We start from the raw sequence: 144179 nt of genomic DNA on the forward strand, positions 1-144179 counted from the left end.
TTTCCATCCAAATATCTCTTTAGTCATAATAAAGAGATATCTAATTATCTCTTCATTCATAATGAAGAAAAATCCAATAATGGATTAGATTCATAATCTAATACATTTACGCTTCCATTACATTACTCTAATTCTTCCTCATTCTTGAGGAATCCATCCATTATTATTTCTCAAATACTTAAGGATTCACTTGACAATTGCCATGGTTCTGATCCTGGGCTTGCATTGATATAGTCTTGTACCGATCTTGGTACAACTCATATCAACGTTTTTCATACAATATGAAATACATAAATCACCTTTTTGCGTATACATAAAGGATTCTATTTACGCATTATTTCTTTGGGAGTCAAAGGGTACGTTCCCTTTTAGAAGAGCTACCTCCTAGTCTCACTAGAGTTGTTCTTCTGATTGAAGTTTATCATCATATGAGAAACTTCCTAGCATCTTTTGTCTATCATTGGGGCTTGATATAATCCAATTATATCCTGAAATCTATCATTATAGATTTCCATCCCATGTTTATAGACTATGTCTCCCATATACATTCTATCGTTATAGAATGTTTAAAGTCATAACTTTAACGAAGAAGTATTTTTTTCATTTCCAAAATTAATATATCATATATATGTTAAATTTTAGGAACATGATTAACTCCCACTAATCTTTTGTAAACTTAGTAAACAAAAGATTCATTTACATCTTTATGAAAAAATCAATTGATTTGATCTTTCTCTCATAAGACAATTATAGCTCCCACTAGCTTGCCAAGATCCATGATGGATGGATCTCTATAACTTACATGTCTTGTGATTCATAGTTTTAGACATATATTATCAAGACTATCTTAATAATAGTTTCGGAAACCCATATTATGTCCAAACATTGAATTACCATTTAGTTGTAGCTAGCAATCTTTGGATTAATTGAAACCAAGACTACGTCAAAGATGGTTTCTTCCAAGTCAACCATTCTCTTTGATTGTAGTCACCTTAAGCTAACAATTAGCTATAAAGGTTTCATTATTTCGGGTCTAATGGTATTTTACCATTTCCTTGAGTATATGTCGTATATACACTCAATGTAGTCATAAGGATTTTCATTCTTATTTCTTTCGAATTAAGAGGTGTAACTCTATGACATAGTCATAAAGTTCAAACCATTCAACTGAGACAGTTTATAAATCCTTCTCGACTACCTTGGAGCTTGTGGTGTAGGAACTAGGTCGTTATATTTGTTGATTATCATCTTGTCTCTCAAAGAACCCATTCTTTGAGTTCTATCTCTCGTTCATTTGCGCTTAGGCAAATCATATTGTAGGATTACAATGAACTACCCAACAAAACAACATTTGTTAGTTGGTTTATAGAAGTGATACTCAAAGGTTAATTTAAGGATATCCACAAGATAATTCTCAAACAAATATTGCTTATTAGCACATAACCCCAAATCTTAACATGATTAAGATTTGTCTTTCTTTCCAACTACATCCTACGGAGTCATGAAAATTTTGGAAGATCTTCTAATTGACAATCATATTGTCTTAGAAGTATATATCCTATATATATGGGTAATTGATAACATCCAACGAACTAAATCTTATTCGAGTTCGTTCTTCTCTTAATGGAGAAATCCATTATCATATAATGCTTTTTTCCTTGATATCTTTCAAGGAAACTGTTCTAAAGTGTTACCTTTCCTTGGATCAAATCTAAGGAGGTAAATACTTTAGACATCTTACTCATCAACTTACATTTCTTGAATTCTTTGAAACCTTTTGCAAAGTATTCGGACTTGTGTTTATTCAAAATAAATGATAGTCCAACCGAGAGCGATCTTCGGTGAATGTCATACAACATGAGTAGTATTATGTTGTGGACAAGTGCCACCAACATCTAAGTGAATTAACCTCAACAACTTTATGATTCTTTCTTCCTTTCCAAAAGAATAAAGATTCAAACATTTTGCCTCTATACAATTTTAACAAGAAGGCATTGGATCCGGATCTAACGATCCAAAGCATCCATCTATGACCAACTCGTAATTTATGTTTTAGAGGTATCACAACTCAGTTGGGATTAGTCACTACCTTGTAACCTTTTGGGTTTTAAGTATCGTTATATTCTAAACAGTTAACACTACCATATCATCTTTACTATAGAGATAATCAATTAGATTACAATAATCTAATCATTCATTAATAAAGAACAATGTTTTGTCAAACAAAACATTCATCCATCTCTCATAGTGACGGAATTAAGTTCCTTAAAATTGGAATGTAAAGACAATCTTTGGTTTTTCCAATTTCTTTGGTAGTTCATATGAGGAAGTAAGTACGATCTGCTTTCACAGAGATCTACATTTGATTCACGTTCCGAATGTGAAGTACTTTCTCTTCTCTCATTAATCTTCTACTTCTTATTAGCCACACTTTTACAATGATTGTACAACATAGTTACTAATACGGAATCAAGCATTCAAGTAGAAGAACCAACTGTTTTGAACTTTTCAAGAACAATTTACAACACCTTCGAAAGGTGTGTTCTTGACACTTGCAAGACATTTCTTGCAAATACCCCTTCCAATGTCCATCCTTTCATAAAGAAAGTTTGTTCCCTTGGAGTTATTTCCCCGTCTTCATTTGATTTCTCCTTTGACTACAATAGTCATGGTCCCTAAACTCCCACTATCTCTTTTGAAACTTATTTCAATTTTGTTATACACATCAAATGATTTGAAGAGCGTGTGGTTATTGTTCACTATATAGTTTACAATAAACTTAGTGAACCATTTGGATAGGGACACAAAGGTGAAGTCCTTGCCTAGTTTCTGTCTCTAGAAGTGGTTTAACACTTCAACACTCAATGATTCAAAATCATCATAAGTCCATGTTGATGGACTATTTTTGTCAACCAACCATTATGTTCTAAACATAATTACAAACTTTCAAGAGTTGTTCAAGGCAACTCTTATTTCTTCATACAACAATTTGTAAGTGAAGAATCATGGCACACAAAGTGTCCATGTCCTTGTGCTTACTTCTTAAGTTCCTTCTTCATGTAACAAAGAAACGAGCACTAATGTTTGCGTTAGCTAAGGGTTGTTCAAAGCAACTCTTATTTCTTCATACAACAATTTGTAATTGAAGATTTATGACATTAAAAGTGTTGTCCTATTTATGATAGACTTATCTAACATGTTCTTCCAATGATACATTATCAATAGGAAGATTGTGAGGATGAGATTACTTAGGTACATATACAAGCCATTATAGACAGTCTACGGGATTGTAGTACCAAGTCCGGAAACTAAAGCTTTCGGCTTTTCTTTGTCAAGTTTTTGGATAGCGTTTGCAAATATATTGGTAAACAAATACATAACGAACATAAATTGATTTTAAGCCATTTGATCCAGGTCTTTAAATCAAATAGCACCACCCACTATTTTTGGCAAATTCCATATCCCTCATCGGAATTTGAGAGTTTTGGAGGAAACTCTTAGTAGGGTATGGGAGACTCATCATTACCAAGCCCACCTCACAATGATATGATGTTGGCTAGCATCAATAATAATGAGAGAGTACGCTTACTTTTTTGCATCTCTTGCAAGTACCCATCTTATTTGGCCTCTAGAGAATGAAGCCTCACAATGATATGATGTTGGCTCCATTGCACTTAGTTAAGTCATTCCCACCATGCAAGTTCGAGTAGGGGTTCAAGATCAAGCTCACAATGATATGATGTTGGTCATTCTCGTTGCCTACCTTCACAACATCATGTATGCATATAGAACTCCTCCTGACTGTAAGCACGCACTTTGTACTCCTCCATGATAGGGTGAAGTCGGTGTACGAGTCACAAACGATTGGAGCCTACCACGGTGGAAGGCCACGAAAGAGTGTTCAAAGCACTCTCACGCTTATCAACTTAATAATGGTTTGGTTGAGGGTTTTAGGTCTCATCACATATAAGCATGCATTTTAATCTCATTAAAACAATTTGGTCCTATTACAACTATTAGTCCATGTGATTGATTTAGTTGTATATAATACTCCCACTATGCTTGTAAAACGGTTTTTAAAGCAAGAGTATATGGTACTACTAACATAAAGTTTGCATTCATTGATGGACTATATAGTTACCTTAGGGCCTTAGGATGACTATGAACCTTTGATTAGATCCAACATGAGCCTAGTGTTGAATCTCGATCTAGGGATGGTGATTGATTTTAGTTACGCGTTTAATCATATTAAGGTGTGTTTTTCCTATTGGGCGTTGGACCCAACTACTCCAATTTCATGCATATCAAATAAAACAAGAAATGAGTACTTCAAAGTAAAGAAGAGCTTATGCTCTTTTACAACATTTGATCAAAACAAATTACTTTAAAGTAAAGAAGAGCTTATGCTCTTTTACAACATTTAATCATATCAAATTACAACCAAAATCTAATCTACACATTCCCATGGTTCAAACAAATTTGAGATGGCCTTTCACATAGCTCAATTATCGTAGGCTTGGGTTCATAATCACCCTTTCTTTAATTAATTAACGCTTTAACTAATTAAACTTGAGTGCAACATTTTCATTTGGTTTTTGTTTCCATAGAATTGATTTAAATGGAGCTAAATGAAATGAAAATCCAATTCTCATTTAAAGATACAAAACTATTTTGTTCTCAACTAATTTGGGCCAAATGCAATAACCACAACTTTTTGGGCTATGTTGCAAAACACAAACTTTTGAGGTCACCTTGTAAGAACACAAAAGTCCACTACTTCATGTAATTACAACTAGAACCCAAAAATTTCATCAAATACAAAAACTTCATTAAAGGAGCAAAACAATTTGTCCTTTATTGTTTTTGAGCCTTTACGTAAAAACGTAAACTTTCAGGTCAAAGTACAAATACACAAAAATATCAAAACTTTATGTAATTGCATAAAAGCCCCAAAAGTACCCTATTTTAATAGGGTGGCCGGTTGGTGAGAGTGAAAAAGGAGGGGGGGGAAAGTTTTGGTGAAAAATTCAAAATTTGAAAGTGTTTTGTGCAAGTGGATAGGTATGTGAGGAAAAGTTGATTAGGATGGGTTGTAAGAAAAATGTTTTGTCAAACAATAAAGGCATAAATCATCCATCACCAATCATCCATCACCAATCAATAATAAACCAAAACTTTATTCAAAGCAACAAACATATTGAATCAAAACACCAAAACTTTTTGTTCTTGGTAAGAACATCAAGAACATTGAAGAACACACATGAAAACTCATAAGAGCTCCATGAATGTTTTCACTCAATAAAATTCAAAATTTCACTACTCAAAAGGGGGTTAACATCCTAGGGTACTTAGGGGTTCCAAAAGTCACCTTAAAACACTTTTAACAAGACAAACAAGAACCCAAAAAACCACCCTTTGGATTTGGCCGAATTTCCCCAAAAACATGGCACCAAATTTTAGCTCCAAAATTCATGCTCATATGAACTACATCTACAACATTTGAGATGGCAAATTTTCTAACAAAATTTACATTCAAAGAAGCAAGAATAAAGATTGTAATAATTACAACATTCAAATCAAAGACTATGAACTACAAAACCCAAAAGGATTCACCAACTACTAGACCTAGGCTCTTGATCCTACTTGAAGGAAATTTTGTGAAAAACATGTTCATTTGAGCAACATCTATGGCATGCAATTAACATTTAAAGGCGGAATCATGCTCGTATGAACTCAAAAACAAAATATTACCCATGAAATTCAAAGCCTAGTAGAAAGGTGAACCACGACTCAACTCAAGAACAAAGTGAGTTGAGATATTTTATATCTTTGTTGATTCCTCTTTGCATAAGCAAAGGCTAATCACCTAAGGAGAGGGCCTTCATTCCTTGCTTCTTAGTTCCATCGATTTCTTGGAGGAGGATGGTAGAAAGGATTCTCCAAGTTCCCAAAATTGAGAACCTCTAATTTTTCCACACCAAGGAGGGACTTGAAGAAGAGATGAGTAACCTTGGAGGATGAGAGATTGCTAGCTAATCTCCTCCAAGGGGGCCGGCCTCTTAGAGAGAAAATGAGAGCATTGTGTTCTCATCCTTTCCCCAAAAGAAAACCCTAAGGATGAAATGGCTATAAAGTTGCCTTTATACCACCTCACAATGGAGTGGCAAACTTGCAATTAAAGCAAGTTCACTACCCTCCTCTATTTGGCCGGCCTTAAGGGTTTATTGGGCTTTCAAGCCCTTTGTTTATTCAAGTTGTCATACAAGTTGAGTTAATGGGCTTGACATTCAAATCCCATTGGGCCTTGTGGCCCAAAACTAACCCTAGGTCTTTAACGAACTTTATTCGTTTGATTAATTAACATATTAATTAATCCTTGCCATAAATAATTAAAACATATAATTATCCTTACTCATCTCCGTTGTTTCTTCAATCTCTACCTTACACGGTGTACGATCCATTAGGTTCCTTTTAGCGAGGCAGTGGGCGATTAGAACTCCTTCAAATCGATTGTGAATTGAAACTTACTTTCAATTCTCCCTTTAGTGATTATACACGTTTAGGGCTTCCACAAACCATGAGTGACACCTAGCAGTATGTCATGGTTACCCAAGCTAATCATAAGAGGTGGAGAACCTATTCAGTTTAGGATTACAATGCAATACGGTCTTTCTCTAATACAATACTCTTGACCACATTGTTTGGTTTGATAGTTTAATCATGTCTACTATCCAATGTGATTCATTTACTTATATGATTACCTTGAATGTGATTTGGAACGACTTCCTAAATCTTATTCATACTCTGGCCAGAGATTCTTAATCATATCATAGAGTATTCTCCCTCAAACAGTTTGAAGGTTAGAGATCCCTTGTTGCGCATTCACTTACCTCCATGGCTAGGTGACTTAACCCCAACTATGTCGTGGACACCCTCTGACAGAGTGACTTTGACATAGTCAAAGATCAAGGACCTAACCATAAGACAACTATGATGCCTCAGGTCAAAGGACTACTTTGCATTATCCCAACCATGAGTTCTCATGTGACATGAGTATGAGAACTCCTCGTTGATCGTGTTCAGTGGACTCATTCTCTATTGAGCACCTACATGCTTGTCTTGGTGTCAATCACACCAATGACTCGAGACCAGTCACTCTCCCTGAGAGAAGACATAACACGTACTAATCTTAACAGACTGTCAATGCCTAATTGGCAATCCTATGATTAGGAACGTTTAGGATATGTATACGAAAGAGAATGGTCTCATGAATCTAACTTCATGAAATTACATTCTCCTATTTACGTATTCCTTGGACTTATCGTTTAAGCATATAACATTTATATGTGACGGCTTAAAACAATAATCTTTGCCCTTGATATTAAACTAGATTAGTTTAACATGTGAAATGTCTGTAAAGTATCATCATATGATTGGTTTTAGGGCACATTTCCAACAAGCATGAGTACTCTTTATTTGTGAGCATCCACTACTACAAATGGGGATATTACTGTCGGATTAAAAATGACAAGAAAAACCACTTACAGTCGGATTATTGGGCAAAATCCGACATTAAATCGTGCAATGTCGGATATAGGAACCGACACCAATGCTACCGTCACAAAAAGGGTATTGACGTCGCTTATAAGCGACATAGAAACGCGCCAAGATGTCGGTTCAAACCGACATTAAGTAGTAAATAAATAATTAAAATATCACACTTGGTGTCGCTTCCAACTGACATCAATTGAGTTAAATAATAAAATACGCAAGTTAACGTCACTTACAAGCGACACTACCCATATTAAAAAAAAAAAATTTGCAAATCCTCACGTCAGATTGTAAATAAATAATTAAAATATCACACTTGGTGTCGCTTCCAACCAACATCAATTGAGTTAAAATAATCAAATACGCAAGTTAACGTCGCTTACAAGCAACACTACCCATATTAAAACTAAAAAATTTTACAAATCCTCACATCAGATTGTAATTGTTATATTTTGATATATTTTTTCAAGTCTTCACGTCCGTTTTTAATTAATAACAATTACAAAAAAATATATGAAAATAATTCCAACCAATATATCATTTATAGGCCAAGTCTTAGTCAACCATTAACAAAAACTCATAACAAATACTTTATATTTCAAATAACATACAAAAACTCATTCGTCATAACAAACACCAAATTCGACATTACAACATACAAAAAACAGAAATAGAAACTATAAACGCTAGCACAAATGTCATACATAGCCGACAAGAAAGCGAACCACACTATTCAGCAGAACTAGAGCCAGAATGTGACCCCGTTCCTTATCGAGATGCTTCTCGAGTTCCTTCTCGAGATGCTTGTTGAGATCCTCCTTGTGATCCAATAAACCTCGTCATATCCACATCTAATGGACCACCTGCAAGCATTCCAGAAAAACCTCCAATTGGAACATCCGGGCAAATCCCATCATGAGAAGCCATCTCGGGTCGATATACAAGCATTTGATATGGTGGCTGCTGCATGTATGACATGGGTGGCTGCTGCTGCATGTAAGCCATAGGTATCACATCCCGGCCCGGGTCCACCATATCCCTGGCCCGTTCCACCACCGTAGCACGATATTGTCCGTTTTGGGCTTACCATTTCCTCACGGTTTTGTTTTTGGGAACTCACAAGCAACTTCCTAGTGGGTCACCCATCCTGGGAGTGCTCTGGCCTCATTCTCGCTTAACTTCGGAGTTCTTACGGAACCTGAAGCCAGTGAGCTCGCAAAATGCCTCGTGCTAAGTAAGGATGGGAATATACATTTAAGGATCACTCCCCTGGGCGATGTGGGATGTTACAATCCACCCCCTTAGGGGCTCGACGTCCTCGTCAGCACACTTCTGGCCAAGGATTAGCTCTGATACCATTTGTCACATCCCGGCCCGAGTCCACCACATCCCAGGCCCATTCCACCACTGTAGCACGATATTGTCTGCTTTGGGTTTACCATTCCCTCACGATTTTGTTTTTGGGAACTCACGAGTAACTTCCCAGTGGGTCATCCATCCTGGGAGTGCTCTGGCCTCCTTCTCGCTTAACTTCAGAATTCATACAGAACCCAAAGCCAGTGAGCTCCCAAAAAGCCTCGTGCTAGGTAGGGATGGGAATATACATTTAAGGATCACTCCCCTGGGCGATGTGGGATGTTACAATAGGTGGCTGCTACATGTAGACCATGGGTTGTGCCAGATACATCGGATATGGAGGTTGTTGATTATAACATGTATATGGATATACAGGTGCACCAGGAGGCTGATTTTGGGGTGACTGTTGGGTTCCTTGTGGGTATGAATATAGAGGAGGAGGCTGACCCTGGCCTGATTGTTGGGTTCTCGGGCTATACGATGGTATCGGTTGAATTTTTTGCAATATCAACTTAAACAGCTTATTCTGTTCCTGCTGCTGGCTGCGTGTTTTTGCAAGCATAAATTCTAAATCTGCCATCCGTTTACCATGAGCTTCTTCCTTTCTTTTCAATTCATTGTTCTCGCTCAACAACACTGCCACTGAACTCTTGGATGATCTTCTGGAAAAATTAGAAGAAGTTGAGGAAGATGCATACGACACCATATCCGGAGTCACCCCATGTCCATACCCTCGTACTCTATTATGACGCTCAGGACCCATCGTCTCCACATAAACCTGGGTCCTAAGCTCATCACCATCCTTATGCCCAGACTCAATCATTCTTTGAATATTCCCCTCCATAGTTGCCTTGCAATAAAATTTTAAAAATAAGAATTCAACTGAAGATAATAAAATTTAATAACAATGATATACTACAAAGAAAAAATCAATTACCCCAGTGCGCTCCGACGTTTCATCAATCCAAGTGTGATCCTTTCGAGTATGACAGTGACGAAAAAACGAAACAGGATCCGCCTCCTTCCCATGCTTTTTTCGCTATAATTATAAGTCAACAAAAAAAAAGAACAATTTTCACCAACCATCAAATTATAAATAAATTTCTACCAATAATATATTAAATTTAAAAATATCTATAATTCTTGAAAATGAACAACCCTTACAAGTTCTACCCTAACTTTTGCAAAAGACTTTGCACCAGTTGTGTGGTTCATCATTTTCAACCGCCGATTATACTTATTTTTTGCAGCAATCTCCTAGAAAAAAATAATTTATTAAACACATTACAAACTTTAATAAAATAAATAATAAAAAGTTTACCTTCGTTTTTTCTTTGTTCCAGTAGGAGACCAATTCAGACCACTGTTGAGGATCCATATTAGGAGGAGTTTTCCAGTACTCCTCAACTGGTTTATCAGTATAATGTTTTTTTTTTCAATTTATTTCTATACTCCTTATGCGCATGCTCCACAATATGAAGTGTCATGTGCCGAATCATTGGCATTTTTGCCATATCCTCTTCTTGAAAAAAAATAGTTTCCTGTACGCATAAAAAAAAATCAAGCAAATTAATTATTACTACAAACATTGCCTGATTATACTCTCTTCTAGTAACAAAAAAATAATTCTACCTTTATTCTTATCCAAAAGCTTCTCTGCGATCTTCCTTGATTTGACGCCAATCACTCACCAACGGCATATGTCTAGAATCTCTTATCTCTGCCGCTACATGTTTTGAAAATGCACTAGAATTTTCACTAATGCATTTTCCCGACCCATCAAAACAACAAACTTGTTCCTTCAAGTTGGGAATCGAGGGTCCCTGTCCTCGTTGAGTTGTTCCTTATAAACAAAGAAAAAACAATTAAAAACCATGGACCAAAACTAAAAAACTAAAACTAAAAACCATAATAAATTAAAAATGAACAATCTTCGACTTCTTCCTCTTCGAAATGGGGTTCGCCAGCATGTTCATCTTCAAAATGATCCATAACAAAACAATTTGCAAGAAGTAAAAAACTAAAAAGTGAAATGAGAGAAGAAGTGGAAAAACGGACGAAATTGGGAGGGAGATGGACACACTGAATTTTGGGAAGAAAAGAAAGCACGGGAAAAATTGGGGGGGGGGGAGAAGGGGATTAAATGTGGATGCTAACCACTGACGTCGCTTTAAAACCTACTGGCGTCGAAATAACTGAGTCATAGTGTCGGTTTAAACCGACAATACCATTGATACATCTGCTGATGAAATTAAACCACCTACTTTCTAACAAAATTTAATGAACCAAACGTTGCGTCGGTTTAGCTACACTTGGTGTCAGTTCAAACCAGTCTGAAATATCGATAATATCGACGAAATATCGAGGATATTTCGATTTTTTCGAATCACGGATATTTCGGAACATATCCATGTACATATCGTACAAATATCAACAAAATCGATGATAATATCGGAAAATATCGATGTCGATAATTTCGCTCACACTTCAGCAATATTTTGTCAAAATATCGGTGTAATATCACTAAAATATCGAAAATATCGAAAATATCGATGTAAAGGAAGGAAGAAAAAAAAAAGAAAAAAAAAGGGAAAAAAGGTAGGACAAAAAAAACACAAAAGGGATTTGAACCCCTCCCATTTTACTCCTCCAACACCATAACCACCATATATCACTTATGTTTTAGTGATAATATGCTAAAATATTTATATTTATATGAGTGGCATGTTAACAATTACATGCAAAACTATTTTGGGGATTTATTATTTGATGAATACTCTTCACAATAAACTTACTCTACACATAGAGATGATGAAGATAGTGAAAATTTTGAACCTCATAGGAACTTTATGTGGTACTAAATCACTCATGTATCTTACCATGCAATGTATAAAGTGTAAAATATTGTAGTAAATCATTATATATAAATGATTATGGTGTGTTTAATCTTTTTTTCATTAATTACTACATATTTTCTACACTCACAGTGTTTGCCAGCTCGCTGTATAATCAACTTAAATCAGTTAAATCCATCATGTAATGCATTTCCTTCTAATTTTTTTTATAAACTAATAGATAATTGACTAAATAAACATTCTCCAAAGTTTCAATAAAAATTTCCAAGTTTTTCTTACAATTTCCGTGGTTTTTATTCAAGTTTTATCGAGATCGATAATATCCCGATATTTCCATCGAAATTTCCATGTTTTTGGACTACAGATATTTCCGATATCATCGATATTTTATACCATGGTTCAAACCGACACCATCAGTGACACATTTACTGCTGCAATTAAATCCACGGACTTCTGACAAAATTTAATGAACCAACGACAACGTCGCTTTAGCTTAACTTGGTGTTGGTTTAAACTGACACCATTACTGACACATTTACTGCCTCCGCACGCTTCTGACAAAAGTTATTAAACCAGCGTCGCTTTAACTAAACTTCGTGTCGGTTTAAACCGACACTATCATAGACACATTTAATGCTACATCTAATCAGACAACAACTTTCTGACATAGTTATTTGAAATTTAAATGGCGTCGCTTTAGTTAATTTGCATGTCGCTTAAAACCGACACTATTGTCTAACAAAGCTTTAATGATGTGGCCATTGCGGTGGTTTAGGTATATTTAGTGTTGGTTTAAACGACACTACCACTCACACACTTTACTGTCGCATTAAATTATACAACCACTTTCTGACCCATTTTACTTACGAAGTGACTAATTGAAAGTGGTCTTCCCAAGTCCACTTCACGTCGGTTTTAGCCAACACTACCTCACCCATGCCGTCGCCTAAAAATGACAGAAAAATAGTTTTTAAAAAAAAATGTTTAACCCATAAAAAATAAATATCGAGTTTTTTTTTTTTTTTTGGTTATCTCATATAACATTTTAGAATTTTAATAAATAAAATTGAACTTAAACCATATACATATACGTAATAGAAAACAAAAATATTGTCTAATTAATACTTAAAACACATAAAACAGTTAACATATTTATTCCATGTCATCATCTGTCGTGTCGTCGTCGGCATTGGCATTACTAGCGAACTGGGTAGGCAAGGGTAATGATTCATGAAAATGAGTCTCTTCCACGCCAACCCTTGTATGAAAATTTTCATGGTCAAGTATCTAATCATCCAAATAAGAGTTCAAATAAGAGTTCAAATAACCTTATATGATGTGTTTAATAATATATCTCTCTCTTATATGATGTGTTTAATAAGAGTTCAAATAACCTGTGACACTACTTGGCTTATATGATGTTTTTAATAATATATCTCTCTCTTACTCTTCTTAATACAAGCCTATTTGTCAGCATGAAACCTATTTGGCAAGCCACACATTACGGATCATACTTGAGTACTCACTGAGGAGTACTCAATTTTCACTGACCGTTGATATGGCTCAATTAAAAGGGAACACTTGTACCTCTTTGAATGTTTAAACTACGCAGCCAACAACAACAACAACAACAAAGCCTTTTCCCACTAAGTGGGGTCGGCTATATGAATCCAAGAACGCCATTGCGCTCGGTTTTGTGTCATGTCCTCCGTTAGATCCAAGTACTCTAAGTCTTTTCTTAGGGTCTCTTCCAAAGTTTTCCTAGGTCTTCCTCTACCCCTTCGGCCCCGAACCTCTATTCCGTAGTCACATCTTCGAACCGGAGCGTCAGTAGGCCTTCTTTGCACATGTCCAAACCACCGTAACCGATTTTCTCTCATCTTTCCTTCAACTTCGGCTACTCCTACTTTACCTCGGATATCCTCATTCACAATCTTCTCCTTTCTTGTGTGCCCACACATCCCACGAAGCATCCCACGAAGCATCCTTATCTCCGCTACACCCATTTTGTGTACGTGTTGATGCTTCACCGCCCAACATTCTGTGCCATACAACATCGATGGCCTTATTGCCGTCCTATAAAATTTTCCCTTGAGCTTCAGTGACCTACGACGATCACACAACACGCCGGATGCACTCTTACACTTCATCCATCCAGCTTGTATTCTATGGTTGAGATCTCCATCTAATTCTCCGTTCTTTTGCAAGATAGATCCTAGGTAGCGAAAACGGTTGCTTTTTGTGATCGTCGCTAGATTGCTCCGGTCATTAGTGTGGATAAGTATATAAATGGATAGAGATAGGAAAGCAAACACCAGATGTACGTGGTTCACCCATATTGGCTACGTCCACGAAATAGAGGAGTTCTCATTAATTGTGAAGGGTTTACACAAGTACATAGGTTCAAGCTCTCTTTTAGTGAGTACAAGTGAATGATTTCGTACAAATGACATTAGGAAATATTGTGGGAGAATGATCTCGTAATCACGAAACTTCTAAGTTCCGGAGTGTGGTATCGTCTTGACTTGCCTTATCTGTCTCGTAGGTAGATGTGGCATCTTTTCTGGAAGTACTCTTCCTCCATCCAGGGGTGGTATCTTTAACTGGTGGAGATGCACAAGGTAATGTATCAATTTCACTTGAAGCTTACTTGTAGTTTCGGGCTTGGTCAAGCGCGATACAAACCATATAGTAGGAGTCCTCCAAGTCGCCGAGCTAGGGGATCTGCTAAAAGAGGTGACAGACAAGGTAAGCAATCAGAGCTCCAAGCAATCAGTCCCAGATCAGAACTTTGATTTCGAGTTCCGACTGATTGTTCACATTCTCCCTATCTTGCAGGCAGCATGAAGGATAAAGAGAAGAAAAATGAGAAGAGATGATATGGGATACTTTTGCTTTTGAAGAAGTAACTTTCCACAGGCTTATTCTTGAACTGGGCTGGAGGGTTTTCTGGTTTCCTCAAGAGTATAAGGCCGACTGAAGAATTTGAGGGTCAAAACAAGTCCATCAAATCTATAGTACGTTCGACCCTGCTGATATGGGATACTTTTTCTTTTGACAGAGTAGTGGATGTATCGGCACGTGTGCTGTTACGCTTGTCTCCACATGCTTCCTTGTATCCTTCTCACTTGCCCTATATGTTCCTCAGGCAGATGCGGTATCTTCCCTGGAAGCATAAGATGTTGAAGATGAGTACTCGAGAGCAATGCCAGGTAAGTAATCAAGTAAGGGGTTCCAGGCAGTCAGTTCCTGACTGGAAGCTTGATTCCAAGTGCTGACTGATTGCTCTCTTTCTCCTTGTCTTGTAGGTAAGAACAAGGCCAAAGGAAAAGACAGGGAAAAAACATGATATGGGATACTCTTGCTTTTAACCCTGATGATATGAGATATTCTTGCTCTAGTATAGCTTGTTTGCAGAGGTATTATCGGGGGGAAAGAAAGCTGAATATTTCGAAAGGCTTCTTTGGGAGTGCCCTCTCAGATATGAGGAAGGGTTGAGCATTTTTGCAGGTCTGCCTGTCTGTTGGGGATGGAGGTCAACATATATAGGAGTCTCCCTAACAACAAGTAGTAATGCTATTCCTTTACCCTGCTTGGTCATAACACGGTAGTGGGAGCTGCCAGCTTCACATGTTTTAACTTTGTCAGAGCACTTTGAAAAAGTGGTCTATGGTATCTGGGAAGCTGATGTTGCGTGTAAAGATTACAGACAAGCTTTATCCAAGGAGATCCGGCTCTTGAAGTTGGGAAAGTGGTGCCTCTTCAGTTTTCGAACAAGTAATCCTGTCGGAGATCTGGCTCTCGAGATTCGGAAAACGATGCCTTTTCGATTTTTGAGAAAGCCATCCTGCTAGGGGTCTGGCTCTCGAGATTTGGAGAGCGGTGTCTCTTCGATTTTTTAGAAAGTAATCATGTTGGGAGTCTGGCTCTCGAGATTCGGAGGGCGGTGCCTCTTCGATTTTGGAGCAAGCAATCTTGTTGGGAGTGTTTTCTCGAATGTGAGAAAAGGTTGGGCATGTTTGCTAGTCTATCTTGCCACGAAGCACAGAGGTTGACACACAGGGACTTTCCAATTATCCAGCAGTGGTACTGTTCCTTTACCCTTGTGGGTAATAATATGGTAGCTAGACCTTCAAAATTTATGTGTCTAAACTTTGTTAGTGCTGTTTCTTTGCTATTCTTTTACCCTTCTTGGTCAGAGCGGTGTAGTGGGAGCTGCAAGCTTCACGTGTCTCAACTTTGTCAGAGAACTTTGGCAAAGTTATCTGTGGTACCCATGAGCTAATGTTGCGTGTGGGAAGTGGGTGATTGAACAGTAAGATTCATGTGCTTTCTACTTCACCAGAAATCTTCGACATAATGCCCATAATTTCCACAAAGCTGACAGGTGCTGACAAGGCTGGAAAAGTAAGTGCCTCTTCGATTTCTGAGATCGGCCCTCGTGGTCTCTGAGCAGCCCAGCTTTTGAGAAAGCAAGCGCCTTTTCGATTTCTGAGATCAGCCTTCGTGGTCTTTGAGCAGCCCAACTTTTGAGAAACCAAACGTCTCGTGGTCTCTGAGGAGCCCAGCTTTTGAGAAAGCAAACGCCTCTTCGATTTCTGAAGCTCCGTGGAGTGCAGATTTTTATAGAGGCTGGCATTAAGTTCCAAAGCACACTTGAATCTCCACCAGTAGAAGCTCCATTCTTGCACTTCTAAGATCTTGATTTGTCTGACCTCTTCTCTCTTCAACACCTTTGAAAATGTCTGGCCCCTCCGACCGTCGTTTTGACTTGAACCTTGTTGAAGAGGCAGCCACGCCTTCTCCAGACAACATATGGCGCCCATCCTTCGTCTCCCCTACTGGTCCTCTTACTGTTGGGGATTCCGTGATGAAGAATGATATGACCGCTGCGGTAGTGGCCAGGAACCTTCTCACTCCCAAAGATAATAGACTACTTTCCAAACGGTCTGATGAGTTGGCTGTTAAGGATTCTCTGGCTCTCAGTGTTCAGTGTGCAGGTTCTGTGTCTAACATGGCCCAACGCCTATTTGCTCGAACCCGCCAAGTTAAATCATTGGCGGCTGAAGTGATGAGTCTCAAACAGGAGATTAGAGGGCTCAAGCATGAGAATAAACAGTTGCACCGGCTCGCACATGACTATGCTACAAACATGAAGAGGAAGCTTGACCAGATGAAGGAATCTGATGGTCAGGTTTTACTTGATCATCAGAGATTTGTGGGTTTGTTCCAAAGGCATTTATTGCCTTCGTCTTCTGGGGCTGTACCGCGTAATGAAGCTCCAAATGATCAACCTCTGCTGCCTCCTCATTCTAGGGTTCTGTCCAGTACTGAGGCTCCAAATGATCCCCCTCCAGTGCCTGCTCTTTCTGGGGCTCTACCGACTGTTGAGACTTCTCCTAAGCAACCTTTGTGAAGGCTCCCTCTTGTTTGTTTATTTTGACTCATGTATATGTACATATTTATGACTTATCAGGGATATCAATAAATAGCTTTCCTTCATTTCAACGTATTGTGTTGAATACACCAAAGCCTTCTTCGCTAAGTTCTCTGAATTTTCTTTTGTTGAAGCTTGTATGTTAAAGCTTTGTGAGTGGAGCATGTAGGTTGAGGTAGTAATCCCTTAATTTCCCGAGTGAGGAAAACTTCTCGGTTGGAGACTTGGAAAATCCAAGTCACTGAGTGGGATTGGCTATATGAATCTTTGAACCCCATTGTGCTCGGTCCTGTGTCATGTCCTCCGTTAGATCCAAGTACTCTAAGTCTTTTCTTAGCGTCTCTTCCAAAGTTTTCCTAGGTCTTCCTCTACCCCTTCGGCCCTGAACCTCTGTCTCATAGTCGCACCTTCTAATCGGAGCGTCAGTAGGCCTTCTTTGCACATGTCCAAACCACCGTAACCGATTTTCTCTCATCTTTCCTTCAATTTCGACTACTCCTACTTTACCCCTGATATCCTCATTCCTAATCTTATCCTTTCTTGTGTGCCCACACATCCAACGAAGCATCCTCATCTCCGCTACACCCATTTTGTGTACGTGTTGATGCTTCACCGCCCAACATTCTGTGCCATACAGCATCGCCGGCCTTATTGCCGTCCTATAAAATTTTCCCTTGAGCTTCAGTGGCATACGGCGGTCACACAACACGCCGGATGCACTCTTCCACTTCATCCATCCAGCTTGTATTCTATGGTTGAGATCTCCATCTAATTCTCCGTTCTTTTGCAAGATAGATCCTAGGTAACGAAAACGATCGCTCTTTGGTATTTCTTGATCTCCGATCCTCACCCCTAACTCGTTTTGGCCTCCATTTGCACTGAACTTGCACTCCATATATTCTGTCTTTGATCGGCTTAGGCGAAGACCTTTAGATTCCAACACTTCTCTTCAAAGGTTAAGCTTTGCATTTACCCCTTCCTGAGTTTCATCTATCAACACTATATCGTCTGCGAAAAGCATACACCAAGGAATATCATCTTGAATATGTCCTGTTAACTCATCCATTACCAAAGCAAAAAGGTAAGGACTTAAGGATGAGCCTTGATGTAATCCTACAGTTATGGGAAAGCTTTCGGTTTGTCCTTCATGAGTTCTTACGGCAGTCTTTGCTCCTTCATACATATCCTTTATAGCTTGGATATATGCTACTCGTACTCCTTTCTTCTCTAAAATCCTCCAAAGAATGTCTCTTGGGACCCTATCATACGCTTTTTCCAAATCTATAAAGACCATGTGTAAATCCTTTTTCCCATCTCTATATCTTTCCATCAATCTTCGTAAGAGATAGATTGCCTCCATGGTTGAGCGCCCTGGCATGAACCCGAATTGGTTGTCCGAAACCCGTGTCTCTTGCCTCAATCTATGCTCAATGACTATCTCCCAGAGCTTCATTGTATGACTCATTAGCTTAATACCCCTATAGTTCAAGCAATTTTGTACGTCGCCCTTATTCTTGTAGATAGGCACCAAAGTGCTCGTTCGCCACTCATTTGGCATCTTCTTCGTTTTCAAAATCCTATTGAAAAGGTCAGTGAGCCATGTTATACCTGTCTCTCCCAAAACTTTCCACACTTCGATTGGTATATCGTCTGGGCCTACTGCTTTTCTATGCTTCATCTTCTTCAAAGCTATAACCACTTCTTCCTTCCGGATTCGACGATAAAAAGAGTAGTTTCTACACTCTTCTGAGTTACTCAACTCCCCTAAAGAAGCACTCCTTTCATGTCCTTCATTGAAAAGATTATGAAAATAACATCTCCATCTATCTTTAACCGCGTTCTCTGTAGCAAGAACATTTCCATCCTTATCCTTGATGCACCTCACTTGGTTTAGGTCCCTTGTCTTCTTTTCCCTTGCTCTAGCTAGTTTATAGATATCCAACTCTCCTTCTTTGGTATCTAGTCACTTATACATAACGTCATAAGCCGCTAACTTAGCTTCTCTCACAGCTTTCTTCGCCTCTTGCTTCGCTTTTCTATACCTTTCACCATTTTCATCGGTCCTATCCTTGTATAAGGCTTTACAACATTCCTTCTTAGCCTTCACCTTTGTTTGTACCTCCTCATTCCACCACCAAGATTCCTTTTGGTGTGGGGCAAAGCCCTTGGACTCTCCTAACACCTCTTTTGCTACTTTTCGGATACAACTAGCCATGGAATCCCACATTTGGCTAGCTTCCCCCTCTCTATCCCACACACACTGGGTGATTACTTTCTCTTTGAAAATGACTTGTTTTTCTTCTTTTAGATTCCACCATCTAGTCCTTGGGCACTTCCAAGTCTTGTTCTTTTTTCTCACTCTTTTGATATGTACATCCATCACCAACAAGCGATGTTGATTAGCCACGCTCTCTCCTGGTATAACTTTGCAATCCTTACAAGTTATACGATCCCCTTTCCTCGTTAGAAGAAAATCTATTTGTGTTTTTGACGACCCACTTTTGTAGGTGATCACATGTTCTTCTCTCTTCTTAAAGAAGGTGTTGGCTAAGAAGAGATCATATGCCATTGCAAAATCCAAGATAGCTTCCCCATCCTCGTTTCTCTCCCCAAAACCATGGCCACCATGAAAACCTCCATAGTTGCATGTTTCCCTGCCCACGTGTCCATTTAAATCTCCTCCTATAAATAACTTCTCTGTCTGAGCAATTCCTTGCACCAAGTCTCCAAGGTCTTCCCAAAATTTCTCCTTCGAACTCATATCCAACCCTACTTGAGGTGCGTACGCACTAATCACATTGATAAGTTCTTGTCCTATTACAATCTTGATTGCCATGATTCTATCTCCTACCCTCTTGACATCTACAACATCTTGTGTCAAGGTCTTGTCCACGATGATGCCAACACCGTTTCTCGTTCTATTTGTGCCCGAGTACCAAAGTTTAAACCCTGAGTTTTCTAGATCCTTTGCCTTAAGACCAACCCACTTAGTTTCTTGTAGGCACATAATATTTATCCTTCTCCTCACCATAACTTCCACTACTTCCATAGATTTTCCCATTAAGGTTCCTATATTCCACGTTCCTAAACGCATTCTACTCTCCTGAACTCTACCCTTCTGTCCTAGCTTCTTCACCCTCCCCCGTCTAATGGAATCAAAGTACTTCTTTTGTGTGTCCCGTGTAAAGTTGATAGGTGCATATGCTCCCAAACAACTTTGAGTGGAGTCGTTCGAAAAGAAGTTTCTATGGCCCCCTTGCTCATTTAACACTGCATCCGGGTGCCTATGGAGATACAGCGACCCTTGCTCACTTATCACTGTGCTCGGGCCACACAGCGCGCCACTTACGGGTGACGCCCTAGCTTTAGCGCGATTTCGTTCTGAATTCATTTTCATAAGGATTCGACGTAACTGTGGAGTGCCGGCTGTCGACTACCTGACGCTTCCTCTTTGCTCCAGGGTTTATCCCCCAATGTCCTTGGCTCTTCCTACGCCATGGCAGATCTGTATCAGTGCATCATCATCACACTACACACGAAGAACAAGATTCCCTCCCTTTCATGAATTCTCTCAGACCAAAGCACATTGGAGCTATGAAATACCTACTTCGACGGAGGAGAGAGGATGAAGGAGGAAGGGAAAGCGGGGCCGACGGAGGAACGACGGTGTATAGTATACAATAGAGAATGGCAGAGGAAGGAAAAGTAGAGTCATACAAGGCAATTAATAAAATACAATAAAATAGTAAATAAAGGAAATGGATGAATCGTGGAGTGCAAATCACAGTTCCTTACATATATATATATATATATATATATATATATTAGTGCTGAAAGAGATGGAGTACACGCCAAGCTAATCTTATGCTCACGGCTATCAAGGCAAAACAAGAATAACATACTTTTATGACAAGCTAAACCACTTTAGTGGTAGATTAATCGCAAACAAATTGAATCGACCATCAAAGACAGCGGTTTAGTCAACTAAAACTTCATTCAGGAGTGCCGGAAGCTTTCCCAAACAACTACAAGTCTCGTCCATCAAAGCCAAATTCAATTTCATTCACATGCTCAAATATTCAATGCTATAAAAACCAAAGAAGTTTCAAAGTAAATACATCAAGTACAGCAAGCAAATTCTCATGCAAAATAAAGCTTGGAAGCTAACACAATTTGAACTATTCCTGATAACATGGACTTGAGGGCTGGACATCTAATGCCTTACAATCATTGCCAATTTAAAATTCTCATGCATAACCAAGGACTTGTCTGAACTCGGTGCAAGGAAAAAGTCGACAGCCACCTGCAAAGGAAAATCGTTAATCATGCAAACTGAAGGAAAGTACAAAAGAAGAAAATTACAAATGGAAAGGATCTGATGATGTCAAAAGTCATAGGTCTATGCTGGAAGGTCTTCATTAAAGCAGCCCAACACATATACACATGTATGTGCATAAGAAAAAGTAAAAGAAAAGAAGCAATCACAAACTCTCATGCAACGCTGTCTGTGGAAAAGACAAATACCACCGTAGGACTACTGCCTAAGTATACAGCAGCAACTTGCAGCAGATCGGAGTAAACACCAACACCCTCATTTCCTGCCGCAACCGAGGGGTGTACAAAACCTACCTGGGAACACCAACATGACACACGTCATCAACAGACATGTCATCTACTTTTCCACCAGCGGCCTCAGCCTTGGAAAGGGCCTGGATTGTCATTCCCAACAAAAGCCTCACCACCCCCCCCCCCCCGGCGGGGGAAAAGGCCTGGACTGCTAGTTCCACCAGCAGCCTAACCCTCGGAAATGGCCTGAAATTACCATTATCTCTTGCATCAAAATTAGTACTCCCATTGCTACTTTCCACTGACCACCAAGCCTACAATCCAACATTCTATTCCAAATCCACACTCACCTCATTGCCATAAAACATTTCCCTGAGCAGCTATGCCAAGGCATCATGGTTACCTTCATTGCCTTGGTGATTACATTAAAAACTATCATCTAACTAAAGCTCCTCATACTTTGCCTTTCCAACCGCTGTATATGTATCCGAGTTGCTTGCCATCACCATCATCTATCCAATTCTCATAAAGGAAATTCCATTGCACATCCCAAAATGTTTCAGGCATTGACAAGCACATAACAACTCATTTTCTAGCCGCTGAAATATTAATTTACAGTACTAGCTTCAGTATAATCCCCTGCATGGAACTAATATTTCATCGTGTATCCAACAAGAAGCCATAACCTTAACGTCAAGCCAGTGCACAAATTACAACATGCCAAGCAAAACAAAAAAAAAATATCTTCTTTTACATGTCATGCAAACCATTTGAGCTAGCCAAAGCCAAGAAAAATAAATTAGGAAATCTCAAGCGAAAACTTAAAGCATGCTAAATCAACTTTCAAGCCATGCCTATGGAACATGCTAAGCAAGTTGCTTAATGGTTCAAGCATAATATATGCATCATGCCAAGCCAAAGATAAAATTACAAAGTGTCAAGCAAGCTCCTTAATGGTTCAAGCAATCCTCATGCAACATGCTAAGCTAAGAATGAGACATGATGAATTACAACATGTCATGAAAACCGATCAACCCAAACAAATCAACCCAACCAAGTAGATCGTTTCTACACCTCATGGCATCTATTCAAGTAAATTGCCAAGAACACTCCCCATTTACCATGGCAACTCCCATAAAGAGTCAGTGAGCAACCTTTGGAAAAACTTCCCATATAGCCTAAACTTGAGGCGTCGCAAAATCCTATAGTTGTCACCATATTTCACAAGCTACGTAACCCATGCTTCCGTTTCCAAAAGATATCACTTTTAGCGGAAACCACATTCAAAATTCTAAGCTTTTCTAAACACACTTTTGTTCCCACTCAATGTATATCTTAGTCCATGTTTCATTTTCTGTGCCTATGTCTTCCTCCATTGCTCGAGTTTAGTCTCTGTAACCCGACCTTCGTCTATTGAAAAATCTAAAATGCACAAACTCTCATCTCAACTTTCTAACAATACATGCCATGCAACCCATTCAAGCCAAGCAAATAAAGGCTTCCAAACGAATCAAGCCAAGCATATCAAAGTAAAATCAAGCCAAGTAAGGAAAGCTTCTAAAGCAATCGAGCCAATCAATGCCAAGCAAGTCAAGAAAAATCCACCCATATAACAAAATCTCTTACATGCGGCATGCATGGTGAGACAAACGGGCAGTTTTAATCAAAGTAAAAACAACATGAAATTGCCAACTTGCCAAGCAAAGCCCAACAAGCAATTCCACGCCAAGAAAAAGTGGGGTAAGCCTAGGCCTGGCAAACGGGTCGTGTCAGTCGTGTTCGTGTCGTTTTCGTGTAACACCTGTTATCTTAACGGGTCGTGTCGTGTCACACCCGTTATCTTAACGGGTCCTTAACGGGTCGTGTCACTTTACCCAACGGGTAAAGTGACCCAACCCGTTATGACCCGTTATGACCCGTTAAGAAAAATATATTTTTTTTTCTTAAATTTGCACATACCACACATTGCCACATAAATATTACTTCAAAACATTAAAACACATTTGTCGTTTAAGTACTGCATCTACACTCGAAAATAAGAGCCTAATAAAAAAATAATACATACACTACTAATCTATTACAAATTTTTAATGTGCAAGGATATGCAAAATGAAACAGTTTTTGTTTTCAAGGTTGTGAAATCTTTCTCAAAAGTTTAAACCTCAATTTACAAAATCCTCGATTTACATCGATCATCATGAAATTGCATTGGAACTTTGGCTTGATCTATTTCCTTCAAGAGTTATGTTGATGATGTTTTCAGTAAGGTTTTCCACGTCATAACTATCTTCTGCATAAACTAAGCATAGAAAAACCAAACATTAAAAATCATTCAAATTATGAGAAGTTTACCAAAATAATTATGAAAAAAAATAAAACAATAGTACTATACCATACTTTTATTAAGTATAAACATAAGATTTTGTGGTATCCACTAGTGTAAATATTTTAAACTGAAGATCGAATTCAATCATTGTATTCATATAAGGTCAAGGAGTGTAGTTGTAAAAAATCATCAAAATCGGAGTTAAATTAACCGTTAAATCGTGATTTTTCGTTTATAACCGTCGAAAAGTTTTGTCCCGTTACGTGCTCTCTGAATGTTTGTTTTTTGCAATTTTTGGTGTATGCGATCTCGAAATATATACAAACATATTTGACGGTTGGATCATTAAAACTAGTTTCGTAGAATGAGTATCCCATCAAAACAATATATTCACTAATACTTAAGAGTTTATTCATACTTTTATTAAGTATAACATAAGATTTTGTGGTTTCCACTAGTGTAAATATTTTAAATTGCAGATCGAATTCAATCATTGTATTCATATAGGGTCAAGGAGTGTAGTTGTAAAACATCATCAAAATCGGAGTTAAAATGACCGTTAAATCATGATTTTTCGTTTATAACCGTCGAAAAGTTTTGTCCCGTTACTTGATCTCTGAATGTTTGTTTTTTGCAATTTTTGGCATATGCAATCTCGAAGTATATATAAACATGTTTGACGGTTGGATCATTGAAACTAGTTTCGTAGAATGAGTATCTCATCAAAACAATAGATTCACTAATACTTAATAGTTTATTCATACTTTTATTAAGTATAATATAAGATTTTGTGGTATCCACTAGTGTAAATATTTTAAATTGAAGATCGAATTCAATCATTGTATTCATATAGGGTCAAGGAGTGTGGTTGTAAAAAAACATCAAAATCGGAGTTAAAATGACCGTTAAATCGTGATTTTTCGTTTATAACCGTCGAAAAGTTTTGTCCCGTTACTTGATCTCTGAATGTTTGGTTTTTGTAATTTTTGACGTATGCGATCTTGAAGTATATACAAACATGTTTGACGGTTGGATCTTTGAAACTAGTTTCGTAGAATGAGTATCCCATCAAAACAATAGATTCACTAATACTTAATAGTTTATTCATACTTTTATTAAGTATAATATAAGATTTTGTGGTTTCCACTAGTGTAAATATTTTAAATTGAAGATCGAATTCAATCATTGTATTCATATAAGGTCAAGGAGTGTAGCTGCAAAAAATCATCAAAATCAGAGTTAAAATGACCGTTAAATCGTGGTTTTTCTTTTTATAACCGTCGAAAAGTTTTGTCCCGTTAATTGATCTCTGAATGTTTGTTTTTTGTACTTTTTGACGTATGCGATCTCAAAGTATATACAAACATGTTTGACGGTTGGATCTTTGAAACTAGTTTCGTAGAATGAGTATCCCATCAAAACAATAGATTCACTAATACTTAAGAGTTTATTCATACTTTTATTAAGTATAACATAAGATTTTGTGGTATCCACTAGTGTAAATATTTTAAATTGAAGATCGAATTGAATCATTGTATTCATATAAGGTCAAGGAGTGTAGTTGTAAAAAATCATCAAAATCGGAGTTAAAATGACCGTTAAATCATGATTTTTCGTTTATAACCGTCGAAATGTTTTGTCCCGTTACTTGATCTCTGAATGTTTGTTTTTTGCAATTTTTGGCGTATGCAATCTCGAAGTATATATAAACATGTTTGACGGTTGGATCATTGAAACTAGTTTCGTAGAATGAGTATCCCATCAAAACAATAGATTCACTAATACTTAATAGTTTATTCATACTTTTATTAAGTATAATATAAGATTTTGTGGTATCCACTAGTGTAAATATTTTGAAGATCAAATTCAATCATTGTATTCATATAAGGTCAAGGAGTGTAGCTGCAAAAAATCATCAAAATCAGAGTTAAAATGACCGTTAAATCGTGATTTTTCTTTTTATAACCGTCGAAAAGTTTTGTCCCGTTAATTAATCTCTGAATTTTTGTTTTTTGTAATTTTTTACGTATGCGATCTCGAAATATATACAAACATGTTTGACGGTTGGATCTTTGAAACTAGTTTCGTAGAATGAGTATCCCATCAAAACAATAGATTCACTAATACTTAATAGTTTATTCATACTTTTATTAAGTATAACATAAGATTTTGTGGTTTCCACTAGTGTAAATATTTTAAATTGAAGATCGAATTCAATCATTGTATTCATATAAGGTCAAGGAGTGTAGCTGCAAAAAATCATCAAAATCAGAGTTAAAATGACCGTTAAATCGTGGTTTTTCTTTTTATAACCGTCGAAAAGTTTTGTCCCGTTAATTGATCTCTGAATGTTTGTTTTTTGTAATTTTTGACGTGTGCGATCTCAAAGTATATACAAACATGTTTGACGGTTGGATCTTTGAAACTAGTTTCGTAGAATGAGTATCCCATCAAAACAATAGATTCACTAATACTTAAGAGTTTATTCATACTTTTATTAAGTATAACATAAGATTAGTGTAAATATTTTAAATTAAAGATCGAATTCAATCATTGTATTCATATAGGGTCAAGGAGTGTGGTTGTAAAAAATCATCAAAATCGGAGTTAAAATGACCGTTAAATCGTGATTTTTCGTTTATAACCGTCGAAAAGTTTTGTCCCGTTACTTGATCTCTGAATGTTTTTTTTTTGTAATTTTTGGCGTATGCGATCTCGAAGTATATACAAACATGTTTGACGGTTGGATCGTTGAAATTAGTTTCGTATAATTCGTATCCCATGAAGTTCAATAGTGTGTGTGTGTATATATATATTTATTTATTAAGTAGATTTAAATCTATTTATTTTGTATGTATAATTATTATAGTTTTTAGGGGTATAAAATTTAATATATATATATATATATATATATAATTATTATAGTTAATATTTTGGGTATAATTATTATAGTATATATAATTATTATAATTATTATAGTTAATTTAATATATATATATATATATAATTATTATAGTTTTTAGGGGTATTAAATTGTTAAATTAATATATATATAATTATTATAGTATTTTTTAGGGTTATAAATTATTAAATTAATATTTTGCTTATCGTGTATCGTGTTACCCACGTGTATACCCGAACAAACCCGTTATCTTAACAGGTGCTTATCGGGTTACCCGATAACGACCCGTTTCGTTATCGTGTCGACCCGAACACCTGTTAATTTCGTGTCGTGTCGTGTCGGGTTATCGGGTCGTGTCAGGAATTGCCAGGCCTAGGTAAGCCTGCTAATGCTAAGGGAAAAAAGGAAATAATCTATGATCGCAACAAAGCCCAAGTTGCTATTTAAACGACAAAGAGTGTGCATAACTCGCTGCCAGAAGGTTAAAAGTCATTCCTGCGGGCCGCTGTCGCTGCTAGACCTCAATCGCGTGACCTATGTCTACCCCAAGAGATGAGAAATCTTTAGACCTTATCTTCCACTGATTTCATTTTACTACCATGTGTTTACATAATAAATCACATGTCTATCTTTAATGCATAAATTGCTCGTTATCCACATAAAGCAGGCTTATAAAATAATGTGTGATCAGGTTTATATATGCCATGCCATCAATTCATATTAGTTCCAATTTAGAGTGTATTAATTTCTTTTGCCAAGAAAGCGCATAAGCCTGCATAAATTGGTTCTCTACGCATACTTATCATGTCTAAGTATCATTGAATAGTTAAGACTTAAGACTTGTATTACTCACTCTATAGATGATCACACATATTTTTATTTCATGGTTTCACTCGGTGCTTACCATGCGCACTTAGTACGTAATGTAGTGCACTCTTATGAACTGGTCAGTACATGAGTAACTTACATGCTTAACAAGGCTAAACAAGTTAAAACAAACATGTAGTGCCAGCAACAAGATCATGCTAATCATGCGAAGTAAGAATGCATACCAAGCTATTAACTATGTGACTGAAATGCTTTCGAAATACCAAAAAGAAAATGGTTTTTCCTACACCAAATGGTTCGAGCAAGAGATTGAGTACTTCAAGCCATGCAAACATGCTGATTCAAGAATTCCTAGCATAGTCGATATTTCAACATACCTAGCAAGTCTCAAGCATTGTCAGCCCCAAGCAATTCAAGAAATTCAAGCATTACAGATGACTCAAGAAACCTCAATCAAAGTCAATAGCACCCACACCCTTTACCTTTTAGGTTTGAGTTAGCTACCAAACACATGTCGATTGTTTACTATAACCATAGCTTCTCCGCCTAGATTTAGTTGTTTTTTTGCCCAACTGTTACCACTACATTTTTGCATGCTAAGCGCCCTCATGCCTTCATATCCGAAAAAATACCTTTTTTCACTAGAAACTTTATGCAAACACCTTTTCCACCAGCAAGTTTATAGGAACACCATTTCCACCAGCAACTTTATGGGAACACCATTTCCACAAGCAAATCTATGCAAACACCATTTCCATCACATTCAAAATCATAATTATGCTTTATCTAGGACAGTTTGAGCAAATTTTTACAATATCGACGCAAGCTTCCTCCATCACCAAAACCATTGTTGAGACCCAAACTTCTTCTGTGGCCAAACCTAAAGAACTATAACCCAATCTTGACATGCCAAAGATTTTATGATGACCAAGCACATGATGAATGAAATTGTTATAACGTGAAAGTTCAACTGACTTATGCTAGAGTGTCATGCCTACAAGATAATACCAAGGTTAATAGACGATACCAAGCTATGAGCTATGCAAGTCAAAATATATGCCTAAACCATTTGAATAACATTCACGTGATTAAAAAATTATTTCCAAGAGAGATAAGTTTTTATATTTTGGCGAACATCCAAGAGAGATAAGTTTTACATGTATCAGACACTCAGTTTTGGTGCAAGAAGCTTCCTTGCATCCATGCACTTATCCCATGCTTATTATTCCCCTTTCTTACCATGCCAATAAGCACTTGAATAACCATTTAGTGGGAACATGAAGCAATGCCATGTGGATGTCCATGTCAAGAACAAGCTAAAAAGTACATGAAGAACTAATCATGCCAAGTTAACTACAATCAAGTGACCATGCCGAGCTAGACATTATACCTTGACAAACCTTACTCGAAAAGCACTGTCAAACAATCAAGCTAGGCCTAGAGATCCGCAATTGTAGAGCATGCATGGGAACAACAAAAGACAACAACGACATACTAAATTATGAAGAAAGACACTTCTACTGCAAGAAGCACAAGCCTAATTTCACTAGAGAAATTTGTGCCCATACCTTCAAGCCTTGGTACTCGCCTAAACATGACAAGCATCAAGACCCTAAAATCCCTAGTAAGCATGCAAGCATATGAAAAGTCAAAAGAAAATTCTGCAAAAATTCTTCTTCAATGAAGCAATAGGCGAAAAATTCCAAAGATAAGACATAGCCATCTCTCATGGAAATCAAAGGAGAAGTAGGAAAGAATAAGGATTTGTCATTAGGAAAGAAGAACATTAAACTACTAGCCTTCAACCAACAAGAACACCTAAAGTCCTTTTCAGGAAAATGAACAACGCATGGGTAACTATGAAAAAGATCATCATGCTGTCGTGAGTTTGCACACGCGAGAAGCGAAAGAGTCCCATCAGGTAGAATGTGTTTTGAAGTTTTGGCCCAGGATTTGATTTTTTTGGCCCAATCCAATTCTTTCACAACCTAAACAATCAAGGAGGCTAATGTTGGGGGCCCAACAATCTCACCTACAAGCCCAATCTTTATAGAAGCGTCACAAGCTGATCTTAAATCCATGCATACAATGCAAAACGAAGAGATTTATGATCATGCCACACTAATAAAATAATAGTTTAATGGACACCAATCTTATGCAAATCATGCATATTTATAGTGCCAAGCTATATTGTGGTATTAATATATTAATATTATAACTCGACTCACGCCAAGCATGTAACACGCTTAAATGAGCCTAAGCCACATAACAGGGCTTGCTGAGTGGTTCATAGAATTAGAATTGTGGAAGACTTTAGGTTGCTTGGGAGCACCAAAAGTCCAAGCTCATGATTTTGGATTCATGTGGGAAGGTTTGAGAGGGAACAAATCAAGTTTCCCCCTTCTCTTGCAAACCAACTAGGAACTTAGAAAACAACCAATACCCAAAGTCGACCTAGCCAAATTAGAACCAAATCACAAGTTTACCTAAAGCCGCACACAACATTAATAGAGAAAGAAGGAACCTTTCCTTTCCCATCTTACACAGAAAACAAGGAGAGAAAGTCGAGGGGAATGTTACCAAAGATGAAGTCGTATTGAGCGACTTGGTGCAGGAAAGGAGAAACTCTGGGCAGTATGCTCAAATAAGCTTCATGGGGCTCCTAGCCTCTACAATGTTATACCAAAAGGGAAACCTGTAGCTGCATCCATGGAAAGAGGAAAGGAAGACTTAGCAAATTTGGAGAATGAGAAAAAACCAAGGGATTCTCCTAGCTAGAGCTTGGAAGGATCCATGCTTCTATAAATAAAAGGCATCAGTACACTACAAAAGGAGAGACAATCACGCAGGGGGAAGGAGAACGACAAGGGCAATAACGCACCAAGCAGAGCAAGCTTCCTCTAAGTGCAAGAAACCCCAATTCTTCAAGGATAAGCTTTCCTTTCATTCTGAACCTTCCAATAAGCTTCCTTACCTCCTAAAAAAAACTACAAAACTATAAGAAATCCTAGATTAGCCACTTCAAAATCATACAACCAAGAACAACTTCTCTCTCTCTCTCATGCTAAACAAGTGGGATTTTGGCTTCGACACCATACATCATTCGAGCAAGTCATAATTTATTATGATTATTCATTAATTCCCAGTGTTTGTTAGTTTAACAAATACTCCTCAAAGCCACCGAAATCAAAAGGGAAACATTCGACTACCGAGGGAAGAACTTCACCAGCAAAGGAAACATTCGACTAGCGTGGGAAGCATTCACACTCATCGGAAAAGCTTCCATGGCTACGGGAAGAGCTTTCACAGCTGCAGGAAGAGCTTCCACAACCATGGGAAGAACTTGAACTACCACGGGAAGAAACTCATCATCGTTGGAAGCACTCAACATAACACCAGACGAAGCACCCAAGAGCTACTGGAAGAACAACAAGGCATTCCCTAGGACTTGCTTTTTCTTCGGGATACTTTAGGCTTAAGTCCTCGCTAGCTCATACATGAGGTAGGTGAAGGTTTTGGCTTGCCTCTTAATAACACAAACGCATCATAGCCCTTCAGCACAAAAATCACTCAACATTTTTAAAGAAAGTTGAGCACTAATATGCTTTGTTACTATGAAATTTTTTATCAAACTAATTTGATCATATTAAAAATATTCTTAAAAGCACATATAATGTCTCTTAACTTTTCGAAATGGAACAACACTCAACATCCTCCCATCTTAAATTCTCCTTTCACAAGGCAATCGAAATCTTGTTCACGCAATCTTCACAAGAGGGTGTTTGACAAAATTTAACATACATGATATGTGTTTGATTTATTTTTTTCTATATGGTTTTGTAGTACCAAGATATTTTATAGAAACTATAAAGCACAATAACAAGTTTTTCAGGATAAGGACGTGGCAGATTTTATATATATGATAGTGAAAACATTTGTGAAACTATAAGTATATCTTGTTTGATACTTCTTTGACATTGTCTTTGAAATTAGAGGACAATATAGCCGTTGCATTTCCCTCCACACATTCCCCACTCACCTTATCTCTTCATTAGTTGTTTCTCTTTGCTTTCCCTCCAAACAATCCACCAGAAAAAAAAAATGAATCCAAAATCAGATACCAAAAAACATCTGGTCTTCATTTACTACTCAGCTCACTCAGTAACCAGAGAATTAGTGGCCTTGCTCAGTTCCAATGGCCATCAAATTAGGCTTCAATTTAACATCTCCAACCCCTTTTAATCCCTCTATTCAGAGACCCTTTGTGTCTGTTTCTTCTCCCTCCTCCACTAGGGTTGAGTCTTTTCAGATCAGTGGCAGACAGCTATGCCTCCGCCGCCGCCTTTTCGTACTTCCGGCCAAGGCTACTGCTGACCAACAAGGTTAGGATCATATGTCCATCTAAGCTTTGAGTTTGATTTTTTGGTGGTAGCTGCTTTAATTGTAGTTCTGATTAATAGTAAATGAAAATGATCTAGCATGTAAAGCAATATTCTAAACTACGGGAACGGAATGCAAAGGGTGATAACATTTATTAATCTCGTTTTTTATTGGTATGAGGGATCTTTTTTTTGTCAAATGATAGGTTTGTTAGATTAGATGTTAGATTAGAGAGCCGACGGAGTTCGAACATACGTCGTGGTGCAAAGGCAACACTTTTCTTCACCACTATGGTAGAGGGCCACTTGCGTATGAGGGATCCAATTGCATAATTTCATATCATGTGAGTCTTGTCTCTACGAAAATTTTAATCAGCAATGCAGTCAATTCTAGTAAAAGTAGTCAGGAATTCTTAAGGATATCGAGCTGGAACAACCTGTTCTTCTTGAATACCTTGATTCAACGCCAAAGAATTTCATGTTGCTACTAGGGGTGGGTTCGGTTTCATTTGGTTCGATTTTTTGCTAAAATCGAAACCAAACTGAAATTTCTATTCGGTTCAATTTTCTTTCAGTTTTCTTTGGTTCACTTTTTTTTTCAGTTTGATTTTATTCGGTTCGGTTCCTGTTTTTTTTTATTTATAAAACCTGTTTTTTTTAATATGAATTTTTAGGAAAAAAAAATTAAAAAAAAAAACTTGCATTGGTGGATTAATAATAAAAAAATAAAAAAAGTAGGAAGGTAACAGTACATATACAAGATCATATATTTAGAAAATAGGCTTGTATTAGTAGACTAATAATCTAATAATTAATCTCAATAAACTGACCGTGCAACTACAAGTACAAGTCTTAAACCATTCATGGCTTTTTTCCAAATGAAGTTATCAACTACAAGTCTCTGGCCTGCAACAGAAGTTTCACATAAAAAACAAAAACAATGACAAAGTCAGACAAAAAAAACAAATGAATGTTCATAATAAAAAAGAAAATTAAAAAATAAAAAAAGAAACAAATGAAGGTGTTGTGTTTTTAAGGTTCAAATAATGTCGTGAGTAATTAAGTGTAAAGGGAGTCGGTTCGGTTTCCGAACCTCCAAAACCGCAACCAAACCAATAAAGTTTGGCTCGGTTTAGTTTTTCTTCGGTTTTGGTTTGATGGTCAATTTGATTTTTTTCGGTTTTCAGTTTTTTGAACCCACCCCTAACCACTACCATATAGTATTCATTTTTACTTGGTGATAAATAAATTTTTTTTTTTTAAAATTTATACTCTTTGCATGGTTTGTTTTTGGAATATTTGCTGAGTCAATTCCAATGTCCTTTTTTCAGGCAAGGTCGAAAACGATGACGTTGTTGACAGTAAAATTCTGCCGTATTGTAGCATAGACAAGAAAGCGAAAAAGTCTTTGGGTGAACTTGAACAAGATTTTCTTCAAGCTTTACAAGTAATTTTACACTACATTTTAATGTTTTACAGTACTATAGTGTTTTGCTATTGAACACACTATGATTCTATGGATGAGGCGATACAAGAAAGTACTAGGTCTGGATCTCAACCAAGGTTCCGACTTAGTTCTTCGACCGCTTTCACAACTTATCCCGGCATGAAGTGTCATGGCAATTTGGTTACCTTCTTCAAGAAGTCAGCTAGAGTTCTATTAATTTGGATGCAACGTGTTAATGGATGTTTGCATTTGAGATACTAACTGGTTTCTTCTTCTTTTTTGCTCGTAAAGTCATTCTACTATGACGGAAAAGCTATTATGTCAAATGAGGAATTTGATAACCTCAAGGAAGAACTCATGTGGGAAGGCAGCAGCGTTGTCATGCTAAGTATGTACCGTTTCATTTGTTCAAAGAATGGGACTTGGCACCTCAATGTCTTGGGATTTCATAATGGTAATATTTCTAAGATTTATTTTCGGTTTCTGTTGTTTAATTTTACCATGCAGGTTCGGATGAACAGAAGTTTCTGGAAGCCTCAATGGCCTATGTGTCTGGCAAACCAATTTTGACAGATCAAGAGTACGATGAGCTGAAGCTGAGACTAAAGGTTAGTTTGTGCTGGTTTCATGTTTAGGCATGTAAAATATGATTAATGGTATACTTTCTTCTTGTCATCGGTCTATCGTTTCCATTTGCTTCAGTTGGTGAACATGATTTTTTTCTTTTCCAGACAGAAGGGAGTGATATTGTAGTCGAGGGTCCAAGATGCAGTCTTCGTACTAGAAAGGTGCATAATGCTGAGTTTTACTCTTTCTCTATATATCCATCATATGAATTACCGTGTGTACCTTTAATTTCGTGGTTTTATAAGTACTGCATTGGTTTAAATGGTTCCTATGCATTATGTGCCGCAAAATGCGAATGTAATTACTACATATCACAAGGATTATCTCTTAAGAGAAAACATTTCTTCTGTTTTTCGTATTCGTGTGTTTGGTTATACATGTATGGATGAAAATCCATTACTTCAATACTGGATCTAAAGATTCTAAACAGGTAATTTCACTTGCTTGTCCCCCAAACCTCTCTGCACTTCTGCAGATTGATTTACCATGTAAAAAGTTGTTTAAAGTTGTTATTTACTATTTGTTTTCAGTAAATTCTCATGTGTATTTGGATATTTTAGCCGTCCTTTTTTCAACCTCTAATATAACCTTTTGGTGAGATTCCTTGCTAAAACTGAGTTGTGCTTGTATTGATTAACTTTCTCCCAACAGGTTTACAGTGACCTGTCTGTTGACTATTTGAAGATGCTCCTGCTAAATGTCCCTGCAACTGTTGTCGCGCTTGCAGCGTAAGTCAACTGCTTATATCATCAATCATACGCTTGAAACTCACAAGCTGATGACATGCAATAGATTCTAGGTGCTGTTATTGCCTGCTTGCTCCTTACACGTAACCGAAATGTACATCATTAAATCTGATGGCTCCAAAACCAACTGCTTGTTAGAATAAGAAGAAAATGTAGTACAACAATGGAGGATATGCTGCAATAACAAGAGTGAGAGAGAGAGAATGAGAGCAGAGAATATGACTCTGCAATTCTTCACGCACTGTTTGATTGCTCACTCTCTAAGTGAGAGAGGAACATCTCTCTACACTTAACAGTTACACTTCCAAACTTTTGGCAGTATTCAAAATTACATCCAAGTAATCCTAGCCATCCATCTTACACCCTATGAGATGAAGACACATGTACACTTACTTACTTAAGAACTATGAGACTTAGATAAGAAAGCATACAACCAATTTAGCTAATCATCCTAGCAATATAAGCTAGAAATACAACTACCACATCAGATCACAATTTACATACTAACACTGCTTAACCACTTCTCTTGTCACTGAAGTTCTCGTCAAGTTTTCGTAGATGATATTGAATCTACTAATTAACTAACTTTTTTGTTTCACCATCTGCTAGGTTCTTCTTTTTGGATGATCTGACCGGTTTCGAAATCACATATCTTTTGGAGGTATATTGGTTTAACCACATGAACTTTTGGTTTCTGTACGTATCCATTTTATGCTCTTTCAAAAAAAACCTTTGGTAAATTCTTGGATTGCAGCTGCCGGAGCCATTCAGCTTCATTTTCACATGGTTTGCTGCTGTGCCTGTCATAGTTTATTTAGCTCAGGCACTCACAAAACTAATTATCAAGGATGTTTTGATCCTAAAGGTAGGTGTCTTGTCAAATGCTACCTTAATTTCTGGATACCATATTGCTTTTAACATTTCACATTTATTTTTCTAGGGCCCTTGTCCAAACTGTGGTACTGAGAACTTGTCATTCTTTGGGACCATACTTTCAATTTCAAATGGTGGTTCTACTAACAACATCAAATGCTCAAAGTGAGTATAAAACTAATCACTGATTCTAGACAAAGTGTTGCAGTCAGTCACGCACACGTGAATGATTTCTGACCGTGTTTAGATACTTGTCGACTCCACAACGGAGCTCACATGCACCAATAGTCAGAAATCATCCATGCATGTGCGAGGGCAACTGACGGTAGCAATTTTTTTTATTTTTATATCGACTTTCTTTGTTTTCCACTTGTGTGGTTTCATCTTTTGGACTTTACTTGGCTCCTTCATATAAGGAGTCATTCCTCCTTCATTGATAATGTGGCATCATTTCATTACAAAATCATAAGAATCCAAACCGTTCATTCTCTTTATCATTATACAAGGACTCATTTAATTTAGAAACTAGTTAGTTATTAGTATGAGTAAAAAAAGTTGACGATTCACCGTGAAGATGTTATTTGTTACCGTTGATTTGTTCAACACATATGAATAAGTAAATTATTTCCAAATTGATTGAATTTTTTTAGAGAGAATCTTTAGACGGTGATAAAGACAATGAAATGGTTTGATTATAATGTTTGCCCGGTGAAATGAAGTTGATTATAATGTTTGTACGGTGAAATGATGTAACGTCGTTGTTGAAAGAGGAATGGCAGGAGTGAAGCATTATACTTCTCTTGATTTGGATTCTGTGCTTCTTTGGACATGATTTACAAAAGTTTTGCTTCCATTTAATTTTAACTGTGATGAGTAACATTTTACTGCAGCTGCGGAACTCCATTGGTATATGATTCAAAGTCGCGCCTGATCACGTTGCCGGAAGGAAGCAATGCTTGACTATAATTTGTGCCAAGTGTTTTCTTGTGCTGAAGAAGAAGAAGAATATGTACTTTTTTCTTTTTTTTTTGTATCGTGAGGTCTCTCTGGAACATCTCAACAGTTGATTGTGAATATGAATACAAGGAAAGAGGAAGATGATATCATATGATCAGACGGTTCAGTTTTACTCTTGTGCCTTACATAAGCCTGTAGGTCGGAAACACAGTTGCCGGTGCGCGAAAATTAGAAAAATAACTCAAATTCTAACGGCCTTCAGAAAAATGAGAATCGAATCAAACCCTAATCGCGACAAAACATGTGACGCGCTCCTTCCCACTCGATCCATCCGAAATGCCGCCTCCGAAGAAACATCAGTGCTAATGCTACAGCCATCTTCTCTATAGGATAGCCACGTCCAAATAATCTCCTATCTACATCAAATGATAAGATGTGAGAACACCCCCTTTCTGGGTCAAACCCAATAGACTTTGACATAAAATTTCAGTTTACCTGAAAGTTAAGATCATTCAGTGACTTGCTTTCATCCACTTGTCTCCCGTTTCCATGAGAATTCGTCATCCCAACCTTAAAAACCCAGGAAATACACAACAACAACAACAAAAACCCAGGAAATACACGATTTAAAAAAAATAAAAATAAAAAGAGAGGGGCAAAAGTAGTTCTCAATTGTATGTGCATCAGTACTTCTCGATTGTATATGTACCTAAGCTTAATTGTTTTGTTTCCCACCTAGGTAAATGCTGGAAAACGCGTATATATCATACTGCATACGCACCCGTAGACTACCTCCAAATGTAATGGAAGATAAATTTCAAAATAAAAAGAAAAACAAGGGGACAACAAAACCAACTGGAAAGAATTTCTCGGGATCTGATCAGTATGAAAAATAGTAAGGAATTTTCTAAAACAGCAAGTTTTAAACTAATAATTGCATACAACAGTTGAAATACAATTTCACATGTTGGTAAAGGCACAATTTTCTTTTACCGCAAAGAGGTGAAAACACACAAAGGAATATCGCTTTTCCCGTTGAGAGGATTTATCATTTTGAGTTGAAGCACAAAAGAGGACTCATTTATCCGTAGAGTGGATCATAAAGAAATTGGTTCTTGGGTAATCTATCTCATCTTGATACGTGGATTTGAAGATCTACAATTGAAGATAGCAAGTACCTGTTTCACCACAACGCGACCGTGCTTGTCAGGGTATACAAACGCAAAAGACAGTCTAGCATTTCTTCTACTAGCCTCTGGAGCAATCTCTTTGACCTGAAAAAAACCTAGAATTATCCCACAGTAAGTAATATAATGTTATCCAACCAAATATAGGAAAGATGATAGGATGGCATGACATTATGAAATACAGATAACATACAAGATCAGTTAGCTCACGAAGTTTTGCATCTTTCCATGTATAAATTTGAACCTCATCTTTTGGTTCATTGCCTCTCACCGCAAATTCTACCTCACTGTGATGAGCCCCAATCTGCCAAAGAAAATACAACAACAACAACAACAACAACAACAACAACAAAGCCTTTTCCCACTAAGTGGGGTCGGCTATATGAATCCTAGAACGCCATTGCGCTCGGTTTTGTGTCATGTCCTCCGTTAGATCCAAGTAATCAAGTCTTTTCTTAGGGTCTCTTCCAAAGTTTTCCTAGGTCTTCCTCTACCCCTTCGGCCCTGAACTTCTGTCCCGTAGTCACATTTTCGAACCGGAGCGTCAGTAGGCCTTCTTTGCACATGTCCAAACCACCGGAACCGATTTTCTCTCATATTTCCTTCAATTTTGGCTATTCCTACTTTACCTTGGATATCCTCATTCCCAATCTTATCCTTTCTCGTGTGCCCATACATCCCACGAAGCATCCTCATCTCCGCTACACCCATTTTGTGTACATGTTGATGCTTCACCGCCCAACATTCTGTGCCATACAACATCGTTGGCCTTATTGCCGTCCTATAAAATTTTCCCTTGAGCTTCAGTGGCCTACGACGATCACACAACACGCCGGATACACTCTTACACTTCATCCATCCAGCTTGGATTCTATGGTTGAGATCTCCATCTAATTCTCCGTTCTCTTGCAAGATAGATCCTAGGTAGCGAAAACGGTCACTTTTTGTGATCTTCGCTAGATTGCTCCGGTCATTAGTGTGGATAAGTATATAAATGGATAGAGATAGGAAAGCAAACACAAGATGTACGTGATTCACCCAGATTGGCTACGTCCACGGAATAGAGGAGTTCTCATTAATTGTGAAGGGTTTACACAAGTACATAGGTTCAAGCTCTCCTTTAGGGAGTACAAGTGAATGATTTAGTACAAATGACATTAGGAAATATTGTGGGAGAATGATCTCGTAACCACGAAACTTCTAAGTCCCGGAGTGTGGTATCGGCTTGACTTTCCTTATCTGTCTCTTTCCTTATCTGTCTCATAGGTAGATGTGGAATCTTCTCTGGAAGTACTCTTCCTCCATCCAGGGGTGGTATCTGTAACTGGTGGAGATGCACAAGGTAATGTATCAATGTCACTTGAAGCTTACTTGTAGTTTCAGGCTTGGTCAAGCGCGATACAAACCATGTAGTAGGAGTCCCCCAAGTCGCCGAGCTAGGGGATCTGCTGAAAGAGGTAACAGACAAGGTAAGCAATCAGAGCTCCGGCTGATTGTTCACATTCTCCCTATCTTGCAGGCAGCATGAAGGATAAAGAGAAGAAAAATGAGAAGAGATGATATGGGATACTTTTGCTTTTGAAGAAGTAACTTTCCACAGGCTTATTCTTGAACTGGGCTGGAGGGTTTTCTGGTTTCCTCCAAAGTATAAGGCCGACTGAAGAATTTGAGGGTCAAAACAAGTCCATCAAATCTAGAGTACGTTCGACCCTGCTGATATGGGATACTTTTGCTTTTGACAGAGTAGTGGATATATCGGCACGTGTGCTGTTACGCTTGTCTCCACATGCTTCCTTGTATCCTTCTCACTTGCCCTATCCTCAGGCAGATGCGGTATCTTCCTTGGAAGCATAAGATGTTGAAGATGAGTACTCGAGAGCAATGCCAGGGTAAGGGGTTCCAGGCAGTCAGTTCCTGGCTGGAAGCTTGATTCCAAGTGCTGACTGATTGCTCTCTTTCTCCTTGTCTTGCAGGTAAGAACAAGGCCAAAGGAAAAGACAGGGAAAAAGCATGATATGGGATACTCTTGCTTTTAACCCTGGTGATATGAGATATTCTTGCTCTAGTATAGCTTGTTTACAGAGGTATTATCGGGGGGAAAGAAAGCTGAATATTTTGAAAGGCTTCGTTGGGAGTGCCCTCTCAGATAAGAGGAAGGGTTGAGCATTTTTGCAGGTCTGCCTGTCCGTTGGGGATGGAGGTCGCCATATATAGGAGTCTCCCTAACATCAAGTAATAATGCTATTCCTTTACCCTGCTTGGTCATAGCACGGTAGTGGGAGCTGCCAGCTTCACAAGTTTTAACTCTGTCAGAGCACTTTGAAAAAGTGGTCTGTGGTATCTGGAAAGCTGATGTTGCGTGTGAAGATTACAGACAAGCTTTATCCAAGGAGATCCGGCTCTTGAAGTTGGGAAAGTGGTGCCTCTTCGGTTTTCGAACAAGCAATCCTGTCGGGGATCTGGCTCTCGAGATTCGGAGAACGATGCCTCTTCGATTTTTGAGAAAGCAATCATGCTGGGGGTCTGGCTCTCGAGATTCGGAGAGCGGTGTCTTCGATTTTTGAGAAAGCAATCATGCTGGGGGTCTGGCTCTCGAGATTCGGAGAGCGGTGTCTTCGATTTTTGAGAAAGTAATCATGTTGGGAGTTGGGAGTGTTTTCTCGAATATGAGTAAAGGTTGGGCATGTTTGCTAGTCTACCTTGCCACGAAGCATAGAGGTTGACACACAGGGACTTTCCAATTATCCAGCAGTGGTACTGTTCCTTTACCCTCTCTTCGATTTTTGAGAAAGTAATCATGTTAGGAGTCTGGCTCTCGAGATTCGGAGGGCGGTGCCTCTTCGATTTTGGAGCAAGCAATCTTGTTGGGGGTGTTTTCTCGAATGTGAGTAAAGGTTGGGCATGTTTGCTAGTCTACCTTGCCACGAAGCACAGAGGATGACACACAGGGACTTTCAAATTATCCAGCAGTGGTACTGTTCCTTTACCCTCTATTCGATTTTTGAGAAAGTAATCATGTTGGAAATCTGGCTCTCGAGATTCGGAGGGCGATGCCTCTTCGATTTTGGGGCAAGCAATCTTGTTGGGAGTGTTTTCTCGAATGTGAGTAAAGGTTGGGCATGTTTGCTAGTCTATCTTGCCATGAAGCACAGAGGTTGACACACCGGGACTTTCCAATTATCCAGCAGTGGTACTGTTCCTTTACCATTGTGGGTAATAATATGGTAGCTAGGCCGTCAAAATTTATGTGTCTAAACTTTGTTAGTGTTGTTTCTTTGCTATTCTTTTACCCTTCTTGGTCAGAGCGATGTAGTGAGAGTTGCAAGCTTCACGTGTCTCGACTTTGTCAGAGAACTTTGGCAAAGTTATATGTGGTACCCATGAGCTACTGTTGCGTGTGGGAAGTGGGTGATTGAACAGTACGATTCATGTGCTTTCTACTTCGCCAGAAATCTTCGACAGAATGCCCATAATTTCCGCAAAGCTGAGTGTGCGTGTGACAGGTGCTGACAAGGCTGGAAAAGTAGTCTCAACTTTGTCAGAGAACTTTGGCAAAGTTATATGTGGTACCCATGAGCTACTGTTGCGTGTGGGAAGTGGGTGATTGAACAGTACGATTCATGTGCTTTCTACTTCGCCAGAAATCTTCGACAGAATGCCCATAATTTCCGCAAAGCTGAGTGTGCGTGTGACAGGTGCTGACAAGGCTGGAAAAGTAGGTGCCTCTTCGATTTCTGAGATCGACCCTCGTGGTCTCTGAGCAGCCCAGCTTTTGAGAAAGCAAACCTCTTCGATTTCTGAGATCGGCCCTCGTGGTCTCTGAGCAGCCCAGCTTTTGAGAAAGCAAACCTCTTCGATTTCTGAGATCGGCCCTCGTGGTCTCTGAGCAGCCCAGCTTTTGAGAAAGCAAACCTCTTCGATTTCTGAGATCGGCCTTCGTGGTCTTTGAGCAGCCCAGCTTTTGAGAAAGCAAACGCCTCTTCGATTTCTGAGATCGACCCTCGTGGTCTCTGAGCAGCCCAGCTTTTGAGAAAGCAAACGCCTCTTCGATTTCTGAAGCTTCGTCGAGTGCAGATTTTTATAGAGGCTAACATTAAGTTCCAAAGCACACTTGAATATCCACCTGTAGAAGCTCCATTCTTGCACTTCTAAGAACTTGATTTGTCCGACCTCTTCTCTCTTCTACACCTTTGAAAATGTCTGGCCCCTCCGACCGTCGTTTTGACTTGAACCTTGTTGAAGAGGCAGCCCCGCCTTCTCCAGACAACATATGGCGCCCATCCTTCGTCTCCCCTACTGGTCCTCTTACCGTTGGGGATTCCGTGATGAAGAATGATATGACCGCTGCGGTAGTGGCCAGGAACCTTCTCACTCCCAAAGATAACAGACTACTTTCCAAACGGTCTGATGAGTTGGCTGTTAAGGATTCTCTGGCTCTTAGTGTTCAGTGTGCAGGTTCTGTGTCTAATATGGCACAACGCCTATTTGCTCGAACCCGCCAAGTTGAATCATTGGCGGCTGAAGTGATGAGTCTCAAACAGGAGATTAGAGGGCTCAAGCATGAGAATAAACAGTTGCACCGGCTCGCACATGACTATGCTACAAACATGAAGAGGAAGCTTGACCAGATGAAGGAATCTGATGGTCAGGTTTTACTTGATCATCAGAGATTTGTGGGTTTGTTCCAAAGGCATTTATTGCCTTCGTCTTCTGGGGCTGTACCGCGTAATGAAGCTCCAAATGATCAACCTCTGATGCCTCCTCCTTCTAGGGTTCTGTCCAGTACTGAGGCTCCGAATGATCCCCCTCCGGTGCCTTCTCTTTCTGGGGCTCTACCGACTGCCGAGACTTCTCCTAAGCAACATTTGTGAAGGCTCCCTCTTGTTTGTTTATTTTGACTCAAGTATATGTACATATTTGTAATTTATCAAGATATCAATAAATAAGCTTTCCTTCATTTCAACGTATTGTGTTAAATCACCAAAGCCTTCTTCGCTAAGTTCTTTGAATTTTCTTTTGTTGAAGCTTGTATGTTGGAGCTTTGTGAGTGGAGCATGTAGGTTGAGGTAGTGTTCCCTTAATTTCCCGAACGAGGACAACTTCTCGGTTGGAGACTTGGAAAATCCAAGTCACTGAGTGGGATCGGCTATATGAATCTTAGAACGCCATTGTGTTCTGTCCTGTGTCATGTCCTCCGTTAGATCCAAGTACTCTAAGTCTTTTCTTAGGGTCTCTCTCAAAGTTTTCCTGGGTCTTCCTCTACCCCTTCGGCCCTGAACCTCTGTCCCATAGTCGCATCTTCTAATCGGAGCGTCAGTAGGCCTTCTTTGCACATGTCCAAACCACCGTAACCGATTTTCTCTCATCTTTCCTTCAATTTCGGCTACTCCTGCTTTACCCCGGATATCCTCATTCCTAATCTTATCCTTTCTCGTGTGCCCACACATCCAACGAAGCATCCTCATCTCCGCTACACCCATTTTGTGTACGTGTTGATGCTTCACCGCCCAACATTCTGTGCCATACAGCATCGCCGGCCTTATTGCCGTCCTATAAAATTTTCCCTTGAGCTTCAGTGGCATACGGCGGTCACACAACACGCCGGATGCACTCTTCCACTTCATCCATCCAGCTTGTATTCTATGGTTGAGATCTCCATCTAATTCTCCGTTCTTTTGCAAGATAGATCCTAGGTAACGAAAACGGTCGCTCTTTGGTATTTCTTGATCTCCGATCCTCACCCCTAACTCGTTTTGGCCTCCATTTGCACTGAACTTGCACTCCATATATTCTGTCTTTGATCGGCTTAGGCGAAGACCTTTAGATTCCAACACTTCTCTCCAAAGGTTAAGCTTTGCATTTACCCCTTCTTGAGTTTCATCTATCAACACTATATCGTCTGCGAAAAGCATACACCAAGGAATATCATCTTGAATATGTCCTGTTAACTCATCCATTACCAACGCAAAGAGGTAAGGACTTAAGGATGAGCCTTGATGTAATCCTACAGTTATGGGAAAGCTTTCGGTTTGTCCTTCATGAGTTCTTACGGCAGTCTTTGCTCCTTCATACATATCCTGTATAGCTTGGATATATGCTACTCGTACTCCTTTCTTCTCTAAAATCCTCCAAAGAATGTCTCTTGGGACCCTATCATACGCTTTTTCCAAATCTATAAAGACCATGTGTAAATCCTTTTTCCCATCTCTATATCTTTCCATCAATCTTCGTAAGAGATAGATTGCCTCCATGGTTGAGCGCCCTGGCATGAACCCGAATTGGTTGTCCGAAACCCGTGTCTCTTGCCTCAATCTATGCTCAATGACTCTCTCCCAGAGCTTCATTGTATGACTCATTAGCTTAATACCCCTATAGTTCATGCAATTTTGTACATCGCCCTTATTCTTGTAGATAGGCACCAAAGTGCTCGTTCGCCACTCATTTGGCATCTTCTTCGTTTTCAAAATCCTATTGAAAAGGTCAGTGAGCCATGTTATACCCGTCTCTCCCAAAACTTTCCACACTTCGATTGGTATATCGTCTGGGCCTATTGCTTTTCTATGCTTCATCTTCTTCAAAGCTACAACCACTTCTTCCTTCCGGATTCTACGATAAAAAGAGTAGTTTCTACACTCTTCTGAGTTACTCAACTCCCCTAAAGAAGCACTCCTTTCATGTCCTTCATTGAAAAGATTATGAAAATAACCTTTCCATCTGTCTTTAACCGCGTTCTCTGTAGCAAGAACCTTTCCATCCTCATCCTTGATGCACCTCACTTGGTTTAGGTCTCTTGTCTTCTTTTCCCTTGCTCTAGCTAGTTTATAGATATCCAACTCTCCTTCTTTGGTATCTAGTCGTTTATACATATCGTCATAAGCCGCTAACTTAGCTTCTCTCACAGCTTTCTTCGCCTCTTGCTTCGCTTTTCTATACCTTTCACCATTTTCATTGGTCCTATCCTTGTATAAGGCTTTACAACATTCCTTCTTAGCCTTCACCTTTGTTTGTACCTCCTCATTCCACCACCACGATTCCTTTTGGTGTGGGGCAAAGCCCTTGGACTCTCCTAATACCTCTTTTGCTACTTTTCGGATACAACTAGCCATGGAATCCCACATTTGGTTAGCTTCCCCCTCTCTATCCCACACACACTGGGTGGTTATTTTCTCTTTGAAAATGACTTGTTTTTCTTCTTTTAGATTCCACCATCTAGTCCTTGGGCACTTCCAAGTCTTGTTCTTTTTTCTCACTCTTTTGATATGTACATCCATCACCAACAAGCGATGTTGATTAGCCACGCTCTCTCCTGGTATAACTTTGCAATCCTTACAAGTTATACGATCCCTTTTCCTCATTAGAAGAAAATCTATTTGTGTTTTTGACGACCCACTCTTGTAGGTGATCACATGTTCTTCCCGCTTCTTAAAGAAGGTGTTGGCTAAGAAGAGATCATATGCCATTGCAAAATCCAAGATAGCTTCCCCATCCTCGTTTCTCTCCCCAAAACCATGGCCACCATGAAAACCTCCATAGTTGCCTGTCTCCCTGCCCACGTGTCCATTTAAATCTCCTCCTATAAATAACTTCTCCGTCTGAGCAATTCCTTGCACCAAGTCTCCAAGGTCTTCCCAAAATTTCTCCTTCGAACTCGTATCCAACCCTACTTGAGGTGCGTACGCACTAATCACATTGATAAGTTCTTGTCCTATTACAATCTTAATTGCCATGATTCTATCTCCTACCCTCTTGACATCTACAACATCTTGTGTCAAGGTCTTGTCCACAATGATGCCAACACCGTTTCTCGTTCTATTTGTGCCCGAATACCATAGTTTAAACCCTGAGTTTTCTAGATCCTTTGCCTTACGCCCAACCCACTTAGTTTCTTGTAGGCACATAATATTTATCCTTCTCCTCACCATAACTTCTACTACTTCCATAGATTTTCCCGTCAAGGTTCCTATATTCCACGTTCCTAAACGCATTTTGCTCTCTTGAACTCTACCCTTCTGTCCTAGCTTCTTCACCATTCCCCTAGACATCAAAGTACTTCTTTTGTGTGTCCCGTGTAAAGTTGATAGGAGCATATGCTCCCAAACAACTTTGAGTGGAGTCGTTCGAAAAGAAGTTTCTATAGCCCCCTTGCTCATTTAACACTGCATCCGGGTGCCGATGGAGATACAGCGACCCTTGCTCACTTATCACTGTGCTCGGGCCACACAGCGCGCCACTTACGGGTGACGCCCTAGCTTTAGCGCGATTTCGTTCTGGATTCATTTTCATAGGATTCGACGTGATCATGGAGTGCCGGCTGTCGACTACCTGACGCCCTCCCCCTCCTCCTTTATCCGGGCTTGGGACCGGCAATGTAAGATAAACTTACACGGCGGAGTTCTGCCAAAGAAAATAGTTAAAAGTAAATGTAAAAGGCTGAAACGGAACGTCAGCACGCAACCAATATATCCTTATATTAACATCACGATCCCAAACTTCCAATACCGCCAATTTCTCCTACCTTCTCAATAGTAACACGCGTTCCAAATTATACAAACGTTTCCCCATAATCCGAAACAAAGTCTTAACGGTTAGTAACCCAATGCACTTTGTTTCCCTACTTAACACTGTCTCAGAATCATCACCAAAATCTTCTATTCAACCGATTTCAGAGTCTAATTAGAGCAATAATCTTCAAGGCCAAGACAGGCTGAGAAACGATATAATCATAACAACCTAAATATTCCATCCCCCTTCACTCTGTCAACTGGGCAAAAATTATACCACCCCAAAAGCTTCCTAAGTCTATCCTCTGCAACAAAATCAGCAAAACCCGCTTCGAATCGAATACCTCTGAAGGAAATAAGATATGGGTTTTTAAAAAATCTGAATTTCCAACTAAAATCATTAACTCCAATTACTTAGAGGCCAAATTTCACAAGCATAAAAGATTACCAAAATTACTAAACAATTAATACCAAAACTGCAAAAAAATAAGCTGTAGAAAACAAAAAACTGGAGTTGCACATACCTTAGTGAAAACCCGAAGCAGCAGAGGGCAAGTCTGCATTGCATACAAAAACAAACAAAGCTTTTCATAAATATATCATATCATATAAACCAGCAAGAAAAAATTAATAATAAATTAAAAAATTGAAAAATATAGAAACCATAAAGAAGTAACTAGCAGAGCTGAAAGTTAAAGAGAATGCCTTTTTGCTGTCGATGGGTTCGGAGTGGGGGCGGCGGACCCCTGGAATGAGGCGGGGGAGGAGGAGGGAGTTGTCTTCAGGGTGGACCTTGGGTCTAGGGCCCCGGCCCGCCCATCTTTTCGTCTCTGTTTCTCTTCTCCATTGTTGAAGTCCTAGCTTGAGAACGATTTCGGGTTTTTAGGTCGGGTTGTGGAGTGTTGATGTTATGGAAATTTAGGATAGAGAAATTTTTCAATGTAACCTGTGTACAGGTGGTATATCATATGATTTTATACAAATTGTGATATATGTGTATTAAAAAGTTAATAATTTAAAAAATAAAATTTTTCACCACTTATATAAAAACACATAGTGTACCCTTCATATTCCAATCACAATGAAAATTTTCTTTTTAGGATGAACTCCCAATTTAATTATCATATGAATGAAAATTAGGTTTCTAAATTATTTTTTTTTTCAGAAAAATCAATCTTTGAATTATAAAAAGAAAATTTTATTTAAACAAATGTAACCTTTTACTACATCCCATTTAAATTTTAAATGTTAATTGTCTATTTTACACTATTGTGTAATTAATATTAAGTACGAAATGAAATTAATAATAAAATTCAAATATATCAATAAACTCAAGCACTATAATTAAACCCTAGCATCACCCTTTGTTTATCATATGTTCATTCCGACTAAAACCCTAATAGCTCGACTAACACTTGCCCCATTCGCCAAACTCATCAATTGCCATGTGTACATGAGATTGCAGAAATATAGAAGGGTTGGTAAGCCGATACCACTTGAGGCTCTTCATCCACATTGGAGAAATTTGGATTTTATCAATTTGCCAAATAGTAGTAAACAACCAGTTCCTCTGGAAAAATCATGAGTAAAGAGACACTTCTGCAAGTCTCATAATTGGAAAAATTCCAAGGAGAAATACCAATGTTCTTAGATTATAAACTTACTTGCTCGTTGATAACTAGAAGGGGATTAATTGTTTGATTTATTGCTTATGTGCATCAACAACAAAAAAAAAAAAAAAAGAGCAAATGTTTGGATTTGGTAGCAAAAAGAAAAAAAGAAACATGGAAATCCTAGTCATATACGACATATGCAACTATTGAGCTCACGATGGGAAGGGGTCAAAAGCCGCATCTTTGAAAAAAAAAGAGGGTAAATTACACTTTAACGCCTCTCATGTTTAAGGTCTATTACAACCTCATACAACATTTTCAAAAAATTTCACTTTCATACCTCACATACTATTTTATTTCAATATAATACATCCGTTACATTTTTCATCCTTTACTCCGTTAAGAGTTGACGTGCTGCCAAATTTGTGCCACGTGGCAAAAAAATTATTTTTTATACATTCAAAATATTATAATAATATACCCTTGTGAGGTTTCGTGAGTTTTACCTTTTTGTGTTATTCTTCCATTGATTTGAGACTCGCATGCTCATTGTGCCACTTAAGACCTGATGCACCGTTTAGTTGAGTATTTACACACTTAAAAGGGAGTGTTCCGGTCTTAATTAGTTTAGGAATATAATTGTGTAAATCCTAGTATGAGAATCTACATGTTTTTAGATAGTTTCCTGATTGTATTGTAATACCTAAAAGGTAAGGAATTTACCTTCCTTACTACTATAAATAAAGGCACAATGCAGTGAGAAATCACATCTCAGAATTCACTCAATTCCCTCTGTTTATACCATATTTAGGGCCTCATATTTAGATCTCGTACTAATACTCGGGGAACTTAAGTGATAAAGGAATGGGCAAATATGTAATAAGTGAGGAGTCCTTATTCTATAAAATGACCCCTCACTCTCACAATTAGGGGAGGTCAATTCCTAGGCCCTCTCACCCCCCTCAAGCTCTCACTCTCAGAGCCTCTCAGATTCATTACAGAGGCTCTCTCTCCCCCTTAGAAATACAATATCAGTGTGGACGTAGCCCAAATCTTAGGGTGAACCACGATACATCTTGTGTTATTTACATTACTTGCAGATTCACGGTCGGATTTATGTTGTTCCAAGACCTCCGGTTTTGTGCATCAAAAGTACGCCCAATACTTCAAAATTATTTGGCAAACCGCCTCTATTACCACCAACCAGGTGATGAAATGTACAACCCGTACTCTAATATCATTTGGCAACTAGCCATTCATGCCACCAACCAGGTGATGAAATGTACAACCCGTACTCTCCTTCATGCCACTAACCAGGTGATCAAAAGTACGTCCAATACTCCAAATTATACATGAGCATTACTCATGTCATTCATACATAAACATTCATGAGCATCACTCATGACAATCATACATAAACATTCATGACCATCATTCATGACAACATTCATGAGCATCACTCATGTTAACATTCATGAGCATCACTCATGACAACATCCATGAGCATCACTCATGTCAATCAACATAAACATTCATGAGCATCACTCATGTCAATCAACATAAACATTCATGAGCATCACTCATGTCAATCAGCTTCAAAAGCTTCATTTACAGAGCTCTAGCTTCAAAAACTTCATTTACAGAGCTCTAGCTTCAAAAGCTTCATTTATAAAAGCTCTAGCTTCAAAAACTTCATTTACAGAGCTACAACTTCAAAAGCTTTATTTACAAAAACTCTAGCTTCAAAAGCTTCATTTACAGAGCTCCAGCTTCAAAGCTTCACTTACAAAGCTCCACTTACAAAGCTTCAGTGTAGGGTATACAAATACCGCCTTCGAATAACCGCCACTTCGACCCATACATGGATTTAATTTGAAGTCTCCAGCCAACAGACTCTATTGACCGAAGACTTAGGGGACTACATTATGTACCATATATTAGGCCTTAACTGGGCCTCATAAAAAATATTTGGGGGACTCTAGCCCATCATTCATGCATTGAGGAGCGAGCCCTTATTCTATAAAAAGGACTCCCTCACCACCATTAGAGAACATCAATTCTAGCCCGTATTTATGTATTGAGGAGCGAACCCTTATTTTATAAAAGGGACTCCCTCACCATCATTAGAGAGCATCAACTCTAGCCCATCATTCATGTATTAAGGAGCGAGCCCTTATTCTATAAAAGGGACTCCTTCACCTTCAACGCCACAAGCCAAGCCAACCAAGGCAACATAAGCCACGAGCCGAGTAGCATGTGCTACTTCTAGTTAAGCATCATTTTAGATTGAGCACCGCCTCATATCGAACATCAGTTCAAAACAACATCTAGTTACTTCGGCCCACACATGGACTGAATTTCAAAGTCTCCCACCAAAAGACTCTCTTGACTGAAGACTTGGGGGGCTACTGTTTATACCATATTTAGGGCCTCGTATTTAGATCTCGTACAAATATTCGGGGGACTTAAATGTAATTATGTGATAAAGGAAGGGGCAAATATATAATAAGTGAGGAGTCCTTATTTTATAAAAGGACCCCTCACCCTCACAATTAGGGGAGGCCAATTCCCAGGCCCTCTCACCCCCCTCAAGCTCTCACTCTCAGAGCCTCTCGGATTCATTACAAAGGCTCTCTCTCTCCCCCTCAGAAATACAATATCAGTGTGGACGTAGCCCAAACCTTGGGGTGAACCACGATACATCTTGTGTTATTTACATTACTTGCAGATTCACAGTCGGATTTACGTTGTTCCAAGACCTCCGGTTTTGTGCATCAACACCCTCTTTCTCTATGCTTACCACACCTCACCAGTCCTCTATAACTCTCCAATTAAATAGGCCTACAACATTTTACATACATTGGTGTCAATTAAAACTTTTAGAAATAAAATAAGAGCAAATTTTGTTAATTAAAAATACGATTGACTTTTTGAAAAAGACATTGACAAAACTTGTTTTCTTACAAATAGCCTATCACAAAAGAGGCAGATTGTCTACCCTCCTGTTTGGGTGCCCATCCCATCCCCTCCTATTTGTGCGGTCACGGTTAAGCCACGTCAACATTTTATATTCTTATTGCTTTTTGTCTTATTATCTCTATAAAAAAAATTAAGGAAAACTAATGAAAAATGCTTGAAAACTTTGAGTTTTAACGATAAGGACAAAATAAAAGGTAAAGTGAATAGTACAAAGTTTGACTTTTTAGTGTAAAAATGTGGTTTTTCGTTAAAATGAACAGTACTGCGGGTTTTTTGTTAAAACTCCCAAAAAATTATATATAAAATGTTGACGTGGCTTAACCGTAACCGCACAAAATAGGAGGGGATGAGAAAGACACTAAACATGAGGGCAGACAATCTGCCTCCATCACAAAAAGCCAGGAAACTACTTTATTTCATTCCGTGAGAGACCTTCTCTCTGCTTGAGCGTTTTCCCCTCTTTTTGTGTGAGGGCTTCAAACCTGCTCAAAAGCGGTGGTGTCGACTACTCTAGCTTCGATTGCATCGGTTGCCAATTTCCCCTTTCTTTTTTTTGTCTCCTATTTTGTCCTATTTTGCTGTTTTTTTCCCTTGCTCTTCATCTCCATTTGTCCTCCTCCTCTCTATTGTCTGCTGTTCCTGGCAGTGATGCTCATGGTTTTGCATGGACTTCTTTTTCTTGATAGCCAACTTGTTTCTTTCACTTGCTAGTTATCTTTACTTTGTGGTTGTGCTTGGAAAGTAGATCGGGGTTGGATGATGAGATTGGTGAGGCAATGTTATGTGGTGGGCATGGATTTGTGCATGTCAAGATGCACTATTTTGGCTAAGGCGGTAGTAGTCGATTTCTTGATTTTCTGTTTTTGTGCCTCAATTGTTTGGTTGGGCTCTTGTTGGTTTGTTTGGTTTGGCCCCTTTTTTTTTGGTTGTTTATGCTTTTCTGTTTCTGGGCATTTCATTTGTAGATCTGTTTCTTTGTAGTTAATAATAGTTTCCTTGACCCAAAAAAAAAACAAAAAGCTTGGAAACTAGCAACAAAAAAACAGCCATACAATTCATAACACCTACAACCCAATTATCGTATTAATCTAAATTAAATTAAATGAAGTTAAACTCACTTAGAGAACTACGAAATTTTAACGTGGAATAATGTAGTATAGTAGACTTCTTCAATTATAAGTAGAAAGTTTAAGGTTCCACTCGCATATATACCGAATTCGATACTTAATTGTTAAGTTGGCCAAACATGTAGCTTAACCTGAATCTCTTATAAAATAGGATATTATTGTATAAAAAAAAAGGGTGTGATATCCACACACCCCATTTTACTTCTCACACACCTTTTTAATTTTTGGCCGTTGGATCGGATGAATTAAAGAAGATCAACGGACATAAATTATCAAGGGCTATGTGAGAAGTAAAATGGGGTGTGCGGATAGCACACCCCTAAAAAAAGTGTAATGCTTGAAATGTACTATTTCATGTTGTTCAAATATTACACTTCCTCTCCTTGTGCTCTTTCTAAATGCTTGGTCCTTACTTGGATTTGTTGAAGTATCTCCAAGAACACCAACTATACTTTTGTTTCTTTAGGCCATCTTTAACCGGGCCGGTCAAAGAGTTATAGGTTAAAACATGGCCCTTCTTAACATAAAATCCATAAAATACCTAAGTCATTTCTACACTATTTCTACACCATTTCTACACTATTGTACCTCATTTTTTTTCTTTTCAATTCTTCATATTCTATTCACCTCAAACCCTTTTTTAATATCTGGAGGCTTATTGATTTTGCGACAAATGACACTTAGAATATGTTTGGAAACCTTGTTTTAATATGATAGTTTAATTCAATTAACTAATAAAATTAAAGAACAAACTTAAAATAATAAATTATTGAGGGGGCTAAAAAATCGCCCCATTCAGTTGGAAATGGTATATAAATATAACTTGGCATTAAAAAATAATTTCTTGCAGGACTATAATATAGACGAAGGCTAAACATAGCCATTCACTTGGAAATAGCCTTTGCTAGCCAGTGTTTGACACTTGAGAAACTGTTTTAGGTAGTCAGTTATTTAAATATTATTTCTTGTAGTTTTATTGTTGTTTGTACCATACTTGACCAATCCCGAAACTACTGAGCACCGGTCAACGTTATACCGTCAAGGACCCATAAGAGTTTCCCTACAACCAGGAGGCCAATCACAGCGCGATACGTGTCAACATCATAAGCCAATCATAGCGCAACACGTGTCAACATCAAAAGCCAATCACAACACGACACGTGTCAATGTTAGAATGAAACTAGAAACTCTCTTCTATAAATAGAGATTATTCTCTCACAATATTTCCTAATGTCATTTGTACTAAATCATTCACTAGTACTCACTAAAAGAGAGCTTGAACCTATGTACTTGTGTAAACCCTTCACAATTAATGAGAACTCTTCTACTCCGTGGACGTTGCCAATCTGGGTGAACCACGTACATCTGGTGAAGGTCACAAACTTAACACTTTATGTTGTACCAAAGTCCTCACTGATTTTGTGCATCAACAATTGTAATAATTTTATTTACTGTTTATGACACACTCCGACCGGGATCTAGGCATGTTGGCCGTCACATGAGGGTGACGTAGCCATGTGCACAGTGCGGAAGTGATAAAGATAAGAGTTATACGAATAAATAAAAACCAAAAGCTACTTAAAGTGCACTAACAAGCCAGAAGTGCTAAAAGTGAAATACAAGTGTAAATACACCTAATCAGAGCGTAGAAAGTCTAGGTGTAGTCCAGGAGGACAAATACTAATTATACAGTACCATAAGATGTCCTACACTTATTATATATATGTCAGAACCGCCGGAATCCTCGTACGCCACCAACAGAAGTCTACCTAAAACCTAGAGGGGCACAAAACAGAAAACGTGAGTGGGCAAAAAACAAATGTTTTACAAAACCATTTCATTTCTCAACAACTCTAACCCCTCGCCGTAAAACATGTATAATTTTTCCCAGAAATAGAATATAAACATATGCATAAATGTATATATATAATTATCTTAACTCGAATCATGCTTCATATAATCATATTCATAAGTATGTCATGCCAAGATATAAACAGAATAAGTAATTCAGGTGAGATATGGAAGATAATGTATTAGCCGAAACCTCTGCATAAGTCTGTACGGCTGAATTCATAGTTCATTAGTCAATCTAGCCGGAGTCACTACCATGACCTATACGGCACTATACTGCACATAAGTCGGAACCACTAAAAAGGTATGTATGACAAGACTGGGTGTAATATAATTATGCTCAAAATTACGCTCTCATAATAGTTAGGCGATAAATCGCTAATCACCTACGAGTCGGAACCACCTATGATGGTCTATACGACAAGAATGTGCACCTAAATTGGATCCAATGTGAGCATATGGTGCAGGAGGTGACATTATAAATAGGCATGTGCCATATCTTTGGCTAAATCACAATCACCCTAGGTGCAGTTTTATGAGCTCAACGTTATTCAATCATATGCCATTAATCATTAATTCTCATAACAAAACATAACTCACCTAGCACTTACCTGAGCGTCCACAACACCACAAATATGTATCTATGCAAACAATTCAACTCAAATATAAAATATAAATTTATATGCATGGCATTCAAGGCATACTTTCATTTAAACGCATATTTCTGGGAAAATATCAAGTATATACATATATACTGAAAGTCAAAAGCCCACTCACTGATATGTTGAAGGCCCGTAACCCCCGAGTCGCCCTTGACTGCGCTCGTCCTCGGGATAAGTCTCACTTATATGCGGATTAACTGAATAAATGTTAATTTAAAGCACAAAATCAAAACTAACTAATAACTTCTCATACAATGCTCAAATGGGGTGTTTGAATATACCAATGTGATCTACACAACTCCACGAACATCCCCATATTTTTAGAATAATTTTCTGACCACCCACGCGCCTGCCAAGGCACGGCAACACGTGCGACCACGCGCAGGAACCCTAACAGAAACCCTAACTACCGTTAGGAATATTCTGTGGAATATTTCGTTAAATAATAACGAAATCCGTTAGTTTTACCTGACGGCGTTAGAATATTCCGTCAACTTTGATGAAATATTCTATCTTCTTCTTCGGCTAGCCTCGTCGTCTCCATTCGCCGGAAGCTGGAAAAATATGAAAACCTTCATATCTCACTCATTTTTCATCCAAATTTCATGAAACCCGTACCAAATTGAAGCTCTCAACTTGTAGAACATTTCCTTACCTGTTTAAAGCCCCAAAGATCACGGGATCTCGCCGGAGAAATTCGACAAAACTGGCCAAACTTGAAACTCACGATCTCGACGTCCAAAATCTTCCAACGAACCACTCCTAGCCTCGTGAGGACCTCCTTAAGCTACCTATGAGCTTGAAATCCCAAAAAACACATGATTTTACGTTTGCATGAATAGTACCTCAAATCGGAGGTTATGGTTTCTCGGGGTTTTTGAGGTTTTCAGGTCTTAAAAATGGCATATATGAACTCAGGGACTTGCAAGGAGTTCGAATCTTACCTTCTTGATGTCGATCCGTGCTTGAAATGTGAGTTTGGCGTTTGTCCGTGCGTTTGTACGGATTTTCTGAAAAATCCGTGGGGAAGAAGAGAGAGAGAAGGCACGGGAGAGAGAGAGAGAGAGTTTGTGTGTGTGTGATCCACTTGGGTCACCAACCAACCAAAGAAAATAACATCTAAGTCCCAAAGCATAACACACACACGCTACAATTTCAACGTCCAAGGATAAAATCGTCATTGTACATCGTCGATAGTAATAATTCGGGATGGGCTGTGACAGTTTAACTTTGGGTTATATTCGATCTCTCTTGATAATTTGTGAAAACTTCAATTCCTTAGTATATTTTAACAAAGATGTTTGGCTGTACAAAGTTATGAGGAATTCCTATTAAAAACGGTTGGTGATTGGTTTACGAAACTTTCGGTCAGTGATCTAGGCCGTTTATAATATCTCTGTAAAAAAATTAATAAAACCAACATTTACCTACATATTTTGTGTGTATGAACACATTTTTTTTAGAAAATGAGAGAGAGAGAGAGAGAGAGAGAGAGAGAGAGAGAGAGAGAGAGAGAACGTGGGGAGAGAGAGGTTTTTGTTATTTTATTTTATTTTTAAATTTTAAGTATTAAAGATATTTTAACATCACATGTAGGTAGGCTTCAATAAAAAACAGTAAAATTTAGACTTGTGAAATTACATTATTGCTCATCATTTTTTTTGTGTGATAGAAGACTAAATTGTCTTTTCACTCTCTTTTAGTTGACAAAAAGGTTTCATTAATTAGTAGAGATATGAGATAATTAGAGTTTCTACCTAAACCAAAACTTTGGATGGAAATCCACGTGAGAATTTTGGAGGGCAACCCATCACTACACAATAATAGTCCACGGTCCGGAAAGGGATCCTCTCCGGATCCCTTCTACCTAATGTCACTCATCAAATAATTTGGATCCTTGAAATTTGATTCAAAGGTGACAAACAAGAATTCAGTTCAAATTTCAAGAATTCAGATTATTTGAAAAGAAGGATTAGGTGGGTCCAACAATAAAGGCCAAAAAGAAGTCGATTTCTTGAAGCAACCGTGATCTCATCATGTCAGGCAAATATTGCCAGACCGACGCGTCTCCACGCTCAAATCTTCAGCTTATCAAACGCTTAGCTCACAAGTTATTCTTAAAACAAAAGCAAAAGCAGAAGTAACTTGTCCTTTTTCTTTACTTGATTATTGACTAAAAGCAGCAGAATTAGAAGCTTCATATTGTTTTCTTCAATTGGCTGCCTACTGAGAGAGAGTAAAAGAAAGATGGGAGTTTTGGCTGCTGCTTCTGTGCTTCCTTCAAATTTCAAGCCTTCGCTCTCTCTCTCTCATCACAGAGGATCTTTGTTTCACTATACAAGAACACCCAAGAAAAGAAACAGGGCCATATTTCCTGTAAGTTTCCTTTTACTTTTAATCATTTTATTCGCAGAACTTTTTTATTCAAGCTATATTGTAATCGAATCTCCCATATGTTGTGTTGGCAAGGGATTCAAACTTGGGTGCAGAGCGGGAGCGCCAACTTGACTACGCTCAAGTCTGCTTTTGGGTTTTCAGTTTTTTGTTTCTGAGAATTGAAATAGAATTCTGGGTTTGATTTTGATATGATTTGATTAGGTTAATGCAAGGCTATTTGGGCCAGCAATATTTGAAGCATCAAAGCTGAAGGTTTTGTTTTTAGGAGTGGACGAAAAGAAGCACCCAGGAAAGCTTCCAAGAACTTACACACTCACTCATAGTGATGTCACCTCAAAACTCACTCTGGCAATTTCACAAACAATCGACGACGCTCAGGTTTTAAGAATTTTGAATTCAAGTTTAGATTTTTCGATTAATTATTGTAACAAAGAATTTAATGGAAAATGGGAAATTTGATGCTGCAGTTGCAAGGGTGGTACAACAAGTTGCAAAGAGATGAAGTTGTGGCTCGGTGGAAGAAAGTCAAGAACAAGATGTCTCTCCATGTTCACTGTCACATAAGTGGATCTCATTTTCTCCTGGATTTGTTTGCAAGGCTCAGATACTTCATCTTCTGCAAAGAATTACCTGTGGTAAATCAGTAATTAATTAATAATTGTGGCTACGAGTGATAATTGACTTCTCAGATTGACTTATTTGTGTTGATGATACTCATTAAAACCAATATTCCCTTCCCTTGGTAGGTTTTGAAGGCCTTTGTTCATGGGGACTGCAACTTGTTCAACAGCTACCCAGAACTGCAGGAGGCTTTGGTATGGGTCCACTTCCACTCGAGCGTTCCAGAATTCAACAAGGTGGAGTGCTGGGGCACACTCATAGACGCCGCCGCCGCACCTTCTAGTGAATCATCAGGCGGGGCCCACCACCAGGAAATCAAGGGCAAGGGGGAGGAGGCAACTTCTCCAAGCAACTGGGACTTACCAGAGCCGTGCCAAGAGGACTGCGACTGTTGCTTCCCACCAGCGACTTCGATTGCATGGTGCAAATCAAACTAGGGTTGGGACCCACCAGAGCTTTCACGGGCTAACCCAAGATACAAACTAAACATTTTTCTCCTTTAGTTTGTTTAATTAATGTAAATAGATATATACCTATTAGTTGGTGCTTGTCAGTTTGGTCACAGACCAATCTTGTTCGACAACTGTGAATTCACGGTGCATCTTATCATCAAATATATGTCCAAAGTTTGCTAACTTATGTTTTGTATATGGTATTTAATCCCATTACAAATTTGGTAAATACATTATGTGTTGTACTATTAACATGAGTACATGTCACATATTATTGAATACACCTAACATCTATTTTCTTAATTAAAATTTATCTTAATACGCTTTATTTCTTTTTCATACTACTCTTACATCACACACTTGTTTTTTTTTTTTGTTTTAAACGATAGTAGTGTTGTATTTCAAGAAATTGCAAGTTACAAGAGAGCCAATAATGGCTGGGGAGTCTCCTCAACCAGTGAGTCATAAATGAGTACCGGTGGGGAATCAACCCAAACACCGGATAAAAGATGTGGGCCCAGTTTAAGTAATATGGGTACTATTTAGTACATAGTTGCACCAAACACTCGTCTCTGTATAACTTATCCTATCTGATTTCTTATACGGGCTGCCAAACAAGGCCTTAGAGTCATAGGAAAGCGACAAACCATAATGAGCAAGTCGGTGACCAAGACACGACGTGCCATATTAAGAAGAAGCTGACCAAGACAAATTGTTACTTGTTCCGTACTAGCTTTTAAAAAAGGAAACTTTAACGAAAAGTTCTCGGTACTATTCACTTTTACGAAAAATCATATTTTTAAATTAAAAAATCAATCCTGATACTATTCATTTAACCCTTTATTTTGTTCTTCTTATTAAAACTCAAAGTTTTCAAACCATTTTTATCAGTTTTCTTTTTAAAAAAGAATAAGCTGACCAAGCCAAGACGTGCCATATTAAGAAATATAAGCTTCTCCCGTCGTTGATTTCATGAATGATTTCGAAAAAGAATACGTATATTGCATGACGAATTGGGCACCGTTGAATTTGAAATGAAGCAGGTGAAAAAATATTGTGATTAAATTAAGGATAAATTACATTTCACAATTCTCAGGTTTTGATACAATTACAACCTCATACAATATTTTTAAAACATTTCAATTTCACATATTTATTATCATTTTATTTTAATATCATACATTCGTTAAAAAATTTGTTACGTTAACCGTTAAGTGATAACGTGGCAAGTATGAAATTCACCTTTACGTTGATGTGGCTGGTAACTTTGCATAATGTGTATAAAAAAATTATGTTTTTATTATTAAAAACTTAAAAAAAAAATAGAAAAGGAAAAAAAATGGGAAGTTCATCTCTTTCCTCTTCCCGATTTCTTCCTCACCATCGCCACCCTTCATCCATTTTCCATTCCGTCTTCCACCTTGTCGCTGAGCCCACTGTTGAAGACCAAATCCAGCAGGCCGCTTACATCAACTTCAAAAACTACCTCGAGGTGCGATGGGTTCCCAACTCCTCTCCCCACGAGACCCATCCCTGACGTTCTCCACCTCTGATGCCCTTCTTCTCCAGCAAAGCTCATGACAACTGCAGCTATGCCTTTTTTCTTGTACTTAAACAACAACCCATGCCAATTTTTATTTCTTAATTATATTCTTGTCTAGCTTAATCAAAGATTTCTTTTTTTAACTCTGCATTATTCGGTACATACATTCTTCTTTCCTGCATAAGCATACCATCAGTTTCTCAAATCTTGAAATCTTTCTTCTTCCCTTGATTCCTTGCTTGAATTATTTTTTGGGTCTCTTCATCATTCATCTGGGCCTCGAGCACACGATCAATTAAAATTGGCCTAACTTGAAAATTAGCAAGCAAGGCTTTCTCTCGATCTTCCACTCTTAACTCCACTCTAGTGGACCTCAAATCTACAAGAAGAGGAACATGACAATCATAGATGGCATTAAGTCTAGCTCGAGTCTTCCTACTAAGTGCACCTACCACTGCATTTGCACGACCACGGTGATATTCAATCGTGCAATCATAATCACTAAGTAACTCAATCCACCTTCGCTGCCGAAGATTAAGATCTCTCTGAGTAAAAAGACTTTTATGATCCATGAAGATCTTACATTTCTCACCGTAAAGATAATGTCTCCAAATCTTCAAAGTAAAGATGATAGATGCTAACTCCAAATCATGGGTAGGGTAATTCTTCTCATGAGGTTTCAACTGTCTCGAAGCATAAGCAATCACCCTACCATGTTGCATCAATACACAACCCAGACCATTCAAAGAAGCATCACTGTGGATCTCAAAATTACTGTTATCATCTGGAAGTGCTAAAACAGGTGCATGAGTGAGATAATATTTCAATTGCTGAAAACTTTGCTCACAATTATCATCCCACTCAAACTTAACATCCTTCCGGGTCAACCTCGTCAATGGCAAAACAATCACTGAAAAATCCTTAACGAACGGTCTATAATAACCTGCTAGGCCAAGAAAACTCCGCACCTCGGTGACAGTTTGAGGTTGCTCCCAATTCTCCACAGCTGCCATTTTTTGAGAATCCACTTGAATGCCTTGAGCAGAAATGACATGTCCCAAAAATGCCACTTGATCTAACCAAAATTGACATTTGCTAAACTTAGCATACAACTAGTGTTCCCTTAAACTTTTCAACACCAATTTAAGATGTCTAGCATGTTCAACCTTAGACTTAGAGTATACCAGAATATCGTCAATAAAGACAATAACAAACCTGTCCAAATATGGCTGGAAAACTCGATTCATCAAATCCATAAAAGTTGCTGGTGCATTAGTTAACCAGTATGGCATCACAAGAAACTCATAATGACCATATCGAATCCTGAATGCGGTTTTAGGGACATCTTCGTTTCTAATCTTCATCTGGTAGTAACCAGACCTTAAGTCAATCTTAGAGAATACACAGGCACATTGGAGTTGATCAAACAAATCATCTATACGGGGTAACGGATAACGGTTCTTAATGGTTACCCGATTCAATTGCCTGTAATCAATGCACAGCCTCAAGGTTCCGTCTTTCTTCATCACAAATAAAACTGGAGCTCCCCAAGGTGAAGTACTAGGCTGAATAAAACCTTTATCCACTAATTCTTGCAATTGAACTTTCAATTCCCTTAATTCAGCAGGAGCCATTCTATAAGGAGGCAAAGATATAGGATTCGTACCTGAAAGCAGATCAATAACGAACTCCACATCTCTATCTGGTGGCAATCCAGGCAAATCCTTAGGGAATACATCCGGAAAATACGTAACGTACATCCTCCACACTACTGGGAGCATCATCATTCAACACCACATGAGCCAATATCCTTGACAACCTTTCGACAACAATCTTTTGGCTTTCATGGCAGAAATAACACCATGCCTCACTCCACTAGGCTCTCTTACAAATGTAACTTCAGGTAATCCAGGACGATGAAAAGTGACTGTCTTTCCATAACAATCTATCTTGGCACGATTATAGTGCAACCAATCAATGCCCAAAATCACATCAAAATCCATAATATCCAACGACATAAGATTAGCCTGCATAACAACATCTTCCACCATCACTGGACATCCTGGATATACTCGAACCACAAAACATCTATCCCCTCTAGGCATAGAAAACTCTAAATCAAATCCTAGAGGTGTAGGATGAGGTTGCGTCATTTGAGCAAATGTATGAGAGATAACGGAATGTGTAGCACCACAATCAATCAATACTATAGCAAAATGACCAAGAATATTTAACGTACCCATGATTAAATCAGGATTGTTCTGAGCATCTTGCAGTGTCATCTTATGGATATGTCCCTGATTCTGCTATCGTCCACCACGACCTATGTTAGTATGAAACCACGTCCTTGCCTTGGTTGACCAGACTGCCTCGAAGATCTTACACTGCTAGCAGCAATCTCTACCTGTTGGGGCTGTCCCCCTTGATACCATTGAGATCTACCGGCTGAATGTGGCTGATAAGGCATAGAACCTCCCTGATACTGAGGGTAACCACCCTGATGATGAGGATCCTGAGAGTACTGATACTGTCCTGAAGTATAAGGAGCGACGTCTCCCTGATAATGATAAACACATCCTTGTCCAGTCTGGGCATAACCACTAGATCCTGAATCTTGCTGGGTTAGCGCATATGGTGGTAAGGAAGGTTGTTGGGGCCTCTGCTGATTCTGAGGGCAATGAGTAGCCCTATGCCCCATCTGTCCACAAGTATAGCATGCACTACTGCCTCTCCTACACTCCCCATAATGCCTATTATTACACCTGCGGCATAAAGGAGCACTTGATCCACCTGAACCACCAAAATCCCTTTGCCTCTGAAATCTCTGGCCTCTAGAAAATCTACCACCTCTCCTCTGCAGATTAGAGCACAAACCTCCACTAGAAGAGTTGGAACTACCACCGCTTCTCTTAAAATTCTAGGTCTTACAAGGTCCCTGAGATGATTGACCTTTAACTTTATCATCTCGCCTCTGGTTCCTATTCTCTTCTTCTTCATCTTCACTTTCACTTGGCATGTTCTCTGAGTCATCAATCCTCAGTAAAACCTCAGTAAAACCTCATAAAACTCCTCGTAAGTGACACAGAGAGTCAATGTCGCTATAGAACGCCATTTCTTCTTAGTACCCAACCTGAAGCGACGGAGCATCTTAACTTGATTAGCAGTAACCTCCGGATCATATCGAGATAAATCAATGAACTTCCTGTAATACTCATTTGCTGACATCTTTCCTTGCTTCAAATGGGTAAACTCTTGTTTCTTGCGGTCAATGTATTCAGGAAGGATGAACCTTTTCTGAAACAACTGTTTAAACACTTCCCAATCCGCTACAACCTCTGGTGTCATCTGATATGACTCATGTCTCCACCAGGATGCAGGCTTTGGACCCAAAAACCAGGTAGTCATCTCGACCCACCTATCAGGAGGAAGATCCCTGACTCTGCATCACAAGGAAAGTTTTATCCACGTGATTAAACCACTTCTCCTCTCCCTCATGTACTTCATTTCCCATGAAATGAGTCAGCTTCAGGTTATACACAGTCTCAAGAGGTGTCATTTGAGGAGGACGGAACGAAGACTAAATGGCATTAACTATAGCTTCCCCTAATTGAGCAATATCGGGAAAACTAGGCTTAGCTGAGTGACGGGGCTCTCTACGAGGTGGCATAGTTCTGACAGAAGACATCACAGAGTTTAGAATATTCATGAACCACACATGACTGCTAAACTTTGGCTCTGATACAAAACTGAAACACCCCGACCGGGATCGGGGCATGCTGGTCGTCACGTGAGGGTGACGTAGCCATGTGCACAGTGCGGAAACGATAAAGATAAGAGTTATACGAATAAATAAAAATCGAAAGCTACTTAAAGTGCACTAATAAGCCATAAATGCTAAAAGTGAAATACAAGTATAAATACACCTAATCAGAGTGTAGAAAGTCTAGGTGCAGTCCAGTAGGACAAGTACTAATTATAAGTACCATAAAATGTCCTACACTTATTATATATATGTCAGAACCGCCGGAATCCTCGTACGCCACCAACAGCAGTCTACCTAAAACCTGGAGGGCGTGAGTGGGCAAAAACAAATGTTTTACAAAACCATTTCATTTCTCAACAGTTCTAACCCCTCGCCATAAAACATGTATAATTTTTCCCAGAAATAGAATATAAACATATGCATAAATGTATATATATATATATATATATATATAATTATCTTAACTCGAATCATGCTTCACATAATCATATTCATAAGTATGCCATGCCAAGATATAAACAGAATAAGTAATTCAGGTGAGAATAAATTCATGCGAGATAACGTATTAGCCTGAACCTCTGCATAAGTCTGTACGGCTGAATTCATAGTTCATTAGTCAATCTAGCCGGAGTCACTACCATGACCTATACGGCACTATACTGCACATAAGTTGGAACCACTAAAAAGGTCTGTATGACAAGACTGGGTGTAATATAATTATGCTCAATATTACGCTCTCATAATAGTTGGGCGATAAATCGCTAATTACCTACGAGTCGGAACCACCTATGATGGTCTGTACGACAAGACTGTGCACCTAAATTGGATCCAATGTGAGCATATGGTGCGGGATGTGACATTATAAACAGGCCTGTGCCATATTTTTTGCTAAATCACAATCACCCTAAGTGCAGTTTTATGAGCTCAACGTTATTCAATCATATGCCATTAATCATTAATTCTCATAACAAAATATAACTCACCTGGCATTTACCTGAGCGTCCACAGCACCACAAATATGTATATATGCAAACAATTCAACTCGTATATAAAATATAAATTTATATGCATGGCTACTTTCATTTAAAAGCATATTTCTGGGAAAATATCAAGTATATACATATATATTGAAAGTCAAAAGCCCACTCAGTGGTATGTCAAAGGGTCGTAACCCCCGAGTCGCCCTTGACTGCACTCGTCCTCGGGATAAGTCTCACCTATATTCGAATTAACTGAATAAACGTTAATTTCAAGCACAAAATCAAAACTAGCTAATAACTTCTCATACAATGCTCAAATGGGGTGTTTGAATATACCAATGTGATCTACACAACTCCATGAACGTCCCCATATTTTTAGAATAATTTTCTGACCACCCACGTGCCGGCCAAGGCACGGCAACACGCGCGGCCACTCGCAGGGAACCCTAACAGAAACCCTAACTGCTGTTAGGAATATTTTGTGGAATATTTCGTTAAATAGTAACTGAATCCGTTAGTTTTACCTGACGGCGTCAAAATATTCCGTCAACTTTGACGGAATATTCTATCTTCTTCTTCGGCTAGCCTCGCTGTCTCCGTTCACCGTTGCCGTTCACAAAAAACTGAGAAAATATGAAAACCTTCATATCACACTCAATTTTCATCCAAAATCTTACAACGAACCAGTTCTAGCCTCGTGAGGACCTCCTTAAGCTACCTATAAGCTTGAAATCCCTAAAAACACACTATTTTACGTTTGCATGAATAATACATCAAATAAGAGGTTATGGTTTATCGAGGTTTTTGAGGTTTTCAGGTCCTAAAAATGGCATATATGAACTCAGGGACTTGCAAGGAGTTCGAATCTTACCTTCTTGACGTTGATATGTGTTTGAAATGTGAGTTTGGCGTTCGTCCGTACGTTTGTACGGATTTTCTGAAAAATCCGTGAGGAAGAAGAGAGAGAGAGAGAGAGAGAGAGAGAGAGAGAGAGAGAGAGAGAGAGAGAGAGAGAGAGAGAGAGAGAGAGAGAGAGAGAGAGAGAGAGAGAAAGTTTGTGTGTGTGTGTGTGATCCATATGGGTCACCAACCAACCAAAGAAAATAACATCTAAGTCCCAAAGCATAACACACACATGCAAGAATTTCAACGTCCAAGGATAAAACCGTCATTTTACATCGTTGATAGTAATAATTCGGGATGGGCTATGACAAATTAGAGATTTGTGTGTTAATCAAGTCAAGCTCATAGGATAAAATCAGTTACTGAATTGAAAAAAAAAGGACAAAATCAGTTGCTTTCTAATTTCATGATATGAAATGTTAGAGAAGGTGGATTCTTATTTTTTCAGATTTTTGCAAAGAAAAGCAAGGGGAAGAGAAAAGACAATATATGGCTGAGAAGAAAATCTGACAAGAAAAATGAGAGGAGGAATTGAGGAAAAAAAATGAGAGGTGTAATAATTTAGTAGAAAATTCTATAAAGAAAAAAATTAAATATAAAATTATAACAAATATTGTAGATAATGCTTATTAAGGGGCATGTTTTGAGTGGATGGTAGTGCCACTCAACATTGTCCAGTGGCAAGCCAAGCCCCACACAAGTTTTTCTCCTAGTTTAGGTGTTTACAGACTTTGCATGAGGTAATCAAGGCCCGATACGCATGGATGAGTCTAAATGAGAGGTTTTTGATCAGGAAATTCGTGTGTCTCTAGGACCGGCCTTGAGATTTCAAAGGTTCTGTGGGAAAGTAATAATGCTAAGAATGTAATTTCATTTCACTTGTACTATAAATGTAATAGGACTAAGATTTTCATACAACCAACTGATGGTGTGGTGTATTCGTGTTTTCCATTAATTTTAGGGAGTTTTAACGAAAATGGTCTGGCACTATTCATTCTTAATCAAAATGACATTTTGTGTATGAAAAGTCCATAATGGGTCAAGCTCTTTTCTTTATTTACTTTTATGCCATTCTTTCATTATTGTAGTGGGGTCCACAATGGTGTTGACATTTCTGTATGGAAATACATTATTTTACATGATACTATTCAACTTATGCTAATTTGCTGCCAGCTCTTCATGCTTCCATCATGTTGTCGATGTTATACAGCTTTTCTTCTATCAAATTGTTCCAGTACTGTTCATCACCTTCTACTAGCTCTACATCTCTTTCTCTATCTTTTTTTTACTTTGTAGAACATTTATGCTATTTCTTCTTTGAAATTTTGAGGCTTCCAATAAGGCTGATGACTAATCCTTATCTTACTGTAAATATACATTTCTTCTTCTTTTGCTACTAATATCATATCATACCTAAAATCTTCAAACTCATCTAAGGCTAACATTTGGATTCCTCGAAATTTTAGAATATTTTTGTATGAAGGAGTCCACCTATGTGAGGAGATAGAGGATATTCTAAAGGACTCTTCATTAATCATGACTATATGCCTATCTTTCTCCTTATGCATATGTACATACCAATCTGGATGACTACTAATAAAACTTATGCAAATTTATTTCCACTTTTCTAGATAATCTTATGCTACTTTTATAAGGTTTTCAGGAAATGATTATAGTTGGAAAATATGATCAATGAATATTTTATCAAGATAGCCAAACTCTAATAGTAAGATTGAGATAACTTCTATCACATTATGCTTTTTCTAATGCTCATAACTAAAATGCCATGGCCTACAATCTCTCATGTTTATCCTGGCCATAGTTGTGCTAACCTCCAGTTTACAAATACAACTCTCTGTACTATCACATAGACATGGTGGATACATCTTTGTAATAATATCCATCCTTGGTTTTGGATCCAAGATGGACTGATACAAAGCACATTGTAATTGTAATTGTAACTCTTTCATGGACTGTGATGCTCTGCTCGGGATCTCATTTTGCATATCTGGTGGCATTATTCTTAATTTTGCTTTTGAAATTTCTTCTAATAGGATATCATCTATTATTAAGTCTAAGAATATATTTCTCAGAAAACTTTCATATCTTTCTTACTTTTCTTTGTCACTTAGATGTTGATGCTGCTCATTATTTTGAAGCTGCTCCATTTCAATGTCTTCTTCTAAGAGCTCAATCTTAATCTCTTCTATGGGCTTATTAGCCCCTTGTTCTATGCGTTCAATAACCTATTTTTCTTTATTTTTATGCTGATCAGTTTCTAAACCTATTTTCAATTCTCTTTTCAAGGTGTCACTTGCTTTTTGCTGCATTCTAAGACATTTGAGTTCTTGGTTTATTTTGGTAAACTTACTAAGTAAAGACTCATGGTCTCTAGAAATGACTTGAAGGTTGTGCTCAAGAGAATAAATATGATGCTGACTTTGATGGATACTAAAATTAAAACTATCAAATTCTTGTTCTAAGGCTCTAATTAATTTTTCATGACCTAATCTTATGCTTTGCTGTTTAATTTGGATATTCCACAAATTATCTAAGAGAACATTGAAGGAAATTTTGTGAAAAACATGTTCATTTGAGCAGCATCTATGGCATGCAATTAACATTTAAAGGCGGAATCATGCTTGTATGCACTCAAAAACAAAACATTACCCATGAAATTCAAAGCCTAGTAGAAAGGTGAACCAAGACTCAACTCAAGAACAAAGTGAGTTGAGATATTTTATACCTTTGTTGATTCCTCTTTGCATAAGCAAAGGCTAATCACCCAAGAAGAGGGCCTTCATTCCTTGCTTCTTAGTTCCATCAATTTCTTGGAGGAGGATGGTAGAAAGGATTCTCCAAGTTCCCAAAATTGAGAACCTCTAATTTTCCCACACCAAGGAGGGACTTGAAGAAGAGATGAGTGACCTTGGAGGATGAGAGATTGCTAGCTAATCTCCTCTAATGGGGCCGGCCTCTTAGACAGAAAAAGAGAGCATTGTGTTCTCATCCTTTCCCCAAAAGAAAACCCTAAGGATGAAATGGCTATAAAGTTGCCTTTATACCACCTCACAATGGAGTGGCAAACTTGCAATTAAAGCAAGTTGACTACCCTCCTCTATTTAGCCGGCCTTAAGGCTTTATTGGGCTTTCAAGCCCTTTGTTTATTCAAGTTTGTCATACAAGTTGAGTTAATGGGCTTGACATTCAAATCCCATTGGGCCTTGTGGCCCAAAACTAACTCGAGGTCTTTAACGAACTTTATTCGTTTGATTAATTAACAAATTAATTAATCCTTGCCATAAATAATTAAACCATTTAATTATCCTTACTCATCTCCGTTGTTTCTTCAATCTCTACCTTACACGGTGTACGATCCATTAGGTTCCTTTTAGCGAGGCAGTGGGCGATTAGAACTCTTTCAAATCGATTGTGAATTGAAACTTACTTTCAATTCTCCCTTTAGTGATTATACACGTTTAGGGCTTCCACAAACCATGAGTGACACCTAGCAGTATGTCATGGTTACCCAAGCTAATCAGAAGAGGTGGAGAACCTATTCAGTTTAAGATTACAATGCAATACGGTCTTTCTCTAATACAATACTCTTAACCACATTGTTTGGTTTGATAGTTTAATCATGTCTACTATCCAATGTGATTCATTTACTTATATGATTACCTTGAATGTGATTTGGAAAGACTTCCTAAATCTCATTCATACTCTGGCCAGAGATTCTTAATCATATCATAGAGTATTCTCCCTCAAACAGTTTGAAGGTTAGAGATCCCTTGTTGCGCATTCACTTGCCTCCATGGCTAAGTGACTTAACCCCAACTATGCCGTGGACACCATCTGACAGAGTGACTTTGACATAGTCAAAGATCAAGGACCTAACCACAAGACAACTATGATGCCTCAGGTCAAAGGACTACTTTGCATTATCTCAACCATGAGTTCTCATGTGACATGAGTATGAGAACTCCTCGTTGATCGTGTTCAGTGGACTCATTCTCTATTGAGCACCTACATGCTTGTCTTGGTGTCAATCACACCAATGACTCGAGACCAGTCACTCTCCCTGAGAGAAGACACAGCACGTACTGATCTTAACGGATTGTCAATGCCCAATTGGCAATCCTATGATTAGGAACATTTAGGATATGTATACGAAAGAGAATGGTCTCATGAATCTAACTTCTTTAAATTGCATTCTCCTAATTACATATTCCTTGGACTTATTGTTTAAGCATATAACATTTATATGAGATGGCTTAAAACAATAATCTTTGCCCTTGATATTAAACTAGATTAGTTTAACATGTGAAATGTCCATAAAGTATCATCATATGATTGGTTTTAGGGCACATTTCCAACAAACATGTTGCCTATTAGAAAGCCCTGGTACTTTTGGCCTATATCTCAGAGTTGGATTTCTAATTCCTTCAACAATATTGCCATTAAAGTTGAAAGTGGGTACTGGTGGTGATATTGGTCTGCTTATAGTATTTTGGAATCCATTGAATGGTGGAGGTCCATGGTGTATCATTATGCTATTGAAGAGTGCTGAAACCTTGTGGTCTTGTGCTATTTGATGATGATGGTCCACGATATTCCATTCATGTTCAACAAATTAATCTTGATAATATATCTGCTAATGTATTATCATTGCCTTTTATATGTTCAAAAATTGGTTTAAAACCATTTCCTATAATTGAATCAACAAAATTAACCCATCTTTGGGCTGCCTGTTTATTAGCATGTATCTTATTATAATGAGAAACTATATTTTGACAATATGTTCTAATCATAAATAATTCATTATGTAAAAATAAAGAGAATGGTTCAAGTGAGTTAATTATTCCTAAAATTTCTAAATTTGTTAATGGTAATGTTAACTATACATCACTAAATTTCCCTGATGAATATCTACAAACTTGTTCATCAGACTTTGGTGACTCCTTATGTTTTTTTTGGTATATTATACTTACCCATCCTAATGATAAAGCATATGTTTGAACTATTTTGTAACTATCTATTAACCCTAAAAACTACTAAACCTACGTGGCGCCCAGGCCAAGTAATCAGTAAGCTAACTACGTCCTTCGGTTGTATGCGGGGAGTGCCAACTCGTCGGCCGAGCTCGGCCAAGGAGTAAAATTTGTTGATGTTGAGTTGAGCGCACAACTGACTTCTCGATTTTGCGACTGCGGCCGAGGAAGGAACACTCTCGGCATTCGGGTTCTAGAGCCTGAAGACAAGGCTGCTAGTTATGCGAAATTCACGAATCGTTGGCACCGGATTTGGTTACGATGATTATGTTTATGAGAGTATAAGTACGCCGAATCGACACCAGAGTATAGGGACACAAATACTCAAAACAATTGTACGTCTTGATTGTGAAAATGGTTCGGCCGTCAGAATGCCGAACTCTAAAATCTACTTGCGAATACCCAATCATAAACAACTCGGCATTCGATTTGCCGAGCCCTAGTAACACCTCACTTTTTTGAGAAGGCTAATGAGATGACCTCTGCCAATAAGGATCCGAAATCCTTCTCGACCGAGACTTAGATAGATAACCAGTCGACCTTGTTGTAGTGCTGTTTATCCAAACTAAAGGTGCTTCACGGTTAGCTGATTCTACGGCAACAATGTTGTTTATCCAAACTGAAGATGTTCGCCAGTTGTGTCCACAGTGCTATTTATCCAAACTGATGGTATGTTGGCGGAAAAAGAAAGTAAAAATCTCAAAGTTGTTGAGAGGTTTCGCGTAGAGCGAGAGTTTGCACAGGGCAATTTGTGTGTTGAATTGGAAAGGCCCTCTTTGTTGTTCACCGTACTGTATTTATAAAAGCAAATGTCGAGTGGCGCAACTCCCCACTAGTGTAAAATTTGACTTCAATTCAAACTTATCAACTAGAGCTTCAGTCAAAGACTTTTCAAGATAAGCAGGAGCCTATCTTTTAGATGCCATCATCATCTGACTCTACTTCACCATTATTAAAAAAAAAACCATTTCTTCCTTTCTTATCTTTAGAAACCGTGCCCTCAAATTGTCTCCTAGTCCAATCAGAACTTTATGTCCACCACATTGATCCAGGTGCAGCCATGCATGCATAATAAGATAGAATATAATCCCCAAAAAGCACATTCACGTGGCCAAAACCAACATACCATCAAAAGGCATATACCTGCATCCATATTTATCTGCTGCCGTGCCTTATACATACCCTCATATCCCATCATCATCCAAATCAATTGAGATTTAATCAAATAATAATTTAATATATTAATAAGAGATAACATCATGATTAAAACCATAATATTATCCTTAATAATAATTCAAAATTATCTCAACCACTTTATCATCCAACGATCTAGAACTTCACTCATCTAAGGGTCTTGATTGCACAGGCCGATAGTGTAAATTTGGGTCCTAACATTGCCCCCCAGTTTCCTTGAACTTTGGCTCGTAAGCCGAATGGTTAAGGAAATTAGCGCAGTCGAAGAACTCTCGTATCGCCGATAATGAAACTTTTTACTCGGTAACAACATCTCTGTATTGCCAACACTGTGGTCTTCCTCGGTTGCCACAATTCTATACAAGGCTCAGCCACTTTAATAAACCCATTGTTAGCCGAGCTCGGCATGTATGATATAGGTCGAGAAGAGTTTGGGGTAAAGGGCCGAGGGAAAAATCTTCCTTGGCAGCTCATTTCTCGGCCATGCATATATATATATATATATATATATATATATATATTTCTCGGCCATGCATGTACATACATACATACATACATACACACACACATATATATATATATATATATATCAGTCAGTCTACCTATTTAGTCATGATTGCTAACAATGGGTTTATATATATATATTGAACTAATGCCAACAACAAATGGCTTAGTGAAAACCAAGGCCATAGAAATTTAAATATTGGCCTAATTCTTTTCCACCGAATGGCCTTTCCTAATTTCTTTTTGCTGATGGGCCACTCTGACACATTGAATGGCCTCTCATAAACCTCATATCAATGGTCTGTCATTAATAATGGCCTTTCCTAATTTCATTTTGTTGATGGGCCACTCTGACACATCGAATGGCCTCTCATAAACCTCATTGTGGGGTTCCAGCCTGGTTCTTATCAACAGCCTATCATTAATAATGCAGTCATTTATATATATATATATATATATATATATATATATATATATATATATATATATATATATATATATATATAAAGTAGCCTGATGTAGTGGCTGAATTATGAACTATTTTAGCCTTACCTCTCTTTACTTGTGAATGTTTTCTCACTATAAATGCTGTTGATCTATGTTTAGACTTAGATGGTCTAATTACTTTTAAATTTAACAACTCTTTTATTTGATGCTCAAACACCTCTTTATCTATTAAATTACAAGGCATATTAGATGTCTTTATGGTTAAATCTGAATTAATTATATCTAATTTTTCTAGTATTTTATTTTTACTCCAATGTAACTGTGGATCTTCTCCTATAATTGACACACCCTGACCCGGAATGTCCACTTGAACTGCGAATCGAGTTGTGATGGCCGACAGCTAGAAGGTGACGAAGCCATAAAGTGTAATGATGTGGAAAAAGTAAATAAATTAAACCTAAAGGTGCCTAATCAAAAGAGTGCGCAGGTGAGCGGGATTGAACCATTTTCACACGTGATGTCAGAGCATAAGACAGTATAGTAAATAGGATGAAGGTTAAACCACTGAAGGTAACCATCTCAAGAGATTTGCCAAAATCCTCATATACTCGTAAACACCGTTACTAAACCTGAAGGGGTGAAAAACAAGTTGAGTGGGTCAGCAAAACAATGCTTATACGAAAACCTTTATTTTTGAATATACTAATCCCTCGCCGTAAAACAAGTATAGTTTCCTCAAAACATACTACGTAAGTATGTAATCAAATATAACAGCAATATAACCAGAAATATGCCAAGTCATGATATATCAAATGCCAAAGTAATATAATCATGTGATAATCAATTGTAAGTAGTTTGCTCATCATCTAAGCTAGCACACGAGTCGGAACTGCCTAAGGCAATTCTATCCGATAGGACTGGGTGTAATCAATGCGCTCTAGTACTACGATCACGCGAAGACTGTTGCAGAAGCACGATCACATACAAGTTGGATTGCCTAATGCAATCTACCCGACAGGACTGGCACCTAACTTGGATCCAAGGTGAGCGAACGGTGCGATGTGAACATACACATGAAGTACTGGCCCTGGGGCGAGTACTAACACCGGGGTGCAACAAGATGAGCATGTATACAAGTATGTATGAATGTCATGACAGTAATATCTCAACCATATAGCATCATTTATCACAATTCATGTCACAATAATGATACTAGGCAATATAGGCATAAAATGAAGTAAATACGCATTTATGGAAACTATAATATGTATAGGTATAAAAATAAACTGCCCACTTACAGATACTTCGCCGCTGACGAGCCACACAACCTAACGAAGATGGAAACGCCACTAATACTTGCCCTAAGCATATAAAGGTACAATTAATAAAACTATAATATAGCAATTGAATTTAGAAAAACGGACATCAAAAATGGATTCAGGACGTCGAATTATCCTACTGAGGGTCTTTCTTAAATTTCAGAAAGTCAACAAAAGTCGACATGATGAATATTCATTAAAGGACGAAATATTCTCTGACGGATGGAATATTCCCTAACGGAATATTTCGCCTGGGTTAAGGGTTGTTAGGTTGGGTTAGTTTAATAGGTTGGACTTAAGGGTTCTAGGCCTTTAGGCCTAAACTAAAGGGTTTAGGGCTTTAGGGATTGGGTTTGGGGTTTAGGCCTTCACAATCGAGGCCCCAAGGCCCTTAATTTAACAAGTAAAATAAAAATAAAAGAATTAAAAGGGTTATGGGTTTGGGTTTGGAGTCACGGGCCAAATGCCTTCTTCGACTTGGCCCTAAGGGCCTGGGTTTGAAAGGTCAAACATATGGGTCACCAGACCCAAAGGAAGAGGAAGGCCAGAATTTGGCCAGAAAACTTCACAACATTTAAACGTTCACAACTTCCTCGTTACTCAACGAATTCGAGTGAAACAAAAACTAAAGTTGTAGTTCTCGAAGAGACAAAGAGAATGGTACCTCACATGACATCTAACTCGCCATGATTTGGCCGGAAAAATGCCTTGAAAGTCAAAAGACTCGCTGGAAACTGGGTAAGATTCAAATGAGTATAACTTCTTCAATACTCAACGAAATTGGGTGAAAAAAAGAGAAAGTTATAGTAATCAGCGAGACGAAGAGATTGATACCTTGCATGCCAGCCAACTCACCATGGTTTGGTCGAAAATTGGCTCGAAAGGCACGGGTCAAACTTAAACTTCTCGAAACCAAGTTGTTTCACGTCAAAGCTTCCTCAAACCTTGACTAGGGACCCTAGGGAGTTGCGTAGAGGCTTTCCCGAGTCCTAAAACATCTTGACTCGGTTGAAAACACGTCGAACTCAACTCGTCCTAGTTCGGACCTTCCGAGTTGGCGAGTTAAAACTCGTCCATTCTTAGTTTGGTTGGTATGGTTGTGTTCGTGGAGGTAAGATGAACACAATGGTAAGGTTTTTAAGCTCGAACAATGAAGATTTGGGGTTGGTCTTCCTTGTTGCAGAGAAAATAGAGTTTCGAGAGGGAGAGAGAAATAAGGAAGAGAGAGAGAACCTTCTGATTTCTGATTGGGTGCAAGGTTGAGAGAAAACAATTTGGTTGGTGGAGAGGAAAAGAAGGAAAAAACAGAAGTTTGATGGTTGATGGGTGTGAAAGAAGGGACCGGATCCCTTTTAGGGATTGGATGGATTTGTACAATTTTTAATGTACAAATATGTCTTTTCGACAATGTTTCGACATCGTAAACTAGTACGCTTGGGTACAAAATTACTTGTGACTAATGTACTTTAACATAGTGTAACTTTTTTGTTACAGATCTGATTCGAGTCTAACATGCGCTCACGCGTTCGTAGCAACGAGCACTACGAGGGTACGCTAAAAGAATAGGGGTGTGCTATCCACACACCCTATTTTACTTCTCACACACCCCTTGATAATTTATGTCCGTTGATCTTCTTCAATTCATCCGATCTGACGGTCGAAAATTAAAAAGGTGTGTGAGAAGTAAAATTGGGTGTGTGGATATCACACCCGAAAGAATAAGTCATACATTTCTCTAGGCGATGGTCAACGGAAGTCAAAGTCCTTGCCTCTAGGGCATTTTCGTTAATTCACGCTTTTAAAATTAATAAAAACGTAAAATTAGGGACGGGTCGTCACAATAATCCTAGTTTGTTTTGCTAATTGTAACAATTCTTCTAAACTCTTTGGTCTATCTAAATGTAATATTTCTATACGGGTTCCTTCTTCTAAAATTGGATATTCGTGTTCAAATATTTCTTCATCAAACTCTTCTATATTATTATGCTCATCATTTTCTTTTGAGTTTTCCAAATAATAACTATCTTGACTACTAGATTCTTCTATACTTATACTTTTGTATGCTTCTACAATATTACTTTGGTAAGTTATTGTAATGCATTTTTTGAAAAATGTTATGTTAGGGTTTATAAATAAAAAACCTTGCAAACTTTTCAAAAAGTTTAATCCTAAAATGAATGGGTATGATCCTACTGGTGAAACAAATGTTAATGGTAAATTAAATTGTTGTTTTTCTACTTTAATAGACTCATTATTAATACAGTGTATTAAATAAACTGGTCTCTAATCAAACTGTGTTATTCTCACTGGTTTTGCTAATTTTTGTCTATATTTTTTTGTACTAATTCTTCTTTTATGACACTCTTTGTACTCCCTGTATTTATCATGGATGTTGTTTGTATCTTATATTCTTTTGCTAATTCTATTTCACAATTTATGGTAATTAAAGAACTTTTTTTTGGGTTTTCTATACTATGAATAGTATTTCCTAATATTTTAGTACTTTCTTGTGATTATGCTGATTCTGCTTAATTAACTTCTAATAACATATTACTATAACACTTTTTACATAATATTGAATATGTATTATAATATTTATTTGCAACTAACTTGCTACACTTATGACATTTTTCTGGCCAACCTAAATTAATGTATTTATATTCTTCTTTATGTTTTTCTTCTATGAATGCACACTTATACTCTTCTAAATCACTATTTGAACTATTTGAATCGTCCGAGTCTAAATCTATCATATTTATTGACACACCCAAACCTAGAATGTCCACTAAGACTCCGAATCGAGCTGTACTAGCCGACACCTGGAAGGTGACGAAGCCATAAAGTATAATGATGGGGAAAATGTGAATAAATTTAAATATGAAAATGTCTAAAGACCAGAGTGCAATGTGAGCGGGAATGAACTCATTCACATGCGACCTCAGAGTATAAGTAAAGTATAGTAGTGTGGGTAAGGATCATACCCTTAGAGGTAACCACTTATACTGAGATTCACCAAGAATCCTCGTCGATACAAACTTTCAGCATCTAAAACCTGGAGGGGCGCAATTCTAGGTCCTATTGCAATATCATTTTTCTTTGAATGATTTCGCCACTCATTCCAAATCTTTTCTCCTGTTGGTTCTTTTATTTTTGTCATATAAGTATCTAATAAATTAATATCATTAATTCTACATGTTCTTCCTAAATATTTAAAGAAATCTGTAGTATATTTAGCTATATAGTATACATCACAAATTTGTAATTGTTCTAAATTTCTAATTGCTCTTATTTGTTCTTGTTCGTTTCTGCCATCTAATCTATTATGATCTAAAAATTCTTATTTAATCAAAGTAACAAAACCATCAATATTAAAATGCGTTTTAGCTACCTGATGCTCTTCTGGATTTTGAACTTTCCATGACTGAAAATAATGAAAAACTAAACCATCTAAGGTATGTTCAAAATAGTCTAACATATTTTGTGAATTACTAAAATCTAACATTATTGCTGCATGTACGCAACCTTTCTCCCATCTTTCAATTGTTCTTTTCCAATCTTGTGGATCTACATTATCTAAATTTAATATATTTCCTTCTATATTTATTTGTTCTAATTCTTTCAAATATGGAATCCTATTTTTTCTAGGTGGTTTCATCATACTTTCATCTATGTAATCTACTCTAACTTGTTTCTTATATTGTTCATTTGTTGGTCTAAAAAATTGTTGATCAGTTCTACTTGTATATCCTGGATTTTCTACTCCTGCTGTACTACTTTCTTCTGCTGGATTACATTCTGCTTTCAATTCTAATAAATTAATATATTCTTTTGATCCTAAAATATGTTCTACTTCTATTTCTAAAATTCATTTTTTCATCTCTTCATCTGAAATTCTATGTAGTCCTAAATCATACGTCTTGTTATTTTCTAAGTATTGTTCTTCATCTAAATGATAAATATATTTTATAAACTTATCCACAATATGCTCAAAATGCCTCGTGCTAGGTAGAGATGAGAATATACATATAAGGCTTACAAGATCCACTCCCATGGGCTATGTGGGATGTTACAATCCACCCCCCTTAAGGGTTCGACGTCCTCGTCGGCACACCTCCGGCCAGGGATTGACTCTGATACCAAATCCTCACATCCTGACCCCGGCCCCCACCACAACTCGGGCTCGACTCTACCGTAGCACGATATTGTCCGCTTTGGGCCCCGATCACACCCTCACGGTTTTGTTTCTAGGAACTCACACGAGAACTTCCCAGTGGGTCACCCATCTTGGGATTGCTCTCGCGCGAACTCGCTTAACTTCAGAGTTCCTATGGAACCCGAAGCTAGTGAGCTCCCAAAATATCTCGTGCTAGGTAGAGATGAGAATGTACATATAAGGCTTACAGGATCCACTCCCCTAGGCTATGTGGGATGTTACGTGTACTCTATCTGGTTGTCTATTTCTTGTTCCTTGTAAATTAGGTAATGTCCACCGAGTTCCTTCTAAAAAGCTTTATCTACAGGTTTTGCTTCTATCATATTTACATGTTTACTACCAAATGTTTGAACTAAATTTTGAAATTCTAAATTAAACTTATGATTATATTTATCAGACACTTTACCTATATACATTAAGCAAATACACAAAAATTTCTATACTCTCCTTTCATATTATAATTTTTTGTTCTTATGCTTACTTTAATATATTTACTAAATTTGTTTATTGTAACATAATTAGGAATACAACTTATGACTGCTAAATTTGAACTTCAGTCTACTTCAGCTATTGCTATTGTTGCTTGTTGGTGATTATCCCATCTATCATCATATATGTATACTAAAGCTTTTGTGCCTACTTGTGCTCTGGTTAATCCTGCTATTCCAATTACTATTATTCCTATGTGAATTTGACTAAAATGTGATTTTCTCAAATGCATAACTGCTTCCTTACTAAATAAATTAAGTGTAACTTCTTTATCAATACAGCTAACTTCATATTGATTGATGCTACTTACAATTCTAGTTCTATTTTCAAATAAACCTAATTGATACAAATTGTATTTATTTTTCTATGTTTTCTCAAACCTCTTCTAATAAATTCTTGTGCTTCTTCTTCATTTGGGTAAATATTTTCAACTCTAAATACTTCTTTTCCTTTTCTCTTAAAGAGTTCCATTTTTTGTTATCAAAAGGATTTATCTTAAGTCTTCTAATATGATTATTTGTACTTAAAGTTAATTTTTCTAATTTTTCTAACAAAGATGGTGGAAGTGATGAAGATGAGTTATGTAAAACTTGATTTATTTCTGCTATTTGTTCTTCAACTTGATCTAATTTTTCAGCCAAACTTAAAACTAATTGAATAATTAAATTATTTTGCCTAATGAGAATATTACAACTAGCTACTTGTGTTGAAAAATCTGTTAAACCTACTGGTTCTTTATCTAGCTTACTAATTTCTTTCAAAGTTTGGATACATTTTCTGCTAGTTCTAGAATTGGTCATTAAACTAATAATTTATCTATTTTATTATGCAACTTATCTACTTGTTCACTCAACTCTTTTTGCACTAATTGAATTTTTCGAACTTCTAATTTTAATTGCTCAACTATTTCTAATGATCCAAGTTCTACCTGCTTAGGCTTACTGTCTATGAGGTCAATAAGCTCTCTTATCTCTCTTTTGCTAGGAAACCTTTGAATATTTTTATTATTATCTTCTAACTGAGATGTAATATAATCAAAATGTTGTCTAATTGTTTTTATGGAATTTTTCTGAAAATACTCTAACAACTGGTTTAACAAATGATTATGCTTATTATTTTCTAATTTTATATTTTCTGCTTGACTAATAATAAGATCTATAATACTATTGGCTTGTGGATTTTCTTCACTATGTAAAATATGATTATGTTTTCTCAATGGAAAATAACAAACTAAACTATTTTGGTCTAAGGTTATTTTTCTTTTTTGTGGTTCACTAATTTCTAAATTAAGATAATCTATCATATACTACAATCTACCTTTCTCTAAAATTACTGCTAACTGGTTTATTAGAAACTCTCTTTCTTCTCTCAAGGTCTTTAAAACTTGATATGTTGCTCTGTTTGCTTCTAAAACTTTATGTTGCACTTCTGTGTTATTATATTTACGAATAAATGATCGATGTTCAAGATAACCAAGATAAAACTTCTGTTTCTTCAAAGTCTTGCTAATACTTTTGGATATATATGCTAATCTTCTCTTTATGCTAGTTATAATGGGGTGTCTGGGACAATAAATATCTGGGGGTTGTGGTTGACAAGGTCTGAAAGGACAATAATATCTGTTGTTCATGCAAAATAAACAAGTGTGATATCAGTTGTATCAATGACTTTCGTCCTCAAGGTACTGTACTATTATAATTATACTATTAAAATGCTAAACTTGGCTTTGATACCAGATTCGTGAAGCAGGCCCGGTTAAATAGTCGGATGACCATTATAACAACAAGACATAAAACCTTGCACATGGAACTCGACATGTTTCAGCATGATGGCCACTCACAGTACAAGTATAAGGCCTTAACTGCTGAACTCAGAGGTAACCTAGTTAATGTCTAGTTATTTGTATGGCAAACATTCAATTGTAACAGAGTGCTCAAACAAAGTATGATCATCAATTTAGCAGGTTAATAATATAACTATAATAGTGTTTCGCTGTTTTGGACTAGAAGTCTAATTAAAGAAACACACTAAAGAAAGAAAAGAAAACTTACTTAAGACTTGGAGATTGCTTGAATCTGTACACTTGAACTTTTATTGATATATAGAATGTTTAGAAAGAGAAGTGTTTACAAAGAAATGTCTATAAAGGATGCTAGGAATATTTTGGATGCTTGAGTGTATGAGGATTGAAGGATGATGTGAGTATGGTGTGTCTCTGCTATGTTGGTTTGTGTTCTGCATGGGAGGAAAAGCTCCCTTATAGACAAGGCATAATTCCTAAACAACAAAATAACTTTTCATTTATTTACAACTTTTTGAATAGTGACAACACACTGTTTCTGAAAGCTGTCAGCACTATTTCTGAAAGATAGGTGATTTGTCTTTACTTTAATGAAGGTCATGTGAATCCATGTTGTCTTGGCTGCTGCAATGTTTGCCACCTTAACTTTTGCATTCAAATGTTTTATGAAAGTGTTAGCCGTGTTAGTCCTCATTTTTCTTCTTTTGGATGTATTCTTTGGTGAAGATCACGTGAACTTTACTGAATACTTGGCTAATTTTGTACAGATGTTTGAAGGGTAGCATCGGTATTTTTGAAAACTTTTGTCCTGATGATTAAAAGGAAACTTTTTTGGGGCTTTTAGTTAGTTTTCCCTTAATTTTAAGAGGCCAAGGGTTCGAATTTGTGTCATTTTATTGTGAAAATTCATGCATTTAATTAAGGTTAAATTACAGTTTGATCCCTGAACTATCACTCCAGTTGAAATTGACTCCCTAAACTAATTTTTTTGGTAAATTAGCCCCTTGAACTATTTAAATCAGTCACTTAACCCCTTGTAGTTAGATTGCGGAATCAATTCCATCATAGGGCAAATTAGTCATTTCATCATTAATTGTTACTTGTCAGCTATAACCACCAATAAAATTTTGACATATGGACACAGAATAATTCAAAAACATATAGCATAATGAGAAAACATTAAAAAAAAAAAACCAAACATTTACATAACGAACCATCTCACATTGTCATTACACATTATTTTGTTTTCAAATGTCATAAGTTTATTGGTGGTTATAATTGGCAAGTAAGAATGGATGAAGGAAAGACTAATTTTCCTTTGAATTTGACCAAATAATGGATGGAATTTACGGACAAGGGGTTAATTTACCAAAAAAATAGTTCAAGGGGTCAATTTCAACTGGAGTAATAATTCAAAAAGTCAAATGGTAGTTTACCCTTTTAATTAAAGAATTAAAAAAGTTAAAAGAAGTCAGATGCAAGGTTCAAACCCACTTCTAGGCTCCCGTGCTAACTGATCACTTTTGTAAACTAGCTACACATTTAAATATATATACATATATACATGCAAAAATGAAAAATTGGAGGCCCTATTCGGTGGCACCACTTGCACTCTTTCAGGGTCGGCTCAGTGTGTTTCTATTTCTATTTTTTGGGTTTGATGATTTATGATAAGAGTATTTTTGGGTTTTAGCAGGTCCTGCATTTATAAAGAACATAGTTGCGTAGGTTTTGGCGATTTTGATTTATTATGAGATGAGTACCTGTTGTTTTGGTCGTCGGCGTTTGTCATGTGAAACTTACAAAAGTTGATTCAACAAGCTTGTAATTTAGTGGTTAGGAATTTGTTCTACAATGAAAGGGGAGTGACCTTGAGAGCTCGGACAAGAAAATCTTAGAATCCATGTTTTGAAAATAATTCGGGGTGTTTTTAAAAATAATTTTCTTTCTTAATACCAAGGCTTAAACAGTCATTTCATAGTAAGGTATACCAGCCCTTAATAATACATTTTTAAGCGAGGTGTATTCAACAATATGTGAGGTGCTAATAAAAAAACCTACATCATTCTTTATTTTTGCAATTTTTTTCAACGGTACGTAGCATTGAGCAGTATGGAAAATGAACATTTGAGACTAAAAAAGAAAAGTTATACAAACTGAATGTTTGAGATAGAAAATGAAAAATTTAATAGTTGTAGAACTCAATCACATGTAGCCTTTAATGTTATTTAGTATTAACCTCTTGTGACCTTTTTTTTTTCTTCGACTTCAGAAACTTTTCCTCCTGCTCCTACTCGTTCTCTTCTCTTCCTCTTAAAATTTGGAACTTTTGTCTTCCAACGCAAAAAACTTAGAAGTTAGAACTTATTTTTATTGTTAACGGTCGTGAGAAACCATGAAATTTGGTGGAAGAATTTAGATTGAAAGGGTGGTTGTGTGAACTTTTCAATTCTCGTTCGGTTTTTGTTCTCGAATTAAATCCTTTAATTCAGTGTAGTTGAAATGATAACCTAAATAGAGTGTTTTTTCAGAAGTTTTAAGATTAAATTGAAAAAAAAAACCTATATATAAATTTTGAAAAAATATGTAATTTCATGTACCGTCGTCTGGAACCTTAATTTCCAGTACAAAGAAGACCCTTTAATTTAATGTATATTGGTTGAGGTAAAAAGGAACCAATTTGGCGTGTGAAGTGTACAATACACATTTAATCAGGCAACAAAATTTGTAAATATTTTGGTGACTTGGCCATAATACATTCAATTTGTGGTTGCGCAGCCTTGTGCGATCAGATTTGGCGGCTCTGCCTTGGCTGGAGTGTCCTAGGGCTGGTTTGGTATTGCTGTGTTTTGAAAAAAAAACTGCTGTGAGAATAAGCGGCTGTGCTGTGAGAATAAGCGGCTGTGAAATAAATCAGCAGAGTGTTTGGTAAACTTTTTTGTAAAAGTGCTTTTGGAAAAAAAAAAAAAGTCTGATAGTGAGTTTTTTCATTAAAGGAGCAGTGTAGCTCTGTGTGCTTTGAAAAAAAGCTAGTTTTCCAAAGCTGCTAATAGTAGCTTCAGCTTTTTCCTTTGATTTCAGCTTATTCTCACAGCAGCTTCCAAAATAAGCTTTTTTTTTTCAGTTTACCAAACACCTAAAACCCTCACAGCTTTTTTTCATGGGTGCTTTTTTTTAAGCAACTCACTCCCAAACCACCCCTTAATCTTCCACAAAGATGCGCCAAGCAGTGGTTCCATTCCCAAAGTATTGTAGCTTTTTTTGTTGATTTGCCTAGCAAGTGTTGTAGTCCAGCTTGTGCAGTAATTGGATGTGGCCTTCACCTTTGATTGATGAGTTATGCAGTCTCATCTTTCAACGATGACTTTATGTGGTCACGCGCCTTTGTAATGATTTTTATGGCTTCACACTTTAGCGAAGATTGGTGTGTTTGTAGGTATAGGTTTGTTGAGTCTATCGATTTTGTGATAGATCTATATTGGCAGCATGTAAGTTCATGCAGGTAGTAGCCATTTAGAGATTTACTCTAGTTGTTTGTTTGGTGGCACATCTGTATTTCTTTGTGATGATCAATGAAATAACAATTATAGAATTAAAAGTTCCCTTGTAAAATTAATCTACCAATTCTAGAGTAGTTTAAATTCCGTAAACAAAATTGCGTTAAACATTCAAATCTGCATCTCACCTTTCACGAAGTTGCACATGCTGTCATTACGAATCACATGGTGGCGATTCAATCTACAGCCAAAGATCGGACGTGTGTTAATCCTAACAAAGGAGAAGGTTCTGATTTGTCAAACATTGTGAATTATATGGTTAGTGGTCCATTGGTTTAAGGCAGCTCTATTTGTGAGCCCTTGCATGACGGCGGAAGTTCAAATCCTGTCGGTGGTTAATCTAACCTCTAATCTAACAAAATTCAACGTTTGACCCAAATAGATAAAAATAATCATAGAATTCTATCTGATTTCACAGCGACTGATGGGAGAGCCTATATTAATCGAACACGTCGAAGGATTTCGCACGTGCAAACGCGATAACACGAACTAGAGTTGCAAAATCAAATCACCTAATTTTCAACTAAAATGTGAAAATAAAATTGCGATCCATTTACAAAGAATGTGAAGTAAACTTACATCACAATGACCCAACTTATCTCCCAGCGTATCCTCCTCTTTAAATATACAAAGTACGGGCGCACCGAGAAGGTGAGAATAATTGATCACAACCCACCTTCTATACATTATATATAGTAGGCTACTTATGTGGGAAACGAGAGTAACAATCGAAACCCGACCAAACCCATCACTTCATCTCTCGTCTTAGCCTTTTGAGGTCCCGGCATAATCTATGCTCGTCTGTGATATCATGTCAAAAAGGAATGACATCGTCCTGATGTTCGCATCCTCAGGCGGTCTGAGCAACAGTGAAGGTTGCCAAGTCAGTATATTGACGTCATGTACAAGGTCACCGGATGATGGTTCTTCCAAGAGATGATGCTCCAATTTCACTTTCTGTGTTCTGCAATAACAGTTTCATTCATATGACATGAGTTGTATTCCTCTTCAGCGCGAAATAGATTCAAGGGTAGAGGGTATGAAAGGGAACAGCTAGAGATGCAATTTAGTCTCTGGTTCAACCAATTTCACTTCACAATATATAACGTAAGATAACGTGATTATAAGGTATAGAACACAATTGTTACGCGATATCAGGGAAGGAAAATAATCAATGCTACTAAACTACCCTTGTTTTTCTCTAATGATCTTACTGATGAGCAACTCCTATGAACTGTAGACTTTACAACGACAGAATAGGAGTTCTTAAGGAAGCATAATCACTTATGTATCCTTTATAACCTAGTCTGATAACTTAACAATTAAGGAAGAGCTATTAACCAAATTGTTTGCGTTAAACATTCCAATCAAGTATTGAGTCTTTTACCTGGGACTTAGGGGAAGGAAACACGTTCCAAAATCTTAGTGTTTCATCTCCTGCTCCAGTAACAATTGTCTGAAACAATAATCAATATGACAGATCAAAATATGCCTAACGGAATGAAAAGTAATTTGCATAACCATAAAAAAGGGGTAAGTAAAATCAGAAGGAATTGGGTAAGAACCTGTCCATCAGGCGAGATGGCAAGATAAAGAACTCTGTATGAATGGCCCGTAAGAGTTGCAAGCTATATCAGCAGAAGAAGATGAAAAATTAGCAAAGAAAATAATGATGTTTTTTGGTTACGACCAAGGGGAATTGACAAGACTTTTTTTTTACCTTTGACATGGTGGGATATCTCCAAACTATTATCTGATTTTGGGAGTAGCCATGGGTGCTGACTAGTTCATTGACATTTTTCGACCACACAAGATTGCATACCTGCAGATATAGAATGGATACAAGTACAGCCTAGCATTGTTATCAGAAATAGGGAGGGATTTCAGTCACCAACTAAATTCATATCTATGAACTGAATATATCAATATCATCACAAATGAGATGAACCCAAATTTTTTTCCAGGTGAACTAGTTTTTCTTTTGATTTAGCCCCTATATGAGATACACAACGAAAGTAACTGGATTCAAGTTGCGAATGTTTTAACCCGTTTCCTCCCTTTATAATTACATGGAAAAGGTGAAATGTAAAAAAAATAAAAAAAATAAAAAAACTGCCAATTTCCATCACTTATTATTGGCGAAACTCACTAGAAAATGAACTATGTTAAGAAACAACAAGGTTTATAACTATTGAAATAATGAATTTCACTGCAATCAGTCCAGGTTCTCTAAATATTCCTCATCGGGAAAAGCTTCCTAATTGCATGCATGTTCAAATAAGCAACAAGCTGTTCACCTGACTTCCAGTGTCCATGCAGCTCAAATGCGAGTTGGTGGTTGTATTCCAGAAGCGAATACATCGGTCTGCAGTTCCTCCCCCAGACGCAAGAAGCCCATGAAGATGGGGAGACCATGCAATAGCTTTCACAGCTGCAGTATGCTCACAGTATTTGAGCACCGGTTGAGTTGAATGTTGATTCCAAACAAAAAGCTGTATAGCACGTTATCGGTTATGAATAGGTAGCATGACCAAATTAGAATGCACAAAACATAAGTCGGACTGAAAGAAAAATTTCTATAACATACCCTATTATCATTCCCGCCTGATGCCAGCTCACGGTTATCATAAGACCACTTCAGTCCGCAAACCTAAAGGACAATCATATGATCTTTAGGGGAAGAAATATGAAAATGAAAAAAAATATGGTATGCAAGATACATGGACCATAACATGACAAAAGACAAACGGCATGTTACACGAAGGACAAATTAGAAGAACAAAGGATTAGAATGAGTAACATTGAAAGTTGTATCTGAAAGTACAGTGGAAATCCAAAATTTTAAAACCATCAGTTTCTTGTAGAACCAAGAAGTTCAATCAAATTTAACATGAACTATAAGATTCTGACCTCTGACTTGTGTCCGGAAAGTTTGCTAACAAAATCTTCCTGAGCACGAATATCACGTTGAAGAATAGTCTTGTCCCGGCTACCAGAAGACAGCATAGATGAACTCCAGGCTAAGGCCCCAATGCGTAGTCGATGGCCCTCCATAGTTCTTACCCTCCTACAGTGTGATGCATCCCATATCTACACAGTAGATAACAAGTGCATCAGCCAATTATTCAGCAGCATATATACAATATAAATTGGGTTAATCTCTGTTTACTACCCTGAAGTTTCGTGGTTTTCAACATTTGACATGAAGTTTTTTTCGTCCCAGAGTCATACCTAAAGTGTTAATTTTGGGACAGTCTCATACATCCGTTAGTTTGGCTATTAAGTATTCTGTTAACTGATGACGAGGCGTCCATGTAGACAATGACTGGGCGCCACGTGTTAAGAAGGATCTCACGTGGATATTAAAAATTAAAAATCAAACATTAAAAAATAAAAAAAATAAAAAATTACAAAAAAAATAAAAAGCTGTCTTCTTCTTCTCCTCTGCACCCACCGCACATCCATCCTTCCCTCCATTCTCCCTTCTCCCTCCCTTCTCCCTCTGCACCCACCGCACATCCCTTCTCCCTCTGCACCCACTGCACATCCCCTCTCCCCCAACCTTCCTTCGCCACCAAAACCAGTCTCCCCCAACCCGCACCCTCCCTTCCTTCTTCCCTCAGATCCAACCCTGACAAGTCCATGTGCGACCCCGCGAGCTCCAACCTTCCTTCTTCCCTCTGTAAAAGACGTCCCCGAGAGCTCCAACCTCGACAAGCCAAAATCAAAACAAATCAAAATCCATTCCTATCCGTACTTCCCCTTTCATTTTCCCATCTCCATCCGAATACTTCTCCTTCTCTTGTTCCCTTACCCTGCCGTTGTGGATCCCTCATTCTTCCACTTTCTCCCATTTCCCAAAACTCCACCATTTTCTTCTCCACAGATTTGATTAACTTTTTTCTTTTGTTTTGCTTGACATTTGATTAGAGGCTAATCAAATTGATTAAGGGCTAATCAAAATTGATTACAGGGTGGAACGGAACGAACTTGAAGGAGAAAAATGCAGCGGAGCCTGAAAAGTCCGTCAGTTTTCTAGGTCTGTTTGGTTTCTTTGTTTTTTGCTTCTGGGTTTTTGTTTGGATGGTCTGAAAAATTAAATAGTAGGATTGAAAAAGGGGGGGTGGGTTTAGTTTTCGTGATTAGGTTTTCGCAAGTTCCAAACCTTGTTGCATTTTGTTTTGGAAGTTAGACTTTTGTGTTGGTTTTCAATTGATTGGGAGCGTTGCTATAAGGTGCAATGGAAGCAAGTAATAGAATGGTCTCGAATTGTTTACGTTTTGTTTTGGATCTGAGGGAAGAAGGAATGGAGGGTGTGGGTTGGGGGAGAGGGTGTGGGTTGCAGAGGGAAGAATGAAGGTTGGGGGAGACTGGTTTTGGTGGTTGGAGTGAGCTTGGGGGAGAGGGTCTGGGTTGCAGAGGGAAGAAGGAAGGGAGGGGGTTGGGGGAGGTAGAAGACGGGTGGGTTGGGGATTTTTTATTTTTTATTTTTTTAGTGTTTTTGTATTGTTTTTAATTTTTTAATATTGAAGTGGGTCCATAATGACATGTGGCGCTTAGTTATTGTCCACGTGGGCGCCACGTCATCAGTTAACAGAAGTTCTAACGGAAAACTTAACGGATGTATGAAACTGTCCCAAAATTAAGACTTGAGGTATGACTCTGGGATGAAAAGAACTTCATGTACCAAATGTTGAAAACCACAAAACTTCAAGGTTACAACAGAGATTAACCCATATAAATTTCACATGTCTAAAAGTAAAAAACTCAAATGAAAATAATCAGACAAAATTGGTGGTAGATATGAAATTCCTGTTATAATACTGCACAAAAATCAGCCCACAAACTCCTCCCATGAAACTGCGTTGAATATCCAATTTTAACATAAGTTACAATCCTAACCTGATTATCGTATACACTGTGATCTGGTTCTAACCAAGGCCGGACACAGAGGGCATGTTACAGATAACCAGATCACTAGTCAAAATTTTATTCATGTTTGAATAATTGTGCAACCTATCAAACTAACGGAAGTCACAAAACCAGATGATTGAGTTCAGACTCGCATAACCAAAACCCGTCACAGACTCACAATGTAATGAGCAGGGTATGGAGGTTTCAATTAACCTATTCCTATTCCTATCGAAAGCCACGTAGGGAATCTGGTAAGCAAAACAATACTTGGGGATTCTAGAATGAGTAATAGATAATGTCTAATTTTGCCCCATCAACATTTGATATGATGTGTTGGTGGGACTGTCTGCACCACAGACCAGACAGGAATATGCAGCTAGACAGGACCTTGTTACTTGCATTAGTTAGTCTACATTCTAATTACAAAACTTTTCCACGACTTCTGCGGTTCATATAAGTATTTCAAGCATTATGTTGTTTGACGATCATCTTCTCAATATTAAAGTCACAAACTTGTTGCTCAAACACCTAGATTGTGAATGTTGTTGCAACTCCACTTGTAATTCCACTTTGCAATATCAGAAATATAAAAATAACATCTAAATTTCAAATCTAAGAATGCAATGTGTCTATCAGATGCGATCAGGTACCAGTATCTCTTACTTGGACTTTTCCATTGCTAGTTCCAACCGCAAGATGAGTTCCACGTTGAGCCCAGCCAACGGAACAGACACTATCATCAATCCCCAAGTCACATAACTTAGTTACCTGCAAGTAACATCCAATCATAAAGTAAAAAAAAGAAAAGAAAATCACATTGGCACAGACTCAAAGTGATCAATTTCATAAATACACCAAGAAAAACACACATAACACGATCGAAAACAGTTACAATCATACGTGACTTGTGACATCGAAAAACATACAGTTTGCCTCAAATTACAAAAACAAAGTTAAAATTAGAAGGACAAGCAAAATAAAGCAAGAGCTCACCTTGCTACTACAAGCATTCCATAAATAAACACAATTTCCCAACCCAACGGCAAGTACATTGTGCGAAGACCAGTCGACAAGATTCAGATAGAAATCATCTTGCAAAGCAGGTGCATCCAAAACCTGAACAAGAAACAAAAGTTCCATAAAACTAAAAAAAGAAAGAAAAAAAAAATCACAAAATTCAAAATCCAACCAAACTCAAATCGGCAAATGACCAGAAATTGATAAAATTCACCTTGTAAGGCGACCGAGGGACCTTCCGAGGAGCCTTGACCGGGCTATGGTGAGCCCCAGTGACCACATCGTCGAACCCAAAAGGGGAAAGAGAGTGCATTGACGGGCGAGTCTCGGTCTTGAACCGGAAGATGTTGGGACTAGGCGGGTTCATCTGAATTGCGCTCCTTTTCTCAGGCGTCGCCGGAGGGACGACGCCACGGGCGTCAGGGCCAAAGAGGGCAGCGCGTAGGAGAGTGCCGTAGGCGCTTGACGAGTCATCGCGGCCCTCGGATGGAGTATTGGAGATGTCGAAGAGGGGGAAGTTGGAGCCGGATCTACTGGGGATGAACCTATCGGAGTAGATGGTCCTGGACGGCGATTGGTGGTGGTTGAAGTTGATCAGGCGGTCGATGTGCCGAGATGGGGTTAGCGATTGGAGGGCCTGAGGAGTGCGGAGCATTGTTGGAGGCGTATTGAGCTGGGAGGAAGACGACGATGGGGTTCTCGGTGGCGCCGTGGGATCGTCCATAGAGGATCAGTGTGTGGGTGTGTGTTTGTTGTCTCTCTGTCTGAGAGAGAAGTATTTGGGATGAAGATGGAGAGACAGGAAAAAGGAGAGAGAGAGAGAGAGAGAGAGAGGAAGGGAGGAGAGAGAAGGGGTTGATGCGTTCTGGTAATTTTCCCGGGAAAACCAGGTAAGAAAGGGGATAAATTATCCCGGGAAAATCATAAGGGGGTTATTGCGGTGCGTTTGGTAACAGGCTTTGGTAAGTCCTATTCGCTCTGGATACTGTTAAAGCTTAAGCACTTTTACCAACTTTACTTTTTTATTTTTTTATTTTTTATTTTTTATTTTTTTAAGGCAAAATTGGATTGAGTTTTGACCATATTTCAAATAATGCTTAGTGTCACATCTCGGCCCGGGCCCCCATCACATTTAGGGCTCGACTCCATCGTAACACGATATTCTCCATTTTGGGTCCCGACCACGCCCTCATGATTTTGTTTCTGGAAACTCACACGAGAACTTTCCAGTGGGTCACCCATCATGAGATTGCTCTTGGGCGAACTTGCTTAACTTCTGAGTTTCGATGGAACCCGAAGCCAGTGAGCTCCCAAAAAGCCTCGTGCTAGATAAAGATGTGAATATACAAATAAGACTTACATAATCCACTCCTCTTGGCGATGTGGGATGTTACACTTAGAATTTGGATATAAAGTTTGTCTTCCCTATAGAATTGATAATCTACTTTAATCTGATAAAATTGCAGGAAGCTCAAATGCATAAAGAAGATTAGTCTCGCTTTACTACATGTAAGACCATCTCTAATGGAGAGGGCTAAACCCTAAAAGTAAAAAAATGGTCTGATTTGTCAAAAAACTCATATTCAACTATTGGCTACGCTATAATTCTATGGAGTTTACCAAACTATTATTTGGCTAAAGAAGCATCAGGTTGGCCAAAGGAGGATCATGCTAGCCAAATGTAGACCCCTCTTAGCCTTTTTTGGAGCCCAACTCCTCAGTTGGAATAATTGGTTCAAATTCAACGACTAGATTTAAACAAATTCAACAATAATTTAACTAAATTAACCAATAAATTTAAAGTAAACTTAAAACTAATAAATTATTAAGGGGGCTATGTATAGCCCATTCGGTTGGAGATAATATATGAGTATGGCCTAACACTGTTCATTTAAAAATAATTTTTTAGGAGGCTATAATTCTAGACGAGACTCTATTTAGCCATTTTGGTTGGAGATGATCTAACATGATATGAATATTGCCTTAAGTCATATCACGTGTAAGATAGAGCTTAAAATGAAAAGGTCAACCACACAAGAAAAACTATATATCGCTAATTTATGAAGAACCTCTTGACTTTATCAAGCCACTTAAGATTACAGGTATACAAAATGTTTGTTATATGAAGGGTTTTGATTGTACGTTTATATATGTTGTGGTGTAAAATGTTTATTTAATTTTTAATATATTAGCCACGTTACACTTATGTAATTATGTTTTAGGATCATTTATGCTTTGTATTCAAGGACATGGATCGGCATAAAAGAGTGGCACACATGAATTAAAATTTAATTTAGGATTTGAATTGTTCAATTACTTGTGTAGGAAATTCATTTACTTGTATAGGAAATTGTATGAATTTACATACAAGCTAAAGGTAAATATTTATGTACAATTCTTTGGTATGGTTAATTTTTTATATTAAGAATATTGATTGCTTTATGATGCTTTGTGACGACCCATCCCTATTTTTTATATAATTTTCTCCTTGAGTGTGTAAAATGACAATTATACCCTAGTTGCCTAAGTGACGTGGATGTACATATGCAGTTTTACATTATTTTTATCACTAACCTTGTTCACCAATTATTTTAGTTCCTATTTTCCCAAGCCCAATCAGGTACCCTCTCTCTCCTTCTCGCACCTTCTTGTTCCTTCTCGCACTTGAGACACCACCACAACACAACCATCCCCAAATCATTACAGATCGAACTTGCAAATACCACCATCGTACTCATCTCGACCTCACGAACCCAGTCGTACCATCTGATCGACGAACGGACAAGTTTTAACTCGCAAACTCGGAAGCTCCAACTTGGTCGAGTTGGTATCGCCATGATCCCAATAAGATTTCAAGGTTTTGGGACATGAGTAAGCGTCTACGCAACTCCCTAAGGACCCTAGAGTAAGTTTGGAGTGAAGTTGACGTTGGAACAAGTGAGTTTGAGGAGTCTTAGTTTTCGCTAGAACTTTCAAGGGATTTTCAGACTGTTTTTCATTTGATTTTGGACTTTTAAGAGGTACAAACTTGTTCTACTCCTCAAGAGCTTTTAATCCATATAAATTTCATGGATTTTGGTTGAGAAATGAGCTAGATATTAAGGTTTGAAGATTTTCCCAGAATCCGGCGAATTTTCCCTGAAACCGGTGAACTAGACGGCGGTGAATTTAACCGGAGAAGGCAAGGTATATTTCATTAAAGTTAACGGAATATTCTAATGGCATCAGGTAACGTCGTTACCATTTAACGGAATATTCCGTCTATTATGACGGAATATTCCTAACATCCGTTAGGGTTTTCGTCGCGTATGCCGTGCATGTGCCTACGCATGGCCGTGGGTTGGACAGCGCGTGAGGGCGCGTCCGGCCTCTTGTCGACGAATGGTTTTTACATGCGGGTCCGTGACTTCGAGTAGAACATTTTTGTATATTCAAACCTTCCATTTGAGCAAACCATTAGAAGCTATTTTTAGATTTTTGTGTATGTGCTATTTAATTAACTAAAAATAGTTGTTTCGTATAAAGGGGAGACCTACCCCAAGGACGAACGTAGTCAAGCGAGGTTAGGGGGCTACGATCCTTCGACATATCAGTGAGTGGGCATTTGTTTTTGCATATGTGTGTGTATATATATATATAACCTTCCAGAAATGTTTTAAATTGATTATGCATAGCATGCCATGATTTAAATGCATTATATTTAAATATTGCATTATGATGAGAATTGTGATTATGTCAAATGATCCTACAGAGGCGCAAGTAAGTTCAGGTGAGTTATTATGTGGTTGAAATGATTGAATTATATAAGCATGCATGATCGGATCATATTTACATATATTTTTACTTCAAATTCACTCGTCTTTTCTTAGTTAGTTTCTTATATTTTCGAGCTATTTACGTTATTTTCGTGTTTATAGGATTTGTTATGCAAAGAAAATAAAAATGGCACAAATTAGTTTTAAATAGTAAACAGAAAATTGTGGAACACGGGTGGACCACGAGAAAAATAATGGAGAGCATAAAATATATATATATATATATATATATATATAATATATATACATTTATAATATATAGATATATATATAAATATAATATATATATTTATATTTATAATGGGATGTTGAAATGGAATAGGGTTGGTGAGCACTGACGGGAAGAATAAAAGAGGGAGACAAAAGGCTGCCTTGCGCAGCCTGAAGGCAGAGAGAAAAACGTGAAGAGGAGAGGAAAAAGGCTGCCTTTGGCAGCGTGAAAGAAAACCAGGGGGGAAAGATCAGAGCTGCCATTTGGCAGCTGGGGCGAGAAGAAAGAAAACCAAGAAGCAAAGGAGCTGCTTGGCAGCTCGGCAGAGGAGGAAAACAAGCTGCTTGGCAGCTGGGGGAGATGATAGGCGCGGAAAAGAACAGCTGCCTGGCAGCTAGTTGGAGAAGCAGAGACTGACGAGACTGGCAGGAGGCAGGATGCAGAGAGACTGACGGAAAGCAGCAAGGCTGCCTTGCAGCGTGAGCCTCGGCAGGGGTTCAAAGGCACGGACAGACAGAGCACTGAAGCACTCTCCTCTCTCGGTTAAATCTTTCCAAACTTATATTTTATTTCTGTTTTAATAATGTGTAACTAAATTTATTTTGGCTAGAGGTTAATTCAAAGCCATGAATATATTTGTAATATGAATTGATTACCTTCAGTTGTGATTTCTGAGTTGTGATTTAATTTGCTTAACTGCTTGATTTATAACTTATTTTTGTATGTCGATTAAGGATGCATACTTAATTTACATGCATGAATTTGATGCTAGAATATAAGTGAATTTCACCTAATCGTTATGAACTTATATTCACAAGTAGTGAAGGTTGCTAGTCACAATCACGTTAAGTAAATTCTTGGCATAAGTTTCATGCAAATCATAGTAACGAGTGCCTCGTCAATGCTTATGTTTTTCATAGAACTTAATGATTCTTGCTTGTATCTCTATTATGCAATTCATGTAGGGAACTCGTAGGGAATGTTTTGGGTTGTCGTATGCAATCATCCAACCCAATAACATTGTGGAAAAACTGAGGGTTAATTAGTGCAATTCACGGTTAATTTGGGGCGTTGAGATTTACAATTTATTGAAAGAACAACTGAAAATCAATTTAGGTTGCATATGTGTCATGTGTGGAGAAGAACCCTCTAGCTAATCCGTCACTTATCATTTCACCTTAATTTCATGCTTTTGTCAATTCTGTAATTTATTTAAGTTTAATTTACGTCTCGTCAAAACCAAACCCCCCTCATTATTAAATTATATTATTTAGTTAGTTTTCATTGTTTTTAGTCTTTTAATTTAATTTCCGTCCATTTCAGTTCCTAGTGTTTAATTTAATTGTTTTCATTATTTTGAGTCATTTTAAGTGTGTTTCGAGTTATTAGAGTTTTTAGCCTAGTTTTGTGTCCTTGAGTCTTATTTAATATTTTTAAATTAATTTAGAATAGATTAGCAATCCCTCCTAATCCCCGGCCTAGAACGATACCCTACTTACATCTATACTACAATTGTCAAAAAGAGGGTTTAATTTGTGTGTCAAGTAATTCTCGCATCAAATTTTGGCGCCGTTGCCGGGGATTAGCAACTTTGCTAATCCCTTTATTTTTGTTTTTTTTTGTTTATGTTTATATTGGTGTTTGTGTATTTTACTTTTGATATTTGATTTATTTTTCTTTCTTTGATTTTAGGTACAAATGGAGCGAGACATGGCACTTGCGACCATTCAAGCTCAATTGGCACAACTCACTGCTCAATTGACTCATAATGCCGAACGAACCACAATGTCAAGTGTCCCTACACTTGATGTGCCCTATGGGCAAGGATATCAAAGTCCTCAATTTTCTGCAAATGAAGATGTTTGGGGATATCAAGGCTATAACCAATCAAGGGGCAACATGTTTTCCAACGCTTGCAATTCAGATTGGAGAGGTAATTCAGATTATATGTGGGATGAACCTCAACAATTTCAACAAGGTGGATATTGGCAGCAAGACGAGTTCTATTCAAGACCTATGCAGCCACCACAGCATCCCCCACAACAATTCCAATCAAATCAAAATATGCCCATGAATTATAATGAAATTCTGGAAGGACTAATTTCTGTGGCGCAGGGTTTACGAAAAGAAGAACAATTGCCGCCATCGGAAGAGTTCTATCAGTGGCCATATGAACCATCACAGCCACCACAACAATCAACCCAATTCAATTCAGGTACATCCTTGGATAATGATACACTGAATAATTTACTCGCCTCTTTGAATCAGGGAGTAGAAAATCAAAACCAGGAGATGCAAGACCGAGTCAAAAGAGTAGACGAATTGGATATGCATGTTGGGCAAATTATGGAATTCATGGCACAGATTCAAGAGCAAAGTGAAGTCTCCAACTCAACTCTTGAAAATTCAAAGGCAGAAGTTGAAATCGATGAAGCCATCACCTTGGAAGGTGACAGGGAGGATGAAGCTGTCCCAGAACCATCCACACACAGCCCGAACTTGGATGAATTGCTGCTGCAAGCAGAAGGGGAGGAGGACGACCTGGGCAGTTTAGAAGAATTCTTGCTGCAAGCTCCTCAAATCCCTCTGTCATCCAACTCAGGTGAGGAAGTTCCCATTTCATTTCATTCTAATGATATTCCTATTCTTGGTGCAACAAAGCAGGTCCTAGATCGTGTTGAATATTTCAAAGGCCTTTGTTTCCCAAGAAATATGATTCAAGAGAATGAAGTGGTGGAAGCATGTCAAGAATACATCCAAGGGGCTGTGCATGAGACAATCAAGCCCAAAGCCGTTGAGTTTGATGACCCGGGACAAGCCACAACCATCATAGTAAATCTGGCCAAGTTCAAAGTCCCGGAAATGTTCAAAAATGTGGTGTTTATCATTGAGTTTGTGTCGAACAAAGCAAGTAAGCCATATTCTCCAATTTTAATTTTAATTTTTACTAACATGTTTCTAATTTTGATGATTCAGGCACCCACTCGTGAATTCAGACCATTGCCGAATCATTTCAAGTATCACCTCCCATTAAAAGATAAATTCCATGCTTTGGAGCCGAGGGGGGTTTAAAGGAAAGATTCGTCCGGCTAAAGACGTTAAATCAAGCGCTTCTTGGGAGGCAACCCAAACATTCAACGAAGGGAGACTTTGAAATTGCTCAACAAATCTTTTTCCGATCAGATTTGCATTCCTAAGCCCTTCTCTTTACTGCATTTATTTTACCTTGTTTAAGTTCATTAACTATTAGTTTACTTGCGTGTGAATCTTGTTTAGGGTAGATAAAGTCTCTTTACATTAATTTACATATATAAAAAAAAATATACAAAAATAAAAAATAAAAATAAAAAAAAATAAAAAAAAAAAAAAAAAAAAAACATAAAAGTACAAATATTTTACAATGATGTAAACTAATAGCATTCATTGGTCAGGTGGTGCTTCAGTAGTCGGCAGGGCTTCAGTAGTCGGCGGGGCCACAGAAGGAGGAGGCAGCAGAGGTTGATCAGTTGGAGCTTCACTACGCGGTGCCGCTCCTGAAGACGAAGGCAGATGCGGTTGGAACAAACCCACAAACCTCCGATGATCAAGTAAAATTTGACCATCGGTGTCCTGCATCTGGTCAATCTTCCTCTTCATGCTGGTGGCATAGCTGTGTGCGAGCTTGTGCAATTCCTTATTCTCATGCTTGAGCCCTTTAATCTCTTGCTTGAGACTCTGTATTTCAGCCACCAAGGATTCAACGTGACGGGTTCGGGCATATAGGCGTTGGGCCATGTTGGATACGGAACCCGCACACTGCACACTGAGAGCCAGAGACTCCTTAACCGCCAATTCATCGGACCGTCTAGCGAGCAGTCTGTTATCTCTGGGAGTGACAAGGTTTCGGGCCACCACCGCAGCGGTCATGTCATTTTTTATCACCGAATCCCCCACGGTAAGAGGACCGGTAGGGGATATGAAGGTTGGCCGCCATATGTTGTCTGGTGAAGGCGGAGCTGCCTCTTCACCACGGTTCAAGTCAAAACGGCGATCGGAAGGGCCAGACATTTTCTGAAAGTGTTGAGAAAGAAGAGATCAGACAGATTAAGATTTCGGAAGTGCAAGAAGGGAGTGTTTACAAGAGGGAGCTCAAGTGTGTTGTGGAACAAAATTAACGCCTCTATAAAAAGAAGAATTCAAAGAGGCGCTCCTCAGAAATTGAAGAGGCGTCCTCTCGCAAATCGAAGAGTCGGGCACCTTTCTCAAAAGCCGGATTCTTTTCTCAAAAGAGGAGTTTCCGTTCTCAAAAAACTGGATTCTTTTCTCAAAAGAGGCGTTCATTTCTTAAAAGTTGGGCTTGCTCAGAAACCACGAGCCGAACCCCGGATTTCGCAAGATCAATTCGTCCAGACGTGTTGTCACCCGTCACACGCAAACTCAGCTCTGCGAAAATCACGGGCAGTCTGTCGAAGTGCCGATTCCAACCATCTGTCTCTCTCAGCCTAGTCAGCATTTGTCACATGCAACTGGCAGCTTTGCGGAAATTACGGGCAGCTTTGTCAGAAAGCGCGTAATTTGTATTCTTCACCCATCCACCGGCTGCCGACACTAAGTGAGAGAACAGTTCCGGTTGTGAAGACAAGTCCTATAAGTTTCTACCTTCGCCTTCCACAGCAAAAGCACACTCTCTCAGCACACCCTCTCAACACCTCTTCATCTCCGAAAATGCATTCCCAAAGAATCCTCTCGAGTCACTCTGTGTTCCTCATTCCTTGGGATACTCCTGCGAACAACCCATTCAAAGCAAAAGTATTTCATATCATAAAGGTTGAAAGCAAGAGTATCTCATATCATGCTTTCTCCATGTCCTTCTCCTTGTCTTTGTTTTCCGACAAGGAGAAAGAGAGCAATCAGCCAGCATTTGGTATCAATCTTCCGATCTGGAGTCAACTGCCTGGAACCCCTTCCTGATTGCTTACCTAGCCTTGCTCTCGAGTACTCATCTTCATCATTTTATGCTTTCTCTTCGTCTACCACATCTGCCTGGGGGACAGTAAGGGAAGTGAAAATGATACCTCGAAGCATGTGGAGACAATTCAGCTAGGGACAAGGAGAAAGAAAGCAAGAGGTGGGCACTTGGAAAGATTGAAGAAAGAAATAAGGACCAACACCTTTCCCTCGTGCCTGCCCGTTGTGCAGAAGAAACAAGCAGAGAAGAATGCAGCTTGCACAATCATCCCAGCGGAAGGAGTCCGAACTGAGGAACTAGAGAAGCTGCCACATCTGCTTGGAGAACAAATAAGGAACTGCAACATAACCAAAGAGCAAAGCTTCGCCGTACAATATCATAAAATCATCACTTGCAAGTGAAAAGCTAAGTGTCACCCTGTTCAAGAGGAAAGCTGTGGAAAGTCAACAAGCACGACCAATGATCACCTATTAGTTCTATTCATTATCTTTTATTTTCATTTTCAATTTTTCGTTTGCATTTTTCTACATTTTCTTGTGTCCTTAACTGAATTATTTCTTTTCTTTGCAGGAACTTTTGGTTATTTCCACCCTTGAAGTTGATTGCAGAATTTTAGCTTGGGGGGTCATCGCTTGATTTTACTGCAAATTAGGGAAGTTTTCAGTCCAATTTTTTTATTTTGTTTTTTATTATTTTGTTTATTTTTCTTTATTTTTGCATTATAGTGTTTTCTGACATTGGGGACAATGTCCAGTTTAAGTATGGGGGTAAAGGGTAAAAATGACCAAATTGAAATTTTTTGTACCTTCAACTTCGAACTGGTTTCATTTGTTTCTGTGTTGTTTTTTTTTTTTTTTTTTTTAGTTTTGTTTTCTCTATTAAAAAAAAAAAATCGGAAAATTTAAAAATCCAAAAATATTGTTTTGTTTTCCTTATTGTTTTGAATTAGATTTTTGTTAGTTTCCCGACCCAATGATATAATTGGATAAAATTTGAACCATGATCATCAAGAACTTAGTTAACATGTGTTTTGTGAAATTCCTAATTCTCGTATTAGTTTTGTACATGTTTGATCATCTTTGAAAAACCAAATGCACATAGCCTTGTTGATGTGAAACTAAAGCATGACTTAAAGCTTCATATGTGAATTTAGTGACCATATACATCCTATGTGAGTTTTTGAGCCTATTGAAAGTGTGTGCATTTTTCATACACTCCTATTCTTTCATGTGTGATGAACTTATGTGAGATACATCTCTAGAACTTGCGTAACGATCTTTTGAAATGTTTGTCATTGATTGCATGAACTTGGAAATGATAGAGGCATTAGGTTTACCACCATGGCCCAAATAACCATGTTTCCCAAAGAAAAATGATATCATTAGATTGCCAATTTGAGCCGTATATGTTGAACCTTTTGTTTCTTATCACCAGATATGTCTACCCTTATACCTGAAACATTTTTCCTTACCCTTTTCCAAGCGAGCAATGCGAGATTGTCTTATGAGAAACGTTTGTTAAGTACTGTGAAGGTGTTTGGCAAAAAAATAAGTGTGGGGGTATTTCATGTTTGTATAAAAAATAAAAAAAAATAAAAAGAGAAAAGAAAAAGAAAAAGAAAGATTGTATACGAAGAAAAGAAAAGAAAAGAAAAGAAAAAAAAAAAAATGTTTTTAAAGTTTCAGTTTAAGGGTGTGATTGGAGGTTTCAGAAGAATCGTTGGAAAGCTTGAGTTCTTATAAATTTAAACAAAAGAATTGCTTGCAATGTAGCTTGGAATTTGTGTTTTCCTATTCTTTCGTTTCAATAACCCTATCCCTAAGCCTCATTACATCCAATAAAAGTCCTCTTGATTTAAGTTTTGCAATTATGACTGTGGAGAAGTGATCTTTATGCAAGCTTATGGTAGAAATTTCACATTTGTTTCTTTGAGCGAAACACATTAAAACTAAACACATGTGTGATTGAGTGCATATCCAGTGAGAAGGTCGCTAGTTTGCATATGATGATTTTAAAAATAAAACTTGAAATTGCATTAGCATGGCTATCTCACACACTACACTTCAAGGATGATTTAAAGATTACTGCTAATATTTGAATAAGGAAGATGAACTTGGATTAACTTCTTTGGTGCTAGCTATGGTTCTTGATGATTTATGTTCTCAAATGAAATTCTATGAGGGTCACATCGGGGGAAACTAATGTTTTTCATGTTAGTATTTTTTCATGTTTTCTTTGTTTTGCTCGAGGACTAGCAAAAGCTAAGTGTGGGGGTATTTGATCGGATCATATTTACATATATTTTTACTTCAAATTCACTCGTCTTTTCTTAGTTAGTTTCTTATATTTTCGAGCTATTTACGTTATTTTCGTGTTTATAGGATTTGTTATGCAAAGAAAATAAAAATGGCACAAATTAGTTTTAAATAGTAAACAGAAAATTGTGGAACACGGGTGGACCACGAGAAAAATAATGGAGAGCATAAAATATATATATATATATATATATATATATAATATATATACATTTATAATATATAGATATATATATAAATATAATATATATATTTATATTTATAATGGGATGTTGAAATGGAATAGGGTTGGTGAGCACTGACGGGAAGAATAAAAGAGGGAGACAAAAGGCTGCCTTGCGCAGCCTGAAGGCAGAGAGAAAAACGTGAAGAGGAGAGGAAAAAGGCTGCCTTTGGCAGCGTGAAAGAAAACCAGGGGGGAAAGATCAGAGCTGCCATTTGGCAGCTGGGGCGAGAAGAAAGAAAACCAAGAAGCAAAGGAGCTGCTTGGCAGCTCGGCAGAGGAGGAAAACAAGCTGCTTGGCAGCTGGGGGAGATGATAGGCGCGGAAAAGAACAGCTGCCTGGCAGCTAGTTGGAGAAGCAGAGACTGACGAGACTGGCAGGAGGCAGGATGCAGAGAGACTGACGGAAAGCAGCAAGGCTGCCTTGCAGCGTGAGCCTCGGCAGGGGTTCAAAGGCACGGACAGACAGAGCACTGAAGCACTCTCCTCTCTCGGTTAAATCTTTCCAAACTTATATTTTATTTCTGTTTTAATAATGTGTAACTAAATTTATTTTGGCTAGAGGTTAATTCAAAGCCATGAATATATTTGTAATATGAATTGATTACCTTCAGTTGTGATTTCTGAGTTGTGATTTAATTTGCTTAACTGCTTGATTTATAACTTATTTTTGTATGTCGATTAAGGATGCATACTTAATTTACATGCATGAATTTGATGCTAGAATATAAGTGAATTTCACCTAATCGTTATGAACTTATATTCACAAGTAGTGAAGGTTGCTAGTCACAATCACGTTAAGTAAATTCTTGGCATAAGTTTCATGCAAATCATAGTAACGAGTGCCTCGTCAATGCTTATGTTTTTCATAGAACTTAATGATTCTTGCTTGTATCTCTATTATGCAATTCATGTAGGGAACTCGTAGGGAATGTTTTGGGTTGTCGTATGCAATCATCCAACCCAATAACATTGTGGAAAAACTGAGGGTTAATTAGTGCAATTCACGGTTAATTTGGGGCGTTGAGATTTACAATTTATTGAAAGAACAACTGAAAATCAATTTAGGTTGCATATGTGTCATGTGTGGAGAAGAACCCTCTAGCTAATCCGTCACTTATCATTTCACCTTAATTTCATGCTTTTGTCAATTCTGTAATTTATTTAAGTTTAATTTACGTCTCGTCAAAACCAAACCCCCCTCATTATTAAATTATATTATTTAGTTAGTTTTCATTGTTTTTAGTCTTTTAATTTAATTTCCGTCCATTTCAGTTCCTAGTGTTTAATTTAATTGTTTTCATTATTTTGAGTCATTTTAAGTGTGTTTCGAGTTATTAGAGTTTTTAGCCTAGTTTTGTGTCCTTGAGTCTTATTTAATATTTTTAAATTAATTTAGAATAGATTAGCAATCCCTCCTAATCCCCGGCCTAGAACGATACCCTACTTACATCTATACTACAATTGTCAAAAAGAGGGTTTAATTTGTGTGTCAAGTAATTCTCGCATCAATGCATATATTCATTTAGAGTTCATCATTGCTGCACCCTGGTGATTATGCTCCCGCCCCGAGCCAGGGCTTAACCTTCACGTGTATGTTCAACTCCCGCACCGCATGCTCGCCTTGGATCCAAGTAGGTGCTAGCCTGTTGTACAGACTGCAATAGGCAGTTCCGACTTGTAGGCGACCTGCGATTTATCACTAGACATCACGTGATCGTAGCACTAGAGCGTACATATTTACACCCAACCTGTCGTACAGGTCACACTAGGTGATTCCGACTCGTGTGCTAGCATAGACTGATAAGCAATAGGTCCAATTGTACAAGTCACATTATGTGACTCCAATTGGCATGCTAGTTTAGATTGATTTTACACCTGGCTTACATTTACTATTGCTGAGATATTGTGGCATGTCATGCTTCTGTTTTCACAGCTTTTGTTCATTCATTTTTGTATTATGTAGTATTATTTTCTGGAAACTATATGGCTTTTATAGTGAGGGGTTATTACTTTCAGAAAAGAGAAATGTGTTTTCTAAAACTTTGTTTTTACCCACTCACCCTTTTGTTTTTCGTCCCTCTAGGTCCTAGATAGTTGTCCTCCTTTGTGACACTCGAGGGTTAATAAGCGGTTTTGACACTCCATCAAATAATGTAGGGATATTTCCTCTCTTGTGTATTTAGTACTTAATCAGTTCGTCTGCACCTTTACGTTACCGATGCTCTGGACGGTTGTACTTCGGGTTTGACCACTTTCGCATGTTTACTTATTTCTAGTTTAAATAAGTTTTAATTGGGTTTTAATTTTTTCATATATATTTTTTTATTACTTCTTTTGCACTCTTGACTACGTCACTCTCGCGTGGCAGCCAGCATGTCTCGACTCCGACGGGGTGTGTCATGCATGCATACAAGAATGAAAAACGGTGAGCAAAAATTGTGGTATTGCATGTGCAGAACGAAACAGTTAAACTGTTAAAGATGATTAAAGTAACATAAAAAACAACCAACAACTCTTATAACATAACATATTATGTTATACCCTCCAAAGGAACAATGCTTCTCAAAATTTCAAATGGGGAGTTGGAATATAATTGATTTATAAGAGATTTTGGATGCGGTTTCTAACCATTAATATTCTTTGATTGAAACCTTATTATTTTTCAATCTTTGATCAAAGTCTTTTAACTTTGTACACCTCAATGTATTAGTATCAATGTGTCACATCTCGGCCCGGGCCTTCACCACATCCCGGGCTCGACTCTGTTGCAGCACGATATTGTCCGCTTTGGACCCCGACCACGCCTTCACGGTTTTGTTCTGGAAACTCACACGAGAACTTCCTAGCTGGTCACCCATCATGGGATTGCTCTCGCACGAACTCGCTTAACTTTGGAGTTCCGATGGAACCCGAAGCCAGTGATCTCCCAAAAGGCCTCGTGCTAGGTCGAGATGGGAATATACATATAAGACTTACAATTCACCCCAGGGCGATGTGGGATGTTAAAATTCACCCCCCTTAGGGGCCCAACGTCCTCGTCTGCACACTCGCACCAAACGGCAGAGTGGCTCTGATACCAAATTGTCACATCCCAGCCCGGGCCCCACCATATCCCGGGCTCGACTCCGCCGTAGCACGATATTGTCCGTTTTGAGCCCCGACCACGTCCTCATGGTTTTGTTTATGAGAACTCACACGAGAACTTCCTAGTGGGTCACTCATAATGGGATTGCTCTCGTGCGAACTCGCTTAACTTCGGAGTTCCAATGGAACCCGAAGCCAATGAGCTCCCAAAAGGCCTCGTGCTAGGTAGAGATAAGAATATACACTTACAAGATCCTCACCCCTGGGTTATGTGGGTTGTTGTTGGAAATGTGCCCTAAAACCAATCATATGATGATACTTTACGGACATTTCACATGTTAAACTAATCTAGTTTAATATCAAGGGCATAGATTATTGTTTTAAGCCGTCTCATATAAACGTTATATGCTTAAACGATGAGCCCAAGGAATATGTAATTAGGAGAATGTAATTTAAAGAAGTTAGATTCATGAGACCATTCTCTTTCGTATACATATCCTAAACGTTCCTGATGGCCAATTGGGCATTGACAGTCCGTTAAGATCAGTATGTGCTATGTCTTCTCTTAGTGAGAGTAACTGGTCTCGAGTCATTGGTGTGACTGACACCAAGGCAAGTACGTAGGTGCTCAATAAGGAATGAGTTCACTGAACACGATCAACGAAGAGTTCTCATACTCATGTCACATGAGAACTCATGGTTGGGATAATGCAAAGTAGTCATTTGACCTGAGGCATCATAGTTGTCTTGTGGTTAGGTCATTGATCTTTGATTATGTCAAAGTCACTCCATTCGAGGGTGTCCACGGCATAGTTGGGGTTAAGCCATTTAGCCATGGAGGCAAGTGAATGCACAACAAGGGATCTCTAACCTTCAAACCGTTTGAGGGAGAATACTCTTTGATATGATTAAGAATCTCTGGCCAGAGTATGAATGAGATTTAGGAAGTCATTCTAAATCACATTCAAGGTAATCATATAAGTAAATGAATCACATTGGATAGTAGACATGAATAAACTATCAAACCAAACAATGTGATCAAGAGTATTGTATTAGAGAAAGACCGTATTGCATTGTAATCCTAAACTGAATAGGTTCTCCACCTCTTCTGATTAGCTTGGGTAACCATGACATACTGCTAGGTGTCACTCATGGTTTATGGAAGCCCTAAACGTGTATAATCACTAAAGGGAGAATTGAAAGTAAATTTCAATTCACAATCGATCGTTAAGAGTAACAATCGCCCACTACCTCGCTAAAAGGAACCTAATGGATCGTACACTGTGTAAGGTAGAGATGGAAGAAACAACGGAGATGAGTAAGGATAATTAAATGGTTTAATTATTTATTATGGCTAGAATTAATTAATATGTTAATTAATCAAACAAATAAGTTCGTTATGGACCTAGGGTTAGTTTTGGGCCGCAAGGCCCAATGGAATTTGAATGTCAAGCCCATTAACTCAAGTTGTATGACAACTTGAATAAACAAAGGGCTTGAAAGCCCAATAAACCCTTAAGGCCGGCCATTTAGAGGAGGGTATAAATATGACTTTATAGCCAAAATTCATTTAGGTTTTCTTTTGGAGAAAAGATGAGAACACAAACTCTCTTTTCTCTCTAAGAGGCCAGCCACCCTAGAGGAACATAGCTAGCAATCTTACTTCCTCTAGGTCACTCATTTCTTCATCAATCCTTCCTTGGTGTGGAGACTTAGAGGTTCTCAACTTTGAGAACTTGGAGAAACCAATTCTTCCATCCAAATCCATGGAGCTAAGAAGCAAGGAATGAAGGCCCTATCTCTTGGGTGATTATCCTTTGCTTATGCAAAGAGGAATCAACAAAGGTATAATTTCTCAACTCACTTTGTTTTCAGTTGAGTCTTGGTTCACCTAACTACTAGGCTTTGAATTTAATGGGTAATGTTTTATTTTGAGTGCATGCAAGCATGATTCCGCCTTTAATTTGTTAATTGCATGCTATAGATGTTGCTCAAATGAACATGTTTTTCACAAAATTTCCTTCAAGTGGTATCAGAGCCTGGGTCTAGTAGTTGGTGAATCCTTTTGGGTTTTGTAGTTCATAGTCTTTGATTTGAATGTTGTAATTGTTACAAGCTTTATTCTTGGTTCTTTGAATATAAATTTTGTTAGAAAATTTGCCATCTCAAATGTTGTAGATGTAGTTCATATGAGCATGAATTTTGGAGCTAAAATTTGGTGCCATGTTTTTGGGGATTTTCAGCCAAATCCAAAGGGTGGATTTTTGGGTTCTTGTTTGACTTGTTAAAAGTGTTTTAAGGTGACTTTTGGAACCCTTAAGTACCCTAGGATGTTAACCCCATTTTGAGAAGTGAAAATTTGAGTTTTATTGCTTGAAAATGTTCATGGAGCTCTTATGGGTTTTCATGGATGTTCTTCATTGTTCTTGAAGTTCTTACCAAGAACAAAAAGGTTTGGTGTTTTGATTCAAAGTTTTGGATGATTTCATAAAGTCTTTGTTTTATGTTGGTGGGTGTGACTTATCTATCAACAAAACATTTATTGAAAATTTGAAAGGTGATAGAAATGGTGATGGGTGTGTAAGAAGTACTTCTCTTACACACACACCACTTGCATGGCTTTATTCACACCAACCTATTTCCACTTGCATGGCTTTATGACTTTGTTGAAAAATTTCAAAATTTTGCATTCCTCACTCTCTCCAAAACTGGCCACCCTACAAGTGGGGTGCTTTTGGGGCTTTTATGCAATTACATAAAGTTTTGGTACTTTTGTGTAATTTGTAGTTCGACCCAAAAGTTTACGTATTTACGTAAAGGCCCAAAATCATTAAAGGACAAATTGTTTTGTTCCTTTAATGAAATTTTTGAATTTGTTGAAACTTTTGGGTTCTAGTTGTAATTACATGAAGTAGTGGACTTTTGTGTTTTTACAAAGTGAGCTCAAAAGTTTAAGTTTTGCAACATAGCCCAAAAAGTTGAGGTTATTGCATTTTGGCCCAAATTAGGTTGAGAACAAAATGGTTTTGTCTCTTTAAATGAGAATTGGATTTTCATTTCATTTAGCTCCATTTAAATCAATTCGATGGATACAAAAACCAAATGAAAATGTTGCATTCAAGTTTAATTAGTTAAAGCGTTAATTAATTAAAGGGTGATTATGAACCTAAGCCTACGATAATTGAGCTATGTGAAAGGCTGTCTCAAATTTGTTTGAACCATGGGAATATGTAGATTAGATTTTGGTTGTAATTTGATATGATCAAATGTTGTAAAAGAGCATAAGCTCTTCTTTACTTTAAAGTAATTTGTTTTGATCAATTGTTGTAAAAGAGCAGAAGCTCTTCTTTACTTTAAAGTACTCATTTTCTTGTTTTATTTGATATGCATGAAAATGGAGTAGAGGGTCCAACGCCCAATAAGACAACACGCCTTAATATGATTAAATGCGTAACTAAAATCAATCACCATCCCTAGACCGAGATTCAACACAAGGCTCGTGTTGGATCTAATTAAAAGGTTCATAGTCATCCTAGGGCCCTAAGGCAACTATATAGTCCATCAATGAATGCAAACATTATGTTAGTAGTACCATATACTCTTGCTTTAAAAACCGTTTTACAAGCTTAGTGGGAGTATTATATACTACTCAATCAATCACATGGACCAATAGTTGTAATAGGACCAAATTGTTTTAATAAGATTAAAATGAATGTTTATATATGATGAGACCTAAAACCCTTAACCAAACCATTATTAAGTTGATAAGCGTGAGAGTGCTTTGAACACTCTTTCGTGGCCTTCCACCGTGGTAGGCTCCGATCGTTTGTGACTCGTACACCGACTTCACCCTATCATGGGGGAGTACAAAGTGCGTGCTTACACTCAGGATGAATCCTATACGCATACATGATGTTGTGAAGGTAGGCAACGAGAATGATCAACATCATATCATTGTGAGGTTGTTCTTGAACCCCTACCCGAACTTGCATGGTGGGAATGACTTAACTAATTGCAATGGAGCCAACATCATATCATTGTGAGGCTTCATTCTCTAGAGGCCAAATAAGATGGGTACTTGCAAGAGATGCAAATGGGTAAGTGTACTCTCTCATTATTATTGATGTTAGCCAACATCATATCATTGTGAGGTGGGCTTGGTAATGATGAGTCTCCCATACCCTACTAAGAGTTTCCTCCAAAACTCTCGAATTCCGATGAGGGATATGGAATTTGCCAAAAATAGTGGGTGGTGCTATTTGATTTAAAGACCCGAATCAAATGGCTTAAAATCAATCAATTTATATTCGTTATGTATTTCTTTACCAATATATTTGCAAACGCTATCCAAAACTTGACTAAGAAAAGCCGAATGCTTTAGTTTCCGGACTTGGTACCACAATCCCAAAGATTGTCTTAAATGGATTGTATATGTACCTAAGTAGTCTAATCCTCACAATCTTCCTATTGATAATGTATCATTGGAAGAACATGTTAGATAAGTCTATCATAAAGAGGACAACACTTTTAATGTCATAGTTCTTCACTTACAAATCGTTGTATGAAGAAATAAGAGTTGCTTTGAACAACCCTTAGCTAATGCAAACACTAGTGCTTGTTTCTTTGTTAAATGAACAAAGAACTTGAGAAGAAAGCACAAGGGCATGGACACTTTATGTGCCATGATTCTTCACTTACAAATTATTGTATGAAGAAATGAGAGTTGCCTTGAACAACTCTTGAAAGTTTGTAATTATGTTTAGAACATAATGGTTGGTTGACAAAAATAGTCCATCAACATGGACTTATGATGATTTTGAATCATTGAGTGTTGAAGTGTTAAACCACTTCTAGAAACGGAAACTTTCTAGAAACGGAAACTAGGCAAGGACTTCACCTTTGTGTCCCTATCCAAATGGTTCACTAAGTTTATTGTAAACTATATAGTGAACAATAACCACACACTCTCCAAATCGTTTGATGTGTATAACACAATTGAAATAAGTTTCAAGAGAGATAGTGGGAGTTTAGGGACCATGACTATTGTAGTCAAAAGGAGAAGTCAAATGAAGAAAGCGAAATAAACTCCAAGGGAACAAACTTTCTTTATGAAAGGATGGACATTGGAAGGGGTATTTGCAAGAAATGTCTTGCAAGTGTCAAGAACACACCTTTCGAAGGTGTTGTAAAATGTTCTTGAATAGTTCAAAACAGTTGGTTCTTCTACTTGAATGCTTGATTCCGTATTAGTAACTATGTTTTACAATCGTTTTAAAAGTGTGGCTAATAAAAAGTAGAAGATTAATGAGAGAAGAGAAAGTACTTCACATTCGGAACGTGAATCAAATGTAGATCTCTGCGAAAGCAGATGGTACTTACTTCCTCATATGAACTACCAAAGAAATTGGAAAAACCAAAGATTGTCTTTACATTCCAATTTTAAGGAACTTAATTCCATCACTACAAGGGATGGATGAATGTTTTGTTTGACAAAACATTGTTCTTTATTAATGAATGATTAGATTATTGTAATCTAATTGATTGTCTCTATAGTAGAGATGATATGGTAGTGTTAATTGTTTAGAATATAACGATGCTTAAAACCCAAAAGGTTGCAAGGTGGTGACTAATCCCAACTGAGTTGTGATACCTCTAAAACATAAATTATGAGTTGGTCATAGATGGATGCTTTGGATCGTTAGATCCGGATCCAATGCCTTCTTGTTAAAATTGTATAGAGGCAAAATGTTTGAATCTATATTCTTTTGGAAAGGAAGAAAGAATCACAAAGTTGTTGAGGTTAATTCACTTAGATGTTAGTGGCACTTGTCCACAACATAATACTACTCATGTTGTATGACATTCACCGAAGATCGCTCTCGGTTGGACTATCATTTATTTTGAATAAACACAAGTCCGAATACTTTGCAAAAGGTTTCAAAGAATTCAAGAAATGTAAGTTGATGAGTAAGATGTCTAAAGTATTTACCTCTTTAGATTTGATCCAAGGGAAGGTAACACTTTAGAACAGTTTCCTTGAAAGATATCAAGGAAAGAAGCATCATATGATAATGGATTTCTCCATTAAGAGAAGAACGAACTCGAATAAGATTTAGTTCGTTGGATGTTATCAATTACCCATATATAGGATATATACTTCTAAAACAATATGATTGTCAATTAGAAGATCTACCAAAATTTTCATGACTCCATAGGATGTAGTTGGAAAGAAAGACAAATCTTAATCATGTTAAGATTTGGGGTTGTGTGCTAATAAGCAATATTTGTTTAAAAATTATCTTGTGGGTATCCTTAAATTAACATTTGGATATCACTTCTATAAACCAACTAACAAATGTTGTTTGTTGGGTAGTTCATTGTAATCCTACACTAGGATTTGCCTAAGATAGAGCAAATGAACGAGGGATAGAACTCAAAGAATGGGTTCTTTGAGAAACAAGATAGTGATCAACAAATATAACAACCTAGTTCCTATACCACAAGCTCCAAGGTAGTCGAGAAGGATTTATAAACCGTCTCAGTTGAAAGGTTTGAACTTTATGACTATGTCATAGAGTTGCACCTCTTAATTCGAAAGAAATAAGAATGAAAATCCTTATGACTACATTGTGTGTATATACGATATATACTCAAGGAAATGGTAAAGTACCATTTGACCCGAAATAATGAAACCTTTATAGCTAATTGGTAGCTTAAGGTGACTACAATCAAAGAGATTGGTTGACTTTGAAGAAACCATCTTTGACGTAGTCTTGTTTTCAATTAATTCGAAGATTTCTAGCTACAACTAAATGGTGATTCAATGCTTGGACATAATATGGGTTTCCGAAACCATTATTAAGATAGTCTTGATAATATATGTCTAAAACTATGAATCACAAGACATGTAAGTTGTAGAGATCCATCCATCATGGATCTTAGCAAGCTAGTGGGAGCTATAAACATCTTATGAGAGAAAGATCAAATCGTTTGATTTCTCATAAAGATGTAAATGAATCTTTTGTTTACTAGGTTTACAAAAGATTAGTGGGAGTTAATCATGTTCCTAAATTTGAATATATATATATATATATATATATATATATATATACAAATATATGATATATTAATTTTGGAAATGAAAAGAATACTTCTTCGTTAAAGTAATGACTTTAAACATTCTATAACGATAGAATGTATATGGGAGATATAGTCTAAATACATGGGATAGAAATCTATAATGATATATTTCAAGATATAATTGGATTATATCAATCCCTAATAATAGACAAAAGATGCTAGGAAGTTTCTCATATGATGATAAACTTCAATTAGAAGGACGACTCTAGTGAGACTAGCAAGTTGCCCTTCTCAAAGGGAACGTACCCTTTGACTCCCAAAGAAATAATGCGTAAATAGAATCCTTTATGCATACGTAGAAAGGTGATTTATGTATTTCATATTGTATGAAAACATTGATATGAGTTGTACCTAGAAAGGTACAAGACGATATCAATTCAAGCCCAGGATCAGAACCATGGCAACTGTCAAGTGAGTCCTTGAGTATTTAAGAAATACTAAAGGATAGATTCCTCAAAGAATGAGGAAGAATTAGAGTAACGAAATGGAAGCGTAAATGTATTAGATTATGAATCTAATCCATCATTGGATGTTTCTTCATTATGAATGAAGAGATAATCAGATATCTCTTTATTATGACTAAAAGAGATATTTGGATGGAAACATTAAAAGTAATGACTTTAGTGTGTTCCATTGTGAATGCAAAATATATTGCTATATAGAAGCTTACAACAATGTTGTTTGGATGGGAAAGTTCATTTATGAACTCTCTATTCAGTTCCAACCAGAAAGTGTCTCTAGTGTACCGACACTACGACACTAATGGGGCGATAGCTCAAGCCAGGGAATCAAGGTCTCATCACAATCCAAACTCAAATGAGAGACTGAACCACAGGATTGAGAATCATGTATAATGGTGATGTCGTTATTCTCAAGGTTGCTTATATGGATAACATATAGATATCCATTGTCTAGGTCTACTACTCAGCCATTTTTGAAATAACTACAGAAGAGGTATCATCACTGATGACCAAGCTGATTGGCTCTGGTGCAAGTGGGAGATTGTTGGAAATGTGCCCTAAAACCAATCATATGATGATACTTTACGGACATTTCACATGTTAAACTAATCTAGTTTAATATCAAGGGCATAGATTATTGTTTTAAGCCGTCTCATATAAATGTTATATGCTTAAACGATGAGTCCAAGAAATATGTAATTAGAAGAATGTAATTTAAAGAAGTTAGATTCATGAGACCATTCTCTTTCGTATACATATCCTAAACGTTCCTGATTGCCAATTGGACATCGACAGTCCGTTAAGATCAGTATGTGCTATGTCTTCTCTTAGTGAGAGTAACTGGTCTCGAGTCATTGGTGTGACTGACACCAAGACAAGTACGTAGGTGCTCAATAAGGAATGAGTTCATTGAACACGATCAACGAAGAGTTCTCATACTCATGTCACATGAGAACTCATGGTTGGGATAATGCAAAGTAGTCCTTTGACCTGAGGCATCATAGTTGTCTTGTGGTTAGGTCATTGATCTTTGATTATGTCAAAGTCACTCCATTCGAGGGTGTCCACGGCATAGTTAGGATTAAGCCACTTAGCCATGGAGGCAAGTGAATGCGCAACAAGGGATCTCTAACCTTCAAACCGTTTGAGGGAGAATACTCTTTGATATGATTAAGAATCTCTGGCCAGAGTATGAATGAGATTTAGAAAGTCATCCCAAATCACATTCACGGTAATCGTATAAGTAAATGAATCACATTGGATAGTAGACATGAATAAACTATCAAACCAAACAATGTGATCAAGAGTATTGTATTAGAGAAAGACCGTATTGCATTGTAATCCTAAACTGAATAGGTTCTCCACCTCTTCTGATTAGCTTGGGTAACCATGACATACTGCTAGGTGTCACTCATGGTTTGTGGAAGCCCTAAACGTGTATAATCACTAAAGGGAGAATTGAAAGTAAGTTTCAATTCACAATCGATCGTTAAAAGTAACAATCGCCCACTGCCTCGCTAAAAGGAACCTAATGGATCGTACACCATGTAAGGTAGAGATTGAAGAAACTACGGAGATGAGTAAGGATAATTAAATGGTTTAATTATTTATTATGGCTAGAATGAATTAATATGTTAATTAATCAAACGAATAAGTTCGTTATGGACCTAGGGTTAGTTTTGGGCCGCAAGGCCCAATGGGATTTGAATGTCAAGCCCATTAACTCAAGTTGTATGACAACTTGAATAAACAAAGGACTTGAAAGCCCAATAAACCCTTAAGGCCGGCCATTTAGAGGAGGGTAGTGAACTTGCTTTAATTACAAGTTTGCCACTCCAATGAAGGAAGGTATAAATATGACTTTATAGCCAAAATTCATTTAGGTTTTCTTTTGGAGAAAAGATGAGAACACAAACTCTCTTTCTCTCTAAGAGGCCGGCCACCCTAGAGGAACATAGCTAGCAATCTTACTTCCTCTAGGTCACTCATTTCTTCATCAATCTTTCCTTGGTGTGGAGACTTAGAGGTTCTCAACTTTGAGAACTTGGAGAAACCAATTCTTCCATCCAAATCCATGGAGCTAAGAAGCAAGGAATGAAGGCCCTATCTCTTGGGTGATTATCCTTTGCTTATGCAAAGAGGAATCAACAAAGGTATAATTTCTCAACTCACTTTGTTTTGAGTTGAGTCTTGGTTCACCTAACTACTAGGCTTTGAATTTAATGGGTAATGTTTTGTTTTGAGTGCATGCAAACATGATTCCGCCTTTAATTTGTTAATTGCATGCTATAGATGTTGCTCAAATGAACATGTTTTTCACAAAATTTCCTTCAGTTGTTACAAATGGATTTCCATGTCAATTTTTATTATTTTTTAAATTAAAAAAAATTCAAGATAATTATTTTTCTCACTCAATTGGCAAAATTAATTGCCTGAATTCAAAATTCTTATCTTCATCATCTAAATTCAAAGAAAACCAAATTGTAAACAAATAAGGTTTTTTCGTTCAACTAATTTGAAATTCTTGATCATAGAGTAGACTCGAAAATAGGCCCACGCTTTGCGACGGGACCTGAATAAATTGAACACAATTATGAATAAACAGAGGGACAAAAAATGCAACCAATAAGCATTTCGACAGTGTTTTAGATAAAAATTTGAAGCGATAGGCGATAAAGAAAATACAAAACATAATTTTTTATGAGTTAATGATTCTTGCGGTTTCATGTAAGCATCCATGAATTAAACTTAATTTTTTATGAGTTAATGAGACTTGCGGGTTGAATGTAAATATCCATGAATTTTTCTGAACATGTAAGCTACATTCATGCATTGTTAAAAAGCCACTCATTTTCTTAAATATGGAAGTTGTGATTTGTCTAAAAATATTTCTGGTTCGTTGAGAGAGTGCAGTTATCAACAACACATATTAAAGCACTTAGGGAAGAATGAGAAACTTCACTACAAGAGCCTTGATTCAAGTGCAATCGCTTCAGACCCCAAGATCAAAGGCAGCAACAAGAGTAGATCATGATGTTGCGATGATAGTCCTATCTAAACTGCAAAAAATCAATGAGATTCAGAGTAAGAATTCAAAGTGCAAACAAACGGACACAGGAAAAGTACCTCGATCTGTAACAGTGCAATGAACTCAATGTGTGACAGTGCAATAAACTTAATCTACGACAGAATTACATTTCACGAAAGAAAAGCAGCTAATAACGGGAAGATATCATTTGTCATCATGACCTTTTTTGCATTTAACTCTTCCATCTGAGACGATAGATTATCTAAAAAAAGTAATTGAGACCTTCCAACAAACATAAAAACGTGCTAAAACCAAAAATTTGTACCATTCATCCCCACCCATAAAATGTATTGAGGCCGTGACATGAACTTAATCCGTCGCAGAATGGTGATACTAAGACTCCCTCTAACGATCCAAATTTCTGAAAATCACAAACATAGCCATCAACACTAAGTTACATGACAACAATGAAAATAATAGGTTACAAATAGTGTTGAAAAACCATTAACACTAATCACACAGTGCCGGAATAGAGATCATAACAAAGCTACACCACTCAAATGACAAAATAACCAGACACCCATCCATTTTCTAAAGTGACCTCAATGATTCCTTCTCTAATAAAAAAAATTATGGCCTCTGCTCAATTTAAAACCACATGTAGAAACCTCTGCTCTAATCTATGCATCACACACAACATACACATTTTAAAACAAACAATAACAATCACAAAAGAACCAACATAGTGATGGCATAAAAATCTCTAGCATGTGGCATCATCTGTCAATGAACAAAAATCAGATGCATCATGTATTCTACAGGAATAGATAACTGAGAATTCCATTCATAGGGTCACCACCACAACAACAAACAATAGAAGCATGAACAAAAACATGCAAAACACATACAATGTGGTTTTTGCAGAGAGGTTGTAACACTGAAAAACCAGCAGAGCAGGAGGAAAAAGAGAAATGGAGAGCAAGGTGGTAGCCATAAGAGAAAACCAGAGTTATCAAATAACAATTAGCACAACATATCTTCTTAGCCTTCCTAATTTAATAATTTAAAAGCATCTGTTGTACTCCAACCAAAAGGTGGAGAACTGAACCATAATTGAACAGTGAACAAACCAGAAGGAAAAAAAAAAGCCTCTTCAATTAGGATCAAACCATAAGCAGCCAAAGAAGAAAAAATTGGTTTGAAACTGAGACTTATCTTTTGAACCGAATGAAACTGCCAGTTGGGGAGAACACCTCATCAATTGTTGTGGAAATGACCTTCATCAATTCTTGTGGAAATGACTTCCAGCTGGAACAAAATTCCTGAAAGCAACACTATCCTCGCCCTCCCTCCCTGCCTAGCCGTCTCTCTGTGCACTCGTTTTCGACAAAAACGCAATCAAGCTTTCAGGCACCCCTACCCCTTGATTTGCTCATCCCACCCCTATCTCTCTCCTCCTAGCTTTCTTCCCACCCCTCGTTTCCAAATCACACCACTATTCCCTCTCTCCTCTTCTTTATGCCATCTCTGCAGGTCAGCCCTGGTCTTCTTTATGCCATCTCTGCAGGTCAGTCCTGCTCTTTGTCGGTGACTCAAGTAAATTGATAGCAACCAAAAATATATAATAAAAAACTAACCACAAAGCAATTTCATAAATTTATATATATAAAGGATCACATCAAAATGGTAAATTCATCCGCCACAAACAATTCATAGCAACCAAACAAACTCCAGAAGCCCAAACACACAAAGCACATTCTTATAAACCAATGGCATGGATGTAAATAACAATTGCAGCAACATTGGTTTTTGCTGTGCCAAATTCAATTAAGTAATACTCCTAAAAATATATATGATTGGCATCTTACATCATAAATACTAATTCAATTTACATCCTTGGTTTCATGAAAGGGAGTTGTTAGTGATACTGTAAAAACGTTATTGCATTGTTAGCTGAATACGTATGTAAAACAAAGCAAAATGAAAAGACACAGTTTAATAGTCCAATGAATTACAAAAATCAGAAATGTGAGTTTTCACAAACAATTACTAAATTAATTTGAAAATTAAAATGGATGTATCCACAAACTGACCATCCTAAATATCCTGCTTAATTTTGTGAGCCACATTGTTTGATATCTGTAGTCTATTGTCATTCAGCTTCACACATGCTTGAGCAGGGGACTCCATGAAAGCTACAATGTCCATAAAATGTAATTATTACTAATTATAAGCAATGTAATCAAACATACATAAAATGGTATGATCTTGTTTTATTCCTTTCCACAAAGCTCTCAGGTTCAACTCTTATGAAATGCTAAGTTCAATACAAATTATTAATGAAAGAAACACTCCAGCATCTTTTGAGTTTAAGTACCACTACTTAAACATGTTAACACACCCATAAGCTAACTAATTCAAATTAGTCTTTGATGCATTTTCTATGTACTTATATGAAGAACCAACAGAGTGAGTAAAAACAAATTCCTAGTAAAAGAATTAGCCAATTCTAATTAACAAATACTAATCAAACTGCAAAAGCAACATATGAGTTTTTCTAGCTTCAAAGTTCAAACATAGAACCAACATAGTCAAAGGTCTTCATATGCATTATGAGAAAAAACTCATTACGGTATCAAAAGTCATAACTTAAAGCTAAACCAAAAAAAGTAAAAGACACACAATTGACGTTCTTTATGTCCATCTAAGAGATGGGCAAGTAAATTTTGTGAAAAAAACACCTGCTGGTTTGTCCAACCTGAGAAGATATTAAGTTCTCATTGAAGATTCATTGCTTGAGTGGTTTATTTATTTAAGTGATTTCTATTTTGTAGAGAAAAAGTTACCGCCATAATGCTCTTAATTCTCTCCTAATGCTCTATTGCCCTTGCCATTGCAGTTGAAAAAAGAAAAAAGAAAAAAATTCTCAACTTTAGAAAATCCTTGTAAGGAGTTTTACTTTCACAATTGATTTCAATGTAAAATGATGGTTAAGATCATTTTGAAGTTTGAAGGCACATCAATGGTTTTATGTAATTGCATTCACTACCATAAAATACTATTTACCCGACCAAATATTGCCCGACGAACTATATTTTGTCGGGTTAAGAGATTTTACCCAACGACAATATACGTTTGTCAGGCAAAGCTGGTCAACATTTAGGGTTTTGTCAAAATTTTTGCGCACTGTACTAAAAATCCTCCGCCTGGTGCAGCTAAGCTCTAGGCGGTTGGCCACTGTCCTGATTAATGTTTATGTGTTTGAAAATCAAGAAACAGTACCTAGACCTCCTTGGGCGTCCGCTTAGCCCGTCTAAACCCGCCTAGGCACCCGCTATGTCGTGACTCTCACTTAGGCATAGAATCGAGAACTTTCATTTTGCATTTAATATTTGTTCAATAAATTGTAAGAGACTTGTTGAATACTGGGATGAACACTCATTATATGCTTGTTCTCCATATTTTCAATTGTTATAATAGTTTAATCTATATGTCATTTTATTTTCCAAGTTATGTTTCCCAATACAATTATGTATATTTTAAGTATAAATAGACACTTATTTATGTGATATATAAGAAATTTTACTTAAATCCACATAATCCGCCTAGGGGCTACGCCCTAGCCCACCCCCTGATTGGGTCTTAGTGTCTTTTAGAACCTTGGTTTTGAGCGATGAAAATATTTTGCAGGGCAAGATATAATTTGTCGGGCAAAATTTTGGCGCCAAGAAAAAAAATGGCACGTATTGTGTAAGGGTTTGCCTGACGAAAATTTTGTTTGTTGATTTATTTAGTTTTGGGCGACAATATATTTCATCTAGTCATGTCTATACGCCATTGGGTAGAGGTCCACAACGACTTGTCAAAAAATACCACTGAAAAACCTATCATTTGATGACTTGGGTCGTCGAGCAAAACCCTATTCCTTAAGGATCATGCTTTCTTCTTTCTCTCTTCTCCTTTTTTTTCCCTCTTCCTCCCGCTTGCTCGACGTTGTTCTCTTCTTCAAATCTCTCTCTCTCTCTCTCTCTCTCTCTCTCTCTCTCTCTCTCTCTCTCCCTCCCTCCCTCCCTCCCTCCCCCACCCACTCACACCCATATCTTCCCCATCTTTTCCTCTCCCAATTGATTTAAGGTTAATGTTTTTGTAATTGTATTGCAATAAAATTAAAGGAAAGGTATGTATTTGTCTCTTAATTTATATATTTTTAGTAAGTTTTAATTTATTTAATTATGATACATATATGTATTTTGAAATTGTGGGTTGTGTGAAATTTTGAGTTTGTGTTATTGAAACCTATGTAACTTAGGTGAGTTTAAACACGGTGTGAAATTGTTTAAAATTTCATAACCGTTTATATGAAGTTAATTATGTTGAATAACTTTGTATTATAAATTCGGAAAAACATGTTTGAGAGTGTTGGATGTGCATGTAGAACAATTTTGGACTGAAATAGTGGGCAAAAGAATTCAAGTGTTTAGATTACGTTACCAGAGATGAACCCTAGACAGGTGTATATATACTGTGGGGAGAGACTTTTTAGGATAGAATTATTGTTCTAAGCTGAGAGAATCCTAGAGGATATTTAGAAGTAGATATTGCACCCTCTTAAGAGTTATGATTACTTGCACATGCCAATTCTTAGAGTGTAGGAACTCCAAGACTTAAGAGATATGATTGTGTCCACATCCAGATCAGATCACGTATCTTGCGGAACAAGCATAGTCATTTAGCAAAGTTACCGGAACGCCGCCTACTGCCTTATAATCTAGTGATGGTGGCATCACTACTCTGTCTGATCCAACTCTGCCCGGAGTCGGTGAGTCCATAACCGGACTTTTGAGGTAACTATATTCGGATTAGCCTTATTCTGACCCTAGAAAATCATGGTCCTACACCCTCCGTTAGGTAAGTATAAGGCAAATGTCGAGCAAAAGCTGTGTTGTTGGGTGAACCCTTTATGTTGTCCCGTTACTTAATCTTCGAACGTTTTTTTTTTTTTGGGTATTTTTTATGTAGGAGATCCTGAATTATATGCAAAACATGTTTGACAGTTAGATTGTCCAAACTAGTTTCATAGAATGCATGTCCCCTTATAGAGCATCGATTCCAAAACACTAAGTGTCGTTTTTTTTTTAATAATTCCATTAAGTACAATGTAAATTTATTGAAAAAAGGCTTAGCCAAAGGGTTTAGAGGTTTAGAACACATAAATAAGTACTGAGAATGCGGTGATGCAAGAGAAATTTACATGATATTAGTCAATGTTGTGATACAAGACAAATCCGATTTTGCAATGCCTAATGCATTTGTTGGGGATTACAAAACACTTAAAGTTTATTCTAACTTAAGTACAATGAAAAAAGGCCAAGCCATAGGATTTAGAGCTTTAAAAAAAGGCTCAGTCATAGCGTTAAGAGTTTTGGAACCCATTACGGTGGTTTCCACTCCATGTTCTTTTGCATGCCAGACATTTGAGTAACTTTTGGTTACCACCTTCTTCAACATTATGGTGGTATCCTCACCATGTTCTTTCACATTATGGTGGTATACTCTTCATGTACTCCCTAGACCTGCATAACTGAAGGTGCACCTCCTTCCCCTAGCTAGCCGTGTTGGCCAAGGTACCGTCATAATTCTAATTGTGGACTCTGGCCACAATAGTCATGCCTTTGTTGCTGGTGTTTTTCATGACATACTTGGGGACCTTTGTGCAAAGTGGTGATATGGTAGGGTTTGGGTAGTGGGAAAAGGGGGTATTGAAGCAAAGAAGAAGGGGAGAAGGGAGAAAATGAAGAGGAAGGCACGAAGTAGAAAGAGGAAGAGGAAGGTATTGAGGATAATAAGGAAGAGGAAGGCACATACTTATAAATTGATGAATAGGGGTTTGCTCCATCGTGTAAGTAATAGGTAAGCGTCGAGCAAATCCTCTACTGTTGCGCGCCATTTTTTCCCATCTTCTTGCGAAAAGTTTGTCCGACAAATATTACTTGCTCTATGACATCCCTTGTCGTGTAAAGGTTTTGAGTAAACCATAAATGTTGACCATCTTCGCCCTACCAACTGAAATATCCATCAGGTAAAGACATTTTACCCTATGAAAATTGTTGCGTCGCGCAAATGTTTGTAGAGCAAGCCCTATTTTTTTCAGTAGTGGCAACAAATGGAGCCTTAGAAAAATTTGGTTAAATACAACTCTATCTCACTATAAATGCCTTTCCATTTCACTAAATAATGTTACAAAAAGAATAATTTAGTATAAACAAAAATGAATTCAATTCAGTGAGGAGGAGGTATATACTCATGCTCGATTGTTGGCGTTGTTCGAGTACCCGATGCGGTAGGAGCCCTTACATGTCCAACCATTGATACCTGTAAAGCTTCCTCTTCATAAGCCCTTCTCTCCATCTCCACCATCCTCGAATGCTTCTTCACCTTCACAAGCATTGCCACCAGAAGCAGCCCCAAAAGAAAAGCACCCAATGCAGATCCAACCGAGCTTCCAACCGCCACTTTCCACTGGCTCACTCTCTTCCTCAACTGCACCGGAATAGGTTTGTTGATGACCAACCCGAAATGTCCATGCCTTTTCGCAGAACAAATGTAAGGTTTAGTTTCCCTTGCCAATATCACTTTGCCATCACCTTCAAAACTTGCACATAATGGCCTCATACCCAATTCGTTGCTCATCCTTGTGATGTCTTTGAAGTCAATGCTGATGGGTTGTTCTCCAGCTTCAATGCCAAGCTCAAAAGGGTTGCTGAAGTTCACATCAGTACCGGCATTATATGCTAAGAGGCCTAAAATTGGAGAAACAAGCTGATATCCAGATAGGTTATAGTTGGCATAATATATTGAAGACCAATTATATCCCAAGTTTTGTCTAACGACCATGACCCTCTCAGCACACGGATGCACAGATACACCAGTGCATAGACGAAATTCTTTTATCTGCGCGCCGTACCTTCGTAGACTTCCACATCTGAACCTTGCTGAATCAACAAAGATGCCAGAGAAGTTTGCCGGTAAATTTACAGTGTGTAGTGTTCCTGTCTTGATGCGTGTGTCATACGCCTTGAAGGTGATGTCTCGAATGAGAAGGTCGAGAAGACGGGCTGATTGGATCTTCTGAGCTTCAGTTTTTGTTAACACTGCACATATGAATGAAAGAACAACCAATGTGAGATAGAAGAGAGAGCCCATATGTGAGAATAAATAAATAAATCTACAATGGTTTTGGTTGATTTTCTTGGAAACTTGTACCCTAAAAGAATATGGCTTTGGCTTATCAAATTCTATGAAAAACTAGATCTAAACAGGTACAGGGTTGCAAAGAGTTAGGCTTAAACTGTTTGAGGACTTTATAACTCAGAAAAAGCAATGGTGGATTAAAGGGTAAGTAAATAAAAAGGAAAAAGAAAGTTCTTACTTTGTTTCTCCCCTTATGTAGGTCTTGGAGAGAATATATGTTAGGTGGTTTTGACATTTTCTGATCCTAAACAAAATCAAGTTTCTACAACACCAAAATATATATGCCTGTTTGTTTCATGAGAAAGCGGAAAATTGGGTTTCTGAGAAAGTAAAATATTGGGTTGGCAAAGGAGAGTAGTCATATAGGACCATCATATGATAACGTTTGAAGAAATGATGTTGGAGCCTTCGTGATGATGGCAAAGGGAAGTGGAAAAGGGAGGCTTAGCGTGCTTAGGGCAATGAAATGAGAGGGCATGGCTCTCTTTTGGGAGGGAATAAGAGATAATACTCCTAATTGTGTTTGATAACATGTTCCCCACTTTAACCACTTTATGTGTGGGGCTCACGCATGTCATTTCATTTCATTCGTCTCTAAATGGCCCACAATTCACAAGGGTGTTTTGGACAAAATATTGCGTTTTTGGTTATCTATTGAAGCCGTGTATGTGTCTATTTTAGTTGTCATTTACAATCTAATTTTAATTTTACACGAACCATATTAGAAAAGAAGAGAATGAAACATACAACTTTGAGTGCATGAGTAAATTCTTTTAACCAACTGAAACCCTTAGAATTTTAATTTAAGAGGGCAAACATAAAATACTCATCTTATTTTTTAGGGGTGTGCTATCCACATACTCCATTTTACTTCTCACACACCCTTGATAATTTATGTCCGTTGATCTTCTTCAATTCATCCGATCTGATGGCAAAAAATTAAAAAAGTGTATAAAAAGTAAAATGGGGTGTGTGGATATCAAATCCCATTTTTTATGATCACTTCCCAATTTGGGATTGACAGTCTAAGAGTGCATTATTATGTGTTTGTGAAGTGGTGCTAGATCACCATTGACTCAAAGTGCTGTTTGATCATGGAAAGGGATCCTCACCGGATCCCTTCCACTAAATTCTTCCACTAAAATGGGCTCCGTTTTTAGCCGTTAGTTCAAATTTCAAGGGTCCGGATTAGTTGATGGGAATGATTTGGTGGAAGGGATCCGGATAGGATCCCTTTCCTTTGATCATAAGGTCTTTTTCATGCTTTTGATGCTATTTGCTGACAAGGCTGATGATGATGATCATATTGGTACTTTACAGGTAACGTAAGTGTCTTCTAAATTAAATTTGTTATGGCTCTAAATGTTACAAATATTATTGGGACAAAAGCATTTTTCAAATTCATACAAGAGTGGAAATGTACGATATGAAAGATGATAACAACTTTTACTAGTAAGATGATATTTGCATTTTGTTTATGTATTACAAGCTATAAGCTAAGACTGATTAAACCCAAAAAGCAGTAAGTTGAAGAGAAATGGTCTATCTACTAAGACAATCTACCAATTGCATTGCAAAACACTTGGTTTCAACCAAATAATACTGGAAACAAGTTGTCCACTCTCATTGTGGTCAGTCAAAATCCCATTAGCAAAGGATATATCAGATGCAAATTAATAAAGGAAAATTTGCCAAGCCAAAGCTACTGATAAAGGCCTTGGGGCAAAAGAAGATTTTTTTTTTTTGAGTACATCGATATTTTTACATTAGGGGAGGGGGAGTTTAGTTAAGCCACAAAATGAGCAACCTAATTTGGTATCGACTTCGCCATTTACGAGATTCGAATCTAAGACCATAGTACTGAGTGGCGGGGCAAAAGAAGAAAATTAAGAAAACAAAAAAGTGTGGTAAATAGGTATATTAATTAATCTTACAATCTCTGCATATTTGCGTGCTTCTTGTGCATCAATGGAAGTTCGAATTTGATTTGTAAGTCAAACCCACATTCCAGTTTGAAGTAGCAACATTCCATGCAAATATAGTCTCTTTGCTTGTGTAGGAAGTTAGCCTGAAAGAGAGAGCTTGACCTTTCAAGGTTGCAAATGCCTGGTACGAGGCTCCCCAGTTATGGCTCATTTTTATCCACCCTGATCTGGTTCCCTTCACCCACATGCTTGCAATGTCACCTCCTCCTGCTGCATTCATTACATATACCAGCAACCAGTATCCGTTTCCTTGGAAAGAGAATCGAAGCCCGCCCGACCTCATGCATGGAACTCTGCAAGAAAATCACATAGAAGGTTTGCAGTCCAATTGTGAAAATGTGATCTTATGCAATCAACTATTTAGTTAAGGCCAAATCATAATTTTGGTTGCTATAGTTTAAGCGAAGTTTCATTTTAGTCTCCGTAGTTTACCAGTTTACTAAGTGTTGGAATTCAGTAAACCAACCATAATGTCTCCTAAATTTTTTATGGCGTACCTGCGGTACATGATGGGAACAATGCCGGCCTTCCACTGAGCAATTTTCATGAAGGCAGGTTTGGCCATGTCAAAGTGTGTGCGAGGAGGGTTGCCGGCATTGGAGTCCTTGGACCAGTTTGGCGGACAAAGGTTGGTGGCGGTGACAGTGGTGAATTTAACATTTCTAAAGCATGCACTTGCCCCGTAACATTTTATCTGGTAACACGTTCCGCAAGCATATCCATTGTTGAATAGGGTTGAGCTCAGTGTTGATGTATCTGTACCATACCCATTAGTTAACAAGTTTCCATAACCGCAAGCTCCTCCTGTACCAAGAAAACAGAATAATTAAGCATAAGCGTTATTAATTAATTGATGAAGTACTTAATCCGAATATCAGTGTTCATCGTTTTTGCTAGCTACATTTTTCTTGTGTGGGAAGTAACCAACACGGTCAATGGAGAAATACATATGCAATTAATTTCAACAAAACTATACATGGGTAACTTATTTTATGCTATGTTTGAATATGCAGTTTTAGTTTTTAGTTTGTGTTGACCCTAAAAACTACCAAGCCTACGTGGCTCGTAGGCCGAATAATTAATAAGCTAATTACGTCCTTCGGTTGTGTGCGGGGCGTGCCAACTCGATGGCCGAGCTCGGCCGGTGAATAAAATGAGTTGATGTTGCGTTGAGCGCGCTGCTGACTTCTTGATCTTGCAACTGCGGCCGAGGAAGGAACACATTTCGACCTTCGGGTTCTAGACCCTGAAGACAAGGTTGCTAGTTCTGTGAAGTTCAATATCAAATTTGGCTTTCAATGTGCCGAATGTAATAACTTGTAGCACCTCACTTCGTCGAGACGGCTAATGAGATGATCTCTGCCAATAAGGATTCGAAAATCCTTCTCGACCGAGACTTGGATCGACAACCAATCGGCATGTTTATCCAAACTGAAGGTGCTCCGCGGTTAGCTGATTCTACGGCTCCAGTGCTGTTTATCCAAACTAAAGATGTCGTCGGTTGCCTTCACAGTGCTGTTTATCCAAACTGAAGATGTGTTGGCGAAAAAGAAAATAAAAATCTCAAGGTTGTTGAGAGGTTTTGCGTAAAGCGAGAGTTTGCGCAGAGTAGTTTGTGTGTTGGGTTGGGGGGGCCTTAAGGATGTCCTCCTCCCTCTATTTATAGTAGTCAACTTGCTTCCAATCGAATCACAACCATATTCAGATTAGAACTCCTTCCCTCGATCCAACCTTATCTTGGCCAGCCCTACTCCTACTAGGACTTTGAACTCAACCTTCTTATTAGGCCGGATTTAATCCCAAACTCCAACATCCTTATCTTGTCGAAACTCCTTCCTGTATCAGGATTCAACTACCCATGGATTCCTAATAGGACACGGCCGACCTTGACTATATGGCCCATAAACTGGATGACCCCCAACGACTCCTAAGTACTGCCTCTGGGCCGAGAACAACTCTAAACTCGGCCCAAATTGATATTTTGGGCTCAAACATTGCCCTTCACTTTTGAGGTCGTCGACCCACACTCCTTGGTTCGAACATCGACCTTCAAAAAGCGAAACCGACCTAAAGACAAACACTGAATCCTTTTGAGAGACACCACCATGCGCATTTATGAGACAGAATCCCACGATCTTGATTCTCCCAACCGTCCAGCCACATGTCGGTCCCCTATTTAACCTAGCAGCCCTTAATCATGACCCTCGAAAACATGCGACTGCCGAAACGTCTCTCTTGCACTAAACCCGCCACAACATGCAATCGTGCATCCTTAAACCGTGAAAACCTCGGTCTTTTCGCCTGGATTCTCTAAATATCTACAATGATTAGCAACTTTCCCACTCGATTCTATCCTTAATTTTGAAAATCAAACGTTTACCCTTCCTTCCCAAATGCCTATAAATACCTGAATCCTTTCCATTCGTACCTTACGTTTTCCAAAACCCTTGAAACTCTCTTGCCACTTTGCTTTCAAAACTTTCAAAACCCAGAAAATCCCAAGCTTTCAACTCAGAAATCTTTAAGCCTTCATCGATCGGAACGCCATCAAGACTCTGTGCTTTGAGAGTGACCTAAACACCGCTCATCAAATCCTGGGACCACTTTTTAAAGACACAATGCCATCGTCCATCACCAACCTATTCAAAGAACACTACTTAGCACATTTGCTGCAAGGATTTGATTGGTTGAAGTGGTGCCTAACAAAGCCTCAAGGAGCTTGACCTTTGACCAACGCGAACTGGGCGGCCTGGGTCATACAGATGGAAAAATTCTTTGGTAAAGAGTGGGAGGCTCTTGGCATCCACGACACCATTAAGCTTTCGACCATGGAGATTACCATGGATAAAGAACTCCTTATGGCAGCTCTAAGCCTCTGGTGCTTGGCCACCAACACTATGGTCTTTCCGTTTAGCCCTATCACCCCCACCATCATCGACATCTAGGCTATCCTCGGGGCTTCTCCTTCTGGCAGTCCAATAGACGTCGCCCTTATTGGATGCCCATCAAACCTTGACCTCAAGGTACTATTCGACGAAAAGGCTATCGAGACGTGAAGCCAAGAAGGTCAAGAACATTCAAAAGAGGAAGTTCAGAAGTTGCATAAGAATTTTCTCAACTACAGCACCCTTATCTTCCATTTTGTTGGTCGAGAGAAGGCGAGTTTGGGGATGGACGAACATGAGGCCTTCTTATTTTATTGGTACAACGAGTTTATCTATTGTACCAAGTCAAACAAGTGTTTGGTCGAAAATATACCGGTGGCAGAAGCCCAAGCTAGTGGTCACTCTCTGGCGCTCAGTTCGGCTATTCTTACCAATCTTCTGCGCTGCCTGGCTGAAACGACCGTCAATAAGATTGACCCGCACTAGAATGGACCTCTCTGGGTATTCCAACTCTGGCTGCAGGTTTATTTCTCCACACTTCGACCAAAAATCCCCAACCTCTAGTCTACTGTATCACTCGGCCTTTAGTTGGCTCCTCGACTAGTGCCTCCTCACCGAGCTGAAGAAGTCTTCAAACACTTCTTCGACCTAGACGTCATTTCCACGATGAATTTTTGATATGTCGTCGTCAAGAATACCCCCACTTCATCAGACTTCCCACATCAACCTAGAATGAAAGCGAAGATGCTAGTTTTCGTCAAAACTGGGGGTCGTTCGTGTTAACTCGCAACCTTCCCCTCGGTTGCGATGCTCGCCGAACAAGTTGGGAAGTCTACCACCCCCACTTTGCTGCCCGACAGCTTGGCTACCTCCAAGGTTGCCCGGTGCCTCTACTTTCTTCTCGCTCCCTTCCAAGCCGATGACGCCTTTCTGGTTCCTCAGAAAGGGAATGCAAAGACATCGAGAAGGAGTTCAGGAACGGTTCTTGAATCTCTTAGCACCGACACCTTCGGCGACTGGTGGGAAGAATATACCTACAACTTTTTTAGCGCTTCGGTTGAAAACATAATTAATACGATTTTTGGTGACCAACCCAAAAAAACTTTCGCCCCTCAATCCAAAGACACGCCCCAGGGTATACAATTATCTCGACTTTTATTCTTCAAACACTTAATCGATTTAACTAATTAGATTTCGCTTTCTCAGGCGGTCGAGTATTGAAACAGGCAGACGTGGTCGCCTCGGCTGTGGCCAAGAAATCTAAAATCGCTGTGCAAAGCACATCGAGCAAAAGGCCTAGCCAGGACACCGAAATGGCAGGTGAAGCCCCTCGCCCCTCAAAACGCGTCAAGAAATTGGCGAAGAAAGAAGCACAGGAAATTCACGTTATCTCCAGCCATACCACCAGAGTGACCGCTCCTAGTGCCTCTTCTCCTGCTCCTGTTATCCAAGACTTAGCGGAGAAACGACCATCTTCAACTAGCCCGACAACCCAAGCTCACCCGGCCCCTGAGGTCCTTGAGGTCGTGGTCGAACCAGTTGCTGTATCGCTGATCAAAATGCCTGCAGTTTCGAGGCAGAACGTAACACCCGTACTAGGGAGGCAACCTCTTCAATCGGGAAAAATCTCCCTAAGAATCCAAAACAATCAGCGATTATCTTAGAAGAGGTATAATTATGCTGGCAACTCCTTTCACTCATTAAATTAAAAAAGTATTAACAACTCTTTTGTTTCAAGATGACGAGAGTGACAAGATTCTGCCGGCAAGTCGCTCTCGACCAACCAAAACGCCTTTTATTGATCTTCCCCCTGTGGTTGAGGCGACCGACCAGGTTGATCCTCCTGCAGCCGATCGTGGAAAAAGACCTATCATTGAACCTGAAGCGACATCAGAAACTCCAATTCACCAGTAGGACCAAGACCTTGGTATCCCCTCTCAAGAAGCGACCTCGACTTTTGTAAGGCTCGATTACTTTCTCTTGTCAATTTTGTTATAACAAGTCTGAACTGAGAAAAATACTAAATGTCAGGTGCCTAGTTATTCATTTCACCAAAAATTCTATGCGTCAAAGGGTGTTATCTATATTTCCTGCCCACCTCAGTGGCCGTTGAACATAGATAACCTTCATCGGCCACGTGAATTAAGAAGAAGTCTAAAACACTGGGCTCGCCCATTAAGCTCTCTAGGTTCGAGCAATGAACCAAGAGACATGGCCGAAGTCTCCTCTCGGCAGGTCTAAAATGAATTCTCTCTGCTACATTCTTTTATGATTTTCCTTTCACCTAAATTCTTTTCATGTGCAACCTTCATGGGAAGTCAAGTTCGATGCTCTCCTATCGAGTACTTCGGGAGCGGTTGGCCTTTCGGTAGCTACAACCGAGCCTTCCGTATCAACAGCTGAATCGACTGTTCTTGTTAGGTTGCAGGAACTCTTGTCTCTTTCAGCTTCTTAAGTTCTCGAACGCCAGAGCCTTGATTTAGTAGGTGCATGTCTGAACGACTTCGCAGCTGATGGTCAATTAAGCATTGAAGCTATTACTCAAGCGTTTCCTACCTTGGAACGAACCCAAGAATATTTTGGTATTTTCGAGAAAGCTCTTCGGGTTGAAAATGACTTGAAAGCTGCAACAGCCGTTCGAGATGTTATTCGTCCACATGTTGAAGTTTTAAAGGCAAAAAAAGAGACCATGGCTGACCTTGATCGTCAAATTGCCGAACTCCAAAATCGAAGGTCGGCAATTACTTCTGAGCTTGCAAAAGATTTTGAGTAGAGTGGCAAATCTTGCTTAACCGACTATGCGGCTAGCGTGAAGCGGGTCGAGCAGCTGAAGATGGATAAGAGGAATCGGCAAGCTGAGGTCACGATGGGCGAGGTACGGTGGTTGGAGTTAAAGGTCGTTCTTGAATCTTTCCTACCTTCATCACCCTAGAATTATTTGATTGTAACTGATCGCCCAACTCTATTTGTACACCTTTTTATGAGCTTAATGAAATGAACTTTTATTCCCACATCTCTCATGTGACTGGATAGTATTTTTTTAAAAACCTCCCATTGATTGGCAACTTATGAACTCCACCAGTTTGATCCCTAAGATGGTATGCTCCCTTATTGAGAACCTTATGGATAACGAATGGTCCTTCCCAATTCGGAGACCACTTGCCGAACCTAGGGTCTTTAATTCCTACGGGTAGTACGGTTTGCCAAACCAACTTTCCTTCATCGAACGTTTTTTGTCTGACTTGTTGATTATAAGCTCGCTTGACGATCTTCTTTTGTGCCACTAATAAGTTATAAGCATCAAGCCAAGCTTCTTCTAAATCTTCTAACTCTTGTTTCATGGCTCGACTGTACTCGGCGTTGAACAAACTACTTTGTTCAATTATTCGTAACAAGTTTATACTTAGCTCGACTGGCAACATTGCGTCGTGTCCATAAGTCAACGCGTATGGAGTTGTTCCAGTGGTTGTTCGTAGAGAAGTTTGATAGGCCCATAATGCTTTGTTTATTTTTAAATGCCACATACCCGACCTTTCTTTTATCATTTTTTCGAGAATACTGATTAGGACCTTATTACTTGCTTTGGCCTGTCCACTCGCATGTGGGTAGTACGGCGTAGATTGCTCAAGTCGAATCTTTAGATTTGCCGAATATTCCTTAAACCTGTCGGATGTAAAGATCGTACCATTATCTATTATGATTGTTTCTGGCACGCCGAATCTACTCACAATGTTTTCTTCAACGAAATTACAAACTTCTTTAGACGTTAGCCTAACATATGACTTGGCTTCGACCTATTGGGTGAAGTAGTCCATTGCAGCGAGTATCCACGCATGTTTGGTTGCACCAGAAGATGGTGTGATTTTACCGATAACATCCATGGCCTATCCTCAGAACGACCATGGTTTGGTGACCGAATGTAATGATTCGACCGGTACTCTCTGTCTAGGCCCATGGATTTAACACTGTAGACAACCCTTTGCGTACTCAATACAATCCTTCATAATACTCGGCTAGAAATAGTAGTGCTGCCGAAGTAGCCAACGTATTTGTAAACACGAAAGTTTCCTGAAACAAACGAGACAAGAACACGTGTACAAAATAATATTTTGTATTAATGATTTTAGGGGTTACAATCTCTCTCAAATTTGATCCTCTGATTCGATCTCCGTAAGGTGTTGATTTGTGGATTGTGATGCTGATCCAAGAGCCGTCGAGGCTTGATCTTGGATGAACGGTTAAAAGTTTTCTTCAAGGGCCGTTGGGGCTTAATCTTGAAGGTTGAGGGAAGTTTCTTCAAGGGCCTTTGGGGCTTGATCTTAAAGGTTGATGGATGAACGGATCTTCAAGGCTTTTGGGTTTGATCTTGAAGAACTGTTGATGAATAGATCTTCAAAGGCTTTTAGGCTTTATCTTGAAGAATGGTTGGATATGTAGATTTGTTGATGTTGTTGATCCAAAAGGCCGTTGGGGCTTGATCTTAGGATGAACGAATGATGAACGATGAACGCTTTCTTCAAGGGCTGTCGGGGCTTGATCTTGAATTGGTGGAAGTTCCGTCAAAGGGCCGTTGGGGCTTGATCTTGAAGGTTGGGTTGATGAAGAACGAAGAGCTTTCTTGATCCTTCGGGATTTGCTTGGGAGCTTTGGAGTTTCAAAGCTTCAAGGTTTTGGTGTGATCTCAATTGGTTATCAATTGGTCCATTTAAAATGAATGAAATGGCTTCTATTTATAGAATTTTCCAAAGCCTAATTTTGAATATATTATTCAGATGAAATAAATCGTTTCTGCCAGGTGTTGACACATCTCTTGTTTGATGACTTTTCTGATTTATTTTGATTTTTCATTTAGTCACACGCTACGTGTAAAATTTATATAACACGTGAGCATTGAAATTGTAACTATTGGTCAACATTTATTTCACTGAAATTTCGATGTCTACAAATGCCCCCACTTCAAGGCGCGTCGTATATATGTGCTTGTTGCGTGTAGGAGATGCGTTTTGAAGTCCTTTAATGTAGATGTCGATCCAAGGGCCGTTGAGGCTTGATCTTGAATTGGGCTTGAGATTTCTTCAAGGGCCGTTGAGGCTTGATCTTGAATTGGGCTGAAAATTTCTTTAAGGGCCGTCGAGGCTTGATCTTGAAGGTTGAAATTGGACCACAAGGAGCTTCATGTGGTAGATGATCTTTGGCTTTGGTAATGGATGAATTGGGTTTGATTCAAAGGTGGTAGACACTTGATCTTGAATCAGACTTGTGATTTCCCCAAGGGTCGTTGAGGCTTGATCTTGAATTTGGCTGGAAGCTTCTTCAAGGGCCGTTGAGGCTTGATTCTTGAAGGTTGACTCGAACACATAGCAAGCAGGCACGAGGTGAATGTGACGACTTGTTGCTTTGTTCAATCTTTTTAATTCACACCTGAGTAGTTTGGTCAACGGTATGATCTTTAAGATTGATGGGCTCTTCTTCCAGTTGGTGACTTGATCTTTAACGATTTTATTCAAGGGTGGTGAATCGGCACGTGCAGCCCACAACGCCTAGCGAGTCGACCCAAGAATTTAAGGGTCAAAACGAGTGCTCCACCCAGAGTGATTGCAACCCTGATGATATGAGATACTTTTGATTTTGAAGAAGTAGCAGATGAATCCGCACGTGCTTTGTTGTGCTTGTCTCCACATGCTTCAATGTATCATTTTCCCTTGCCTTATCTGTTCTTCAGGAAAATGTGGCATCTTCTCGAGTTCCTCAACTTAGACTCATTCTGCTGAGTTGACTGTGCAGGCTGCATTCTTTTCTGCTTGTTTCTTCTGCACATTGTCTCCACATGCTACAAGGCATCATTTTCACTTGCCTTATCTGTTCTCCAGGCAAATGTGGTGGCTTATTTGGAAGTACAACAACAGTGGAAGAAGAGTACTCGAAAGCAATACCATGTAAGCAACCAGGCAAAGGTTCCAGGTAGTCGATTCCTTACCCGAGTTTGAGTAGAGGTTCCGACATATTTCTTTCTTTATCCTTGTCTTTGCAGGTAAGAACAAGGACAAAGGAAATGACAGGGAGAAAACATGATATGAGATACTCTTGCTTTCTACCTTGGTGATATGAGATACTTTTACTTTGGTGTCATTTGTTTGCAGGTACCCCAAGGAATAAGGAACATTGAGTGACTTGAGAGGCTTCGTTGGGAAGGCATTCTTGGAGATGAAGAAAGGTTATGTATGTCTGCCTTGCTATGGAGGGTGAAGGTTGACATTTATATGGATTAATAATCGGTACTGTTCTTTCACTTTTGTCGGCAATCGTTGGATGATTGAACAGTAAACTTCACGTGCTTTCTACTTCACCAAAAATCTTCGACAAATTGCCCGTGATTTGTGCAAAACTAAGTGTGCATGTGACAGATGCTGACACGTCTGGAAAAGCAGATGCCTTTTCGAGATCTGAAATCGGCGCTCAGACAAATTACTCGTGATTTGCGCAAAGCTGAGTGTGCATGTGACTGATGTTGACACGTCTGAAAAAGTAGATGCCTCTCCGATTTCTGAGCTTGCCTCTTCGAGTTCTGAGCTCCGTCGAGTGTAGAGGTTGCATGTGACAAGTACGGACAAATCTGGAAAAAAGGATGGCCCGTGGTTTCTGAGCATGCCTAGCTTTTGAGAAAGCTAGCATCTTTTTTATTTTTGAATTGGCCTTTTTGAATTCTGAGCTTGCCTCTTCGATCTCTGAAATCCCGTCGAGTGCTGATTTTTATAGAGGCACGCAGTTCGTTTCAAAGCACACTTGAATTTTCGCTTGTAGAAACTCCCTTCTTGCACTTCTAAGATCTTGATTTGTCCGACTTCTTCTTTCTTTCAACATCTTTGAAAATGTCTGGCCCCTCCGACCGTTGTTTTGACTTGAACCTTGGTGAAGAGGCAGTCCCGCCTTTTCTAGATAACATATGGCGCCCATCTTTCATATCCCCTACTGGTTTTTTTACCGTTGGGGATTCGGTGATGAAGAATGATATATCAGCTATGGTGGTGGCCCGGAACCTTATCATTCCCAAAGATAACAGACTGCTTTCCAAACGGTCTGATGAGTTGGCTGTTAAGGATTTTCTGGCTCTTAATGTGCAGTGTGCAGGTTCTGTGTCTAATATGGCCCAACGCCTATTTGGTCGAACCCGTCAAGTTGAATCATTGGCGGCTGAAGTGATGAGTCTCAAACAGGAGATTAGAGGGCTCACACATAACTATGCTACAAACATGAAGAGGAAGATTGACTAGATGCAGGAATCTGATGGTTAGATTTTACTTGATCATCAGAGGTTTGTGGGTTTGTTCCAACAGCATTTGCCTTCGTCTTCTCGGGCTGTACCACGTAATAAAGCTCCAAATGATCAACCTCTGGCTCCTCTTCTTTTTGGAGTTCTGCCAAGTGATGAGGCGCCACCTGATCGTCCTTGAAGATCCCCTCCTGTAAATTTGATTTGACCTTTTTTTTGTTTTTCTCTAAATGCATTTGTTTTGTTTTGTTTTGTTTTTTTTTGCTGTATACATACATATATTATGCACACACACACACACACACACACATATATATATATAATTATTTTTTCACGTGCATTGATCCACCATTCCAAAACCCTTTTCCCTTTTTTTTTGCATAGTGCTAGCCACCAAGGATCCACATTCTTCTTTTTTTATATTTTTTTTTATTCTTTTCCGTCACCATTTCCATCACCATTCAAATAAATATCTAAAACAATTAAACATTTGAAAAAACATAAAACATAAACTTTAAGAAATAAATCAAAACTTTGAATCAAAACACAAACCTTTTTGTTCTTGGCAAAAATGTAAAGAACAATGAAGAACACTCATGAAAAACCCAAAATTTTTCCATGAACTTTTTCCACCTAAAACATTCCAAAACCATTCAAACTTTAGGGAAATAACAACTAACCAAACTAGGGTACATAGGGGTTCCAAAAGTCACTTTAAAACACTTTTAACAAGTCAAACAAGAACCCAAAAATCCACCCTTTGGATTTGGCCGAAAATCCCCAAAGTCATGGCACCAAATTTTAGCTCCAATATTCATGCTCATATGAACTACATCTACAACATTTGAGATGGCAAATTTTCTAACAAAATTTACATTCAAAGAAACAAGAATAAAGCTTGTAACATATTACAACTTTTAAATCACAAACTATGAACCACAAAACCCAAAAGGATTCACCAACTACTAGACCTAGGCTCTGATACCACTTGAAGGAATATTTGTGAAAACATGTTCATTTAAGCAACATCAATAAGCATGCAATTAACAATTAAAGGCGGAATCATGCTTGCATGCACTTAAAAACAAAACATTAACCAAGAAATTCAAAGCCTAGTACATTGGTGAACCAAGAATCAACTCAAAACAAAGTGAGTTGAAATTTATACCTTTGTAGATTCCTCTTTGCATAAGCAAAGGCTAATCACCCAAAGAGAGGGCCTTCATTCCTTGCATCTTAAATCTATGGATTTGGATGGAAGAATAGGTTTCTCCAAGTTCCCAAAATTGAGAACCTCTAAGTCTCTTCACCAAGGAGAGATTGGAGAAGAAATGAGTGACCTTGGAGTAGTGGGATTGCTAGATGCACCCTCCAAGGGGGCCGGCCACTTTAGAGAGAAAGGGAGAGACATGTTCTCTCCAATTTTCTCTAAAACAAACCCATAAATGAATTTTGGCTATAAAGTCATATTTATACCTTTATTCATTTGAGTGGCAAACTTGTAATTAAAGCAAGTTCACTACCCTTCCTCTAAATGGCCGGCCATGGGGTTTTGTTTGGGCTTTTGGGCCTTTGTGAATTAAGTTGTCATACAACTTAAGTCAATGGACTTGACGTTCGAAGCCCATTGGGCCTTGAGGCCCAAAACTATCCCGAGGTCTTTAACGAACTTATTCGTTTGATTAATTAACATATTAATTAATCCTTGCCATAAATAATTAAACCATTTAATTATTCTTACTCATCTCCATTGTTTCTTCAATCCCCACCTTACACGGTGTACGATCCATTAGGTTCCTTTTAGCGAGGCAGTGGGCGATTAAAACCATTTTACATCGATTGTGAATTGAAACTTACTTTCAATTCTCCCTTTAGTGATTATACACGTTTAGGGCTTCCACAAACCAAGAGTGACACCTAGCAGCATATCATGGTTACCCAAGCTAATCAGAAGAGGTGGAGAACCTATTCAGTTTAGGATTACAAATGCAATACGGTCTTTCTCTAATACAATACTCTTGACCACATTGTTTGGTTTGATAGTTTATTTATTCATGTCTACTATCCAATGTGATTCGTGTGCTTATATGATTTCCTTGAATGTGATTTGGAACGCATTCCTAAATCTCATTCATACTCTGGCCAGAGATTCTAAATCATATCATAGAGTATTCTCCCTCAAACAGTTTGAAGGTTAGAGATCCCTTGTTGCGCATTCACTTGCCTCCATGGCTAAGTGGCTTAACCCCAACGATGCCGTGGACACTCCAATGGAATGACGTTTGACATAATCAAAGATCAAGGACTTAACCATAAGACAACGACGATGCCTCAGGTCAAAGGACTACTTTGCATTATCCCAACCATGAGTTCTCATGTGACATGAATATGAGAACTCTTCGTTGATCGTGTTCAGTGAACTCATTCTCTATTAAGCACCTACGTACTTGTCTTGATGTCACACACACCAATGACTCGAGACTAGTCACTCTCCTTAAGAGAAGACACAGTACGTACTGATCTTAACGGACTGTCAATGCCCAATTGGCAATCCTATGATCAGGAACATTTAGGATGTGTCTACAAAAGAATGGTCTCATGAATCTAACTTCATTAGATCGCATTCTCCCAATCACATATTCCTTGGACTTTATCGTTTAAGCATATAACATTTATATGAGACGGCTCAAACAATAATCTTTGCCTTTTATAGTTAAACTAGATTAGTTTAACATGTGAAATGTCCGTAAAGTATCATCATATGATTGGCTTTAGGGCACATTTCCAACACGGAGAGCTGCAGTCGAGGCTTCATGACTGGCTAGTCGTTTGACGGCGGTCATTGAAGTTTTTCGCTGTTGCAGTTTGCCATTGCCACTACACAACCATTGCACCGCCACCGTATTCTTGTTGCCTTGCACCACCGCCATTGCACAACCACTGCATTTTTTGCTGCCTTGCAGAGGAAAAGACGGGCGGGGAGCTGTAGGAGGCAAGAGATGGAGGAGATGTGGACAGACGGTGCCAACGCTTAGGAGCTTGGTTCTTCGCTGGGCTTAGGAGTTGCACAACGAAGAGGGTGCTCAGATGATGCACTGCAGCACCACCGCTTACACCATGAAGTTGCCGTTGCGGATGAAGTTGGTCCAGAGGGGGACGGGGACGAGTCTGATGAGGCAGCAGAAGCCATGGAGTAGGAGTGTGCTGTGTTTGGAGGAGTTGATAGAGGCAAGGATTCTTAACAGCCTTCATGAAGTAAAAGCTTTACCTCCGCTCCAGAATCGCAACCTTGAAGTACCATCATTCATATAATTTCTGGCTCGTTCCATCGAAATGGTACCCGTTGTGAAGAGTTCGAAGGTTTTGTTTCCAAGGGGTGAGGACGTAGATGAAGCTCGCGGCTGCTTTGTCTTGCCGAGTTGTGGAGCGGTTGTGGTGACGTTGCCGCTATGACGATGGCCACCCTTTGCTCGCTGCTGTGGAGGAAGTCTGAGCGTTGCATGCTGCAAGGGATGATGGCTGCTCCCCGCTTGTTGCGACGTTGTTTGGATTTGCAACTGGGTGTGCAATGGTGTTGAGGATGGCGGAGAAGCATGATGAAGCTTGAGGTAGTTGGTGGATGCTGAGGAAGAGGGCCGAGCTCTTAGGATCAAATAACCTTTCACTGTTGTAAGTGACAACAACACCAGGAAGTCGCCGATAGTTTTCACGCTTGAGGACCGACAAGATTCGCATCTTGAGCTTGGAGTGGATAGAGATGCTGTGGGTTGAGCTGGAGCGGAAGCTGCACTTCGCTCGCTTTTTACTGCTTCGTTGCTGCATAGAAGCCACTTCACGCTACTGCATGAGATGAAAGGTGGAGGAGAAGATGAACTTGGAGAGGGATCCTCCAGCTGCTGGTTGCTGCATAATCTCGCGAATTGAGAAAATGGGTTCTTCTCAATTCCTCAACGCAGTTGAAAGATGTCATCATTCTTCCAATTCTTCACCGCCGATTCTGTACCCAATGAGATTGATTGGGTAGATTAAGCAGCGAGGGAGGCGGATATTCCTCTTGGTTGTGAGAAAGATAGAGAAAGAAAAGAGGTTGGTGCAACAACGTCACAACCAGTCAGACGACTGGAAGCTTTGTGGCGGTGTGAATGGTGACCTACAGAAAGAGCTTGAAAATCATTTCCGGTCAGCGCTGTTTGATGTCTCAAGAATGAAAATGCTCGAGAAAAATGAACTTGGGTCATGGGTCACTCGAATGACAGGTTGGGGTCCGACTAGATCCCCCCGTTTCGTCTAACTTCGCAATGTCCACTTGTTGGGTGCTGCTCGAGGAGAGAGAAGCGGTGGAGAGAGCAACACAGGTGGTGAGGAAGAGAGAGATGAAGATGACGGTTGGTTGGGTCCAACAACCTCTTTATGTTCAAATAATTCGCAGCCAGGATAAGATCAAAGAGCGTGGCTTGGTGAACTTTGATGAATACGGTGTCCTTGCGCGGCCCATGGCGTCAACCGGTCTCTGGGCTTTGACTCTTTTTCTGTCGGTGTAGAAGAGGGGGCGGCCCAATTTTTTTTTTTTTTTTTTTTTTGTAAATACATAACATATGTATTCCATTTTTTTTCGAAGAAATTGTGATTTAATTTTGTACAAAGAAAATTGCAATTTTTTTTAACAAAATAAATTTGTAATAAAATTGACCTTCTTTAATAAAACATTTATTCTTTTATTTTGATGTGACTGAACTCGAAATTGAATGCTCGAGCTGCCTACGTACCCCTCCAAAGAAGAGATCAAGTCATAATGTAGTTCAAATACATTTTTTTTTTGTATTTTCTTTTGGTGCCATTTGCAGTTTCAACTCATGCAGGCAATGAGCGTTTGATGTCGTGATGCAGTTTCAACTCGTGTAGGCAAGGAGCATGTTGTGTCGCCTTTTAAACTCATGCGGACCAAGAGTGTTGGTGTTGCCTTTTATGCTCGCGCAGACCAGGAGTGTAGTGCCATGCAGTTTAGGCTCGTGTAGGCTAGGAGCCTTGGTGTCGCCTTTTATGTTCGTGCGGATAAGGAGCATTGATGTTGCCTTTTATGCTCGTGCAGACCAGGAGCTTTGTGCCATGCAGTTTAGACTCGTGCAGGCGAGGAGAATTTGGTGGATTTGTCAAGCAATTTTGGAGAGGTCTTTAGGGAAGAAATCGAGCATTGTGATGGGGATGCAACGTAGGTTTCATGTGCAATTTCTTCGGAGCGACATGAGTCCATCCTTCAACTTCACTTGACTTGGAGCATGCCCCTAGCGGTTGAGGTGAAAACTTTGAGTCGGAAGCCAGAAGTGATGGTGGTATAGTTTGACTTCACCACATCGTCAAGATCTAGCTCAATGATTCCTTTCTGAGCCAGCTTCATGATGAGATCTTTCAGTACGAAGCACTTTTCCGTTGGATGACTTATGAAATGGTGGAATTTATAGTACCTTGGACTGTCAGTACGATTCATCTCTTCAGGCCGTCTGCACTCAGGTAAGTCGATCACCTTTTTGTCAAGCAAGTCTTTTAACATGGCAACTACATCAGAGTCGGGGAATGGATAAGTCTTCTCCTCGAGCTCCTTTAAAGTGCGTCTACGCATCTCTTGATCACGAAAAGCTTCGGCTTGAATCGCCTTGCCTCCTGTAGAGATTTTGACAGGAGCTGTGTTGACCGTCATTGCTTCCTTGGTGGGTTTCCATGCAGCCTTCTCCACCTTTGTCCCAAGAACTTTGTCGCTCTTGTAGTCGACGATCGGTTCTTTCTTCCCATGATGGGCGATGCTCAACTCCATGTCATGGGCGCGGGTGGCTAACTCCTCAAAGGTTCGTGGTTTGATGCCTTGAAAAATGTAGTGTAATCCCCACTGCATGACTTAAACACACATCTCGATAGAGGAGGTCTCCGAAAGTCTATCTTTGCAGTTGAGACTTAGAGTGCGCTATCAGTTGATGTAGTCCACGACTGGCTCATCTTTCCATTGCTTCGTACTTGTCAGCTCTAACATGGTTACAGTGCGGCGGGTGTTGTAGAAGTGATTAAGGAATTCTTTTTCCAATTGCTCCCAGTTGTTGATAGACTCAGGCTCTAGGTCCGTATACCACTCAAAGGCGTTTCCTTTCAGCGAGCGCACAAATTGCTTGGCGAGGTAATCTCCCTCCGTCCACGCGTTGTTGCAAGTTTCGACGAAATGTGCAACGTACATACCTTCTTAGAGTATGGCTTCGAGTAGAACAAGGAGGTATGTAAGCTCTCTTCGTACTGCGCCTTGATAGTATTGGTGATCATCTCTTGCAGCTGCTGGATAGAAAGAGATCCCATGAGTGCCGCTGCTTGGTCTGGCTCCGGCTTCACATCGATTTTCTCCACCAGAGGCTCATCTTCTTCGCCAGTTCCTCTATTTAGTGGATCATCCTCTGGGTCGGGGTTCTCACCGTCCTGTGGCTCTAGTCGACTGACGAGTGCAGCGATTTGCAAGTTTTTTTCTTCCACAATCTATGTTAGCCTTGCGATCGCTTCATTCATTTGAGCTAGTTATTTTTCAATAGAGGTAACGCCGGTGGTCATGACTTATGCAACCAATATACGTGACTTTCCTTTAAACATCCATGATGCTGACGAAGAAAGTCGTTGGCTACTTTGGGATGTCATCTTGTGTGCCTCAGCAGCATGCTTCGGTACCTCCAGCGAGGTCAGGTTGATGATGGACTCACGCTTTTGATGCTCCCCTTTTTCCTTTAGCAGCACCAACTTTGAAGTGGCATGTTGAGGAGCGGTTGTGGCGCCAATGGATTGTCCGTTCAAGGCAGAAGTGCTTAGGATCCTTCCCTTGGTAGTTATGAGAACGGCTTGTCCCTTGCTTGATGCCATTGACTTTGAGGTGTGTTTGGATTCCTTGAACGGACAAAGAGATGAGAGGTAGAGATGGTCCCACTGGGTGTGCCAAATTTGAAAACACGAAATGTTCCTGAAACAAACGAGACAAGAACACGTGTACAAAATAATATTTTGTATTAATGGTTTTAGGGGTTACAATCTCTCTCAAATTTGATCCTCTGATTCGATCTCCGTAAGGTGTTGATTTGTGGATTATGATGCTGATCCAAGGGCCGTTGAGGCTTGATCTTGGATGAACGGTTGAAAGTTTTCTTCAAAGGCCGTTGGGGCTTAATCTTGAAGGTTGAGGGAAGTTTCTTCAAGGGCCTTTGGGGCTTGATCTTAAAGGTTGATGGATGAACGGATCTTCAAGGCTTTTGGGCTTGATCTTGAAGAACTGTTGATGAAATGATCTTCAAAGGCTTTTGGGCTTTATCTTGAAGAACGGTTGGATATGTAGATTTGTTGATGTTGTTGATCCAAAGGGCCATTGGGGCTTGATCTTAGGATGAACGAATGATGAACGATGAACGCTTTCTTCAAGGGCCGTTGGGGCTTGATCCTGAATTGGTGAAAGTTCTTTCAAAGGGCCGTTGGGGCTTGATCTTGAAGGTTGGGTTGATGAAGAACGAAGAGCTTTCTTGATCCTTCGGGATTTTCTTGGGAGCTTTGGAGTTTCAAAGCTTCAAGGTTTTGGTGTGATCTCAATTGGTTATCAATTGGTCCCTTTAAAATGTATGAAATGACTTCTATTTATAGAATTTTCCAAAGCCTAATTTTGAATATATTATTCAGATGAAATAAATCGTTTCTGCCAGGTGTTGACACGTGTCTTGTTTGATGACTTTTCTGATTTATTTTGATTTTTCATTTAGTCACACGCTACGTGTAAAATTTATATGACACGTGAGCATTGAAATTGTAACTATTGGTCAACATTTATTTCACCGAAATTTCGATGTCTACAGTATTTTTCGTCCAGATTGGTGGGCTTCACATATTCCTTCGTGCACTTCTGCCATTGCTTAAACAGCTTCCTGCAGGCCGAGGCACAACAATAGTAATCCATCCTTACCTTTTCGATACAAGTCATTCTGGTATAATACGTAGTTTGTGGCATGAACCCTTGTCCGTCGGTCGTGTTTTTCGTTGGGGTTATCAATATATCACATAATCGTCCTTTTCCAATTGCCTGGTCATGCCTCGACAGCACACACCTTAATAGTGTCCTTCCGTTCTAACAACAAAGGCAATGACATGACCTGTGTACGGATCACGCAATCACGTTGGAGAACTTGCTAATTAATCAAGGCCGAATGTGCTTGTCATGACATAGGTATTTCTCAGCCTAATTTGCCCCCCATGAGTTATGCTCCGGAGGCTATTTGATCTAATTCATCGGCGTCAATGTTATGAACTCGTGAAATGTATTTAAAAGTAACACTGTCGAAAGATTCGGCCAAATAGCTGGAAACCATGTGGTAAGGCGCCAGAGTATAACTCATGCAACGAAAAGTCCCTTTGAGTTGATTAATGACAAGTTTGGAGTCACCAAGAACAAGGACACGAGTTGCCCGCAAATTGTGTAGCATGCCGAGGCCAATGACAAGGGCTTCGTATTCGGCCTGATTATTCGTACAATTGAAATCGAGCTTAAGAGAAAAATACCAACGATTATGAGTGGGGGATTGAATAACGATCCCAACGCCAGCCGAGACTGAAGTATTGGAGCCATCAAAGTACATCATCTAGTAATTATCATGTGTTTCTACCATGTTGATGTCAATGTCATTGCCCCTGAACTCATACGGGGAATGGTGTTGGGCTAAAAAATCGGCCAGAGCTTAACCTTTGATAGCTTTCTAGGGCACATATTGCAAGCTGAACTCAGAAAGGGCCATCGTCCACTTGCCGATTCGGCCCTTTACTATCGGCCAAGTGAGCATGTAACGAATGACATTGGTCTGGGCGATGACCTGAGTGACTGACGGGAGCATGTAATGTCTGAGTTTTGACACAGCGAAAAATAGGGCGAGACAAAGCTTCTTGATAGCGGAGTAATTAATCTTTGGTGGGTGGAGATGTTGGCTAAGGTAAAAATGGCATGTTCTCACCCAGCGTCATTGTCTTGTGCAAGAAGGCATCCGATGGATTCTTCGACCGCCGAGATATATAGCTTAAGAGGTCGACCCTGTCGTGGTGGGACGAGGATGGGTGAAGTTGTTAAGGAGACCTTGATCTGCGTAAATGCCTCTTGGTGCTCTGCACACCATTCAAAGGTGTCGGAGTCCTTAAGCTTCAAAAGCGTGCAGAAGGCTTTCATTTTCCCGACCGAATTAGCAATAAATCGACGGAGAAATTTGATCTTGTCGAGCAACGATTGTAATTGTTTCTTAGTCGTTGGGGGTTGAGCATTAATGATTACGCGAGCCTTGTTGTTGTCCACCTCAACACCACGGTGATGTATGAGGAAGCCTAAAAAATTGCCAACGGATGCTCCGAAAGCACATTTGGCTGGATTCATCTTAAGATTGTACCGGCGCATACGCAGGAACACCTGACGAAGGTCATCCAAATGTGTCCGCCGGTGTGCTGATTTGATTACCACATCGTCAATATAGACTTCGACGATGGTACCAATTAAATCATGGAAAATAGTGTTCATAGCTCGTTGGTATGTGGCACCGACGTTTTTTAGGCCGAAGGGCATGATGACCTATTTGTATGTGTCGAG

The 144179-nt window shown here is 38.4% G+C and overlaps 6 protein-coding genes and 2 long non-coding RNA genes across 11 annotated transcripts; 2 read left to right on the forward strand and 6 right to left on the reverse strand.

The window, feature by feature from the left end:
* Nucleotides 1-21240: 21240 nt before the first annotated feature.
* LOC139197014 (uncharacterized) lies at nt 21241-31480 on the reverse strand. 3 transcript variants are annotated; one of them, XR_011581972.1, is made up of 4 exons: nt 31048-31480; nt 30703-30798; nt 30402-30522; nt 21241-21502 (listed from the first exon to the last, which is right to left on the reverse strand). It is a non-coding gene; the product is annotated as an uncharacterized lncRNA (long non-coding RNA). The 3 variants fall into 3 exon arrangements; XR_011581973.1 differs by lacking the exon at nt 21241-21502 and adding an exon at nt 23805-24064 and having other exon boundaries at nt 30703-30808; nt 31048-31180; XR_011581971.1 differs by lacking the exon at nt 21241-21502 and adding an exon at nt 23805-24064 and having other exon boundaries at nt 31048-31179.
* Nucleotides 31424-37022, forward strand: LOC139197013 (PGR5-like protein 1A, chloroplastic). Of its 2 annotated transcripts, XM_070823463.1 has the most exons (10): nt 31424-32203; nt 33532-33647; nt 33939-34035; nt 34155-34255; nt 34379-34435; nt 34926-35002; nt 35630-35681; nt 35775-35885; nt 35961-36058; nt 36784-37022. In XM_070823463.1, the coding sequence occupies exons 1-10, from the start codon at nt 32017-32019 to the stop codon at nt 36851-36853; spliced, it is 966 nt and encodes a 321-aa protein (XP_070679564.1). In that variant the 5' UTR covers nt 31424-32016; the 3' UTR covers nt 36854-37022. The 2 variants fall into 2 exon arrangements, with proteins under 2 accessions (XP_070679564.1, XP_070679565.1); XM_070823464.1 differs by lacking the exon at nt 35961-36058 and having other exon boundaries at nt 31769-32203.
* On the reverse strand, nt 36974-47420 carry LOC103410120 (histone deacetylase complex subunit SAP18-like; the record flags this gene model as incomplete). Its single annotated transcript, XM_070823154.1, has 6 exons — nt 36974-37266; nt 37346-37420; nt 38029-38124; nt 38231-38341; nt 47063-47095; nt 47244-47420. Coding segments are annotated over 6 exons (525 nt in total), but the record flags the coding sequence as incomplete, so codon positions are not given.
* A 9413-nt stretch (nt 47421-56833) lies between these two features.
* On the forward strand, nt 56834-58521 carry LOC114823090 (protein STAY-GREEN homolog, chloroplastic-like). The gene is made up of 4 exons (XM_029098423.2): nt 56834-57146; nt 57369-57545; nt 57635-57802; nt 57914-58521. Exons 1-4 carry the CDS (start codon nt 57018-57020, stop codon nt 58223-58225), a joined length of 786 nt encoding a protein of 261 aa, XP_028954256.2. The 5' UTR covers nt 56834-57017; the 3' UTR covers nt 58226-58521.
* A 15402-nt stretch (nt 58522-73923) lies between these two features.
* LOC139196964 (uncharacterized) lies at nt 73924-75054 on the reverse strand. Its single transcript, XR_011581882.1, has 3 exons — nt 74779-75054; nt 74609-74678; nt 73924-73986 (listed from the first exon to the last, which is right to left on the reverse strand). It is a non-coding gene; the product is annotated as an uncharacterized lncRNA (long non-coding RNA).
* Nucleotides 75055-84499: 9445 nt separating this feature from the next.
* On the reverse strand, nt 84500-90812 carry LOC103439048 (B-type cell cycle switch protein ccs52A-like). The gene is made up of 10 exons (XM_029098421.2): nt 90150-90812; nt 89912-90034; nt 89582-89686; nt 86915-87094; nt 86592-86654; nt 86302-86496; nt 85725-85826; nt 85570-85632; nt 85392-85460; nt 84500-84968 (listed from the first exon to the last, which is right to left on the reverse strand). Exons 1-10 carry the CDS (start codon nt 90657-90659, stop codon nt 84915-84917), a joined length of 1464 nt encoding a protein of 487 aa, XP_028954254.2. The 5' UTR covers nt 90660-90812; the 3' UTR covers nt 84500-84914.
* Nucleotides 90813-121343: 30531 nt separating this feature from the next.
* LOC103419115 (uncharacterized) lies at nt 121344-122760 on the reverse strand. The gene is made up of 2 exons (XM_008357237.4): nt 122593-122760; nt 121344-122314 (listed from the first exon to the last, which is right to left on the reverse strand). Coding segments are annotated over exons 1-2 (873 nt in total). The 5' UTR covers nt 122594-122760; the 3' UTR covers nt 121344-121442.
* A 1485-nt stretch (nt 122761-124245) lies between these two features.
* LOC139196812 (expansin-A7-like) lies at nt 124246-127340 on the reverse strand. Its single transcript, XM_070823155.1, has 3 exons — nt 127124-127340; nt 124897-125203; nt 124246-124692 (listed from the first exon to the last, which is right to left on the reverse strand). The coding sequence occupies exons 1-3, from the start codon at nt 127338-127340 to the stop codon at nt 124380-124382; spliced, it is 837 nt and encodes a 278-aa protein (XP_070679256.1). The 3' UTR covers nt 124246-124379.
* Nucleotides 127341-144179: the final 16839 nt, after the last annotated feature.

Source organism: Malus domestica, chromosome 06 (genome assembly GCF_042453785.1).
Source record: "Malus domestica chromosome 06, GDT2T_hap1".
Classification (NCBI taxonomy): Eukaryota; Viridiplantae; Streptophyta; class Magnoliopsida; order Rosales; family Rosaceae; genus Malus; species Malus domestica.

Bases quoted from the DNA above. Each gene is read 5' to 3' on its own strand.
- LOC114823090 (XM_029098423.2), top strand. From the start codon at position 57,018: ATGGGAGTTTTGGCTGCTGCTTCTGTGCTTCCTTCAAATTTCAAGCCT. The intron at 57,546-57,634 runs GTTTTAAGAATT...TTGATGCTGCAG, and splicing joins AAACAATCGACGACGCTCAG to TTGCAAGGGTGGTACAACAA. The intron at 57,803-57,913 runs GTAAATCAGTAA...TTCCCTTGGTAG, and splicing joins TCTGCAAAGAATTACCTGTG to GTTTTGAAGGCCTTTGTTCA.
- LOC139196812 (XM_070823155.1), bottom strand. From the start codon at position 127,340: ATGTCGATGATGGTGGGGGTGATAGGGCTAAACGGAAAGACCATAGTG. The intron at 125,204-127,123 runs GTCAAGCTCCTT...TTCTTGGTACAG, and splicing joins CCAGTTCGCGTTGGTCAAAG to GAGGAGCTTGCGGTTATGGA. The intron at 124,693-124,896 runs GTACGCCATAAA...ATTTTCTTGCAG, and splicing joins GTTCCCATCATGTACCGCAG to AGTTCCATGCATGAGGTCGG.
- LOC103439048 (XM_029098421.2), bottom strand. From the start codon at position 90,659: ATGGACGATCCCACGGCGCCACCGAGAACCCCATCGTCGTCTTCCTCC. The intron at 90,035-90,149 runs GTGAATTTTATC...TTTCTTGTTCAG, and splicing joins TCCCTCGGTCGCCTTACAAG to GTTTTGGATGCACCTGCTTT. The intron at 87,095-89,581 runs GTAAGAGATACT...TCTACTGTGTAG, and splicing joins CTAGCAATGGAAAAGTCCAA to ATATGGGATGCATCACACTG.
- LOC139197013 (XM_070823463.1), top strand. From the start codon at position 32,017: ATGGCCATCAAATTAGGCTTCAATTTAACATCTCCAACCCCTTTTAAT. The intron at 34,256-34,378 runs GTTAGTTTGTGC...TTTCTTTTCCAG, and splicing joins AGCTGAAGCTGAGACTAAAG to ACAGAAGGGAGTGATATTGT. The intron at 35,003-35,629 runs GTAAGTCAACTG...ACCATCTGCTAG, and splicing joins ACTGTTGTCGCGCTTGCAGC to GTTCTTCTTTTTGGATGATC.